Here is a 140,449-nt window from a genome sequence, read left to right on the forward strand (position 1 = left end):
GGATTGGACTAAAAATTATTCCATCGTTTGGTTAACTTTATTCTTAAATTTTAATTAGTGCAGTAATTAATTAAGCATGTACGTTCTAATTAACACTATACCACGCACCAAAAAAAGCGTCAAATGACGGCGGGTTGCACTGGATGTGTGCTGTGTAGTGGATAATCCTAGAGCCATCATGTTTTATTAATTAGTTTGGTTTAGCTAGCACACAGCAAGTGGCGAAGCAGACAAATAATAACCATCAAACGTAATAAGTACTCCACGTGTTAATTGATGATTACGTTGTTGCCTTGCGACCGCATAATTTTTTTTTTCCTTTTAGTTTGTTTTCCTTGTAGACTAGTACCGTAGATAGAACAGTAGTAGTAGTGCAAATGAAGGGTCAACCCTGCATGCATGCATATTGGTTGCTAGGAGATACATATATATGTATAATATAAATCGATGCAGCCGTGTAATCGTTGTCGTCGACCCACATAGTATACATATTTGCATGTGGCATCGTGCATGACTCAGCTTCGCTCAACAATGCATATCCATCAAATTCGATTAAAACGTGATTTTTTTTCCCTTGTTTTTGTGGGAGGGCGCTGCGGTTACTCTTTACATTAAGAAGATATATTATACATGACACTGGTAGTCATCGTTATTTAGTGAATACTACCCGGTTTGATCCATGAAGACATGATATAAAACACACGCGACCTGATGTCCTGATCCATGAGCTACATAGCACGAGAGTGCCACTACTATAAAACCAATTTGCTGAGATAGAGAAAACAATTTTTTTGAGGCATTTGCGTGCCTGATCTCTACCAAGGGTGTCTATACTAATCAAGAATTCCACAAGAGGTGTGAACTTCTGCCTTTGAAAACACTAGAGGTGGGGGGCTTGAGACACCTATCTCTAGAAATCAATGTCAAAACAAAAAAACATAGGAAGCCATGCTGCTGGCTCGTCCTACCCACACCGTCGACAATGACTTTTAACAGAAGATGGTAGGGAATGCCTAGAGATAGTAGCTGTGGATGAAAATGAGGTCCACACTGGGATTTAAGAGATCGAACACATGTACAATAGGTGTTACGCATGTTGCTAGAGGAAGGTAGACGATGCGGTAGAGCTCCACGATGAAATTATGTACACTTCGGCGCCACATTCTCACCATACTCAGATGCCACACACACACCCAACCCTCATCCACCGCCATCTCAGCAGTACCCTAAAGCCACTTCAACTCCACCATTGTCCTCTTCCAATATCACTAGCCTAGATTTGGCTCTTAGTGTTGTGTGATCCCCATCCACCAAAAAGATCATTTCATTGCTGGTACCCCACCTAGGAAGATGTTGAGGCGACAGCCAAGCCCTTCCCACTCTATGAGGGTGAGGGAGAGAGAAGAGGAAGAAGAGATCTAACACCTCACCAAGTCCAACATTAAGAGATCCTTTTGTGACCCACATGTCATGTAGATCATGAGGACAAGGTTCAAGAAGAGACATTGCCCTAGTCATAAGGGTCCCCAACCCCACATGATCATTGTTGCTGAGTGGGTCGGAGCTTAAGTAGAGGAGATATTGAGAGGGGGGAGAGATAGATTTAAGTGGGAAGGAAGAGGAGTCGGTAGCTAGGGGAGTAGTTAAGTGGGAGCGGCCCTGTTTGTTTCTAGGGTAATTTAATGGGCCTTCGCCATTTTTAACAGGTGTGAGTCTTCTAAGAGGATCAATTCTTGAAATAAATTTAGAACATCTCCAAAAGATTTTTAATTAAACTCTAAAAAATATTCACAAAAAAGGGGAAACCGACATCCAATGGACAGTTTCCCATTTGAATTCTTTGAACATCTAAAATTCCCATGCAAAACATCCAAATTCTCCTCTCTTTTTTCCTCCATGGCATGTGTTTTTTCTTCGTAGTCCAATTTTAGTTTTTAGGAACCAATTATTAGCAATGGTTGGACTATAAAGGCAAACAAAAAAAACTCTCTGCTCATTTTAGCCACCTGGAATATATAATGATTTGGCAAGTATTTTTTGTAGAAGCTATTGAAAATTCTCTCACACAAATGGAGTTTGCACATTGGGCCTCTAGATGATTTATAGGTGCAGTAGGTTAATATACCCACCTCTTCTGTAAATAAATCACATCACGCATCTTCAGAAATCATTTTCTTTAATAGTGTGCTGTTGATTTATTTAGAGGTTTTTTTTTTGAGAAAAACACTGCACTCTTTATTAATAGAGTTGGTCATACAAATTACAAACGCCCTCAGGCGGAGTAAGCAGCCAAACATGTCTGCCTGGTACAAAAGAGATTAAGCTCCTAGCTAGGTTGTGAGCATCAACGTTTGAGCTTCTATTCTCATGAACAAAATCAACAAAATTAAAGTTGCGAGCCCTAGCCTTCACCTCCTTCACAATTTGGCCCCTTGATTTATTTAGAGGTGGTGATTAATCCCCTAGAATAACCTGGGCCATGTTCATCACGATGTCGATCGCTATATCATGCATGGCCCAATAAGTACTCAGAATCGGCCCACTCCTCCCCGTACCGCAACGATGGTCCATTCTACTCCGGCGATGGCCGATGGCATGGCACAGTCGTACGTCGGCGATGCGATTCTGATTTCGTTCTCTCCAACATTTGAGCCTGTCCGAAAAATCAAATCATGGTTAAAAATACTATTTGTTAATTTATTGTGAAAAAAAATATTATTAACTAATTAAAAAAAAGTACGGACAATCGAACGAGTGGCTCTCGTGAGATTTATATAAACAGTTAACCGTAATTACCTTTACCTAGCACAGTAGGTAGCTACGGACGTCATATATATATCAACGTACGCTGCACAACCCAAACTCCAAGCAAAATAAGAAGGATCGGAGACATATCGATCGAGAAGCCAGCCAACCCGGCCACCGCCGTTCGTCAGTCGATCGTCGGCGACGAGACCCGATCGACCCGTGTCGCCGCCATGAACTGGGCGACGATGATGTCCGTGTTTTACTTGACCATCGTGCTCATCATCTACATCGCTGACGGCCTGCTTGCTTCTGGCGCTGGCGCGCCGAGCGGATCCTGGACAGCGTGCCCGACGTCCCGTACCTCCCGCTGCCTGATCAAGAAGCTTAGCTTCCACCGGCCGGCGGCGAAGGTGGGCCACCGCCGCCGCCGTCGTCGTGCGTGATCTGCATTAATTGCGGAGTATGCCCGCGGCGAGAGGGGCGCTTCGTCATTCCGGGCTGCGGCCACGGGTGCCACAGAGGATGCATAGCCCAGTTGCTCCAACAGGACAAGACCACTTGCCCTATCTGCAGGGCGATGACCGCCATTGTCGACGGGCCGCCGGCGGGAGAAGAGGACGCCGTTGCTGTTTGCACGGCAGAGGACATGGTGTAGGCACCAGCAGTTATAGCGTTGCTGGTTTCTTTGTCTTCCGGAGCTTCCACGTACAATTCAAAATGTAAAATGCCAACTACTTTGAAGTGATAAAATATAAAATACCAAAATTTTTAGGGTCACGTTCAGTTCCACCCAAAATGCAGAATTTATTATCCTCATAAAGCCTCGTGAGACTTATTTTAGGGTTTTTTTTCCTCTTGAGACCAAAATCCAAAATGGAGAATAACTATCTTTTTGTCAAAAATTTTGCATGGTGTTTAGTTCCATTTCACAAAATAATGGACCAAAGTCCAAAAATGGGAAGTAAACACCCCCAATATACATGCATGTTTTTGGAAATATATATATATCGAGGAGGAGTACTGTATGTGTTTTAATTCCCCTACCGAGAATAAATAAACATCACATGTATGTTTTTGAGCAGAAAAGAAGAACTTATGCCTGATAATCTTTAGTACTAAAAGTTATTAGTACTACATGTAGATGCTAATTAGAAGGATCACACGTGAATTAATTTCAAAACTACTTAGCATGAGTGGTGACTAATGAGTGAGACAAATCTATTAATCCTAATATGTCATGATCAGTAAACATAGGCTACGTAAGGACTAATTAGGATTAATACAGTTGTCTCGTTAGCTGGGACTAGGATCCAATATGCCCTAAGAGTATTTCCACCCGTTGGAGAAAACTTCAATTCCAAAAACTAGTTATTGAGGAAGATACAAAACACGTTTTGGGTTCTCTCCAGCAAAATGAGAAAATCCAATCCTTTTTTTCGAAAACGTGCGCTGCACGTGCCTCATTAAGTAGAAGAGAGTTTTTGAAAAGTTACACCCCCCAAGCCAAATGGCGAGATACCGATGGCACGACGGGCAACAGAAAAAAAACACAGTGCGCCGGCTACAACTGAGAGAATTCGAGGGAGGGGAGGTCTCTCCTTTATTTGAGTGATGGGAGGCTAGAATTTGAGAGATTGAGAAAAAAATTTCTCATGCTGGAGTTACAGGATCTTCAAAATAACAGTTTTTTATTAGAGGTTAGAAAAAGAGACGACTGGAGATGCTCTAACAAACACTGAGACAACAACTGGACAAACTAGGAATAAGCTCAAGCTTTATGTATTACAGGATTGAAGCACGAGACAACAACATGTGAGCGAGGCATTTCTAATCAACCTATCTACACCATGTCATGAGCAACAACATTCCATTGCAGCTGAGCCCTACACAACGGGCACGTGTTGTTGCACGCGGTGAGCCACTTGGCAATGCAGCTCCGGTGGAACTCGTGGCGGCAGCCGGGCATGACGCTGTACCAGTCGCCGTCCTCAAACTGGCCCAAGCAGATCGCGCACACATCCTCCTCCGCCGCCGCCGACAGACGGTGATCATCGCCGCCGCCGCCGCCGTCATCACCGACGACGTTCTGGCGTGGGAACGTGACGTGGTGCAGTAGGGCCACGGCCATGGCCGCCATCTGCACGGCCGCCGCTCCAGGCGCCGGCTGCGCGCGGGATGCTGCCGCTGCCGCTGCCTCTTGATGCCTCCGGTCGTCATCGTCCACCGCCCGTTCCCGGCGTCGTCGTTCACCGTTGTAGCAGCAGCAGACGGCGACCATGGCGATGATCAGAAAAGCGTCGCCGAGCCAGAGAAGCAAACCCGTCAGGTCAAAACTCGCCATATGTGCCGGTTATTTATTAGATCGATTAGCAGAGAGAGCCAAACACAAGATATGCATCTCGATCATGTAGTAGTATGTAACATGGACAATTGTTAATTTGTTATGAGAGTCCAAGAAGGATAATCCATGCATGTAGCAAGTTGGTTGCTACTCCATCCGTCCCAAAAATAGTGTCGTTTTAGAATTTCAGACATCTTATTTGATCATCCGTCTTATTCAAAAATTTTACATAAATATTATATATTTTGTTAAGACCTATTTTATCATTAGAGATACTTTACTAATGATTTATTTATTTTATAATTTACATAAAATTTTTGAATAAGACGAACGGTCAAACACGATTTTTAAAAGTAAAAAACATCACTCTTTTTGGACAGATAGAGTACATATTAGTCGTCGTCGTCGTCGTCGTTGTCACTTCACTTGTCACTTGTCAGACACTCGCACTCCGATGAAGTAAACACGATCGATCAGTAACTCCGATGAAGTCCGAACGATGAACAGAGTCCAATGCCTTGGGTTAACGGCTCCACCACCAATTCGGAGGTTCATTTGATCACAACCTGAATATCCAGATTGACAATTTTGAGCGTAAGAAAGAGGGGTATCTGTGTACTAGCTCTTTCTGTTCTGAAAAAAAAACATTGTAGTTTTGTTTGAAGTCAGTTCATCTCAAGTGAAATATTGATACGCATCTTAATATATATCGTTTAATTTGCTAGCTGTCATCTGTCGATAGTTTAATTTGATACAACACAAAACTAGAATTATTTTATACTATTTGAAATGGAGGAAGTGCCTTGCAGGAAAAGGCCGTACGCTTCATGCTGCCTAGCTCGTCCTCAAACCAGCTGTTCAAATACGTTTTTTTTTAAACTAGCTGTTCAAATACGTGGGTTTAGGCTAAACCAAGTGGTCTTGAAAAGAAGGAAAAAGACTTGGTCAGCGACACTGTGAACGCGTTGATCGATATAGGACAGCCCTTATAAAATGCTGTATTTTATTTCAGTTAAATTGATGTGGATCTGGCCCCGTCTCCGTGTAGCAGCGTCAACAAACGGCGGCGACGGAGACTCCATGGTCAACGACAGAGACGGACTGTCCAAACCTTAAAATACAGCATACAGGAAATTTATTTTTTTTTAAAAAAAACATGTATATAGATACTTCAGCAACACTAATATGTACAGAGTCACAGACTATATATGTTGCAAGTTTGTAAAATTAAACCTTAGCAGTGGCATGCTAAGCCTATGCTGTTGAAAATGTATACACATATTTTTGCTTGCATGGGTGAACCGAACCAGTTCTCATTCGCCATGCATTTTCCCCAGCTGCATGTATGCATGCATGTACATATATATATACTAACATACAGTACTCTCATCCAACGCAATCGGCTAAAAAGAAAAACACAAAAACTCGATCGGACTGACATATACTGCTGGAACTAAAGCATGAAGTACTGCTGCTTATCGTCCAGCTGCTGCTTGCCGTTGCCGTTGCCGTTGCCGCCGCCTCTCCTGCCGCGGTGGTCGAGGCCGCCACGCCCACGCGCCGCCGCGGACACCGACGACGACGAGGCGGAGGGCGAGGTGGTGGTGGGCGCGCGGAAGCCGATGTTCTCGACGGCGCCGACGGTGTTGAAGAAGAGGCGGCGGTTGAGCTCCTCCACCAGCGTCCGGTGCAGCAGCTGGCTCCGCATGTCCACCATCGACCGGTTCCGCGTCATCCTCCTCCGCCGGCTGGTCCCGGTCCCGTCGTCGTCGTCCTCCCGCCGCCGCGGCCGCCCCGCGTGCTGCGGCGACACCGACATGCTGCACTGCCGCTGCAGCTGCCGCGCGAGCTGCGCGGCGGCGGAGCTGCTGCCCCCGCCGCCGCCGCCGCCGAACCTTGTCTTGGACGAGCCGGTGCCGGTGCAGCAGGTGGGCATGGGCTCCTCCGCCTCGTCGGCACCTGAGGCGTAATGGAGAGGAGAGTACTTACCGGAGTGCACGGAGCTCATGTCATCGTCGTTGTCGCTTAAAGCGTACCAGTGATGATGATCTACACCAACAAAAAGTTTTTTTTGCACAAGAATGCACACGTATCAAGGCTCATTGTCACAGTACTCTCCCGTGCATGCGTGCACACTAGCTACATGTGTCATGCATGTATATATACAAAGCAGCGAGTAGGCTATAATTAGAATATTTTTTGTATATATTTAGACATATGTTTGTATGTTTAAAAATCAGAACGATCTATAATTTAAAATAGAAGTACTATTGACGTGTTTGGAACTGTCTGCGGTGGCGGTCAAAAGAAGCGAAGAATCACGCCAAACGTTCGATGGCGCACCTGATTCTTTTCACTGCCTATGACATGGGCACCATAAAATGAACTAGATCGGCATTTTTCGCGCCACAGTGGGATGACCGCATTACACATACTACATTGTGTTGTCTTTAGTCGTGATCCGAAACACACCCTATATAGCGGTAAAGTTAAATATGCCCCCATGTACTCTCAGCACATCAATCCTTGAATTTGCACTGAGAAGTGCATTGATATGTCTGTGTACACACATTTCTCAGTGCAAATCCAAAGATGAATGTATTGGAGCACATAAGGGGAAAAAAAAATCCTTCCTATAGCACCACAATGCGAAATATAAGTCGTGGTCACGCCTACATGGACAACGAACAAAACAGATGTCGGCAGGCATTTGGGAACCGTTGAGGCCTACGTGTACTGCAAGTGCCTTGGCCTTGCTAGTCTCAAAATTCTCCGGCCTGCCCGTACGGTGGTACGACTGCATCATGCATGCGGTCAAAAAAAAAAAAAAAGAGGACAATGAACCAGTGGCAACATAGTCAACATTTCGGCGCATGTCCAATTCATGCATGGGTTGCGTACGTCATGCACTACACGTAGGCGGCCACATAGCTACAAAAGCAGTTGAACAAAGATGCCCTATAGGATATGTCATACACATATATCAATATATGACATGAGCATTTTAATTTGATATGTTTTGACCAGACCTTACTAAACCTTGGGCCTAAGGAATTTAAGATCACGCACACAAAATCTCAAAATAAATACCTCTACTCGACTAGTCTCTCTAGTGGGTGGCGTCATATATGCATATTTTTATAGAAAACAAATCCACTTTTATTCGAAACAAATACCTAATAACCTCCAATCATTCAAATTCAATTTGTAACTATTTAAAAAAGAACCAATCAATTTGTAAAAGGAAATTTGTAGCCAAGGTTACCTTTGGACCAGCCACCGCCACGTTGGCCAGGGAAGCCGTAGGGCCCCACTCCGCAGTGAGAGCCATGGGAGGAGGCGGGAGACGAGGAGAGGTAGCAGCAGAAGGGGGGAGGCCGCTCCTCGTCGTTTTCGTCGTCGTCGTCACGTCCCGCGTACGTGTACTCGTGCTGCTGCTGCTGCTGCTGCGCTCGCCCCGGCAGCAGCCTGCCGATCTCCTGCTGGATCATGGCGGCGATCTCCGACGCGTCCCGGTCCGTGATGTCCAGCTCCTTCACCATCTCCTGCGCCACCTCCGCCGCCGTGTCGCTCGCCATGTCGAACGGGAAGTAGATGTTGCGCGCGTGCCCTGTCGCCTCGTCGGCGATCTGTACTTTCAGGAAGATGGTGTCCTCCTCCGCGTTCAGCTTCCCGGTGATGGTCATCTCACTCCTCGGCGGCGGTGGCGGATGTTGTGGCGGCTCGTGATGATGCTCGCCCTCGTCATCGTCCAACGACGACGACGACGCCGAGACGACATCGTCGGCGGAGCTGCTACACGTCGAGGGCGGCGGAGCGCCGGCGGCGGCAACAGCAGCTGGCAACGACGGTGGCGGCGGCACTGATGATGGCACCGTGCCAGCAGCAGCAGCAACAACATGGTGGCGGTCGAGGAGGAAAGGGTCGAGCAGCAGCTCGGCGGCGGAGGGGCGGTTGGCGGCGGGGACGAGGCAGCGTCCAATGAACCTGCGCGCGTCGTCGTCGTCGATCCGGTAGAACGCGTCGGGGAGCCTGCCGGCGGTGACCTTCTTGTAGATCTGCGCCGGGTTGGAGCACTCGCTGTAAGGGTACTCGACGGTGAGCATCTCCAGCATGCACATCCCGAAGGCGTACACGTCCACCCTCTCGTCGTACTCCTCGTCGTACATCTCGGGCGCCATGAACTCAGGCGTGCCGATGACGCTGTGGGCGGCGCCGCCGCGGCGGCCGAGCACGGCGGCGAGGCCGAGGTCGCCGATCTTGACCTGGCCCTGGTGGCCGTTGACGAAGATGTTGTCGCACTTGAGGTCGCGGTGGATCACCGGCGGGTCGCGCGCGTGGAGGTAGGCGAGGCCGGCGAGCAGCTGCCGCGCCCACGACCGGACGGCGCGGAGGCTGACGCGAGGGTAGCGGAGGCGGTAGGAGCGGAGCGTGCCGGAGGAGAAGAGCTCGGTGATGAAGTTGAAGCTGCGGCCGGCGACGTCCACCCACGACGCGTGGAAGCCGATGATGCCGTCGTGCCGGAGCGAGCTCAGCAGCTGCACCTCCGAGTACATCCGCTGCACGGCGTCCGGCGACCGGAGCACGTCGGCGAGGCTCGCCTGGTTCCACGCAACCTCCACGCCCCGCTCCTCGTCGAAGCCACGGTACACCGACTTCATGGCGCCTTTGCCCAGGAGCTCGTCGAACTGCATGTGTTGTTCCATATGTACACGTGTCACGTCCACGTACATATACGGGCAAAGCAGAGTATTTCAAATTGGCAACAAATTTACAAATTAATTTTAGATTAGTTAGTGATGAAGAAATGACAGCATTTTTTTAGATGAAAGAACTATAAATTTTTTGAACCCATTTAGTAAATATATCCTTCTTTGATGTTGTCTTTTATCTAAATGCAATTCTACTTCGATGCTAAAATACATAGATACACTGTTAGTAGAAAACTAACACACATGCAAGGAATTAAGTGCTGAAAAGATGAGGAAAAGTGAAGTAGACGATTTGATCTTGATCCCAATAGAAAAATGAAAAGATGAATCGAAGCACTAGCTGCTGCACCATATCTCTAGGACATGACATGACAACGGCACATCCTTTTTCTGAAGCTTTCAAAGCATCTTATAATTGGCATCTTGACACATGCATGCAATGAAAAAGAAAAAAAAGAAAAAGAAAAAACTAAGCTAACGGTTGAGCATATCCAATCCAAGTTGGGAAAGTTCAAATACCAATCAAACACATAGTCTGACTACCACTGTGGATAGAAAGTTGGCACTCTTTTCTGATTGGAAGTGGAATAATCACACAACCTGTTGCAGCCTTTCACCATCTCAAAATTAATGATGATCCACTAGTTGACCAAGTATAGAATATGTATCATTGGCGTTATTTTGTCATCATCTATTTTTATGTATGGACAGAAATAGTTTAGAATTGTTCATACATGCATGATGCCATCTTATGAATCCATCTGAGCAACTGATTTTTTTAAAAAAAAAATTAATAATAAAGTAGCTGTAGGTACAAGCTTTGATCTAGTTAAATATATGTTTAATGATGTATCTGGTGGTACAACTTTTCATGCTGCTAATTGTTTGTACTTTATTATGGCAATCAAGTACAACAGGCGAGATGATACTTCAAACAAGATCACTTAATACTAATATTTTTTTCTGCTGCAGGTTAGGACGATGTACTTTTGCACTGCAACACAGGGAAAGCCTTTTACATATAGTCTAGAAAAAAGGACATCTGCAGCAAAGAGAAAAACAAGTCTGACTACCTTTTTTTTACATGCCTTGACAACGAACCTAGCTAGGGCCTTGTTTAGTTCTAAATTTTTTTGCAAAATCGATACTGTAGCACTTTCGTTTGTATTTGACAAATATTATTCAATCATAGACTAATTAGACTCAAAAGATTCGTCTCGTCAATTTCGACCAAACTGTGTAATTAGTTATTATTTTCGTCTATATTTAATACTCCATGAATCTGAAAAATTTTGTAAATTTTTTTGGAACTAAACAAGGCCTAGCTTACGTAGGGAAATTAGAAAACCTGAAAAAAAAAAGATGTGCAGCTCCAAATGGGCATTGGAAGCAAAAGAAAAAGGCTCAATAATTGTGCCCTGTTTCAGAGGTAGCTCGGATGTGCACGTCACTATGTGGAATAATCCATTCCGTCCTTAATCAAGATGCTTACAAATATATATATGAACTCTACATACGAGCTTCTAATTAATGTTGATGGAGTCATGGCATAACTATAGCTACTATTAATTATAGAACGTAGTGCCAATAACAAAGTAGCTATATAGCTAGGTCAAGGATAGCGAATAGAGGAAATAAACAAGCATGATTAAACGCTGACGACACTCATAACTAATCTACCAAATTTTTTTAATTGCCTCAAATAAAAAGATGATCGAGGCATGTATATGCTACTACTATTGCAAATCCGACGAGCAAGAACATGCATATTTTGAACCAAAAGGCAAAGAAGAGAAGTTCACTACAACACGGGAGAGAAGAACATGCGTATTTTCAATCACCAATTGGAAGCTAATATGGAAGGAAGAAGGTCATGCTCATGCATGCTAGCTTACCCGTCCATAGCGGCCGGTGGGGTCAGTCTCGACGTATCCGTTGTCGCCCAGTACCCCCGCCGCCCTCTCCGGCCGCCGCCGTCCGCCGCACCGCCGTGTCACCGACATGCTCGGCTCCCTCCACACGGAGCTTTATTTCCTTCTGTCCTCTTAGTTGCAGCAAGCAGAGAACTCAACTGTATAACCACCTGCTAGTATATATCTGGCTTGTATATATGTATGGAGAGCCTGCTGCCTGCCTAGCCGCAAATCGATGGATGGAAGCTGCAGCTAGCAAAGCAAAAGTAGAAGTGGAGGAAGGAAGAGGTGTGTGTGGGCTGCGGCCGGCCTGTGCTAGAGGGCGCCGCCGGGGAGGAGGTCGTGGTCGTTGTCGTCGTAGGCAGAGAAGACGAAGACTCGGAAGAGGAGCCAGCTGATGAGGCAGGAGAAGTCGTCCGCGCCGGTGGTCCGCAGCGCCATGGACATGGACGTCGACGACGTCCCGGAGGAGGAGACGACGACCCCCGCGTGCGCGTGCGCGTGGTGCGCGGCGCCGAGGCAACGGCAGCGGCAGGGCCGTGCACTCATCTGACTCTGACGACACCGGCCAGGGGGTTATATGTGGCAGCAGCAGCAGCAGGCAGCAGAGACCCAGCACGGAACTGCGTGGTGGTAGTGGTAGGCAGAGGCACACACCAAACACCAGCAGAGAAGGCAGAATTGAAGCTAAGGCACTGCAGGCCACAGCAGATGAGAATGATGAGGTGATGTATGTATGGCCGATGGGGCGATGGATGGAACAGGATGCCCTCCAACTCCAAGCAACTTTGCAGATTCAATGAGCTACTAGTGCAGTGCAGCACCTCTATTCTGCAGTCACCTCAGTTTCTTCTTTTTTCCCGCGCGCGCATGCAGCTGCGCAACAGGTACCAATCGTGGGTGGTCACCACCGTCTGCGTCCCCTTCTGATCGCGATCGATCGAGCTGTCAGTGACAAGCAAGGCCACAAAAGACACAGTCATATCATACAGCGCTAGCTTTTGAGAGGTATAGATACATAAATACAGAGATTCAGAGAAATGAATTGAATTGATAGATGGATAGATAGATAGATAAACGATGGAAAAATTAATACCGGCCTGTGCAGGGAATATATGTATGTATGTATGTATGTATGTATGTATGTATGTATGTATGTATGTATGTATGTATGTATGTATGTATGTATGTATGTATGTATGTATGTATGTATGTATGTATGTATGTATGTATGTATGTATGTATGTATGTATGTATGTATGTATGTATGTATGTATGTATGTATGTATGTATGTATGTATGTATGTATGTATGTATGTACCTGAGAAGCGAACAAGCAAGCAGTCGACCTCGCTCGTCCCTGGCCTTGCTGCCACCTGGAATTAAAGACGACTATGTGTGGAAGAAATGGAGAAAGCGGAGAGATTTTTGCTTCTCTCTGATCAGATCAGATCACCTGCTGGTTCAGCTAGCTAGCTGATCAAGTGATGAGAATGAGATCCTGCGAGTCCCGTTTGCAGCTGCAACTACAAGGACCTGAACTTGAAGAATCTGTGCCTGGGAAGAAGCATCTTCGATTCTGCGTGTGTGCTGCTGGGTGCTGGAATTTGTGTGCAAGATCGAAACGGGCCGGCACAGCTGCAGGGAGGATAGATCTTGGATGTCCTTGCTTCTGTCTGCAGGGCTGCAGGCTGCCTGTCTGAAATGCTTTGCTTTCAGAGTTGAAATGGAATTTGTAGCTGGGGAAGGTGGAGGGGGAGCCTAAAACAAAGTTAACCGATCCAACTACAACTAGTAATAAGAATATACTATACAATGCGTATGTGTCGTGCTCTGATCAGGAAAATTATTAAAATCAGTGCAAGTTTGTTTTCTCAATAATACTGGTGATGATTCTTGGTTGACTTTGCTCTCATTACTACGAGTACCAATTTCTTCAGCAAGCTCTAGCGGCTCATTATATACATTATTCTCTTATCTACAATCTATTTGTTGGTCTAATTAAGGAGTATCATTAGCAGAAAAAACTTGCAAACTACTCGAGTTTTATGGAACAATTACCTAGTTAATTATATTACGATGCTACGCATAATACGATGTGGCTCCACCTTATTATTGCATTATTGTGGCACTAACAGGGACTAGCTATATTTCAGGCAAAGCTGAGATTCAGCTTGATGGAGGAAAAAAAAAATCAAGCAAGGGATGGATGCGGTATCACCTGAAGAGAAGCTAGAACTTAGGCATCTGACCATTACGAAAAGTGACTAATATATCATCAGGTTGGAAATAAAACTTGGCGTGCATATATTCAGGAAATTAGTGGCCATCTTTTTCATTCATTCAGGGTTCAAGATTCCTCATGAGTCGTTATCGTTTTCATGGCCAGCCAGCACACTGCACCCCTGTCAATATTGTGGGGTACGAGTAGCACCACCACCGGCTGAAACCTGAAGACGGGTTCCCCACTGATGGCGACACAACTGCTCCTTATTAGCAATGACCAATCATGCATGCATACGACAGTCTTCAAATGGAGTACGTGTCAGGCCACATGTGTCTCTTGTATCTATGAGAACAACCCAGGCCTGAGTAGCTAGGTACACAACAAATTGAGAACATGACCGTTTCCAAAGCCTAACTCAAATGGTTAGGTTCTTCTTTCTCTGTTTCATTTGCAATTGTACCTAAACTTAATTTGTTCCTTTTTTTCAATAAATACTGTAGGGGCCAAATCCCCTTCATATTCCTTAAAAAGGGGGTTATGTTTCTTGTGTTGTATCGTGTCCATCTATCTAGGTGAGTTACCCCATCTGCAAGGAGTCTCTAGTGTCATCACCAAAATATCTCGAAAACGTTCGTGGTGGTACACACACAGTATGTCAAGATCATATATATATAGTCCATCTGTATAAAGTTAAACTATCCTAGTTAGACTAAGTTCATGGAGAAAATTTGATATTTATGATACAAAATAAATTTATTAATGGAAATACATTTTGTGAGGATTTAGTGCTAATAATTAAGTATTAAAAATATTAATATCTTTTTTATAAATTTAATAAATTTAGCATTAGTTTGACTTGAGACAAAGCTAGAATGATAGTCTTTTTCAGGATAAGGAGTGGATACAAACTAGCTTCTCCTATATATGATGGTACTAGCATCTGTACTGTCTCTACCAAAGTACAATTATTTTGCTAAATAAACTATTGTGTGCAAAATGATCGCTGTCTGCTTATGTGGCAGACACGAGAGACAAAACTTTTGAGCTGGACGACGTGGCTCATTGACAAAAGTTCAGTTAGCTATCTGCAAACCACAACTTCAAGATTGGCTTAGTACCCAGGCAAAATGAATTTTGGGCCCCAGTATGACTTGACACCTGCTGCCACTAGCTATGCCCGGCAGTCAGCACTCAGCAGACATACCATGCTCCTCAATAATTCATAAAGATCCAATCTAAAGATCAAAATTGTTATCCACTAGGGGATCAGAATGCTGTGACAGATTGTAGCGCTAAGTCAACTCTGCAACGTATGCGTTTTTGGTGCAATTGGGAGGAGAGAAAAATGGCCCTTGAAGAAAGAATCGCCACAAAATTTGCCTAGATAACAAGCATAAGGGTCAATTGTTCATTTGACCCCTTTGACTTGAGAGCCAAGTGCTTCTGTAAAAAGAATCAACTTTCAAGAAATTGAAGAGTCAAAATTTGGTATTTGACACTTATTCTCTCTACATGGAGCATGTTTTTGACTATTCATACTATCTAAAAGGTGATATAGGAGGAAACATGTTATATCCCTTGAAGAAAGAATCGCCACAAAATTTGCCTAGATAACAAGCATAAGGGTCAGTTGATCATTTGACCCCTTTGACTTGGGATCCAAGTGATCCTGTAAAAAGAATTTACTTTCAACAAATTGAAGAGTCAAAACTTGGAATTTGACTCCTCTCTCTAAATGGAGCAGGTTTTTTATGACTGTTCATACTATCGAAAAGGCAATATTAAGGGGAAACATGTATTGTAGCCCTGGTTGATTAATTTTCCTTTTGTTTACAGGGGAGATTTTTTTTTTCTTGATGTAAACCAAACCCACCCTAAATGAACCATTGTCCATGACTCGGTCCACATCTTCTTATTCTGGCCGTGCACCTCCTGAAGGCCCACCTAAGAGCAGCTTGGCCTAATCTTCAATTTTTCTAAACATTGACTACTGCAATTATTGAGTACTGTAGCAGAATCTACTGTTAACATCATCCATACACCAAATCCAACATTATAAAAGTGAGCATAATTGAAGTGCATGCTTACAGCATGTTAGTTTGACCTCAGTCTATAGGTACAATATTTTGTAGAAATAATCGCTACTTGTTTACTGGAAAATGTGACATCACATATGGAAATAAACAAACACAATTATTGGTTATGAGTATTGGTGAAATGGGATAGACAATATCCTATATGGATCACATGACATATGCGTAGAAAATTGAGATGTGTTTTCTACAATCTAATAATTCACAATAAATATTTCCCACTTTTGTATGAAGAAAGAAAGAAAGAAAGAAAGAAAGAAAGAAGGGGGTCGGTATTGATAAAAGATGAGCAATATCCGCACCAAATTTGTATCCAACAAATATATCTCAAAATATTCAATAAACTAGCAAAATGAATGTTTTTGAAAGAAAAATGGATTTTTACCCACATTTTTCAGTTCACACTAATGCAATAAAATGTCCTCTAACATGCAATGGGTTTTCATGTTTATATATCTATATCTACTGAACCTTGCAGGCCGAAGTGATTTGAAAGTGAAAGGTCTCTGCTTCCCTACATGCTAGATTTTGAGGTTTGGATTGGGTGAGGTTGGTTGGCAGTTTATGCTTGGGCCAATTATTTCAGTTTGAAATTTTGACTAATCCATTACATGCATGTTTGGTGAATCTATCAACGAGCCCATCCTGAAAGAGACACGAAATGAGAATATAAGCAGAGCAGGTTGGCCCAAACAAATTGTTTTTGAAAGGGAATCAGACCTTCACTGCATACAGACTTGCTCCCTTTGGATGACAAGGGTTGCAGTAAGTACTCCTAGAAATAATTCAGAATTCATCTGCCTATTTATCCCAGTTCAAATTTAGAAGTACTTCTAGAAATAATTCACAATTCATCAGCCTATTTATCCCTTCAAATTTAAACTACTTCCAGAAATAATTCAGAATTCATCAGCCTATTTAGCACAGTTCAAATTTAATATTGCAGGTGCATCCATCGAATCAGAATCCTGATTCGCAAGAAGATACTTTCTTTTGGCAAATATGGTTAACAAACAAACAATATCACCAAGTTTCATATTTCATTTCAGTGACATGCTAGAGGATGTTTACGATGCTTTTTTTTTTACTGGACAGTGCAGGGTTTTTTTTTTCTTTTTACCTGAAAAATGAGACACTGAGCTTCAAGACAACGTAATGCTAAGTTACAAATTGCACAGATTATGACATACATAAACACACACAAAAGGCATTTTTCGTTTGGCAAAGGCTAAAAGCTTCTTTTAAGACTAGTAAATTTAACACATTCTGTATTACCTAATCCATTTTCAAGCAGCTAAAGTAACTTCAAACATTGGGGCCTTTCAACACAAGACCTCCCTCCTCTAAATGCAAACAGGGGCTACAACTCTATCCTCATTACACGAAGGCATGGACAAAATCCAGTTATCCAATGATCCTGAGGTCGAAACAACAAAACTAGCTAGCTAGCTCTATTACTTTCCCTAGCATATCTGTTCCCCTTCGAGGGACTCCATAATCTGTAAAACTGAAACAAGGGGGCTATACCCCTAAAAGTATCTACATGTCATCCAGTTTCAGAGCCCTTTTGCTTTCCTTCTTTCCCTTCCATTTCTTGTTCTTCTCTCTCTCTTTCTTTTCTTTTTTTTTCTTTTTGCCTTCTCTTTTGTCGCAAAAAAACTCAGTTACAGAAAACACAGGCCGCGTTGCAGTGACAATGCTTATGGCAACTGGAGAAAAAGGAAGAAAAAACAGGATGTACAACATGGTGTATGCCTTTGCCAAAGAACTCGGTGCCCTGACATGGTCTCCCATTCCTGCGTCGGGAGCACACCATTCATCATTATCCTGTTGCCTCTCAAACACACAGAATCGACATCAACTGGATAGTGGCGGGAAGTCACCACTGTCCTTGAGACGGTATGCTTGAACATTCCTGCAAATCGTATGGTATATGGGTTCAGCCATTGTAAACTCTGGAAATTGAGTGGACAATCTTCAAGGTGAAACTCAAAAGGAGCCCAGTTTCAAGCTGAACTATCATAGTTTCAACAGAGAAAACAGACATGGTTAGAGTTAGCCAAAAGCATGTCTTAATTCCAACTAGCACAACATCCATGGATTTGAGAACTTCACATATATACCCCAAACATGGTCTGAAGCAAGTACAAATCTGTCCAAACATATCTCAAAAAACCTCAAGCAAATCCAATGATATCTAATATTTATTGACCTTACAAGATAATCATGTAGCCCATGGCAATTTAAATTATCTCACAGTATTTGTAACTACCAATTAAAAAAACCTAAGCAACACATAATTGAAAGCTTAGGGGCTACATTATAATTTACTTCATATATCAATTGCTCAAAAGTGAACACTAAGAGCATCTAAATAAATTTACAAAAACACCAACCTAACAAGAGCCAAATTTATCTTGTTGTTTGTTGCATGGAAATGTCCACTAATTGCATGTTTCTCCTCGAACACGCAAGGAGAGTAGCTTATCATTATATTAAGAATAAAAAGGGGTTGGAACCCCAACAGCACTCACTCACACCAAACAATAGACTAGCATACTAATTGCATGTTCTTCCCATCAGATAGTAATTGTTGGTGTTGGCAACTAAAATATCGCAGCATACTTACCTCATTCCGTTGGAACCCATTCCAGTGTTTTTCACCACAGACATGGGGCTCACAGTCACAGGCCCAGAACCTTGATTGTTGGAGGCAGAACTTGGTCTGCTAGCATGGTCTTTGGAGGCAACTTCCCTTGGCAACGCCCCCAAGGTCCCAAACTCAAGTTTACTGTCTTGCGAGAGCATAAAACCATTGCCATGAAAATTATCCTTTCTAACCTGGGAAGATGGAGAATGCATTGGTACGTTCAAAGGATCCCTTGGAGACTGGGAAGATGGTGATGGTATTGGTATATTCATTGGAGATGGGATTCCATGATCATTTGCACTAGGAGCGTATATCTGCAGTGGTGACTCATGCCTCAATTCATCAAAAGGTATCATATCTACAGGCATATCCGGTCGGGCATGGTGGTGAAACTTTTGATAATTATTCTGATGGGAATGATTCCTTCCTCTCTCCCCACGTCCAGTAGGTGGTCTTTCCTTGCGCAAGTTCTGCAGTGTCCAATGAGGCAGACAAAATTAGCATGAATACAAGACAAAACTGTCCAAGCTATAAAAATTTGAGGACAAACCTAGGAAAAGTAACACTATTGTGAAGTAAAAACAGAATCATAATGGACAAATCATTGCATACAAAAGAATAGTAACTCATGAAAACTGAATTACAAGAAAATTAGCATGTCTGTTCACACATACAGCATGAGGAATGAAGAAAACGAACATATAGACAAGTGTCGGATGTTCAAGTTTTAAGAACATAAGATGAACGCTCAAGGAGGGAACATACTGGGTCAGGAAAGTAGGTGCCTGTTCCACGAGCCCTCATAGCCATATGATCATCTGCTTGATACAATGGCCTATACACAAAATAGCCAGGTGGATAAACAGGACCAGGGACAACTCCATTCCTACCAGCATATCCATACGGATTTTTTCTGCCATGGCCATTTGATGGGTGCATGTTCTGATATTGCAGGGGTGGTGGCATAGGCATCGGATAGTATAACTGAGTCGTAGGATTGTCCTGATGGAAACCCCGTGCATACAGAAGATTATGCAAATTTGTATCGAAATCTCCAGTGAGATTTGGCACTGTGTCATTGATGGTACCTCCAGGTTGTGTATCTGATGTTAAAACGGAATTAGATGTGCCTAGACCATCAATTAAGCCAGTAGAATAGGAGTAAGCATTATGCTTAGCACCGTCAATATAGTGGTGAGATCTGCCTGTAAACTGCTTTGCTGAAACCCCATGGTATGATGGGATTGTGTCATTTCTAACATCAACCTTCTTGCCGGCTTCTGATTGCAAGGTCCAGGTTTCACTAGGTGTTGGTGAAGCTTCAGAGAAGTCGTCACCACCCCTCACACTTACTGAATCAGTAGCTGTGTGACTCGTGGCATCACTATCTAGCAAACCCCAAGAAACAGATTTTATCTCCTTGTGGTCAGCCATAGAGTTACATTCTTTTTGCTTTACTGGGCCATGATTGTTGGAATCTGAAATGTTGATGTTACTGAGCTGATTAGACAGAACATCGCAGGAATTGCTGGGCGTAACCTTGTTGACTCTTTCCACATCTAAGACTGATGATACAGGATCATTTGTAACAAGATCAGAAGAGCTCACCCAAACATCTGGCCTTAAACCAGTACGGTTTCTCTTTAGAGTGTTCCTGAAAAACTGATTGACTTCACTGACAGTGAGACAAGAAGGCACTTGAAGAATCTTGCCAAGCTTACGAGCACCAAAATCAAATGCGCTGCGTATCCGGTAAAAGTTTCCTGCGCATGGAGCAGGGCAATAAAGATAAAACTCTTTTAGAAAAAGAAATATCAGAATGAAGCACTTCAGCTATGTACCACGAGAAAGCTATTCCTGTAAATCAAATGAAAAGCATAAATACTCGCGAACTCAAAACATAATGAGATCAGTCATCAGTACCCATGTTCTGGCGAGAAATGGCAGCAGCATGTGATATTAATGTAGTGCAAAATGGTGAAAAGGTGTTGCAGATTGTGCTTACTGTTACTGCTTAGGCGCAGCACAATGGGTGGCTGGTGAGTGAGTGTAGACATACTATACTATATTCTTAAATGGCAACAGTTTCTTCTATGCACAACTGAAATGATAACTTTTGGGTGTGCATCAGCAATGTAGAAGCAAGGCAGTCAATACAACATTAGGTAGCAAGAATGGTAGACTTGAAGTTTTGGACAGGGTAGATATGGAAGCAGCGTATTCGAATAAGCACTTACGAAGCAGTACAACAATGGATGAGGGCAGTCCACTTCAATCACGCATTAGGTGCAAAGATAGTGTGATGATGTAGGCAAAAGGATTCAATGAGACGAGGTCATAAAACCACAAATCATGAAATGAAGCATTTTGTAAATTTTGCAGAGACAGAGTTCAAAAGTTTAGCTGAGCAGTCTGGAATAAATATTCAAACTTGACAAAAACAAGTGAAGCAGGATTTTTTTTCTCTGACTGGCACTGTAAGTCCTTATGCAAATGGGCTCATACAAAGGTTTAAGGTTGGAACATCAAGTTGAGAATCTTATTGACAGATTTAATTGACAAGACAAAATTCAGGAATACGTTATTCATTTCTATTATCATAATTGATGATCCAGAGGCAGGAAACAAACCTTTACTGACACTGCGTCCAAGGTTATTACTCTGCTTTAGTGGATCAACTATATTAAGAAATCTTCGTGAGAATACTCTAGGATTTGTCTCGGAGTTTCTAGGGAGAACACTAAAAGACTCTGTGCATTCTTTTAGAAACTCCTCTCGTTGAAGAAAATCATCATCTTGGGTATCTGGTGGGTCAGCTGTTCAACAAAAGCATGTCAATGAGACAATGACCAATAATTGCAATCGCAAAAAGACAACATTCTGCACACTTAAGAGTGCATTCACTTACTAACTAGCTCAGGTAGTGAAGATAAGGAAACAGGTCCAAACAAGCTGATCCCCTTATTGTCCCAATCGAATTTACTATAATAGTCAAGAAATCTATAGAGGACCTGCAGAAATGGCATATAGTCATCAAACCCATACGAAGGTATGTATCATGAAGAATGTCAATATAACATGGCCAAAAAAAGGCAGCAGAAAAAATTAAGAACATAACTTACAGCCAATGGACCATCCAAAGACTTGTGGAAGATATGGAAAATGTATAAAACTAAAGTCTCCAAGGCATATGTTGATATTAGACCATGATGGGCACCAAGAATACGGCTTTCGTAATAGCACCAGTCTTTGACAAGCATTATGCTTCTCTTAAACAGGTGATTCTTACCAAAGTTTTGATCGACCTACAGAAAAATTATTTATTATCAATATGCTTATCACTATGTGGTATGACATAAGGAACCACAAAGTGGAATTAATCCTCTTAGATCCTTCGTATAGTACAAAGGCAAGGGGACATTTTTTTCATCTTATTAAGAGTATCAGATCTGAGTTTTATGGACAAAAAAAAAACTACACAACTCCAACTTTATGGCAACATTTGAAATATTACCTTCTCAAGAAAACATAGTGTGCACAGCCCACCAATCTGATTAACTGAGATGTCTACGACAATGTTTTGTACCAAACATTTAACCAGCTTGACCTGCCACCAGGGAGATTTATGATCAGACAACAATATGTGAAACAAGAAGCTCACATGTGCCCAAAATCTGTCCTAGCCAACACATAAAAAACAAGTTGGATTTCTCCACTAATCTATGCCACACTACTGTGCATAGCAAGAGTGCAAGAACCCTCAAAAACAGCAATTGGAAATGTTATGAGTATGAAATTTGGTAACTATACTTTTTCCTTTTTATAGTCAGCCAGTACCTGATGAAATATTGGCATATTCATAATTCCATATGCTCCAAAGATGTAATCCGCAAGATGGAGAAGAGTTCCATTTAAGTACAATAAAATGGTATTTCTCCAATTTTACATAATGTGCACAAATAAGCACTTATAAGTAGAATGCAGGAATTATAAAAGTAAGTTCATTAAACAAGTGGAATGCATACAAAACAACCACCTCCAATAGGTGAGAACTCTAAAAAGATGGTATAGCGATGATTGACCTCAAATTAAAATATATTCGAAACAAAGAGCAATATGGTACCTATAAAAAAAAGATTGATATGGCAGAGTGAAATACCTCAGCAGGGACATAATGGACATCCTTGACTTCAAATTCAGAATCTTTCCTTCGCTCTTCCGATTTTAGAATAGCACATACTTCATTTGCTAGATTCTCATCAGAAATCGCAGGGCCGAATAATGTCAAGTCAATATCTCCATCAGGAAGATATGTTTTCAATGGAACAGATCCAAATGGAAAGACCTATTTTTCACAAACACAGGAGGTTAGACTCTAGGTCTTACTGTCTGACATGGCATTACACTAGCAGCAAGAAAGCACCAGAGCAGCACAAAATTTGATCGAACAACGATATTTCACTCATGTGCATGTACAGAAGTGCCACTAGTAGTAGTCAGATGTTATACATGTGAACATCTGGTAGAAGCAAACACGTAATGCACCTAATTGATTTACTGGTTTCATAAATAGTTCAACTTACCCTCTGTGCCTTGTATCCAATCTCAAGTTTTAACACATGTTTGCTAGGTTTCATGTGTCCGCTTGTATAAACAACAATAAGAAAACAACCTCCATAACACAACCAGGCAGAAAACACCAAGTATTAAAGTATCGCATGATAAGATCCTAGATTTATTGACTGGTTCGCTCCTAATATAGGATCTTTTTGGTCCAGTATTCACATTCCATGATTCTAGCGCAAGTTTGGTAAAATCATAATAGCAGTTTAAATACGGTCCCACCAATCCTAGTACGCAACTTTTATGAATAAAGGTCCACCTTTTACTCATTCATAGATATTTAATTATTTGCATAGGCAAGGAGAGACAATTAATCTGGACTATTATTTTACATGCTTCTAATCTAACATACAATGAAAGAAATTTATCATTAAACGAATGACATAGTATATTTTAAATAGTGCAAATGTATCTCAGATTAAATCAAGCAAGATCTTAGATTCTATGATTCAAACCTACATTACATCCTAACAGACCATTTCCAGCTGAACGCAAGATGTTCAGAATGCCTTGACTGGGGCATAACAAACATGCAGCTGTTCCTTCTTGGGTAACATGAGTACCGTATGTAGTGCCATGCCACAGAAAAAGAACACAGTATGATACACGGTATGTCCAGCCCTCCAATCCACAACTCAGCATGGTAACTAGCAACTCAGCAGTAGGAACGAACCTAGAATGTTCATCTTTAGCTTCAATTTATGACCTAGAATACGGGAAAATGGCACTGAGACTCTTATGTATTCCTCCTAAAGCACTTAAACAACCATTTGCCTAACCTGAAGAATGTGATGGCTCATGGCACAACAGATGCTGATAACGAAAACCTAGGCGTTACGCTCGCCGATGCTACTGAAGATGTTTCAAGCTACAGAGCACTGAGACTGAAGGTGACCGGAATGATGAATAGTACCTGATACCGAGCTTGGAACCAGAAGAGGCGCTGGACGTACTCGATGACGGCGGCGCGGAGTTGCTCGGAGGCGGCGGTGGGCTGGATCTTGTTGACCACGGCGAGCGCGGCGGTCTCGAAGCGCCGCCACGCGTCCGGGGACACGGACGCCGGGTCCGGGTGCGCCGGTACGGACTCCGGCACCGGCGAGCACTCGCTGATGTCCACCATGGCCACCCCCGCCGGGAGAAAAGCAGCTGGCCGCTAGCCGCTTGCTTGCTTCTTTCCCGGAGCTGGAGGAGGAGAAGGAGGAGGCGCCGCCAAGCAGCCGATGGAGGAAGGAGGCGACCGCAGGAACCGCCGTAGCCCAAGCAGCCACTGGAGGAAGAGAAGGAGGAGGCGGCGATGCGACGCAGGAATCGCCGCCGTCGCCCGAGCAGGAACGGACGGGAAGGTGCGCGGAGGCGATCGGTACGGGCGAGGGGCCGCGATCTGCGCGCCGCCGGCGGCGAGGTAGGGCAGGGGACGGAAGAGGGGGAGAGCTCGGGATTTGGGAGAGGGAGCACGGGGAGGGGGGGGGGGGGATTTTAATGCGAGGAGAAAGAGGGAGAAAAAGGTCAGTTTTTTTTTCTTTCTTTCTTTCGGCGGGCGTCCGTTGCTTGCTTCGCTTTCCTCCCTCGCCTCCACTTCCTTCCTCCTCGAGGATAGAGACGACGCTGACGAGACGCCTCGCTGCGCCGCGGCGCGCGGCTCGCTGCTGCTGCTGCTTTTCGGGGCTCCTCTCCTCGGCTGAATCTGTCTCCGTCCGCGGGGCGCCGCCGCAGGAGGAGGAGGAAGAAGAAGAAGACGACGAAGAGGAGGAGGAGGAGGCTTGAAGGGACGATTTCCTTTCCTTTTCGCTATTTTTTTCTTTTCTTTTCTTGGATTCGATCGATCCAATTCACTGGCTTACACTAGGAGGAGGAGCGATGGATGATGTGATGGGTTTGTGCATTTCTTTGTTTGTTGTGGGATCGTGGTTTGTCACGGATCGAGCTTGCGTCTGTCGTGGTTTGAACGAACGAGGAAAGCAGCCTTTGTCTGATTGCAATTCCAATTCCTCGCGTCGTCGTCCCCCGTTTCTCGCGCACTGTTGCTGTTGCTGTTGCTGTTCCGTGGAGGAAGAAGTCAAAGCGATTTGAGATTGACGACACACGTGAAGGAGAAAGCGGCCCATCTGAATTGAAATGGTGTACTACTACTCTTCCCTTTCCCTACCATTATCTTGAACGTGTCAGAATAGTATTGAAATTAATATTCATATTATTTGATGCAGAGTTGGTATGTTCACTTGAGACGATTCATATAACTTTCTTTTTATAATGTAGCATTTCAACAAAAAAAAATGCACAATTTATCAAAACACAACACGAACAATTTTTTTGCTGGACTATTATTAAACCTATAATTTTGTTTAAGTGGTAGTAGTGGGTATATATATAGTAGTTTTCGAACCAGAGAGAAGGCATGAATGGTTTTTTAGTTTTGTGCACAAGGTTAGCTCATTGTGGGACAGTATATAGCTAGGCATATAAAAGTTCTTTTGTTGCATTTTTGTTCTTCATAGGAAAATGTCTACATCAAGAAAATGTGATCATTGATAATATTAATATTATAACAGATGTGATTGACAAAGACTTTCACCATATAATTATGGTGTCCTATCTATGAAAATGATGCACATACTCGAATCAGAATTTGTTGTGTGGTAAGATAGGTCAAGCAACACTGGCAACTCATTTTTCTTCACCTTTTTATGTAAGTGGAAAAATTTTATAGACTCCACACTCCATTAATAACAAGTAGTAGTGACAAATTAAATGTTCCAATTGCAATGAGAGCGAGCACTGCCAAGACTATACTCTATACTAGACTACTAGAGAGAACGCAAGTTGTCGAGAAGTGGACGAGAAAAAGAAGGCAACTTGCGAGGAGGGCTAGCTATATCTTGGCATGCTATAAACTTATTAGCTCACACATGTGATGTACTCCATCCATTTTTAAACTATTTTGGCTTTACATTATTTTTACTAGTATTTAAACATAGTGTACATCCAAAATACATAGCAAAAATTTTATATCTAAAAAAGCCAAAAACATCTTCTAATTTAGAATAGTGGTAATAGTATAATTCTAGAGCTACTAAAAGAGTAAAAAAGACATACTACGAATTAAATTAGGCATGAGAATACCCCTTTCCCTCTTTGGTGAAGGAAGGTTTAATTTCAAAGCAAGCAGCCAATAAGGAGGTTGGTATGGCATTTTTTAGAATAGGTTGGTATGACGCTATGAAAGGCAACAAGTGACAACACTCGAAGAAAAAGAATACGTGAGAGGTACTATGTCCCCACTTTACTATCACTTTACATGCTACATTATACTATATATAACATGAATTTTGCCACTATTTACTGCCTATAGCTTTATATGTTCACGGTATTACTTTGCCCAACATAATCAAAGAGTCGGTCTTTTGAGTTCCAAATATTCAATTTTCTCGTATATGAGAGATTTGGATTCTTGGACTTAAAACATTAGCCTTTTGCAGATTTGCCATTGGACTCATATTCATAGACACATAAACCCATTTGTCATCCACTCAAGTGGCAACATAATCAAGGAGAGCCTTTTTGTTGCACACATAATAAAGTCATTTGGTGTCCTTTTCTTGTTGTTGGCATGGGATCGATCGGCTGGTCTTTTTTTCTTGTTTTTTCTATTTCATTTGCAAAAGGGAAAGCAAGTGCTTGAACTTGTCATGTGTTGTACTCAGCCAGTAAGAAAATACCAGACACTCAACTAGAGTCAATAATGTGCTGATATGTTCACTTGGCTTAAAAATCGTGGCAGAAAGTACTGTTTGCTGTTTTTTTATGAGACAAAAAAAACACGGTTGAAAATGAGCTCAAACGAATGGCAATTGACATTTTACCAAGCGCATCTTAGTGTAGTGGGCCTTATCTGCGGGCTACGGTCCAGCAGCCCAGCCCACCAACCAGCAATTAATGAAAACTGAAAGCCCAGCACGATACACTCCGGCCTATGTGGCGCTGTCTCGGCCTGCCACGTCGCCGTCGGAGCTATGACCAACGTCGCCACTGGCCGGCCATCACCATCAACATGGTTTGTTGCCACAGATTGTCCAATCAGAAGCATACATACTTTTAGCTAGGTAGGACGATGCACACCTAATCACGTTGGAAGCATCGGACGGTCACAAAAATCAGTTGATACAAGCTCCTAAATCAACTATAGGTTTTCTGTTTCTTTATTAAGCCAACGAAAACATGATAGTCCATATATATCACATCTTTTTTTAATTTTTTTTTCGAAATCGATTTCTACAAGGGCCACATCTGTGCAATTGATCGGCGTGGTGTGTCGGTTTGTAAAACCGAAAAACCGTCATCGACCCTGGAAATTTCAATTCGTTTCCGCGTTTAATGTCTTTATTATACATGCATACTTACAGATGGCAACTGCACGCTGTACTCGATTGCCTGTTCACGGCGGATCGATGCAGGTGATATGGAGCTGTGCTGTCTTCTGGTGTTGACGAGCACGATACTGTCGCCTTGTTTAGTTTTCCTTTTTTTTTTTTTGCTTTGGACTATTTGTAGTATTTTCATTTTCATTTGGCAAATATTGTCAAATCATAAACTAACTAAGTTTAAAAGATCTATCTTACGATTTACATATAAATTGTATAATTAGTTTTTATTTTCGTCTATATTTAATATAGGTTCTACACATATACCGTAAGATTTGATGTGACAGAAAATTTTGAAAAATTTTAATTTTTGAGGTGAACTAAACAAGGCCTGTATCCGTCCATCGATCAGCTGCCTGGCCCAACACCCATCTACTGCCGCCGGCCTGTCCATCTCTGCTAGCTAGCTAGCTCGGACGATGCATGGCCGGACACATGGATCCACCGACGACGGCCACGCACCCATGCATGCTGCATGCTGCGGCTCCCGGCCGACCATCATCAGTCACCTAGCTCCATGGCCATGTCGTACGTCCTCGTCACTCGCTAGCTAGCTAGCTAGCTAGTAGCTCATCACTCGCACACGACAGAAGTCGTCAAAGGCCTGGTTTAGGTGTTGTTTAGTTCCTAAAGTTTTTTTTTTTTTTTTTTGCAAAAAAACCCCAAAACCTTGAGCGGCGCATTAAAATTCTAACATCATTTTTTTATTTTGGTATTTACTTCCCAAAAAAATTTATAAAAATTTTTAGATTTCTATTACATCGAATCTTGTGGCACATATATATATAGAGCATTAAATATAGATAAAAATAACTAATTACACAGTTTATATGTAATTTACAAGACGAATTTTTTGAGCCTAATTATTTCATTATTGGACAATATTTGTCAAATACAAACGAAAATACTACAGTGTCTATTTTGCAAAAAAGTTTGGAACTAAATAAGGCCTTGTTTAGTTCCCAAAAGAAAAAAATCTGCGACACTGTAGCACTTTCGTTTGTTTGTGATAATTATTGTCTAAGCATGGACTAACTAGGCTCAAAAGATTCATCTCATCAATTCCGACCAAACTGTGCAATTAGTTTTTATTTTTGTCTATATTTAATACTCCATGCATGCGTCTAAAGATTCGATGTGACGGAGAATCTTGAAAATTTTTGGGTTTTTGGTGGAAGTAAACAAGGCCTAAGTCTTGTTTAGTTCCAAAATATTTTGGGCAAAATGCAATTTTTTTGCTATTTTGCATTTTGGAAGTAAACATGCCCAAAATATTTTGGCCATTAAGGTCTTGGCGTTGTTTAGATAAAATTTTTTTTGGATTTTAATAATATAGCATTTTTCTTTTCATTTGACAAACATTGTTCTAACTAGGCTTAAAAGATTTGTCTCGCGATTTACAGGCAAACTGTGCAATTAGTTTTTGTTTTTATCTATATTTAATGATTCATGCATGTGCCGCAAGATTCGATGTGACGGAGAATCTTAAATTTTTTTTTTATGGTGAACTAAACAAGGCCAAGTTCTATTTTTTTTGCAAAATAAACATTATAGCCCTTTCGTTTGTATTTAATAAATATTATCCAATCATGGACCACCTAGGCTCGAAAGATTCGTCTCGCAAATTACAGGCAAAACTGTGTAATTAGTTATTTCTTTTATCTATATATATATATATATATATAACTACTAGTCTACAGCTGGCTACAGAATATCATATTCTGTAGCGAGACCAGAACTCGTGAGCAACCGGCTCAGTATGGACACCGCCGGGTCACACGCTAGCCTTTTGATGGTGGTCCCCTTTGGACTAACGCATGCATGCAAATTTAATCACCGTGATTTGTTCCATTCCTTCCACTGGCCACAAAAACACCTGCGAGTGGCGAGCATCTGCGTTTGACACTGCGGTGTCGTCCTTTGCTCGCCCCTGCATGATGGAGCCTAGATGGAGTGCCCATGGAATGCTCGATGCTTTGAGCAGATCAGCATCGGCGACGGTATGTGCTGGGTCTGGGATTTTTCGGCTCTTTTTTTGTCACTCGAGGATTTGGTATCTGGACGCCGTCTTGGTTTCATCTGCCCATGCAGCGGCGCAGGTCACCCAACCATCTGCATACAAAAGCTACTAGAATATTTCTTATTCTCATTTTTCTTGTGATCGATCTTTGCAGTTGCAGATGTGCGTAGTGGATCCTCGATGGCTCTCTCTTGGTGGATCTTATTGCACAGATGACACCCACCGCTGTGACGATGCCCGCACGAACAACACCCCAACAGCCAGTCTCGCTCGGATGGCAACTCCTGATGGCGGAACGGCTTCCCTCGCTCGCATGATGGCCCCAGCGGCGAGGCTCACCCCGCGCCAACGACGCCCCCGTGGCGGTGGCCTAGCAACGCGGTGTCGCCTTCCTCCCTCACGATGGCGTGGTGGCAGGCCTCTTCCATGACGCAGCGTGTTTTATTTTATTTTTGTTAGATTTATTTGTACAAATACATATGAACTTGTTTGTTTTCATCCTAAAGTTCATGTGTGATGTATTATCGATGAACAACATCATATTAGTATTTGATTTTGTTATATTTTTCTTCTGGTTACTGTTGGAAAGCACCAAAATTGTGTAAGTTGCCGTAACTCCCCCTTCTAATTATAGTAAGTCTACGGTAATTATAATCTCAAACTTCTCCTAACCAGTTTAAAATACACCTTATAACAATATAGTAACTCATTCAGGGTTTTACTCTACCGTAATTCCCCACCAAATTATAGTAACATCATAATACACAATTATAGTAACTCTACGTAATTATAATTTCAAGCCACTTAATTTCTTGTAACTATTATAAAAATCATCTTAACACTATAGTAACTTGTTCAGAGTTTACTCTACCGTAACTCCCCTTCTAATTATAGTAACATCATGTTACACAAATTTAGATTATAGTAATTCTACCATACTAATCTCAAACCAATTAAATTCTCGTAACTATTTTAAAATTCATCTTAGCACTATAGTAACTCGTTCAAGGTGTCTCTCAAAAGGAATCATGGTAAACATGTATCGCAGTATAGAATCATAGTAGATTAGTTCAAATATTCTCGTAACAACCACTTAAAGTAGTCTGCAAGATTGTCGAGACAGTATAGATTGTCCGCAAGATTTGTAATTCTCTTATTAAATTACGATAATTTGGAGGAAGAATTACCATATAAATTATGATAATGCAAAGGGTGCATCATGGAAACATGCATGCGTTGACCTCAGTGAAAAATGCCTCAGCTGCAGGATAATGATTACGGTAATTAGCACATAATAATGACGTGCATGCAGGCATGCAGCAGCAATTACGCACGCTTGTTGCCGGTCAGTTCGAACGCGTTGCTGGGTGCGTGCACCGGCGTGGCTACAGAATATGGTATTCTGTAGCTAGCTACAGAGTATACTCTCCATATATATATATATATATATATATATATATATATATATATATATATATATATATATATATATATATATATATATAGGTATAGGTATACTATTCAGAGCATAGGGCTTCCAATAATTAGTGGAAGCCCCGACCCGAACCTGTGTTCCCTGGTTCCACCAACCCACCAGCCCATTAGCCCATCCATCGGCCCACCTTCCCAAGCCCTACATATATTCTTCAAAACCCTAATCTCTCTCTTCCCCTCACCTGGCCGCCACCCCCAACAGCCGCCGCCCAGCAACTCGCGCTCCCGGAACCCACTCCGACGCGTCACCCGCCGGAGCTCGGCGTACTTGAACCGGTGCGGGCCGTAGTCGAGCTCCCACTGTTCGATGATGTCGCGGTTCTTGTACCGGTACGCGCCGTACGCGCCGGCGCCTGCGAGCACGACGAGCGCGACGAACGCCGAGAACGCGACAGCGAGGATGAGCGAGGTCCGGTTCCTGCCGCTCTTGATCCGCGGCAGCGACGAAAGCGACGCGAGGTCCAGCGCCGGCGCGGCGCCGCCGCCGAGGCTGAAGCTCCATCCCCTGACGTAGTGCGAGCTGGCGTGGACCCCGTGGACGCCGAGAAGCCGACGTACATCTGCTCGCGGAAGACCCCCGACAGGTCGACGCGGAAGGAGATGAGCGGCGCGGCGGGCTTCCCGGCCGTACCGTTCGCGATCGAGACATTCAGCACCCCGGCGGCGCCATCGTAGTCGATCCAGGCCGTGGTATCCCCGGCCTTGAGGTTGAGCGGGTCAGCCTTGGCACTCTTGTATTTTTTAGTGCTAATTGTCTACAGCTATCTTACGTGATCAATTTTGTTCTGATTTTCTGAACTTGGATTCAGTTGTGTGCTGACAAACCTTGTAGGAATTAGAGCAGCAAGAACAAGAGGAAGAAGAGAGACACACTAGATGTATAGAAATTGAAATCTTATTTTTTGGATGCATAGAAATTGAAATCTTATTTTTTTTATAAATAGAAATAAACTTCTTTTCATCCAAGCTGTGACTTTTCTATGTTTATCTTTAATATAGTGTGAATAAAATTAAAATTATTTTTGGGTACATAGAAATTGAAATCTTAATTCTTGGATGCATCGGAATTTTTGGGTCCATAGAAATTGAAATCTTTGGTATGTTTCTATGTCTTTCTTACTATTGCCCTGAAGCTTCTCTAGATCGAGTGCCTAGCAGGCTATTCCTGCTTCCACACTGCCTCACATGCTGCAAGCCACTCAAACCACTGCAAGATTTGTATTTCATGATTTTTTAATCTGTTCAAGGCACTTCAAGATCTTTATGCAATTTTAGAGATGGCTCGCAAATACAAATTGGTAATTAGATTATTTGTGGGGATGCCGGCCACTAGTTCTAGAAATTTATCTTTTTTTTTTTACTTTTCTTTGGTTACTATGCTTTGCATGCATAATTTTCTATGCATGGTGAAAGTGTGTTTTCAGACTTGATTAGAATAAAAAAGTATATGTCTATGCATGAATTTTTATATAGAAGTTGTTCGTTATACCTGAGTAAAATGTCAAATTTGTACTTATTATGTTTATATGCATCTGCTCGGCGACTTTTGGGGGGGGGGGGGGGGCATGTTAGGCTTGTTCCTGGGTTTATGCATGAATTGGTTCTATACTTGATGACTTAGGTTTTTACGCGTTCAGTTCACATGTGTGATATGTGATTACGGCTGTAACAAACCTTTAGGCTTGAACGATGTTAGTCCATACCCCAACCTAACCGTGGTTGTCATACGATCCTTTTATATTACCAAATGTATATCCTTAAATGTTTTATAAACTGATTTTTTTTCACCTGCCTTTTCGCATGACCACATATGTTGTCAATCCAAACATTTCTCATATTGACACATGACCACCTCGACATTTCATAGTGTATGTATATATCTTTTTATATTCGCCATGCCTATACTCTTTTCAATTTTTAGCAACACCTAACAACGGTGCTGAAGAAAATTTTTATGCATATACATACAAATTCCTATGCATCCTGAGTATTCTATCCTAAGAAGAATTTCTATGTAACGCATCATGATCAACACGGATAGCGCATTCCATCATGAGCAGAAGGTGGCTAGAGAAAATTTTTATGTATATATATACAAAATTTATGTTTCACAGCATGCATACAAAAGTTTCTATGCATATTTTAAGATGACTTGAATGCAGGTTCTATGCGTCATGATGAGAAACAAGCTAGGCCTGATCCAGTAGAGGCACGGGGTGTGGACCTGCCGAAGTACACATTGCATGCTTGTATGTATTGGTATGTATTCTATATATTGTTGGAACGGATTTCTATACAGTATTGGAGCACAGTTCTATAATTTGTTGGAACAGCTATTTGTGCAGCTATTTCCGGATGGATGATAGTTTATAGCCATGATTTTCTCTTAGCTACACTTTCAGCCATGATTTTTTTCATTAATCCAAAGACATTAATTTCACAAATAGGTTTTCTATCATGATATTTCATGACAGAAGCCAGTGCTCCTCTATTAATTATACCCCATGTTAATTTCTAGTATGCTCCACTATGTTAATTTCTATGCATTGTTAATTTTCTATACATTGTTAATTTTCTTAGTGAAATTGATTTCCTACGTATCATTAATTTCTTGTATGCTCCTCCATGTTAATTTCCATGCTTCATGTGTGATGGATGGTGTTTCTTGCAGCTATAAGGTTTTTGCGCATACTAAAACATGTTTCTATGCCTTTCTTTGCCACCGTAAGTTTTTTACGTCTGCTCAAATATGTTTCTATGTCTTTGTTGTGGTGTAGGATGGTTGGAAGGATTCCTCTATTTTTGGTGTGAGGTCAATGGTGGCTCGGACATCATAGGACATGACTTGCGACGTTTACAACTTCCTTGAGTTTGTGATGGTGGCGTAGTGTGATATTCGATATAGTTGATGGATTAATGTAAAAAGTTAGTTTTTCATATGTTGTGTTTATATGCTTGGATAATATGAGCGAAAGTATTGATTTCTATGTAACCTCTGTTGGGTTTCAATATTTTGGTTAACTGAGTGTCTATGCATGTTGTGAGTTGGGAACATTATGGATAGTCCACACTAGTATGTAGTGTTTTGTATGTTTCATTTCCTAAAAGGAAGTATGGTGTAAAGTTTCTATACATTGTTGCTCTATTAAATTAACATATCCTCGTGCAAAGAACGGTGTGGGTATGGGTAGTGATGGTCTTAGTTGTAATAGACCCCCATAGCAGGAAGCATGATGTTGTTATAGACAATCATGGTTGTGTCAGGTGGAATGTCCATCTCATGTAGAGGTTTTTACGCAGCAATGAATTTAATTTTTATTCATTGAACTACTAATTTGTATGCAACGTGGCACTAAAAACCTTTATGCGCATCTTGACTATTGATTCTATGTACCTACTAAGTCATCACGTGCCAGCATTCAAATTTCAAATTTTGAAGAAGACAAGATCGTCTCCATGTGGAGATGTTTCTATGCGGTAACAAAATTAATTTTTATTCGTCCAACCACTAATTTCTATTCAACGCCGGCGCCAAAAACTTTGCTATGCATTTTGACCAGTGATTCTATGCATTTAATCGGTTGTTATGTGTCATGATTCAAATTTCAAATTTTAAAAAACACGAGGTCGTCTTGATGTTTCTTGCTCACAAGATCTATTCGGATGTATAAAACTTTGTCTCATAGTGCGTAAAATTATGAATTTTTATTTTTTTCAAAAATATATTCACAATGGATCTTGAATTGTGCACAAAAATATTAGGAGTTCAATGGTGAAAACCGTTTTTGAATCGGATGTTTCGTTGAGAAATTGTCGTGAAAAAACAGAAGAGATTAGAGTGGACGTACGCATACAGACATGTGTCAGTCTATGTCACCTATTGTGAGGTGTAACGTCCATATTACAGAGAGATTTTTATGCAGTAACGAATTGATTTTAATTTATACAACAACTAGATTTTATGCATTGTCACGATAAAAAACCTTTCTAGATAGCCTGACATAGGATTTTATGCATCCAAACGTTTGGGCCTTCAGAGGTCCCCACCTGCATGCGCGTCAGCTTCATGGAGGTTGGGTGAAGTAGTTGACTGGCTGAGGCTTCCAATATCTAATTGTAGCCCTGGACTTCCAATATACCTACCCTATATATATATATATATATATGGTGGTGGCGACGGCCGTCGTGGCCGCGGCGGTGCTGCTGCTAGCGGCAGCAACCTCCTCCGAGGCGACCGTGACTTGCGGCCTGGTGAGCTCCGCCATCGGGCCGTGCATCCCCTACGCGCGTGGCAGCGCCAGCTCCCCCTCGCCGGCGTGCTGCAGCGGCGTCCGGAGCCTCAAATCGGCCGCCCAGTACCACCGCTGACCGCCGCGCCGCCTGCAACTGCCTCAAGGCCGCCGCCGCCAGGGTCAGCGGCCTCATCGCCGGCAACGCCGCCAGCATCCCGACCAAGTGCGGCGTCAGCATCCCCTACACCATCAGCCCGTCCGTCGACTGCTCCAGGTCTGCATCTGCGTCCCCGGCCCTACACCATCATGCATGCATATGTAGTACTGACTGGCCGGAATATTTGTGATTGGATCATCATCATATGCAGGGTGAGCTAGACGACGTCGCCGGCCGGATGCCCCACCGGATTCACTCCAATAACCTCTGCTAGCCGCTAATAGTGCTAGCTAGACATAGTATGTCTATAAGATGATGAGTCCATGAATAAAATCTCTCCGTTGTGTACAATACCGTGCGCTGTACTGTACGCCTGCTTGGTTGCATGCATGCATGTATATGTATGTATGTGTGAGAGATCAGAGCGAGGAGTGTGTGTTCTTCTAGTCCTGGTTTAAGGATCCACCTTGTCGAGTATACTGCCATAATATGTATATATACTACTACACTCCTCTTCTCGGTATGTATATGTTCTCCAAGAGTGTGCCTTTTTGCTCCATCATCATTTTAAATTGCGGGAATACACATTTAATTTGGTCCTTTATCTATCGCACAAGACTAATACTAATAAGTTTCATTCCTAAACTTCCAAAATGGTTATTTTAGTCCCTAGTGGTTAGTCTATATTGATGCTAAAATGTGTCGTTATACATGATCCAATTTAGCCCCATCTAAAAGAAATCCATACGCAGCCCATATATAAGAGCACATAAGTTGGGCCGGGGGTGCTTGAGTGCCCTTGGGCCTAAGCAGCCTGTTATACTAGGCCTAAATCCTATAAGGCCATGCAAATAAACATATACAGCCTGAGGTTGCTTCATATGGGAACCACACAATTTTTCGGTGGAGACGAGATATACAATATAATTAATTTAATTGCATGTATGACATATCACTTTTTAGTTGAAGATCGCCATCATGAGCTTTTTAAACTATATAAACATGACAACTTTTGCAGGATATAGCCATCATTACAGAACTGTTGCTTTTCATCAAATTCAATAAATTGCTATAGTTAACCAACTAACACAAATTCTTACTGCTTAGTAAATTTCAGAGCTAATTCTGTACCCCATTTAATTACACTAGAGAAGAACTACGGGTATCCTATGAAGCATCGTCCCCATCCTTATCTTTCAACACCGACGCTGCGTTCCAGGATGAAAAAAAGCTCCAGTTACAGTACATATATGTATAGGTGGTAGACTAGCTGCATCAACTCTGGTGTAGCCGTCCGTCTTTGCCAGTGATGAACTGAAACAGAAAAAGAATGCCATGGCAGTTCGAATGTTTTGCTCTTCTCATGAAAAAGCTTCATGGTATTATTCTGAATAAGGTGATCTGATTTCAGTATATAAGTCCAATAATAGTGTCCAAAGATCCAGATTAGCGGTGCTGGTTAAGTAATCCAATTTACATACAAAATCCCGAGAGATCCAATTCCACCAAATCCAATCTACAAAAAAAGGGGGGTTACCTATGGATAATCCAAATGTATTGACACGTCCACATTATACACATCATGTTATTACAGTATTATCTAACAAATGCCCATGCTACCAGGAACCTCCGGGATCCAGGGTGATTTCAGAAGGAATATAATACCCCGAATTGGCAAGAAAATAAGGGAAAACATCACGGAGCATGACCTCAGAATGCATTCCATGAACGGAAACCTTAACATCGATGAATACCATGACATCAGCGCAGACCTGCATGATATCAGGACCGGCGCCATGATAACCAATGAATACCATGATATCAACGCAGACCAACATGATCTCAGAATGTCCTGCATGGAATGTGATGAAAACCATAATATCAACGCCGACCAGCATGCCATGAAATCCATGAAGATAGAACTGTGCTTGCGGTCCTTAAAGTTTCTTAGACTGCAGTGGACGCGATTGAACTCAGCCGTTGTCAGAAGCCACACAGTGGTGATGAACTCTCCGCCATTGTTGAGTTGCCTGGCATGGGACTCCCTGCTGCAGTGATGCGCCGCGTAGCACAGCATCTCAACCCACACCCCAAAAACCACCCGCAGCAGCTCGTTGGGCCCTGGCATCTTCGAATCTTCTATGTGTAGTAGTTCGTCGGCAAGTTTTGCTCCAGGGTCAATGACTCGCACAATTTTGGTGGTACGGTCCCGTGTTATGAACCGCTCCCAGCTACGCTGTTCACGCAACACTTTCTTGGCCTGGACATGCAGTGTGGGTCGAACTGGGGATGGCAGCATGTAGGGGCATTCCACAAGGAGGAACATCATGTAGTTGGAGACGGCCTTGGTTGCCTCCACGAGGGAGAGGGACCCTGCATCTGTAGTAGATTCTGAGTACTTGAGGAACTTGTGGGTGGCAAGGTGCCAGGTAAGGATGCTTTGATCAAACTCCATGCTCGTGCTCCAGGTGAGATCCTTCAAGAATAATCCATCTTCATCATCATCAGGTTCATATCGTCGCTGCTCCAGGGCGCACTGACCACGGTAGCTCCCCATCACACCCTCCTTACCTTTACATGCGTCCACCAATCTCCGTATCTCTTGCAGCACCAGCTCCTTGGCGGCCGTCGAAATCCTGCTGCTGCAACTGCCGCCGCCATGTTTCCAAAAGGAGATCAATTTTCTGCCTAGACTACCCCTCTTATCTTTTTCTTGGACGAAGCCTCCTCCTTTATCCTTTTCTTGAGGGAGTCTACTGTTGCCTTCTTCTAGACTTGCTTTATTAAATATTTCTCCAATAAGGGATCCTCGACTAGTTGTTTTATTGAATATTTCTTCCTCATCACCACTTGTTTCAGCCGCTATACTTGTTTTGTCACCGGTGTAGGAGTAGGAGTCCAGCAGGTTAAGCTGGCCAATGGAGTCAGACCATCTTCTTGCTTGTGCTATCCTGACATACCGCCGAAGAGACACATGCAGGCTGTGCAGCCGTGCCCACTCCCTCTCTCTTAGCAAGGCACATGTCCAAGTTGACCCCATTGCCCTCAACACCGATGCTGCCTCCAGAATGAACGCTCCAGTTACCAGTATGTAGGTCACAGTGGCATCAACTCTGTTGTAGTGATCTTTGCCAGTACTGAATTGAAACAGAAAGAATGCCATAGCAGTTCCAAGCAAAGAAATGACACGGAAACAACGTCCATACCACGTGTGGATTACTGCTGCCTTGGTGTAAAAGATATCATACATCATGGAGAGTTGCATCTCAACCAGCTGGAATGTTTTGCCATTCAGATGGAAAAAGTCCATGGCTCTCCTCTGAAACTCGGACGGCCAAATCTTGTCATCCACAAACTGACCCATGCAGATGTAGAGCAGGTCATGAGCACCCTGCAGAACAGACTCATCATCCAACTGTTTGATTCTTTCAAACTTACTACTATTGTCGTTAGGCGTCTTCGAATTCGTTGGTTTCCGCCACACAAGGAGACCTGCTAGGCCCAGACAGAAATCCCAGGTGCCCCGTTTCGGCTGCCTCTCCAAACATTCAGCCCCAGGGTAAGCCTTGTAAACTTGATCTATAGAAACACTGTCCATGTACCTTCTTATGATTTCCAGCCTGGAGAAACTGAGTGCCCACACTCTCTCCGCATTCTTGAGTACACCCACGGTAAACAACAGGACAGCAGGCGTGGCCAGTGGCCCGCTTCTGCCGATGTACTTGTAGAGGACATAGCCTGCTCCGAGTGCCTGCACGGCGAAGGTGAGCAGGTGGCGCAGCCAGAGCTGGCTGTCCTCCATGGCGTAGGCGGTGATGGTGTCCTGGCCACCAAGATGCATGAGGAGGAACGGTGCCCAAAACGCCATTAGCTGCTGATGCTCGCCTGCCTTGCCAGCAATGGACATGTGGCCGAGGGTGTATGTCGCGGTGTACTCAGCCAGTAGGTACATGAGCCAAAGGAGGACCCTCAGAACGCGGGAGATGCTGCGCCGACGCATCCACGCGAAGCTGAGCAGCAACACCTGCAGAGCGAAGCTGACGAGGACCAGGATCTGGATCTCCCATTCGTTCCAGAGATGCAACACTCTGGCCATGGCCATCGCTTGCTTGGAAGCTCTGTAGTGATGAATTACCCGATCAATCAGTCACTGAAACACAGATAAGGACCATCATGAGCAACTGATCAATTATACTACACACACAACAACAGAAATAAAATACTTCAATCAATGGCAGTGCATTGCAGGTGCACTAAAATCGGACCAATTTTTCTTTTAAAAGATACTTGGAGTAATAAGACTTGGACAGTTGCCTCAACAGCAACGCACTTGCGTATTCCATGTTGCATGAAGTTTTCACATACTCATGGTGTAAGTGCATCATAGGCTCATAGCTTTTGCAATTCTGCCACGATAATCCATGACAGCAGCAGGAACAGGAGCAGAGCCATTGTCAAAACTCCCAAGGGATCATTTTTTTATAAATATCTATTGTAATCTGCCGTTATTCCTTGCATAAATGTCATGGTCTGTAACTTGATCTTTGTAACACCATGTGTTTTCTATCAATATCATATATTCTTGAAATTCAATAAAATTAAGATCTTTTGTAAATTTTGTGCATTTTCCATTGTGCAAAGCTCACTAAAACTTCTAAATTTACAACAGAAATGTAGTTTACTTGTAATACAAATAGGTAAGACCACCAATTTCACTCAAAAAGTGATCTCTGAAATTCTAGAACAAGATAATTTGCTCGTTTGAGTCTATGGTGTAAACTAGAATTGTTGGGATTTAATTTGGCCTCATGTGCCCTTCTGCAAATTTGAATTTCACTCAAATTTAAACCTCCTCTTCCAAAATCAAAACCCTCCAGGCCCTTTTGTTTTGGGCAGATTAGTTCTGTAGAGTTCAAAGAACATCATCTTCGGAAAGTACTAATAATCGCTGTTATGTGAAATACCACCAAAAAGCGGTTACCTTGGAAAACCATGCCGTGAACCCCTTCCTCCACTCCAGGCCAACAAGCTAAAGCTAGTGAGCACTTCTACTTGGTGACGTGTGTGACCACCATGATCGATCAGTTCCTTGCACCTCAGCCCCAGCGCACGCGCCCTGCCCTGGCACATTTCATCGAGCATATTGTGGGCGACACGCGACGAGGTCGATGGCGACCGTGTCCTGATGGAAGAGCCCCAGACCGTGGAGTACGTGAAGATGCGCCCCCAGCCACCAGCACGTGCGTGCTTCGCGTCGCGGCGCAACTGCAGGGCCGCAGCAGCTGAGGCAGTGAGGCGTGAGCGCTGCAACTGCAACAAGACGGCAGGGCACGGCTTCCGCCTTCCGGTGCAGCTGCCGCTTCGTGTAGTAGCGGAGGAAGAGAAGCTGCAGGATGTCCTCGCGATGGCATAGCGATGTTCGATGGCGGGCTGTGAGCGTCTCAATCGCCGGCGGCGAGCGAGGGGATCGGAGTAGGGGATTTGGAAGAGAAAGACAGAGGATTGGAGCCTCGGAGGCGAGTTGGGGTCAGACTTATGCTGAGGCCTAGTTCACTTCTCAGAAATTTGGCAAAATTTTTCAAGATTATTGTGACATCGAATCTTGTGGCATATGAACATTAAATATAGATAAAAAATTTAATTATACAATTTATCTATAATTTGCGAGACGAATCTTTTAAGCATAGTTAGTCCATAATTGGATGCTATTTATCAAATACAAACAAAATGTTACCATGTTCATTTTAAAAAAAATTTGCAACTAAACAAGTTCTGAATTTTAGAGTTGTCTGAGAAGTTATGGTTGAAAGTACTATTTATTGATTTGTTGTTAGAGAAAAATATTGCTGAATGGCTGACAGATTCGGCAGAACAGGCTGTTAAAATTGGCTCATTTATTATGAGGTAGTACTAAAAAGAAATATTACTTAGTCAAGTGTAAAAAAATCTATAAAAATAAAAAAGAAAGGAGGTTTGGGAATAAGAATCTAAGAAAAATGAATGTGAGCTTGTTATGTAAATGGTGGTGGAAATTAAACAAAGAGAATGAACGGTAAAAATAAAAAAGAAAGGAGGTTTGGGAATAAGAATCTAAGAAAAATGAATGTGAGCTTGTTATGTAAATGGTGGTGGAAATTAAACAAAGAGAATGAACGGTAGTGAAATTATTAGGTACAAGTATTTAAAAACCAGTTCACTTAATGATTCTCATATGTTGTATGACTTGCTTAAGATTAAGGACATCTATCTTCAAGGAAGATCTCAGTTACCATCAAGAATGGTAAGAATATCAGTTTTTGGCTAGACCCTTGGCTATATGACGAACTTTTGAACAAAATTGCTCATATTCTGTTTGAGCCAAGTGAGAACAAACGTGTTATTGCACAGGTTTGTGGAAGTCATTGTTCACTTTATAGGAGACGACTATATGTAGTGGTGGATCTAGAAATGGTGCAAGAGGGAGGCTAAATGGTGTAGAAGGCTAGAAATCCTTTGACAAATTAGTGTCGGGCGGGTCTGAATATTTAGACTTTGAACTGTTTTGGATTGAAGACTGCAGAGGCTTTCTTAATTGTTTCGGACCATGTCCTGGGCTGCAGCCCCATAGCCCGGGGTGCAAATCCACTCCTACTATATGATGATCTAGCTATTTGTTGGGATAAATTTTCGGTTGATGTTGAGGCAATGCGACAGCTCTTTCCAAAATCAATGTGGAAGGCAGAGGAGGCGTCGCGCACGCCAGCGCATCTGAGCCGGTGATGGTTAGGTAGCATGATTAGCGAGTGATAGCCATGATCTCCATTTGCTAGGGTGGGTATAGCCGATCGTATAACACTATCTCCCTAGTGTGTCATGTTCGTGACACATTGTTATAACTATCACTATTTCTCGATCTTAATATAAAAGATGTCCAAACCTTTTGATTCGAGAAAAAATATTGAGATAGATAAAAATGAGCTCTATGTGGCACAGAATTTAAGCAGACAAAGATCATAGAAAGCAGCGGAGCAAGCAAGAAAAAAGTTACCTTAAAACCAAGAGATGCAAAATGAACTGCTCCTGACAACCAGGGGAGACTTGGATGTTTGGGCTGATCTTTCAAGGACCAAGAATACACTTGCCTCCGCTGACAATGAAGAGCCTCTGTAAGGCCGGTGAATTAAGCACAGTAGAGAGCAGAACAGGGTAAGAAATGCATGGCAGAAGCAGATGCGAGCTAGCTACTATGTTCACTACTTCACTCCATTAACTTGCAGCATCCTTCATTCAAAAACAGCCGCCGACGCTGTACGAACGCTGATGTTTTGGTTGCATATATCATCCTTCTCGTCTTCCAAGTTAAGCGCCAATTGGCTATATGGTGATCCATGCATCATATCACTCCCTAGCTAATAATAATCAAGACATGCACCCGGCCGGCCCTTGGAAGGATCAGATTCCTTGCCCACACATTGAGGCTGAAGCTTTACTTAGTCCTAAGGACTGGGTAATGCTATATGTCCGCTTGAAGGAAGGAAATAAAAAGGCACTGGTTTTTTTTTCATATATTTAAAAAAAGATCCAGTACAGTCCCGGCATGAGAAGCGCACAACACCCATGCGCCAAAGAAAACTGGCTTTTTTGTACTTGCTAAGGATGGGGCCAACAAGGTCTTGATATGGTTTATTTGCGCCAAAGAAATCTAGCGTCATCCATAAACTGTCAATCATCTGCTGAGGCTCCTCTGGACTAATCCGGAAGATCCGTTGGTTCCTTTTATTCCAAATACACCACATTGTAAGGATATATAGCAAGTATATGCGAGCTCCTTTGTCCTAAGCCGAAGAAGTCGTAGCAAGGCTTGAGTGTCAATCCATGTATTGCATCCAAGCAAAGCACATTTTATGTCTCAATTAATAAAGCTCACACAACCTCATCTTACTTCAAAAAAATAACCTCATCTCACACATAGAGGAGACAAGACATTTGGGTCATGTTTGGTTCCCCTTGCTAAATTTTAGCTAGCTAAAATTATTTTAGCTACTCTTGGGTGACTAATGGAACTAAACTATTTTAGCTCCTTTTAGTCAATGTGTTTGGAACTTTAGCTACTAAAGTGATTAAAGTTTAGCTAGCTACTCCCTCCATCCCAAATTGTAAGTCGTTTGACTTTTTTCATCGCAAGTTTGACCACTCGTCTTATTCAAAAAATTTGTGCAAATATAGTCAAATTTTAAGTCATTGTTGAAGAACTTTTATTAATAAACTAATACACAATAAAAAAAGTGATATTTTGTACAAAACTTTGAATAAGACGAGTGGTCAAACTTGATATTAAAAAAGTCAAACGACTTCCAATTTAGGATGGATTGAGTATAATTTAGCAAGGAGAACCAAAAAGAACCACAGTGTCGCTCCGGCACAACATAAGTCGGAGCTAGAGCAGAAGACAGCTCCACCTCCCTATACACGAAAATAGCTCTAGATCCTCCTCCGCCCATCCATATCCATATATTAAACGCTCATTTTTCTCTGTCCGAAACGTTGCCGGAGCTAAAACCAGAGCAGCACCCAACAAGCATTCAATAGAAACACAAAAGGTACATAAGAGTGCAAGAACCTCGAGTCACATTGTTAGCAGTAGGCAAAGGAGGGAGAAATTGGGGAGGGAATTAGACGAAAAGCACAGCAGGAGATCGAGGAAGAGGTACGGTAGGAAGAGTGCTTAGCAAGTATGAGAGTTTGGTTTACAATTTTCTGATATCCTCTCCCATCTCTTTGTCTTGCCTCATATAGCCAGTACATGGGCTGCTGCCTCGCCATGCACACAGGCACGCTCACATCCACTCGCTACCCGCTACGCGCATATTGGGCCTCCGAGTACGAGAGCCTGCTCTGGGTCCATGAAGCACTTCACTAGTATCGGAACGGATGCTGACACACATAGACGATAAGTAATAAAAAAATATATATATATAAAAAAAAGTTTTAAACTGACGTGTGTTTAGATCAATGCATCTTCTCTATAATAATATGATTTGTATGCTCTTAAAGGAATAAACAAAGCCTCAACAGTCGGTATTAGTACTAATCCTCTATTGCAAAAGATATGCGACCCTTGTCATTGATATTTTCTAAGGACGACGCACCAGTTAACCAAATTTGATGTGAGAGCCATAAAGGACTGCAAATGATACTGACATTGTCAAAGTTTGTGTACCAAGCATTATATTATTTTTATATAAAATTATTCACCTCTTTGATTTATGGTGACAAGAAACATCTCTATCAATATATAATATTCTATTTAGTGAAACTTTCCCCTAACTGACTTCTCGTTTGGTTCTCATAAGTCACTAGACTTATGGGTGTGTTTGATTGTCTAAGTGAAACTACATTATCTATTCTATTTCACTCTTAATTTCCATAAGAGTGAACTGTCCCTTTGAATCTAAAGGATAGTGAGGCTCAGTGTAACATCCTGATTCAAGGCTTAATAGGATTACTAGTATACTTATACAAACAAGTTATAATTTTTTTCTCGAAGCTCATCTCCAAAGAACTCTAAAGTTAAGCGTGCTTGGTCTGGAGAAATTTAGGAATAGGTGACCGACAGGGAAGTACTTCCTGTTACACATGAGTGAGGACAAAGTGTGCAGAAAAGACTGGTATTGGTCTGTGAGGGCTGACTATGTCTTAAAAAAGCTGCCAGATGTAAGCGGGCCTGGCCTCGTAAAGGGGTACGGAGGATGGTCGGCTTAGTCAGGTTCTAGTCTACTTCCGGGCAACCAAACAAGCTAAAATTGACTCTAGGAAACCAAGATCGGGTACTTCCTGGTGCACATGAGTGAGGACAAAGTATGCAGAAAAGACTAGTGTTGGTCTGTGAAGGCTGACTATGTCATAAAAAAAAAGCTGTCAAATGTAAGCGAGTCTGGCCTCGTAAAGGGGTACGGAGAATGGTCGGCTTAGTCAGGTTCTAGTCTACTTCCAGGTAACCAAACAAGCTAAAATTGACTCTAGGAAACCAAGACCGGGTACTTCCTAGTGCACATGAGTGAGGACAAAGTGTGCAGAAAAGACTGGTGTTGGTCTGTAAGGGTTGACTATATCTAAAAAAGCTGTCAGATGTAAGTGGATCTGACCTTGTAAAGGGGTACAGAGGATGGTCGGCTTAGTCAGGTTCTAGTCTACTTCCAGGCAACCAAACAAGCTAAAATTAACTCTAGGAAATCAAGACCGGGGTTGGTCATCCAACCAAACACACCCTAAAGACCTAAGGTCAGTCTCAATAGAAGTTTTGAACGAGTTTTATTTGTATTAAATAAGTTGCTACATATGTATTTTTATGATATGACAGTGTGTTTAAGAAAGAGAAGAAATAAGACACAGTTACCAACTCGCTATGAGTCTTAAAATTAAATGCTTTTGAAACTATAGAATAAAATTCTTCATTAAGAGTATGTGTTTCATCGTAATTTCATTTCATTTTGTATGATATAACAGTCTTAAAAATAATTTTATAAAACTCGTCACTAAGACTGATTTAAGCTTGTTCGCTTAAGTTTATCAGTCAAATATGTTAACCATTCAACAGTAAAATCTGCAATCTTCCAAATTACATCACTCTGTACAATAAATTATATGGAAGAAACCATTATAAATATAGTAATAAACCAGTGTAAATATATCTATAAGACAGCGTAAATTTATGGGAAAAAATCATGCGTCAGGACTCAGGAGCTTCCAAAACACCGAGTTGTTGGCTAGACAACTCTTCGAAAGAGTCCACTCGGACCTCTACACATGGGCATCCATCCAGAATGGGAAAAAAGAATGTTCGACGCAAAATCCTTGAAATCCACGAAATTCATGAAATTCCAGATAGAACCATGCTTTCTCTCCTTAAAGTTTGTTTGGCTGTAGTAGACGCGATTATACTCTGCCGTGGTCAGAAGCCACGAGATGGTTATCAACTCTCCGCCACTGCTGAGCTGCTTAGCATGGGACTCCCTGCTGCAGTGATGTGCCGCGTAGCATAGCATCTCCACCCACACCCCAAAAACCACCCGCAGCAGCTTGTTGGGCCCTGGCTTCTCCAATTCCTCCATGCATAGTAGTTGGTCAGCGAGTTTAGCTCCAGCATTAAGGACTTGCGCTTCCTCATCAATAGTACCTTTGTTGTGGCTGTCTCGCTCCATGAACTGCGAATAATGCCATTGCCGCAACGCTTTCTTGGCTTGGAGATGCAATGTGGGTCGAACAGGGGATGGCAGCATGTAGGGACGTTCCACAAGGAGGAACATCATGTAGTTGGAGACTGCCTTGGTTGCCTCCACAAGGGAACGAGACGGCCCTTCATTTCTTGTAGATGACATTGAGTGCCGGAGGAACTTGTCGGTGGCAAGATGCCATGCAAGGATGCTTTGATCAAAATCCATGTTCGTGCTCCAGGTGAGATCCTTCAAGAATCCACCACTACCATCATCACATTCAGGCCATCGTTGCTCCAGCACGCACTGACCACGGTAGCTTCTCATCACGCCCTCATTGCCTTCACATGCTTCCACCACTCTCTGTATCTCTTCCAGCACCAGCTCCTTGACGGCCGTCAAATAAATCCTGCTGCTGCCATCTCTGTAAAAGGAAACCATTTTGCTGCCTAGATTTGCTGCCTTATCTTTTATTTGTATGGTGAATCCCCTTTTATCTTTTTTCGGAGCAAAACTGCTGTCTTCCATTCCAAGACTTGTTTTGTCTCTCTCCCCAACAGATCCTAGACTTGTTTCATCACCTTTGTAGCAGTAGGAATCCAGCAAGTTAAGCTGTCCGATGGAATAAGACCATCTTCTTGCTTGTACTATCCTGACACACCGCCGAAGAGATACGTGCAGGTTGTGCAGCCAGTCCCACTTGGTCGCTTTCAGCATGGCACATGTCCATGTTGACCCCATTGCCCTCAACACTGATGCTATCTCCAGAATGAGAGCCCCAGCTGCCAGTATGTAGGTGACAGCAGCATCCACTGTGCTGTAGCTGTAGCCGTAGTCTTTGCCATCAGTACTGAACTTGAACAAATAGAATGCCATGCCTGTCGCAAGCAACGACATGACACGGACACAACGACCATACCATGTGTGGATCACTGCTGCCTTGGTGTAAAAGATGTCATACATCAAGGAGAGCTGCATCTCGACTAGCTCGAATGTTTTGCTATTCCCATGAAAATGCTTCATCACATTGTTCTGAAACATGGACGGCCAGATCTTGTCATCCACAAACTGACCCAAGCAGATGTAGAGCAGGTCATGAGCACCCTGCAGAACCGATTCATCGTCATGCAATTTGTCCAACTGTGCTTCTGCTCCTGCTCCTGTAGCAGAGTAATCCCTGTCGTTTTCCTTGATCGAAACACCGTCCAGGTACCTTCTTATGATCTCCAGCCTGGAGAAACTGAGTGTCCATACTCTCTCTGCATTCTTGAGTACACCCACGAGAAATATCAGGACAGCAGGCACAACCAGTGGCCCATGGCTGCCCATGTTCTTATAGAGGACATAAGCTGCTCCAAGGGCCTGCACGGCAAAAGTGAGCAGGTAGCGCAGCCAGAGCTGGTTGTCCTCCATGGCGTAGGCCGTGATGGTGTCCTGGCCGCCGAGATGCACAAGAAGGAACGGTGCCCAGAATGCCATGAGCTGCTGCTGCAGCTTGCCTGCTGGCTTGCAACTAGTGATGGACAGATAACCTATGGTGTATGTCGCAGTGTATTCAGCCAGCAGGTACATGAGCCAAAGGAGGATCCTCAGAGCACGAGAGATGCTGTGCCGACGCATCCACGCGAAGCTGAGCAGGAAAACCTGCAACGCGAAGCTGACAAGGACCAGGATTTGGATCTCCCATTCATTCCAGAGATGTAACACTCCAGCCATGGCCATCGCTTGCTTGGAAGCTCTGTAGTGATGAATTACACAATCAATCAGTCAGTGAAACACAGATAAGGTCATAAGGACCATCACGAGCAATTGATCAATTATACTACGCACACAACAACAGAAATAAAATACTCCAACCAATGGCAGTGCATTGCAGATTAGGTGCACAAGTGGACCAAGTTTTTGTTTGAAAAGATTTTTTTAAGGTCAACGGGGGGGGGGGGGGGGGGGGGGGGGTTCCCCACCTGATTTCATTTATAATGGCCCAAAATGGGCCTTTCGATGGGTATCAAATACAAAAAGTTTACAACATCACTTAGATAGTGATGTTTGAACAAAACGTGTGAAAAGATATTTTGGGCCAAGTAATGGGACTTGGACAGTTGCCTTAACAGGGATAGGGGTCATCAGCAAGGCACTTGTGTATTCCATGTTGCATGAAGTTTTCACATCACACAGTCGTGGTGTAACTGCATGGCTCATAGCTTTTGCAATTCTGCAACTATATGACAACAGCAGCAACACAGGACCAGAGCCATTGTCGAAACTCACAAGGGATCAATTTTTTTTATAAATATCTCTTGTCATCTACCGTTATTCCTTGCATAAATGTCATGGTCTGCAACTAGATCTTAGTAATACCATGTGTTTTTTTTATTAATATCATATATTCTTGGCATTCAGTAAAATTAAGATCTTTTGCAAATTTTGTGCATTTTTCCATTGTACATGTAATGTAAATAGGTAAGATCACCAATTTCACTCAAAAAACTTTGAACTTTGAAAATTGGATTTGTTGGGGTTTAATTTGGCCTCATGCGCCCTTCTGTAAATTTGAATTTCACTCAAATTTAAACCTCTTCTCTAAGAACAGAAAGCAATTCCAAAATACAAAACCCTCCCGGGCCCTTTCGTCTGGGGTAAATTAGTTCTGTAGCATTCAAAGTTTGGGAAGTACCACTAAAAGATCTCTATCATGTGAAATACCACCGGGAAAAAAAATGGACGGTTACCTTGGAATAGCATTCTGTCCCGGTGGCACATGATGCCGTGAATCCCCTTCGTCCAGGCCAACAAGCTAGTGAGAACTCACTTCTCTAGTAGGCAGTTATCGGGTGTTTGCCCACGCACCTGGTGCCGTACCACCATGCTCAGGCTCTTGCACCTGAACGTCAGCCCCAGTGCGCACACTCCCTGGGCGGACGGATGCCACTGCTACACCAACAGCCCCACCATGGAGACATGCGCCACGCTGCTGCCGTAGGAGGCAGCGCCGCAGAGAATGAAGGAGCAGCAGAGCTTCAACCTCGAGGGAAAGGACCCTGACTGGCGCGCGCGCGCGCGCGCGCGACGCTCTCTGTCCTGGCGCATTTCATCGAGCATATCGTGGGCGAGGTTGAGGAAGCAGAACCTGCCCGGGCGGTGAGCGCTGGGCGACCTCTTGGCCGACCAGGCAACAGCCGATGCGACGACGGCATCTCCGAAGCGATACGCGACGAGGTGGACGGCGACCGTTTCTTGAGGGACGGCCGCCGCACCTTAGGCGTGAGCGGCTGGGCGCTGACATAGGGACGGCACGGCTTCCGGTCCGGCTGCTGCTCCGTGTAGTCGCGGAGGAAGAGAAGCTGCAGTGCAGCTCAAGGGACGGCTTCCAGCCCGTCCCGCCATGTCCTCGGCTCCTCGCGCTGGCATAGCCCAGCTGACCTTGTGCTGCTGCTCCGGGACGGGGACGGGGTGACGCGGCGGCGAGGTCATCTAGTGTTGACCTCTTGGGTCATTGGGTGTGGTGTGGGCTCGAGCTCGACGGGGAGGGAGGTCGCGCGGTGCTCGGAATATAGTATTTGTCTTTTTTTTTTTGGAAATGCTATACTGGCCGAGTATGCTAGATTGAGGATAAAAAAAAAGAGTGCTAGATTGGCTGTTCGCTTGAATTTACTGGGCAGAATTTTACGACCACCTCAGTAGTGTTTTTCCGCATCAACCGCTTCACTCCTTCCACCGTCACGACGAATTGAGTATTAAATATAGATATAAAAAATAACTAAAAATAACTAAGGCTCCGTTTGTTTCATCGCGGTAAACTTTAACTCCCGTCACATCGAATATTTGGACATGCATGGAGTACTAAATATAAATTATTTATGAAACTAAAAACACAACTAGAGAGACGACTGTTAAACTTTAACACCCTCTAATTACATAGTCCGTCTTTAATTTATGAGACGAATCTTTTGAATCTAGTTAGGTCATGGTTGGACAATAATTGTCAAATACAAATGAGAGTGCTACACTCACAAAAAAAAATTCACATAGAGAACTAAACAAGGTCTAAGATAGAAAGAGATAGGGATAGAGATATCTCACACTCCAAAGGGTAATATTATATCCTAGCCATCTATTCTTTACAGCTTATTTAATCTTAGTCGTTCATCCACTATTTCTCTTTCAAACGCCCTGCTAATGCAACTCATCTATATCTAAACATGTCCTGCCTACATCTCATAATTCAGTTAAATTCTATGTATCTGGTTATACATTCTTTATACTGCACTCGCATAACGCTTAGGCAGGAAACCAATTCCACGCATGGTGTAACCACTTACTACACTCCATATATCCCAAGACATGGTGTAACCACTTAGGCAGGAAACCAATTCCACGCATAACACTTTCTATCTAGGCAAATCAAACAATAGCAACTTGCATTATCAGTCTAACCACTTAGATAGAAAAACTAAATCCACGCTATAATAATATGAACTAGACCAAATCTATTATTCTTAATTAAAGGCAAAGCTCATACTATTATTACTTTAAAAAAATGCTATACTAATACGGGTAACTAATGTTACAGTAATGCAATGCGCGCTATACTAATGTGACTAACCAATTCTACACTAAAGCAATTCAACGTTATACAAATTCGAGCAAACTAAACACTCAGCGGTTATGGAGGTAGCTAGTCGACATGCTAATTCATGGTTGCATGATATGTTATGCGTTTACCATCTCCTGTCTGATCTTTCTTCAGTGGGTTAGGGTTCATCTATCATTATTTGCTAGAGGGCTTAGAAGGAAAGAAGATCTAGGCGCCCTTGTGGACCGATGGTGGCGCCGCCAAGTCGGGTAGCGAAGAAAGGCAGTTGAACAAGGTACGCGGGGATGTCATGGTGATGTGCTACCGAAGACGAGCTAGCGTGGAGGTGGGGATGGAGGTGGATCTGGTAGCAAGGAGTTGTTAGAGACAAGGTAGATGAGCGGGGTGAAAGCGTTTCACTGAGATGCCATAAATGACGAGAGGTAGAAAGAGACTGAGCAGGTAGAGGGTACTGAGCGTTTGATCTCACAGCAGGATTAGAAAGTTTTGTGGAACCGGTTAAAAACAGTTGGCGGTGTGAAGTAGATAGCTTTTTTGTTCCTAGGCCAGCGTAAGTGCACATGTCTGTGGTTGCAGATGCCACCGCCCGGCAATGGGGTGTTACTACAAGGCAATACAACACACTTTTTCAGTGTTGTTACACGCATTTTTTGAAAATAGTATTATTTTGGTGCTATTGAACTAATTTTGTAGCTTCTAATTGAGCACTGAACATTGAATTGAAGAAAGGCAAAGAAGACCCACTGATGGTGTGGAGCTTTTATGGAAAGACCTTATTACACTTTACATTCTTGAAATATTCTTGTCCTTGATTGTCATGTATAATTGTAAAATCTGAAGGAAGTTGTGCAAGACTTGCAATAACGTAGAATCACATATCCACATCTAATGGAAGTTATTGTAGTTTTTTCAGGAAATGTTAGGTTTTTGTATTTCCAAACATATTTTTTAAAAAATTATTAAGCACATGTTTTTTTAGGACCATCCACACAGAAAAGGCATTTGCAGCGGTTACAGGTCTTAGAAGCGTCGCGAAATATGTGAGGGGAAGAAAGTCATCACCGCATTGTCATAAGAGCATCTCCAAAAGCCTATCTAAAGAATAATTTGGAGAGTTATTTGCATAAAATTCGCTCTCTATATATCTTTTCACTCTCCAATAATTTTTCTATATCTTATACACACTCTAGAGAGTCATTCTAGTCATCTATTTCTGGCTAGAGAAAATTCTAGAATAGAAGATGACTTATTTAGATACCATTTAGAGAAGTTGTTGTAGGATAGTTTTTTTATCAAAATCTTTATTTCTAATATTTAGAAAGGATGTAGAGAGACTTTTAGAGATGCTCAAAACTTAGCTATGCAAACATAACCGAAAGCAGCAGTTAAAAGCTGTTTGCATCCTTCAAGCTCAGCCGACATGAAAGGCAATGTACAATACAGACTTATTTTAATTTACACATATTGCCTCGCATTCAAGCGACGTACTACTAAGGAATCACATCCCAATCAAAAGCTAACAAAACAACCTGCAGCTTCCGGTGGAGAGGAGCTGCTATAGTGTTTCAACGACTAGCTAATTTGTCATATTTGAATTACAACAGTCTCAACTATTAACTAATTTACCTAACTGAACCCTCTCATTTTATTATTCTCTTTCGATAAAAGTTGTTTTTGCCTTCTCTGTTAAGGTCATGTTTGATCCATTAGCATCAAAAATTAGCTAGCTAATCGGTAATAACTTTTAGTCGTTAGCAAGAGGCCATTTAGATCCACCTGCTAACATGTGGTTGATAGTAAGTTGAAGATAAATATTAGCACCTATTAGCAACTCCAAATTAGCAAATTAAACTATCACTTCCACCATTAGCTAATAAGGCCTGTTTGGATCCACTAGTACTAATTTTACCTTCTAATATTAGTGCTAATGGATCTAAACATACCTAATACACATACACACACACACACGTAGTTAACCCCTTGACTTCTCTTAAAATACATATCGATTGTTTTCTATATAATGGGAGAATATCGGGTTCGTTCCCACAAGTGTGGGAATCCCAACAAATTAAAATTATTACATGACACAAATACTTAAAATAATAAACAATCTTGTACTAGTGTTGTACTTATGTCAGCATTAATGTTGAGATGTAGTTAAAAAAACGAGCTCTAGACAAAGATCATAGAAGCAGCGGAGCAAGCAAGAAAAGAGCTTACATACCTGAAAACCAGGTGATGAGATCGAAGTGAGTGAGCTACCCTAGCTTGTGGCCTTGACAACAGCGGAACACAGCACGTAAAGACTCGGATGTTTGGGTTGATCTGTCAAGGACTGATCGAGATAGCCTCTGTCACTTGCCTCCGCTGACAATGAAGAGCCTGTGTAAGGCCGATGAAGCACAGCAGAGCAGGACATTTGTAAGAAAGGGCCGGCAGCTCACCACAATGCATGGCAGAAGAAGAGGCGAGCTATGTCCACTCAAGTTCCCATAACTAGCAGCTTCATTCTTTTGTTGGTTGCATGTTTTGGACTTTTGGTTGCTTGATTTATTCTTTGGCTATGATGATCGCTCCATAGTAATCAAGACACCCGTTTTTCTTTTAGGAATCAGATTCCTTGCCCAGATCTTACTTAGTCGTCCTAAGTAGTCGGTAATGCTGTATGCCCACACTTTGAAGGAAATAAAATAAGGCACTAGATTTAACTTAATCTACGTACGTATACAGTTGATGGATCACATCCCAATAAAGCTCACACAACCCAATCTCACAGAGGGAGGAGCTCTGAGCTACCATGCATACTACAAAATCCAGACAAGACATTTAGAGGTCGCTCTCCATACTACAAAAGCAAATAATAAACAAGACGTTTAGACATGCATTTCGAGGTCGTTTGGTGCTGTTCTAGCTCCGACTCCGGCTCCATCCATAATCGCTCCTCCTCCTCCATGTGACTCCGTCTGAAACGTTTCATCAAATTGGTGTCGGAACCGAAGCCGGAGCTACATCAAACAAACGCTTAATAATAATTAGTATAAGTGTGGAAACACTAAAAGCACAAAGTACAACGTAGTACTGCTGGGATGCAAGACCCTCGCTCCACGGTAGATGATTAGCATAGCAAATATATATGCATTACAACAGGAGAAAGACATTTTATAATAACTGGAATCGCTTCTCATCGCCTCCGCAAAAAAACTTTTTTCTTGATTTAATTGGAGGAAGGGTAATAACATTATTGTATCAGGTTCTCTCAAACCCCAATCCCTATCCTGCCACACCTCCTCCCCCCTGCCCGGACGCCCGACACCAACTGGCTCGCCGTCTCTCTTGTCAAATCAGCCATCTCCACCCGCATCTCTCTCCCTACCTCTAGCCATCGGCGCTGTCGTCATCGTCATCGCGCAGCCTGGGCACCGCCGCCCTGCCCTTGCCCATGCTCATCACGGGGATCCTGTTGCTCCTCCCTTTTTTCGACGTTGTGTCGTCGGCCCCAAGTCGACGGCGGCAACCAGGGTAGCAGCGCAGCACCCAGGCAGTGGTGCACACCCAGCCAACGTCGCTGGCAATAAACCCAGGTAGCGGCATGCCCCCAGGTAGCAACGTGGTTCCTAGGCATTGGCACGCCCCTAGGCAACGGCTACTCTCCTCGTCTCCACCTCATTCAATGCCAGAGACTCCAACGCGGCGAGCTCATTCATCTCCGGCACAACAGCCATGGTCGCGTCACCAAGCTTTAGATCAACAATCAAGGTGTGTACTCTTAAACCCTATGACAGCTGATTAAAAGTGTTTTCAAGAAAGAATCATGACATAGCTTGCTTGAAATTGTTTTAAAACATGACTTGCTTGACTCTTAAAATTTTGCTACTACCACCAAATTATTTGCAAGACATGCATTCTGTACTACTTGCAAATCTGAGACCATATAGATTCATCGGTGCTTTTCTACTATGTCTAGGTTTTAGAGTGCAATCTATCCAGGTGCTTTCTCCTAATTTCAGTCGGTGAATTAAAATGTTTTGCGTGATTATGATTCTACGACACACGTGTGGGAGGGTGCCTAAGCTAGTGTTGACTGGGCGGCAACACAGGGGTTCACCTAAGCGATGCCCTCGCTGGATTTGGAGAAGATATGGCGGTGGATGGGCGGGGCGGCATGTGTAGTGGGGAGGGAGGGGCTACGACCATGGCGTCACCAGGGTTGTCACCAGAGTTCGGCGCGAGTGCTAGCATTGTTGACGACCAGAGAAGTGCCTTCTCACTGGCGGCGCGACAGACATGTGTGTGTGTGTGGAGGGAGCCCGGGCTTAGAGATCGTGGGGGTGAACAGCGGTAGGACGTGAGAGCTTTTTTTCCTTCCTGTCAAGCTGGCATACGTGGTCGATATTTTTTTCGTTGATTCAAACTGGTAGCGTTCAGTAGGGGAAGATGCATGGGTGGGGAGGGGGGTGAGAAGCCTTGCATCAAACTCTGACTCTTGGTCCTTAGATCCAATGTAGTTCTTTCGTGAGCCATTGATTTTAATGAAGATAAATTCTTGTATGTAGTTTTCTAGGCATATAGTAGTTAGATTATTTAGTGGGGGATGTTTTTCTTGGTAGACTAATTCAAACTAATCGATCAATTATAGTAGAAGAAGAGATGTGACATGGTATTGTGTTAGAATTGTAACCTTTTCGGATGGATCAACTATTACTATTTTTATCTTATTTTTTGAAATACTCTACTAGTATGTACTAATAATAAAATGAACTGGGCCGGCGAGACCTTGTTTTTTTTTTTAAAGAGTTGGGCCGAGTGGGCCTGTCTTGGGACGTGGGACTCCTCTCCGACGAGCACAATTCGACCACCAACGTTTCCACCCGACCTCAATGGCCGGAAGCCCCCGCCGCCGCCGCCGCCGCGGAGCGCGGTCGTCGCAGCAGAGCGCCGAATCCTCGGCGCTGGAGGAGGGCACTCTCAGCACCAGGTCTGCAGCCTGAGCCCAACCCTAACCATTCATCTCTCTTCCTTTTTCCCCCGTCTGCTTAACTTAATTAGGGCGTATTATTTTCATTTCCTGAGCGGATGGGGGGCGGGGCGGATCCATCAATCAGTCAGTAGTCTTTCTTTAGTCAATCAGTAGTTAATAAACGAGGTCATCGATCAGTATATTACTGAAACGTCGAGTCTTGGTGTCCTAAAAAAGAAGTGTCGAATCTTTTGGACTGGGTGGGAAATTTAGTGTATTTTCTTGATGAATTATTGTGTCATTTTGACGAACTGTCTGTGATATTTTAAGGGTATTTTGGTCGAAATTTAGTGTATTTTCTTGATGAATTTAGTGTATTTTCTTGATGAATTATTAGTTAGTAGTGGGGCAGTTGGTGCACTGGCCTCCTTTAATTTGGGTCTCCACCCCCTGTTTGGACTTTGGATGCACTTCATTCCAGCCCAATCCACATGGGTCTCCAATTCCTCCGAACCCATGTGGACTAGGGTGGATTGGGGTGCATCGAAACAAGGCTTATATAAGCTGTGCCTGTTTTAGATTATTCTGATTTATGGCTCCAAATCAGTTGTACATCCCGCCAGGCTCCTCTTTTTTTCCCTCAATTCTCTTAGAAAGACAAATAGTTTGAGAATTCCTTTAGATGTCTATATCTATGTTGAGTAGTCTTGGTCATGCCACTGCCTTGAACTTTGGTCTCTTGGTTTAGCGATGAGGTGAAATTCAATGTCGAATTTGATTTTGGTGGATAATTTTGTGGTGATCCTGAGTACTGTCATGGAATAGCTATCAAAAAGAATCAAAACTATCTGCATAATCCGTGGAAAGGATGACCACCCATTTAATATTATGGAAATGCACATTGATCACATGGTGGTATTTACTGGATGTGTTGTATACAGTAGAATCAGAAAAAGAGTGCCTCTCATTTCACCACGTCGTCACATGTGTAGTTGGTCATCCCCATAGTTATGGAGCTGCAGGGTTTGGTGCTCACTTCACCACGTAGGGTTTAGTGCTCACTTCTGTTTACTGACCTAGTAAATTATTATAGAAAGCCACATGAAAGTTGTTTGGATATGAGAGGAGCATATCACTGCGCTTTTATGTCAATCGACATTTATTTTGAGGCTATTATACAAAGTCACCCCATCTGCTACGATTTGAAAATATACAGTTATATGATTTGAAAATATACAATTATATGTATCGCTGGCGCACCAAAAGAATTCTAGTTATGCTATTGTGGAACAAAAACAAGCTGTTGGTGGCTCTGACATAGCTTGTCCTGATTGAAGCTTGGTATGTCAAGATAGACCACCATGCTTGTTGTCCAACAGTGTATTAGCTGATTAGTTCCAGTTTTTTATTCTGATCCATTGTTATTGAATTTCTATGTTTCAGAGAAGTTACCATTGTGGAGAATTCAGGCTCTACTTCTTCTGGATCTTATGTTTGTGCAGATCTCCTAGACAGCCTGCTTCATGAAATCATTGTTCTCATCAACTCATTCCAGGATTTCCTTGCTTTTACTGGCACCTGCCACTCTTGGCGTGCAGCAGTCTCTTCCTTCCCCTCTGTGTATGCTTTCAGCTTCCCACCTCTCCACCTCAAACCAGATGGTCCTTATGTCCCTCCACATAGCAGAGGTATGAAGCACCTCAGTTTGTCTAGTTGCAAATGGAATCTCTGTGACATTACCAAGAAAAATTTGTCCCTTCAATGTTCAGTGCCTCAAAACACTCCAAATGAAATGGACTACCTGGGCTGCTCACATGGGTATTTTATCTTTACATATGAGGAACACTGCCTCCTTGTCGATGCATACACTGGTGCCAAGGTGATGCCCCCCAAACTCCCATGCAACAACAATATCGACTACTATCCTTATATTGGCGTCCTTACGGCTCCATTCAGTTCACCCAACTCGTGCCTCCTCCTCTTCTCAATGGCCTCCATGTTCGAGTGGCAGGTTGGAACAAACTCCTGGTCAGAGCATCCTCTTCATCTTGACCATGAACGCATCTATCAGGTTGTCTTCTTCAAATGTCATATCCTTGTCACAGATACTCTTATGAGGCTTCACACTATCCAATTGACACCCCAGTTCAGCATGAAAAGAATAGCAGTTACGTGGAGCTCCCTGCGGGCCCTGCCTCTTAACCCATGGTTGGTGGTCTGTGGTGACATGCTTCTCATGGTTGACCTCGCAATTAGCTTTGGTGAGTCCAATGGCTCCATTAGATTTTTCGAGGTCTTTCGCCTTGACTTCTCAGTGAAGCCAGCCAGGTGGGTACAGCTGGAGAAGTTGGAAAACCTTGCGCTATTTATTAGTCTGGATAGGCGGAACCCTGCAGTTTCTTGCATGAACCCCGAGAGATGGGGAGGAAAGAGTAACTGTGTTTACGTTGCCAGGCTATTTGATGATGCTGATCCTGAAGAGACTTGGACTGTGCTGGAGGTTGGTCAGTCAGTTCCCCACCACCGTGTATTTGACACCATGATGTATGGTCATGCATTCCCACCAGAATACAGACAAATCGGTAGCCTCTGGCTGTTCCCCAGTATGGTTTATGGCGCCAGCCAGTGACTCGCATTGGCCTTCAGGGTTTTTTTTTTCGAGAACATGCGTGGCATGTATTTCATTAAGCAGAGAATAAGAGTTTTAGAACAACTTTGGAGTCGGTAATCCAAGGATTACCCCCAACCTCCAACAGACCACACCAAAGCAACAGCAAGAACAGAAATTACAAACAGCAAACTTGCACTAGGGGGGACACCGGGGTCACAGGGCGAGGACCTCCCCCAACGGCTTGTAACCGGCTGCCACCCAAAGGGACGCCTCCTCGAGAATGGCCTGAAGAAGAGCCGCCGGCTGCCTAGAAGAACGGTCGAAAGTCCTCGCATTCCTCTCTTTCCAGAGGCTCCAGCCGACGAGGAAGAACAAGGAGTCAAAACCTCGACGAATTTGCTTGGGAAGACGCTTTCTTGAATCAATCCACCAAGACATGACATCCTGATCCTGGACGACAGAGACCTGCTGCAGGCGGAATCTACCAAGGCAGGCAGCCCATACCTCTCGGCTAAAGACGCAGCCTAAGATGATATGGTCCATCGTCTCCGCCAATTGGTCACACATGATGCACAGATTATCTTCCTGGAGGCCATGGCGCCACCTTCTGTCTGCCGTCCAGCACTTCTTGTGCAAGACAAGCCAAAAGAACAGCTTAACACGCGGAGGCGCTGAGGTTTTCCAAATCTGAGTTGCTCCCAAGGGTCTAGTTTTACAGAGGCAATGGCAATTGTTCTTGTCCTAAAGTTTAGTTCGCAAGGTCGCTGTGACTCGAACAGTTCCTGAGCTGGACCAGCGTTGTGTGTTGGAAATACTTTGATGTTGTATTGGGCAAGCCTGCTTGTAACCTGTTTAAGAACTGAACATCAAGATTGCATTTTGCATTTGCCATTTGAACCCTGGTACCTGTGCACATCAAAATCTGAGGTTTTGTTACCATTTGCTGTTGCTATTCCGGTTATTGTTACTGGTGCAGGAAAAATTGGAAAAACGAATTACAAAAGTTTTGTACCGAGTTGTTATTGACGGTGGCTTTGTCATCTCTGCGCTTCCATGCATTTTCCCATTGTTTCAGTTTTCTGCTTTATTTAAGCATCTGTGCCTTATGTATCCCTCCACTGTTTGACCGTGTATTTTTCTAAAATATTCAGTACAAATTGAACCGTTATACTATATGTTTGTCATCACAGCGATCAGCTCGAGTTTTTGTCTACAGCATGAACGGCTGAGGAAAAAATGGCAGCTGGAGTAGTACTGTGTCTCTATCTTCGCGTCCTAGTTTGTGCAACTTGTTTTTTTGGGTACGTGTTCAAGACATACAATCGCCAATTCATGATGACGCACAGAACTTAGGATAGTTTTGTGATGGCTGAGGATATACTGCCAAAGTTTGCTCTGGATTTTATTTTATTTCATTTCATTTTGAGATTACAGCAGGGGTTAACGTTCATCAAACCTAGTAGCAGGTTAGCACTTGTTTCCCAAGTCCCTGTGCACTGTTAGAGGTTTACTACTGTTAGAAGTTTACTCTTTCTAGTGATATATTTTTGTAGGAACATTCGGTAGAGTGACATTTAAATGTGCGTCATTCAATAGGATGAGAATAAGTTAAATATGCCTCTCACGACTCATATAGAATTTATCTTTTTACATCTTTGGTGGGGGTACAATTACATAAATGAAACGAGTTAATTGTCACTTCTGTTCGCTGGTCTGAAAAAACACGGCTGAAACTGTTTGTTGATTATTGTGAGAGAAAAAAACTGTTGTCTTATAAACCCTTTTCTGTCAACCAACAATGTTTTTCTCTCAGGCAAAGGACTTTTTACAGTCCTGAAACCAAATTGGAGGATGATAAGAAGTGTTGTTTTTATAACAACAATAAAACCATCAAATGTTTGTTTTTTGAGTGTCATTAGCATGATTTGTTTGGATGCTCGCAAAAAAAAAGCATGATTTGTTTGGAGGATTTTTCATCAGCTTTTGGCTTGCAGCCGCCAACAAATATAGCCCTTTTTTCCAAACATTATTAGAGCAACTCCTACAGCTGGCCAAATGCATCTGTGAAGCTATTATAGCTATTGTGGCCCAAAAAATGCTTTCCAACAGCCTTTCCATCCGGTCTTCTATTTTTCCCCACTGGCTATTCCGCAATCGTCGCTGGCCAATTTTCGCGAGCCAGAGCTGCTTGCTATCCGCGGCGCCAATCGATTCCCGCGCGCGGGCTTCGCCTCTCCCGCGCTTGCCGCGCGCCGGCCTGTCCCTTTCCCGCGTGTGCCCCTTCTCGTGCTCATCTTCTGCTTCAGATCAGGGTGTTCTGTTTTCATCTCATCTCTCCACGACGCGGATCCTCGAGGTCCTCGAAATCGTGCAGAGGCACCATGTCGCAAGCACAATCAGAAGCGGATCTGATGTGTGCGAGCCATGGCCATGGGGAGCCCAATTCGTCTGAGCTCCAGTCGTTCCCCATATTCTCGGCGGCCACCTGTTGGGAGCAACAGCAGTTTCCTTCGCTGCCTTGGTTGCAAAATTCAGGGATACCTAGGCTGCGGCATGGAGTTCTTCCTCCCAATGCTTCATCTGCTGCATCAGCCCCCTTGTCTGACATGTATTCCGGTAAGATCCAAATAGCTAGATCTATTTTTTTTTCAATGATCAGGCCAACCGAAATATATGCCTGTGAGATTAGATGCAGTTTGTTAACTATTTATTGCAAGTGACTTGTGAATGAAAGCATTCTTGGCAATATGTTCTGTATATAACTCAGATTTGGTGTGCTCTTAATCATGAAAGCATTCGTGTTACTTTCAGATAGTACAGTTTGACTAGTTGCAGTAAAGTGAAGGTTCGTGCATATTACAAATTTATTTATTGAACTACGGTTTGTGTATTCCAGTAAGTAATTTTTTTGTGTGTCAGTCTGATTTGCTATCATAGTAGATTTTAATTCCATTGTACCTACTTCTTGAAATCATATTTCAGACTTTCAGTATATGATCTTGATTGTCCATGTGTTTTTTTTTCTTCACAGGCGCCATGGATTCAGAAAGATCTTTTACTGACATAATTACAAGGGGATGTAATCCTGCTGCCTTGTCTGAAAATGTCCCAGCTCCTAATGAAATGCCAGCATGTGTTGAGGTCCCAGCAAGTGTGAAAGCAAATCCGAAAAGATCCAAAAATTTCAGTAAAGAGGAGGACAAATTGTTGGTCTCAGCATGGCTAAATGTGAGTTTGGATCCAGTGCATGGAGTTGATCAATCACGTTCGACTTATTGGAAAAGAATATATGAATTTTTTCATACCAACAAGACATTTGAGTCTGATCGAACTCAAAGCTCCCTAATGAGCCGATGGTCAGGTATTCAACATGATTGCAACTCATATGCTGGTTGTGTTTCAAAGATAGAGACTAGAAATCAGAGTGGCGTATCTATTGCTGATAAGGTTAGATAATATACCTTGCTCTTCCAATTGTATATGATGTTTCTCTATGTCATGCAGCCTCTGTGTGTTTGAATTGTAGGAAAAAAATGCATTAAGAATATTCAAGTCCGAGGACAAGCATCATCGAGATTTCCCGTACATCCATTGCTGGGAAAAATTGAAAGACCAGGCCAAATGGAAGAATAGGAACAATCAGAGTGGAACGGCTGCAAGAAAAAAGCAAAAGACGACGGCGAATTCAAGTCCTGCAGTGGCTGCACAATTAGCTCTCACTACTAATGGTGAAGATAGTCAGGCTGCAATGCCTACAGTGCATAGACCTGCAGGGAAGAAGAAGGAGATCGACAAATTACGACAGCGTTCCAGCATCGAAGCATTGGATTATCTATTGGCAAAGAAGAAAGAGGCTGATATAGAGAAGGATTTGAAGAAAGAGGAGAGGTGCAAAAAAGCCTTCGCATTGCAGGAAGAAAGGATCAGAATCGATTCAGAAAGGATCAGAATCGAGGAAGAAAGGATCAGACTTGAGAAAGCCAAATTTGAGTTTGAGAGGAACCTCGAAGAAAAGAGAATTATCAATGTCGATACAAGTACCATGTCCAATAAACAACAGCTATTATATGAAGACCTCAAGAATGACATACTTGCACGGCGTACTATCAAAAATTAGATAGAACATCAGTTTATGCAGTGATACACATTTTATGTTTTGTTAAATATTTGAATTTCTTGCATAGATACAGTATCATGGTGTGTTGGTTCTATACATCTGGATTATCAGATTTTATTGGATATAGTATCACATTTACATACGAGTGGTTGTATTCACAAGTGGCCTTCACACAAATATGCCAATCTGAAATGTAAAAAAGCCAACAACCAAGCACATTATCTTTTTTATTAAACACAGTCACCATCATGTAGGAAACAATAAGAGTATAGCATCATTACAGTCCAACGACAAATGAAATCAATCATTTATAGTATTAGTGTATAAATCTGGATAATTTTGCCATAAGTGCTCAATAAGATCAGCTTGAAGTTGTGTGTGTGTTTCCTTGTCCTTGATATTCTTGTAATTTTGAATGAAAGCATCTAGCTCAGGTGTACTCTCATGGGATACTTTTTCTCCCATGTCGTCGTAATTGAAATCGTCTTCGTCAACCCCCTCATCCTCAACAATCATGTTATGCATAATGACACAAGCGTTCATGATGTCTCGAAGCGTGTCCTCATCCCACAAACGAGCTGGTCTTCGAACGATAGCAAAGCGAGCTTGTAGAACCCCAAACGCTCGTTCAACATCCTTCCTACACGCTTCTTGTGCCTTAGCAAAATATTTATTCTTGTTACCTTGTGGCTCTGGTATGGTCTTCACAAAAGTGGCCCAAGATGGATATATGCCATCGGCAAGATAATAACCCATTGTATAATTGTTTCCGTTAATGCTATAATTAACCTGTGGGCCTTGACCTTCAGCAAGCCTTGCAAAAACAGGAGATCTCTGAAGAACATTGATATCATTGTGCGAGCCTGGCATCCCAAAAAAGCGTGCCAAATCCAAAGATCTTTTGAAGCAACTGCTTCAAGTATAATTGTAGGATCCTTTTTGTGCCCCATGTACATGCCCTGCCATGCAACCGGGCAATTTTTCCAGGTCCAATGCATGCAGTCTATGGAACCCAACATACCTGGAAAACCTCTTCTCTCACCAATTGCAAGCAATCTAGCTGTATCTTTCTCATTAGGCATTCTCATGTACTCATCCCCAAATATTCCAACAACAGCTCCAACAAACCTTCTCAGACTCTCAAGAGCAGTACTTTCACCAATACGAACATAGTCATCTGTAGCATCAGCCGCTACACCATAAGCTAACATCCGAAATGCCGCCACAACCTTCTGCAAACAAGATAGTCCTAGGGTTCCAGCTGCATTCCTCTTTTGCACAAAATAATTGTCATGCTTCTCAGCAGCATTCATTATACGGACAAACACATGTCGCCTCATTCGAAATCTATGTAAAAACAAATTGATTAGGCAAAATCAAACGCATACAAGGTATATAATTGAACAAAATGGTTACATACGAACCTGCGCATGAAATAGTTTGGCCCGTATGTAGGATTATCTGAAAAATAGTCTTGATAAAGTCTCTCATGCCCAGCCTGTCTATCACGATTTAATACACGGTGTCCCTCAACTGAACCACGATGATGTGGTTCATTGCCAATATCTGTTGATACTATATGGGCAGCAACAATATATAACTCATCATCATCATCCGAAGATGATGAATCCACCAATTCATTTAGTAGATTAAACTCAGCTTCAGAATCCATTACACACCTACGGCTCTAGGGCAAAGCTGTGATCAGAAACAATGACCTGATAAATTCTAAAGATGAAGCGTTCGCCAGTCGCCACCGTCGGCTGCTGCTCGGCTCTGCCACGAGCGCCCAGGCAACGAACAGCCGTAGTGCGCCGCCAAGGGTTGCTAGTCGTGCATTGGGAGCAGACCTGGCGGCGGACGTATATTGCGACTTGCGAGCCAACGTCCGGACTTGTTGCGGCCAAAGACCCCAACCGTCTTGATGAGGTGGCCCGTTTAAATATAGAAAAGGATCATATTTAGCTAGACTGCTGTGGCACGCTTCTTTTTAAGAGACTTTTCTATTTTACAAGATGGCTAAATCAAGGAATTTAGCATTTACTTTTAGCTAATCTGTAGGAGTTGCTCCAACAAGTGGATCCAAAATTGCAATGTCAAATTTGAGTAGGTGCAAGTACAATATTTTCATCTGTGTAGTTGACAAGAAATAACGTAGTTTTTTTTTAAAAAAAACCCTACAGTTTGCAGGTTATTTTCGGTGTGACCTATTGGACGCGGATTCGGCCCATAATTTAGAAGGATGTTGATCGACCCAATTTGAAATAGACATGTCCAATGATGGAGACCACGACAGTAGAGATTTTCTCTAAAAATAGGTGGCTGCCTTTTAATGGGCTTTGTGCTTAGTTCATCTTTAGTCTTGTTTGGAGCAGGAATGATGAGCCCTGTTTGGATGCAAAGTATTTTTTGAAGTTTTGGAGAAATATTATGGTTTACAAAATACTTTTGGTTTTTAAAAACTATTGGATGTTTGGATGCAACAAATCTTGTAGTATCTAAAATCATGGTTTTGTCAAAATTGTAGTCTGAGTTTTAGAAACTCCACTCATGATTTTTTTTTCTAAACCACGTTTTTCTCTCTTTTTTACGAGACCCAATAACAAATGTAGATGCTCACATACATGAGTGCACACCCACTCATATAAACGCACGTCGCCAACTTTATCCGTATGAGCACCTTTCAAGAACTGAGTTGGACCAGTAAATTTTGACTTAAAAAATCATTGGTTTGTGATACTACAGTTTTTGAAAACCATATCATCTAAACAGACCATAAATGTTATTTCTGTAATGATAAGGAAGCCATTAAATAAGATTTTTCTATTGTCATGTAGTGATATTTGTTTAAAAAATGTAAAATATTATAGCGAATATCCTTGTAACTAGCTCTGCAGGAATGACGTGTATTGTGATATCAAAATCAATAGAGAAGAATATCGATATTTGATGACATCAAATAGACATATCATGAACATTATTCTACGATAAGTCTGAAGATTCTTAATTGGTATTATAAATATTAGATTAATAGCTTTTTATATAAACATAATCAAAGATGAAATAATTGATATAATATTATGTTATTAGAATTTCAGTCTTGTCCGGATGGAGTAACTATTATTTTTCGATTTTTGAAGCATTTCTTTTTTATATCTCCAAAATATACTCTACTGTGTAACAAAATGAAAGAGCCGACCAGACCTTGTTTTCTTTTTAAGATCTGGGCCCCAGTGGGCCTGTGTCTAGATCGGTTTGGTTTTTCTTGCTAAATTTTAGTTAACTAGTTAGTCTTGGCTGATTAGTGAGACTAAACTATTTTAGCTTCTAAAGTGACTAAGGGGGGTGTTTAGTTCTTCTTTCATCCAAAAAATTCTGATTTTTGTCTGTCATTTTGCATAATGAAACCGAACACCATACAAAATTTTTGATAAAAAGATGGCTATTCTCCATTTTAGATTTTAGCCTCGAGACACAAAAAAAAAGGTCATAAGAGCCTAAGAGGCTATAACAAAGACAATAAATTATGTATTTTAAATGGAACTAAACATAGAATTTTTGGCATTTTGTATTTCAGGGGTGTTTAATTCCTCTTTCATCCAAAAAAATTCTGTGTTTTGGTTCATTATTTTGTATAATAGAACTAAACACCATACATTTTTTTTGGCAAAAAGGCGACTATTCTCTATTATGGATTTTGGTCTTTAAGAGAACAAAAAAAGCCCAAAAGAACCTCAAGAGTCCATAATGAGGGTAATAAATTCTATATTTTGGATGAAACTAAACACAACACTGAAAAAATTGATATTTTGTATTTTATCATTCCAAAGTAGTTGACGTTTTGCATTTCATGAAGAACTAAACATGCTCTTCAACATTTCAATGTAGTTGGCATTTTGTATTCAGTATTTCGTGGGAAACTAAACATGTCTTAAAGTTTAGCTGCCTAAAAATTAACTCCCGTCACATCAAGTGTTTGAATATACGCATGAAATATTTTTCATTAAACTTAAAATATAGCTAAAGAATAATTTATAAAATAAATTTTTTAAATTTAATTAGTTTATAATTATACAGTAGATATTATTAAATAAAACGAAAATACTGCCGCACCTGTTGAAACACCTCCAAAAACAGGCCGGACGTCTCCTAGTCCTCTGCTACCTCCATGGCCGGAAGCCGCCGCCGCCGCCGCCGCCGCAGAGCGCGATCGTCGCAGCAGAGCGTCGGATCCTCGTCGCTGGAGCCGGAGGGCGCCACTCTCAGCACCAGTCTGCAGCCTGACCGCAACCCTAACCGCTCATCTCTGTTCCTTCCCCCTCGCTTCTTACTTTAGGGCGTATTTATTTCCTGAGCGCATGGAGGCGGATCCAAGACAGAAATAGGAGAGAATCCGCGAGTTGTTGCAACCAAAAATCAATCAGTAGTCTTGCTTTAGTCAATCAGTAGTTAATAAACGGATTCATCAATCAGTATACTACTGAAAATCAGAAGTGGGTCGAGTTTTTGTGAAAAAAAAGTATCGACTCTTTTGGTGGGCTGGTAGGGAAATTTATTTTGTTGTATGTACTACTAAAAATGTGAAATGTCGATTTTTTGTTTCAAAAAAAGAAGTATCGAATCTTTTGGTGGACTGGTAGGGAAATTCAGTATATTTTGTTGATGAATTAGTGTGACATTTTGACGAACTGGCAGTGATATATTTAGGGTATTTTTGGTCAGTTAGTGCACTGGCCTCCTTTAATTTTGGGGCCATCTCCCCTGTTAATAAGCCAATGTCTGTTTGAGATTATTCTGATTTAGTGTATTTTCATCAACATCAAACATATTCGCTACAGATCAACCCATTTCCCCTCCTCTCTCTCTCTCTCTCTCTCTCTCTCTCTCTCTCTGCATTTTTCCGAGAAGACAAATAGTTTGAGAATTCCTCGATTACTTGGTAGGTGCCTATATCTATTTTGAGTAGTTTGTCACGCCGCTGCCGAACTTTTCAGTTTAGCGATGAGGTGAAATACAATGTTGAATTTGATTTTGATGGATACTTTTGTGCTGCCCTGATTAATGGCATGGAATAAGCTATTAAAAAGAATCAAATCTATCCACGTAATTTGGTGAAGGGATGGTCGCCCATTTATTATTATATTGATATGCATATTCGTCACATGATGTGACTCAGTTGATTGACTGGATGTGTTTTGCCCACAGTAGAATCAGAAAAGTCTGCCTGTTATTTCACCACGTAGTCTCATGTGTGTTTGGTCATCCTCATGGTTATGGGGCTGCCATGAGCAATGCTCACTTCTCTTTAGTGACCTAGTAAATTATTATAGAAAGCCACATGAAAGTTGTCTGGATATGAAGTGGAGTATACCACTGCGCTTTTATGCCGATTGATATTTAATTTGAGGATATTATACAAATCACCCCCTCTGCCATGAATTGAAAAAAAAAATACAATTATATGTACCATTGGCACGCCAAAATAATTCTAGTTATGCTATCGTGGAAAAAAAAAACTGTTGTTGGTCTGACGTAGCATGTCCCGATTGAAGTTTATTATATGTCAAGATAGACCACCATGCTTGTTGTTCAGTTAAATCCTACTGCATTTCCTACTGTGTATCAACTCCAACAGTATAACTCCATTATGTTTCAGTTCTTTATTCTGATCCATTATTATTGGATTTCTATGTGGCAGAGAAGTTACCATTGTGGAGAAGTCAGGCTCTACTTCATCGAGTTCATCTGGACCTTATGTTTGTGCAGATCTCCTGGACAGCCTGCTTCATGAAATCATTGTTCTTATCAACTCATTCCAGGACTTCCTTGCTTTTACTGGCACCTGCCACTCTTGGCGTGCATCAGTCTCTTCCTTCCCGTCTGTGTATGCTTTCAACTTCCCACCTCTCCACCTTGAACCAGATGGTCCTTGTGTCCCTCCACATAGCAGAGGTATCAAGCCCCTCCGTTTGTCTAACTGCAAATGGAAGCTCAGTGACCTTACCAAGAAAAACTTATCCCTTAAACGTTCAGTGCCTGAAAACACCACTCCAAATGAAATGAACTATCTGGGCTGCTCACATGGGTATCTTATCTTTACGTATAAGGTGCACTGCCTCCTTGTCGATGCATACACTGGTGCCAAGGTGATGCCCCCCAAACTCCCATGCAACAACAATCTTGGTTACTGGTCTGGCATTGGCATCCTTATGGCTCCATTAAGTTCACCCAACTCCCGCCTCCTCCTTTTCTCAAGGGTCTCCATGTTTGAGTGGCAGGTTGGAACAAACTTCTGGTCAGAGCATCCTCTTTTTCTTGAGCGTGAACGCATCTATCAGGTTGTGTCCTTCAAAGGTCATATCCTTGTCATAGATGTTCTTATGAGGCTTTACACTATCCAACTAACACCTCAGTTCAGCATGAAAGAAGTAGAAGTTACGTGGAGGTTCCTGCGGAAGCTGCCTCTTAACCCATGGTTGGTGGTCTGTGGTGACATGCTTCTCATGCTTGATCTCGCAATTGCTTCTCTTCGCTCACCTGGCAGCTCCTTTAGCTTTGGCAGGCCCAATGGCACCATTAGGTTTTTTGAGGTCTTTCGCCTTGACTTCTCAGTGAAGCCAGCCAAGTGGGTACAGATGGAGAAGTTGGAAAACCATGCGCTGTTTCTTAGCCTGGACAGGAGGAACCCTGCATTTTCTTGCATGAACCCCGAGAGATGGGGAGGAAAGAGTAACTGTGTTTATGTTGCCAGGCTCTTTGATGATGCTAATCAAGAAGACACATGGACTGCGCTGGAGGTTGGTCATTCAGTGCCCCACCACCGCATAGTTGAGACCATGATGTATGGTATGGCATTCCCACCAGACTATAGTGAAATCGGTAGCCTCTGGCTGTTCCCCAGTCTGGTTTATGGCACTACCCAGTGATCGCGTTGGCCTTGCAGAGTATTGCAAGGTCGTTGTTACTCAAACAGTTTCCTGTGTTGGAGCAGTGTTATTGTTGAAATACTTTTGATGTGTATTGGACATGCCTGTGGTGAAGAACTGAACATCAGGATTGCATTTTGCATTCGGCATTTGGACCCTTGGTACCTGTGCGCTTCTAAATGTAGCTGATGGTTTTCAGGCTTTGTTACCATCTCCAGTTGCTATTCTGCTTGTTATTACTGGAGCAGGAGAAGACTGAAAACAGACTAGAAAAAGTCTGTCATCTCTGCGCTTCCGTGCATTATCCCTTTATTTCAGTTTTCTGCTTTTATATAAGCATGTGTGCATTATGTATTCATTCACTGTTTGGCCGTGTGTTTCCTATGACACTCAGTACAAGTTGGAGCATTATATACTATTGGGTTTGTCATCATGGTAATCATCTCAAGATTTTGTCAGCAGCATGACGGCTGGGTGGAAAAAATGGCAGCTCGAGTAGTGCTGTAATCTTTGCTTGCGAGTTTGTAAGATTTTGCAAACTTGTTTTTGGCCGGTACAGATTGAAGGCATACAGTCGTGAATTCATGATCACGTACAAAACTTTGTACAGTTTTGTGAGGAGATACAGCCAATGTTTGCTCTGTATTTTACCCTATGCTTGTCTTTCTCGTTCTCCCTCTTGTTTTTCTTGAATTGTATCTAATCTAAAACAAAAAAAGTTCAAATTTAAACTGGATCCTGTCCTACCAAAACAAGTTGAATTGAAACAGAATAAGCGCTTGACTGAGGAGCGGGCCCAGAGTTTCAGAGAGAACAAGGCTGCGGCGGCTTCCGACAGAATCAGCTCCCAACCGAATCGCCGCGCTTCCCATTCCCAACGATTTTTTCGCTGGCTTCTCCAGGCAGCAGAAGCCGTCCGAACCCGATGATGAGGAGAGGTGCAGTGTGAGCCTGTCCTCCACATGTACGGAGAGAGAGAGAGAGGCGACTAGGGTTCGGACACCGGCAGCGGCTCACCGGCCGACGATCCCCTCCCGTCCGCCGACGCCGCCGCCCCGGGCACGCTCGCTCCCTTTTTCCGCGAGGTGGGGTGGGTTGCAGCGGCGAGCACACCCCCTCCCCTCCCCTCCCGTACGTGCTCCCGCCGCAGCGGTAGCGTCAAGGGCGGCCCGACTGTGCGAGGATTCGCAGCGCGAGGTACCTGCCCTGTTGCCCACCCCTTCTCCGCTCCGCTCCGTCTGGTGATGCCGTGATGGAAATCGATGGATGGATCCGTTAATCCGTGCAAGGCGCGCGGCCCCGTTGCCTGCGGCGCGGCGCGGGGCGGGGCTGCTTCTCTCGGGCCTCGGCAGTGGCAGCCGCCATTTCCGCGGCTCTGACTGAGCGCTCGGCGTCCGTGGGACCTTTGTTGGGAATTGTTTGCTTGCTCGTGTGGAATGCATATCAGTCAGATGGAGGACGTAGCTGTTTGTCCTTTTTTTCTTCTGAAAGTGAATAGGACACACGGACTGTGACTTCTCTTTCACTGTGGTTGGATAATTGGGTTCCAAGGATAAACACTCGTTCCAAGCTTCTTCTTCTTCTTCTTCTTCTTCTTCTTTTCCCTGCAATTCTCTCTAGTGGTTTGGTTGGTTTGGTTGTTGAATAGAGGGGCCTTCACTTCTGCTATAATATGTTTATGTGATAGGGAACCAGCATTGACACGCGCATTTAGGAACTTAATTGACCCTGGTAATGAGGTAGATGTAAGTGCCATGTGTCGCGAAATTGATTCTTTCTTTAGGTTTTCTTCTGGCTGCGTTAGCTTTTGCAGCGCCCTAATGCGAGTTAAGTGGAAACAGACAAGTCATGATTCTCAAGCTTGACGCCAGCTAATACCAGATCGTAATCTTGGGTATTGGGTGATATGTTCCCGTATTGGAAAATGAAGTATCTTCATATATTTATGCAGCATGTCTTTCCGACACCCCCCAAAAAATGGTTGCATAACTGTCCTTAATTATGAAAAGTGTATACATTTCCATTTTTTTAAGTATTGGTGTTTTGCAGTCACATCTTTGATTTCAAGGATACAGGGGTTATTTCTACCTATAGGGATGCAATAAATAAAAACTAGAGATAAACATGTACATCATCTTCAGTTTCAGCTTTCAATCAGTTGCACAACTGAAACAAGTGGCCAACTCAATCGCCTTTCAGAGCATGGATAATATGTTGGTAACATCGTGAAAACTCTAGGAAACACATCAAGTCCACATCGATGTTTTTCACAGTTTAAAATTTGGTTCCTGTGGCTGTTAAAGTTTTTGAATAGTTGGCTGGCAGCATCATTGATTCCACAAATTAGTTTAGTGCTTTGCAACCATTTTTTATTAGTCAACTTAATTTCCCTGATGTTGTTTTATCTACCTCGTAGTTTAGTCTGGTGGATTTCTGATTGTAGGCTTATGGTGTGCAGTGAGTGAGCCAACACTTATCGGCGCAAGAATGGATGGGAATGCTGAGCCAATCCAATTCTCATGGGGCAAGCGTCGAGGAGCTGGTGGTTCTAAGATGGATACAGTTTTCTATGGGTCCTTCACATTGGACAATGTGAAGTATTCATTGTATGACTGTGTCTATCTATTTAAGCATGGTGATCCTGTACCATACATTGGGAAAATAGTGAAGATTTGGGAGCAAAATAGTGCTAAAAGAGTAAAAGTTCTTTGGTTTTTCCTCCCTGATGAGATTCGGAACTATTTAAGAGGCCCTGTAATGGAAAAGGAGATTTTTCTTGCTTGTGGTGAAGGTATTGGGCTTGCAGATATCAACCCACTGGTATGTTTCTTATAACTTCACTCCTTATATTCTGTCTTGTTTTTCTTTACCATCATCCTTAAACCTGTGTATTCTGACATAATACTCCTAGGCGTGTTGTACTTGTATACATGGGTTCTTCTTAATGCAATGATGTGAAACTCTCTTGCATATTTGATTAATAAAAATGTGCGAACAATTTGCAAAGATCAATCAATTGCAATATTACACATTTCAGAAGTATATTTTTGAAAATAAGTAGGTAATAGCCAAGCCTGATTGAGGCACCGATGTTTGTCACACTTCACCTGCTCATTTTTAAAGTCCGAACAGAGCTAGCTTGATTTGCATAGCAATTATATAATTATAATCATTCTAGTTGGAGATGAACAGCTAAAGCTAACATTTGCTGAGCTATTTATGAGAAATTGTGAATGTTAAATCTGTCGTCTTTCCATTTTCAGATTTCTGTTACTATTAAAAGATTATAATGGTTATATGTTTATTTCTCAATTAGGAAGCTGTTGCTGGAAAATGTACTGTTATATGTATTTCAAAGGACGAGAGGAATCGTCAACCTTCCCCTCAGGAACTGGAAATTGCTGATTATATCTTCTATAGGTTCTTTGATGTTGGAAGTTTAACACATTCTGATCAGTTACCTGATAAAATTGCTACATTGACAGGTCAGCAGAGGATCTATACTTGATTTGTGCCCTCCAATTTTATCTGGTAATGTTTTCAATTGAATTGTATATCTAACTGTTGTCCTTTTGGTGCAGTTGATGTTCTGCTGAATCCAAAAGATGAGCTAGTCGTATCCAATCCTGGTACAAATGTTCCGCCAAATCCAAATGTGGATGAGGGTCTGGTTGCCACAGTCCCTGCACTCCCTTCAGCAGTTAAAACGGAGGATGGGAGTCAGGCTGCTGCACTTCCCCTTCCGCAGCCAGCATTTGAGGTGGATGAAAATCCGCCTGCCACAGTTCCCCTTTCCCAATCAGAGGTCAAGGAGGAACAGAAACAGCCTGTGGTCAGGAAAGAGGATAAGAAATCAGTTGCTGCCATTCCCCTTTCCCATTCAGCAGTCAAGGAGGATGAGAAACCAGCTGCTTCGATTGCCCCTCCGCAGCCTGCAGTTATGGATAACATTCCCAAGCATACACAGTTACAGGATGCTCACACTGGGGAGAGGCCACCAAAAAAGTTGAAATTATCCCAAGTAACTTCAGATCAGGACATGGACCCAGAGACTACTGAACAAAGACCTTTGGAGCTACCACCAAAGAATATTGTAAATTCTCTGGACTTACTTTTCCTATATCCAACATGCTACTTCTGCTCTTACATTTCTTTACAGGAATGCAAGTGTGCTCCTTTTGTATTTAATGTTACAGCCTTTGGAGAGGAGACACAGCTTCATCTTTCTAAACTGCCCCATACCAAGTTTTGTACATGCTTGCACTTTTCCAATACCCATGTCTATTTATTTATTGGTCTGAGAGGTGGAATGAGACATAACAATGCAATTATGAGCACAGCAGAAGTTCAGTAGGGCATATGGTCATCTTGTGCTGCTTTCTGTTGATTCATTATTTGCCAATGGTCGTAATCTTTATGAACTTTGAACTGCCAACCCGAGTGATGTTTTATCCCTTACCTACTACACACGCAATATTCTTCCTGTTTGTGGATCATGTATCTGAACATTCTTTCTGCCTTTGCTATATATTGTTGAATTGCTATTTACAGAGTCTACTACTGATTTTCCATGTTTCCTTTTTGCTAACACATTATTTATTCTATTTAACAGGACAGAAGCAAATGGTTTAATATTGTGAGTGACCTTTCCTTGCTATGGTCTCTTATACATTTGTTATTGTATTGAAGCATGCCATACCCATGCTTGATTTTTCATTAATCGTTATTACTCAAAATTACCACAAACTGATTAATGTTTTGTTTGACCTTGGATTTTTATGATGATCTTTCTTTATGGAATTTCAGGAATGGGATGACAGACTAAAGATGGCTGATGATAAGGGGACACTTGTCTATATTCAAAATCTTGATATTCGGTTTGGACCTGCTGACATAGAGGTAGCAAGTAGCATCTTGTCTTTTTGGTTGTCAAATAAAGCCCAATGTACTTCTCCTTTAGTCCTTTGTCTGGCCTATTATTTTTCAACTATATGTGGACATCTTCTGCTGTCTCTTCGGTTGCAATTCTACTTCTGTGCACGTAACTTATGATTGTCTCATACAGCTTCTCTTTCAACAGTACATTCGTTCCTTTTAATCTCAATGTTCTTACTCCTCTGTTTGTTTTGGGCTTTATTATTACAATTTGGTTGGTTTTTTTTACTCCTACATTAAGTACCCCTTCAACATTTTTCATGATAACCATGTTTGCAGGAGCTGGTTCGTAAAGCATTACAATTAAGTTGTAATGCGAAGCCCATTAACCACCCCACGTATGATGATCCAAACAATGGTGAGTTGTTCACTAATTAAACTTTGAAGAAAAAAAATGGTACATATCTGTTGAATGAGAGAGTGAGGGTGAGGACTTTTGTGTTTGTGTGTGTGTGTGTGTGGGGGGGGGGGGAGGTGTAGGTGGGAAAGGTGACTAGCCCAGCAGTGTTGGTGACCACTGATTGGATGGGGCTGTATACTGTGGTGATGTACCATCGAAGTGGTTAGCAAGGGAGTGGATGGTGAGTGTGGATCTGGTCTGGTGAGGATGGGGCAGGGCCATCTCACTGGAGATAGAGAGGAGGCCGATGCAGGCAGGAGATGCGTGACAATACTAAAGGAGGGAGGGACGATGGCCAGTCATGGAGGTGTTCACTGACAATGGCAAACCATGCTGGTACCAGGGATGGTGATGACAAGGTTGGGGTGGCAATTCTGTGTAAAATGACCTGGTATTAGCTAGTTGATGTAGTGAAGGGGGAAGAGAGTGGACATCTGGATCTCCAGCCCAGCATCCAAAGTCTTGTCTGATAGTTGACCCAGTAACCTGTTGACAGATGCACAAATTCTTCCTTATCTAAAGATTTTTCATGAATAGTTAGCTTTGTCCAGTTAATGGGAGAATGGTATTTGTCTTCTTGCAATTTTACAAGTGGTTTTCCTATCTGTAGGTAAAGCATATGCCATATTCAAAACTAAAGATGCTGCTGATGCTGCCATTTCAAAAATCAATTCTGGTTTGGTTGTTGGTGGAAGGTATGTGTTTGTAGCTGATGCAATGTACCTTGTATCTTATTCTGTAACGATTTTTTCTGCAAGTGGTGTTCTGTTTGTTTTGTCAGTTGTTGAACTCTCCTGGCAAATCAACTGTTGGAATCAATTCTAGTTAATAAAGTTTGTCTGGCATGATTTTATTAGTTAGCTAATGATAATTCTTGCCTATTGTACTTGCAGACCTCTTTACTGCAGCAAAGGCTTACTCGAGGTTCCAAAGCCTCCAAAGAATCTTGTTGGGCACCTCTCCTCACATGTCAAAATTGGTCACAAGCAGCGTGACGAGCAGGTGGGCGCTTTATGTTTATAAGCTCTGCGATGTTTTGCATGTCTTGGCTTGATATTTTACACAACTATCCTTTTTGCAGAGCAAGGCTGTAGCAACCTCGCATTGTTCCCAGCCCAACACGATCGAGTACGACTTGGCCTTGGACTGGATGCTTCTTCGGGAAAAGCAAGACCAAAGCTTCAGAATACTTCACAAGGTAGCCTAACACAATTCTGTTGAAAGTTTTGAATCCATGCCATTGTCTTGTGTCTCTCATTCAGACATTAATTTGCGTGTTCAATCGATTTGTAGAAGCACAGAGAAGCCAGGAAAGTGTTTGCAAGCCTGGGCAACAAAAGTTTGAAGGCAGAGAAATAGCAGGCCGGTTCTTGTGCCATATCAGATGGATGTCTTAATCACCATGTGTCGGAGCTTGGTGTTGTATGACTGGCAAGTTTCTTCTCTGCGGAAGAGTGTTGTGCACAGCACAGAGGTTTTCTTTTTTGCTTAGTCATTGGCTTCATTGGGTTAATTCGTGTTACCAGTGGCTGGTGATGTTAGTTCGTGTTAGGAAAGGAAAGAAAGTGCATGACAGATTTTAGAAGTCAGAGCAGGCCTAGGCATCATCAATAGCCGATGCAGCAAGTTCGGTGGCCATAAGTTGTTTTAGGCTAACATATGGTTACCTCGGTTAGCAATTCACAGATTGTAAACATTTTTGAGTCTTTTCTTTTATGAACCCTCTGCTCTACCATTGGATATATTCGTCAATGAAAAGGATAGAAGGCGTTTATGATGGTGGAAATGGAGTCTGGGCATGCCAGCATATACATTCTTTCTTTTGTGTACCTTCTAAGCTCCATACGTACACATGGAGCGATTTCATTCAATCGACAGCCATCATGGATCAAACAATTGACACCAGTCACAATTTTCTGTTATGTTTGGCGCTCAAATTTCTTTACCACTGATCAGTGACCACAAACGTAACAATTTTCTTGTTTTAGTCATGCCCGTTTGCCATCTCCTTTATTGCCACTGAAAGAAAAGATGACAATTATTACTAAACAAGACCATGTCATGGTACAACCTAACACAGAAACCACACAGATACAAATTGTTCAAGGACACTGAATGCTACAGAAGAAAGTTACGGTTATGCACATCTAATTCAAGTGTATATAAGCTAGATCAAGTGTCGGTCTCCTCTCATCAAGTCTGCATCCACCTCACATCTCAATATGGTGAGAATGGCTCTGGACATCTCCTTGGTTGTCCAGGGGCATGTACTGAGCCATGATGGCACGGATCTCTGAGTCCATGTATCTCTGTAGGCACATGCAATGCAAGAACAAAATTAGATGCTGCCCGAGTTTCCAGAAGGATGGTGCTCCAAATGGATATCCGCGGTTCTTATGTAGCGTAACTAAATAAACTAAATAGAACCGTGGGTATCCATTTGGAGGGCCATCCCCATCCTTAGTAATGAACAAAGAAATATCAGCAGGTACAAGCTGCTTATTTCTTACCCGGATCCTGTACTTGTACACTGCATATCCTGCAATTCCTGCTGCAACAAGGCCGAAGAAGACGACCCACAAGAAGCCCCAGCCTGCTTCTGATCCTCCATTTTTGCCTGAGTACAACAATCGCCCAATTAGCATCACTCGAGTGTCAAGTTCATGTCTATATGACTATATTCAGCATAGTTGCTACTTTTGAGCTTTGAACTGTCAAGCTGTCAGAGCAAAAAACCAAAAGTACTCATGTGGCACAAATAGATGAGGTAGCCAGCAACTTCTGCTAACTTATGACCTCTAACGTTAACTAATTCAACATGAAAACTGCAACTCAATAATAAGCTGATAGTGTACATGTATGAGGGCTACATACTTATGCATGTATCATGCTCCCTCATGTAAAGCAAGCCTCCACTGCAGCCACACTCATAGCTTCCCCATGTGTTTTTGCATTTGCATTCTTTGCACTGACATGCAGTCTTTTCCTTACATTCATCAATATCTGTCACAACATGTTTCACATCAGCATCACAAGGGAAGTGCGAGAAGTTCAATGATATATGATATGGCAAAACAGTGGAAGGCAATTCTGAAGTGCATTACAGCAGAAGCTGTGGAGGCAAGGCAAGCACTTCTAGAAAGATTAATGGGCCTCAGGAAATGTCTCTTACCTTCACATTTGTGCTTACCATCACCCTTGAATCCATCTGGGCATTTGCAGCCATCATCCTGCATGTTACAGACACCAGAACCAAAATATCAGATTTTATAAGCACTTTTTACTTGAAAAATATCTGGACAGGATCCTACTGATAATATGGCAGTTTTAAGGACAGCAAAACCTCAACTGACACTTACAGTACAGGCTGAGTATGTCCGACCATTCTTGGTATCTTTCCAGCATCCTCCATTATTAATTTCACATCGCCCAGATCCGGAAGCTAAAAAAACACATGCTATAATTCAGAAGGCTCTGGTAACATATAATAAAAGAAATTGCCAAAAGATGAATCTTGTAGTGTACCTTCACAATGAGTATAGCCATCACCAACAAATTTTACTCCTTTCACAACTGGACACTCACAAACTCTTCCACGGAAAGTATCCTATATATAAACCAAACAAGTATTATATGTATTATATGTATAAGCTAAACAGAATAAATATTTGATAAAACAAATTTTCAAAAAAAAAAGAAAAAAGAAGAAGAGATAACAACGCAGGAAGTACCTTGCATGCAGTGATGTTAGCAGCCTTATCTTGCCAACAGCCACCATTGTTCTCTAGGCACTCATTTGTTTGTATATCTAAGGTTGAAATAAAATGAACATTAAGAGCATGCTACATGCAAATTACACTTGGAAGTATAAGCTAGATCATATAAGCAGTGAACATGGAAAAATTAGGGGAATCAGTGCAAAACCTTCACTCAAGCAAACGGCTGGCTCAGTGGTTTCCTTAAAACCAGCACAAAGTGCTTTAAGAACTGCTCCTTTGTCAAGCTTCCCTGAGAAACATATGCTCGGATAAGTTCATCTGGTGATCTCAGAAAACTCCTTATAGTAATTTATGGGATAGATAGAAAAAGGCACATACCTCTGTATTGTCTATTGTTGATTACCAGAGTTGGTAAGATGGTAACATCACCACGAGAGCCCTTGCCAATCTATAGAGAGTGGATGATGATGATGTGTTTGCGTTCAGATCAACAATAGGATGAACAGAAAAGATCACGAATTCACATTGAAGTACTAACCTGTGCATCTTGTTCAGCTTTCAGAACAGGGTTTTCTTCATCAGCATCTGGATCACCAATACACTTATCTATTGCTTTATGATCAAGGCCTGTAAATTATAAACTAGTTCAGTATAAATATTGCAGATCTGCACCTCACCACAAAAAACAATGCAAATACAACATACCAAGCGACTTAATAACCCCTTCAGCACACTCCTTTGTGTACTTCTTTTCCTTCATTGGGCACCGAATCGCAAAATCAGTAACATAGTCCCACCATAACCAAGGCTTCTTGTGCTCCTTAGCAACCTTAAAGACACAAACTTGGCGCAAGTTCTGGACCACCACATCTTTTCCATCATATCCTTTGCTAAAATCCTGTTCCGGGTCAGGTGCACAGTATCTCCCATGGTTGATGCACTGGGACTTGCACTGCTTGCTCAGAATGAAGGCCTCTGGGCAATACCAGGTGATGTAGTGAGGAGTGAACTCTGTGTAGCCCTTCTTCTCAAGCACCTGTGCTGCTCCTTTGAAGCTCTTGACAAAATCAATCTGGCTATCGCACTTTGGGCCACATTCATCATTGCTGTTGGTCCAAAACTCATACTCAACACGCTCATCAGGATGGGGCAGGGCCTCCCTCCAATCCAAATTCACATTAACCATGTCACCTTTGTCAATTGCTTTCTTGAGCCTGTCCCCAAAGCTCTTGGTTATTAACGCCGAAGGAATAGTGATGTTCTCTAAGTAATCCGTGTTGCCACTCTCCTCAGGGTTGTCCATCGTAATTAGAGGCTCGTCTTTGTCATCAGCAACAAGGATCGCCGCTGCTCCTGCTTTCTGTGCATTCCATGCCTTCTTTGCAAAGTAGCAATCTGTAAACATCACCAAACATTGTATTATTGTGCAATCCACTGTCTATTAAAATAGCTGAGAACAGACAGTGAGGGGTGTTAATTAAAATAGCAGGTTGGATGAAAACAAAAAAAAACAGTGGAGCACAATAGGACGGTCTAAAACCAAGACAGTGACAGTAAGCTAAGCTCTCAAGTTAAATTCCCTTTCAGCACACATCAAGGTCTTTGTACTAAAACAAGTCAACGGGTATTCAACAAAGTAATCACATAATCACATGGAAAGATCTAATCTTCACCGCATCTACCTGAAGACCACACGACTAATAATAAACAGAAATTTGGGCACCTGTGGTCAAACCTTCAACTACACTGTATGTCTCTATCCAATCCAACCGCCAGTCCACGCATGGGTGATCTAACAGAGACCAACCGCCAGTCCGGCGGCCGGGAGGAGGAGGAGGAGCAATCTCGTCGCGTCGTGCTATGGTGCTGAGATTCCGGTAACTCACCTCCCCTGTCGACGAGCAAGAAGGTGGGGAACGCCCCCGGCTTGGCCTTGTAGGAGATGTCGAAGTCGTCGAAGCTCTTGCAGGCCTTCCTGTTGGCCTTGGGGTAGGCGACGAAGCCGACCATGGTGCCGCCGTACTGGGGCACCCCGAAGTTGCCAATGGCGCACTCGTAGGTGCCCTTGAGGTCGTCGGGCGCCGTCACCTTGAGGCTGTTCTTCTCCACCACGAACCTTCCCTGGCAGCAGCCCAGCAGCAGCGCCACGGACACCAGCAGCCATATCCGCAGCGCCGCGCTGGCGGCGGATCGGGACCCCATGCTCCGTCCGGGCTCTGCTCTGCGGTCCGCAAGCACCCAGCTGGGGATTGGATTGGAACTGGTGGTGTCTGCGGCTCGATCCGCGCAGGATTGATCAATCTTGCAGCCGTGCGGCCTCCGAGAACGTCGGAGGGGAGCGGAAAGATTGGATTTTTTTGACGGTCGGAGTAGGGCGAGAGAGTTCTACACTGCTCAGATTGAGGAGTTGGAGTGCGAGGGGTTTGGTTTCGGGAGAGGGGAGACGCGAGAGGTGGCGAAGGAAGCGGAAGGACGCGGTGTAGAAGCCTCGTGGTGAACCAAGACCAGAAGCAGAAGGAACACGTGACCAAAGCCAGGCCAGGCCAGCAAGTTAGGCCTCGTTTAGTTCCAAATTTTTTAGCAAAATGAGCACTGTAGTAATTTCGTTTGTATTTGACAAATATTGTTCAATCATGGACTAACTAGGCTCAAAAGATTCGTCTCGTCAATTCCGACTAAACTGTGCAATTAGTTTTTATTTTTATCTATATTTAATACTCCATGCATACGTCTAAAGATTCGATGTGACGGGGAATCTGAAAAATTTTGCAAAATTTTTGGGGAACTAAACAAGGCCTTACTAGCAGCATGTGGTTTCTTTTTCTTCGCAATGAAGTATTAACGTAGTTTTTTTTGCAATTTGGCCCTTTTTTAAAACAATTTTTACAATTAGACCCCTCGTGAAACAATTTCTAAAAATAGACCGTTTTTCGGCGTTCTCATACAGTACGCCGTGGTATGTGGCTCGGCATCGTATGAGGCAACGCCGAGGTGGTGCCACGTCATCAACGACCATGGTCGTCGAAAACACGTGGCGGAGCACGGCGTGAAATGACATAGCGCCGAGCCACATACCTCGGCGTTAAATGACCTAGCGCCGAGGTCAGCGGTTGGACACAGCGAGGCCCAATTCGCACGGCGGCCCACATACCTCGGCGTTTTGCCCTTTATCGCCTAGCCTCATAGCTCGGCGTCACACGACTCGACGCCGAGCTCTGGCTAACCAGCCCGGGCCAAGGCCCCTTCTTCTTCCTCTCTTCATTCTGCCTTTGTGCCCATCCCCTTTTTTCTCTTCCTCTCTCTTCCCACGAACCCTAAATCCTAAAACCAAGCATAGAGGTGTCGGATCGAGGCTTATAACGGTTTCCTAAGGTACTACTCCTTCCCCTCTTCCATTTTATCCATTGGGATCTTGTTTTTAGTGGTGGTTTTTTATGGAATATGTCATTAATAGTTTGCTTCATGTCATTTGTGAAATGTCTTTTATCCAATGAGTATTTGACTCAAATGCGTGTTTACTATGGTATAGTATGTACGATTCATGTCCTCATTTAGTGTTGTATGTTGTGGATTATGGTTTAGGGTTTGCTACTCTTTAGGGTTTTGCTACTCTTTAGTGCATTGGGCCACTTTGTTAACTTTTTAGTAAGTACGGTTCATGTCCTCTCTTAGTGTTGTATGTCTTGGTGCTATTAGATGTGGCATTAGTTATAGTAACACTTGTTGATGTAGATGATGAACCTATATCGAGTAGAGTATTGGAAAAAAACGCGGTCGACCGAGGGAGCTATATGCGGACGCCTCTTGTGTGGATGCCCCGGTACCTCCGGACCTCCCGGTTCCAAATTGTGATTGTCAAAAGCCGGCAGAAGTGATGCAATCTAGGCATCCTAACACCGCTGCACGGTGTTTCTACACATGTGGCCAATTCAATGTAAGTTTATGAAATTGTGTTTGAATTTTCAAAATGTAGGTTATGGTTGCACCAACGCTTTGCATGATTTATTTGTTTGTTTTTCTAGGACCATGAGAAGTGCTTCTTCTTCCAGTGGATCGACGGCCCCGACAAGTTTGACCCACGGTTCTTGCTTTTTGCGGGTATTTGCCACGGGAAGTTTCCACGTGATCGCTTCAAACGTTGGGTGCCGCCACCACCAAACCCCCCACCAATGATTTCTGAGGAGAAGGAAGTAGCTACGGCAAGACGCCTTGATGACCCTCCTAAGTGCTTTTGTGGTGACCAAGCTATGGTAGAGCAGACGCGAGGTCTTGAGTTTGTGTGTCCCAACAAGCATCCAGTAAGTCACTTTTCCTAGTATACCACTTTTGGTTTCTTACAAGTAATTTATATAGTTTGCTCGAAGTCCATTGATTTTCAATTGTGGCAGGATTATTCTATGGAAAAGTGTCATTTTAGAGAGTGGCTATATGGTCCGAAGTCTCATTGGCCGGAGGAAAAGAAGAAAAAGAATGACAGGATTATTACCGCAGCGCCTCCGGTTAAATGCAAGTGTGGTGTTGAGGCTAGCTACGGCTTAGTTCCTTCCGAACTAGGAGTCGGATATTTTTGTGGTCATATGGTAGACTACGATGTGGTGAGCTCCTGTTTTTTTTCAATAGTGCTAGAACAACAATATGTGTTCTTACTAATTATCATCTCTTATTCAACATTAGAGCACTAGGAAATGTGACTGGGAGTATTGGCATGGGAAAAGAGACTTCTACCAAACCTGCGAGCAAAAGAAAGCACTAGGCATTAAGCTTCGATGCGGGAACCAACTGTTGGACAACTATGTGAAGTACTACAAAGAAGACGCACGTCGTGAAGCAAGAGAGGGCCGTCACAACAGCCCCGCAAAAGTAATGTGGGAGAAATGGAGGCTTGAAGGTATCAAGCAAAAAGAAGAGGAGAACTCTTGGAGAGCTGTACTTCAAGAGTATGACGAAATGAAGGGTTTAGAGAAAAGATTGTGTGCTAGTAAGTAATAATAATTTTAATGTCTGTTTCATGTCTTTTGTTTTTCTTCATTGTTAAAGAGATTGGATGCACCGGAGATTGGGCCGCTGATGTGGCTCGTTCAAGTTATTTGGAGAAGATAGCTATGGACAAGATGAAGAAGGATGAAGTCAAAGAGGCGGACGACAACATGGATGAGGAGGACAACTCAAGATTGGACGCTCTCGCCGAACTTGTGCTTGAGCACGATGCTTCTAAGATGGCTCAACAAGAGCATAATGTACATGTGCACAATGCAGACGAAACCAGCCGCACTACGGACTTTGTGTTGCAGGTGGAGGAGGATGAGGAGGAGGAATGGTATACACAAGCTGTGGATGAGGCGGAGGCTGCTTACTATAGCCAAAAGAATTTGGTGGTAGAGCAGGAGGAGGACGATGAATGGTTAACACAAGCCGTGGATGAAATTGAGGCTGCTTACTACAGGCAAAAGGCGGAAAAGGCAAAAGGAGTGGTGGTGGAGGCTTGTGAGTCCGACGACGACGATTTGCTACCTGGCTACGTTTCTGGTTAGAGGTCCATAATATTTGAGGATGTAATGGATTCTTTATGTGCTAGTCCGAACTAGTGGTACATGTCTATATATGTTGAGGACTTTTGTGCGACGCCATGGATTGCTTCTCCCATTAGTGGTACATGTCCTTGTGACTTCGCCAACTCCTTCCCCATTAGGTAGGATTTTTATAGCCGAAGCCTTTATTTGTTGAGGGGAAACGAGTCCAATTTGAAGTTATTAAATAAGTTAATTTATAAAGAAAAATTTAATAGTTTGGTCTCCAAACAAATGAAAAAAATAAAACCTAATTAAACAATCTGTATATATTCTAATTTGTAAATACTTAAGTAAAATTAAAATTTACTAAATAGTAGTAACTAAAAACGAGTCCAATTTCCATATGTTAGAAAAGGAAACTAAAAAATTAATGTAAAGCGAAGTTTAAAAAAGTCATCAGGCTCGGCGTGATCTGGCTGCACGCCGAGGTTGGCAACCTCGGCGTGGCCACCACCGCGCACGCAGGGAGGTCCAGGTCTGCCCCCTACGTCGGCGTCAAATGAATAAACGCCGAGGTCCCATGCTCGGCGTGGCCTAGATGCACGCCGAGGTTGGCTACCTCGGTGTGTCGAGCACATCCAACTCAGAGAGGGCCAGGTTTGGCCCCCTACCTCGGCGTCAAATGAATAAACGCCGAGGTCTTGGCTCAGCATTTTATTTATTTTCGCCAAATATTTTAGCCATTGACAAAGTAATACAAATTGTTAATAGAAAACCATAGTCACATAGTAATACAAATTATATACGCACATACGTAAATAAATAATCGACACATATTCCATACATGAGCGCACAAGTTCAATCATAGTCCATACTTGATTGGATATTAGAGTAGCTCATACATAACATAGTCGTTCACACATAGTCCATACATGAGTTAATTACACATTGTTAATTGGCGTTCACACATAGAGTTTGCACATAGTTCATTTGACATTGTCGAGCCATCCACAAAGTCGTTGAAGACAAAAGAAGCCGCTCATCCATATTGTGACCTGTGAACAAGATGTAGGGGGCACCTTAGGAACACACATATATGGGACAACGAAGGAACATGTAGGATGAAAGGTTTAAGTTTTTACCCTAACGTGGATGCCGACCACCACGCCTTTCCCTTGGCAGCGCATGGGAACCGGGAGTGTACCTCTCGACAGATCGGGTCGCCCTTTGTGGACGTCCAGAGGTAGAGGCACCCTGCGTACCTTGTGGAGCATCACCCAGCTGTGACATGCCAATCTCTTCTTGGTCATCAACCCCATAACCCTCGCCTTCTCCTTGTCCTTGTTCCTCTTCAACTTCTATAGAAGCCCCAGCTCCATGCGTGGTAGACGGGCCAGCTCCTTCATAGCCGCCTGCTCCACGAAACTGTTGGGGCTCCACTACGCCGGTGGGTTGTCGACAACCAAGGCGGGCGGCTACCTTGCGCAGGCGATGCATTGCACGCTGCATGGAATACATATTATAATTGGGTAACAAATATATACGGGCGAACAAATATATACGAGCTCGATGTTGGATTACCTGTAGGGCTGCTCGTAATTCGTTAGCTTCATCTGGAGCACCTGGAGGGATCATCAATGCCCTTCCTTGTTCAGCGACTGTCCTCATGATTTCGGTACCCTGCTCACAAATACTATGAGTATAAATCATTTGACAATAGACAACTGTCAACAAAATACAAATACATTAGGACTAACCGCTCTAGACAGCACAGGAGAAATCTCAACTTGTCGGCCTGTCCTGGTGGCTTCATCGTAGGGGTTGTCGCCCTCATCTTCACTAGCAATGTCAGCGATGTCTTGCTCCGTCCATGCAGGCCTCAAGCACAACCTTGTCCTTGGCCCTAGCCAAGCGAGGTACTCATTGAACGCATTGTCGCGGTGCACGGCATGAATTCTCATGTTATTCCGCTCATAACGTAGCCACTCATCAATGTATCTCTGGTGTTCGGCCTGCCAGTTCGTAATCTTCTTCTATCGCTGACGATTCAACCTGTCAAATCGGGAAATGGTTAGTACAAGGACCATTAGAATTAACGAAATGGAAGAGTCAACTTTGAGAATTTAAGCGAGGTACCTATGTAGCTGCCAACTCGTGGAGAAGTCCTCCGGTGGACAAGGTTGGAGCCTACCAAATTGCCGGACGACACGGTGCGGGAGGTGGTACTCGACCGCGTAGAAACATATGAGGGGGCACCTCATAGTCCACAAATCCTCATCCGCCCTGCACACTGTCCTAAGTGCCAAGCCAAGGATCCTTTCCCTCCTGTACGGTCTCCACTCAACCTGAAAACAACGACTGCGTTGAGTACTATGTCCATATAGATTGCTACAAGTCAAATAAATTGCTGGTAGACTTACGTGTTGTGGTTGAAGGGTGTCCATCTCATTGGTGTAGCTAATGTAAGCGTGACGGGAGACGTGGTACACCCCGCTCGTACGCTCGTAGAGGTGAGCCACCGTAGGAGCAACGATTGTGTCCCCTTCCGGGAACCAAGCAGGTGGCTGTTGCATCCTATGTGGTCTTCCAACAGGAAGCCTCTCCCACATCCAAATCTGCATTCAAAAGGAAGAAGAACTGAGTATCATAGGTCTATCATGAAATTAATGCCTTGCAAGTGAAAGGAAAGACTCAAATTATGTACCTGTAGAAGTGTCATGCACCCAGACATAGTAGAATGTGTACCTCCAGCCCTCTGACAAGCCTCGCACAGCTGGCGGTACAAGAAATCCAAGATGGCTGAGCCCCAGCTTCTATTCCTAACGTCATCCCAATTTTGCAAGCACGGGATGTACATCCAGGAAGCCGTGTCTCCAGTGCCATCCGGGAAGAGAACCGTACCGAACATGTGAAGAACATATGCTCTGCAGTAGTAGTTCACTGTGGCTTCATCAGCGTCTGGTGGACACTGATGCCACTGCTCTCGAAGCCACCTAAGTGGTACCCCTCTGCTCCTTCTCTTCTTCCCTGCCTCAAGCTCTGGTAGTGCACGTCCCAAGAAGTTATGCACTCGGTTCTCCCACCCTTCGGACTTAGTGTCTCCGGTCACTGGAAAACCTCTGATTCTCACTCCAAGGATCATGGCTGTGTCCTCTAGAGTGACGGTCATCTCTCCACAAGGGAGGTGGAAGGTGTGTGTCTCAGGACGCCACCTATCTGTCAACGCCGCTGAAAGGTCCTAATATGGCTAGAGGGGGGTGAATAGCCTATTAAAAATCTACAAACTCACTAGAGCAAGAGGTTAGTAAAAAACAAAGCGAAGCTTTTTGCTCTAGCTCTAATGGGGTGTTTGCAAGCCACCTATCCAACAATTCTAGTTGATATAATCACTAGGCACACAAGAGCTATGTCACTACTTACACTAGAAAGCTACCTAAAGTTTCTATACAAGTAAGTAAGCTACTCTAGTTTGCGGGAATGTAAGAGAGATGGTTCGAACTTTATACCGCCGCGTAGAGGGGATGAACCAATCAATAATGTGAAGTCCAATCACCGAGAGAAATCCAATGAATCAATCACAATGGAGGCACACAATTTTTCTCCCGAGGTTCACGTGCTTGCCGGCACGCTACGTCCCCGTTGTGTCGACCAACACTTGGTGGTTCGGTGGCTAAGAGGTGTAGCACGAACCTCGTCCTCACTAGGACACCACAAGAACCGACCCACAAGTGAGGTAACTCAATGACACGAGCAATCCACTAGAGTTACCTTTCGGCTCTCCGCCGGGGAAGGTACAAGACCCCTCACAATCACCGGGAGATGGCCACGAACAATCACCAACTCGTGCCAATCCTCCTCCGCTGCTCCAAGCCGTCTAGGTGGCGGCAACCACCAAGAGTAACAAGAAAATCGCAGCTAGAACGATCCCCAAGTGCCACTAGATGCAATCACTCAAGCAAATGCACTTGGAATCACTCCCAATCTCACAAAGATGTTCAATCTATGAAGGAGATGAGTGGGAGGTGTTTGCTTAGGCTCACAAGGATGTCAAGTATGTTAGAGTGCCGAGAGAGACATCCCCAAGCCGGCCAAACACGTATATATAGCCCCTCAAACAAATAGAGCCGTTGGCTCTTTCACTGGGCAAAACTCGGAGTCACCGGACGCTCTTAAAGGGGCACCGGACGCTCAACACCAGCGTCCGGTGCTCCAACTCAGCCCCGTGTCAGAGTCTAACGGTAACCTGCAGAGCACCGGACGCTTGAGCAAGTTAGTCCAGTGCACACCGGACCCGTGCGTAGAGAGCTCCGCAAACTTGCAGGGTCACCGGACGCTAAGCACCGATAGCGTCCGGTGCCCACCGGACCCATGCGCAGAGAGGGTCGCAAAACGCCCGCACACCGGACGCTCAGGCCAGCGTCCGGTGCCTATCGTCCGGTGCCTTACCCTAGCTGGGCCAGGCACTGTCTGCACCGGACGCTCAACACCAGCGTCCGGTGCTCCAGAAGCCAGCGTCCGGTGAGTGTTCCTCAGCGAGAAACACTCCCGCGACTACACCAAAAATTCCCATCGGCGCAATAGAAAATATGCACTTCATTTTCTCGAAAAGCGCCGAATCCCGCCTCGCAAGCTCGGCGGGAGGGAGAGAGGAACCCAACCTCTCTCTACCTTCCAAACTCCACCTCCTTCTCAAAGTGTGCCAACACCACAATGTGTAAACCAACATGTGCACGTGTGTTAGCATTTTCACAATCATTTTCTTTGAAGGAGTTGAGTTAGCTCACTAGGTTCTAAATGCATGCACATGAACAATGACACCTAGTGGCACTTGATAACCGCTTAGCCAAAGAATTCCCCTCTTTATAGTATGGCTATCTATCCTAAATGTGATCACACCCTCTATGGTGTCTTGATCACCAAAACCAAAACCCTAAGCAATACCTTTGCCTTGATCTCCATAGGGTTTTGTTTTTCTCTTTCTTCTTTTCCAAGTTGAGCACTTTGATCATCTTGTGGTCATCACCATCATCACCATGATCATCACTTGCTCCATCACTTGGCATGTACCAACCTCATTAAGTCTACACACACTTAGTATAGAGGTTAGTATTAGGGTTTCATCAATTATCCAAAACCAAACTAGGGCTTTCAGCCGCTGGGTTGAAAGGTGGAGTACCGCGACGGCACACACGAGCGACTGCAGCAAGGTTGGCCCTCTTCAATAGGGGCGTGTACCTCTCGTCGTACACCATGCTTGTAGCAGCCTCGTGGGTCATGGGTCTCAAACAGTGGAGCACCTGCAATGAAAACAACAAAGAGAAACAAACGAAAGTTATTCAAATGAAAAATGGATGAAAACAAGTAATAAGTAATACAAGTAATACAAGTGGTAAAAGAAGGGTACCTCTCCATCCTCGATCCTCCGAGCTTGATGTTTCTCATTGAACCTCGGGTCAAGCAGGGTTCGATCCATACTGTAACATAAGTGAGAACAAAAAGTTAGTATGAAAGTAACATTACATAAATAAGACATATTATGTAAATTACAAAAAGGGAAACCTAAACAATTGTATAACACATGTAAAAGTAGTGAAATTTTAACAATTGTGGAAATTATAACACATGTAAAAACTACGTAAAAGTACCTCCTCTCTTATCAATTGTGGACATTTCCTTCTATTATGACCCGGCTTGTGGCACTTAGAGCAACGAGATTTTTGGGTGTCTTCTACAAAATGAGTGCCAACCTTGCTACTAGTGGACCGACCTTTGGTAGCTCGGTCCATGTCCATCTTAAACCGCTTCCGTCTCCTCGGGCCTCTACTCTTCCATAGTAACCCTAAATCAGCCACGTACTTGGGTCCATCATAAGTGGGCCATTGGCTCTCGTCTAGAAATGGCTCAAATTGAGGGTGCCATGTACTTCTTAGATTTGTCAATGAGAACTCCACGGCCATACGGGGAGGAATCTCAGTGTCGACACGCCTAAGATGACAAGCTGTGATCATATGAGAGCAAGGCCTGTGGTATATTCTTGGTTTCCCACAGGTGCATCTATTTTCATTGATTATGACCTTATGTTTTCGAGCGCCTCGATCCTCTCCACCAATGTTGGTTCCTCCTCCCTCAAGAATCTCATAGCCATGTCTTATTGGATCAAAACATGAACCCTTTTGTCGCTTTGATTTTCTCTTAGAGAAAGCTAGTTGCTCGGTGGCTAGAAGTGGCCAAGTTTTCTCTTGCAACCATAGGGATCTAGCATGTTTCTTCCGCGCAACGAACCAAGAGTTGAGCTTGTAGAAAGTGAATGAGGCAATAGCGGTAACAGGCAGCCCACGACAACCTCTGAGAAGACTATTAAACATCTCTGCCATGTTACTTGTCATGAAACCCCATCTCGAACCACATGTGTCGTATGCTAAGGTCCATTTCTCCTTTGAAGGCATCAAGTCACTCAAAAACTGTCTACCATCATCATTTGTAGCTAACTTAAGAGCTTCTAGCTTCTCATTGAATAGCTTAACCTCTTGCTGCCTACAAACCTCCTCGAATAACTTGAAGTTGTCTTTTGTGTGGTCACGTCGTATAAGATTCTGAGCAAGGTGTCTTGTGCACCAACGATGATGTATTTGCCCATAACCAGGGATCACCTCCTCTACAGCATTCAGAATCCCAGCATGTCTGTCGGATATCACACAAACATCACGTCCAGGGCCGATTACAACTTGTCTAACGAGTCTAAGGAACCAGCACCAACTATCGGTGTCCTCCTTCCGAACAATAGCAAAGGCTAACGACACAAGCTGATCTTCGGCATCTGTCCCAATACATATAAGCATTGTGCCCTCGAACTTCCCTGTAAGAAATGTGCCATCAATTGATACAACGGGCCTACAATGCTTGAATGCTTCAATGCTCTGACCGAAAACCCAGAAAGCCCTACCAAACACCTCCCGACCGTTCCTTGATTCACCTTCCTTAGGCACGTACTCAAAGTGCGTCCCAAGATTTGCCGCTTTCATTGCGTTCAACATTACCGGTAGGCGCTCATACGTTTCTTCCCAATTACCAAATATTATTTCCAATGCACGCTGCTTTGCTCTCCATGCTTTTCCATACTTCACGTAATAGTTGTATAGTTGGAAGATTGTCTCAACCAACGCGGACACCGTTATGGTTGGCATATGCTTCACAATAGGGCACAATTGCCTTGCAATGAACCTAGAGTTGAGCTGCAAATGAGTGTCTTCTGCGTCAGCACTAGCACAAGTATGTGGTTGATTAACTGAGGTAATCTTCCATTTGCCTGCCCTTGTTTTCCTAGCACATACTCTCCATTGACACAATTGTTCCTCACAAGCCACGGTGTACCTCTTCTCCTTATATGAATTGATCACCCGAAATGGACGGTGGTGGAGAATTGAGTACTCTTGCAACCATGATTTCAACTCATCCATTGTGGGAAACAATAAACCCTTGCGTATGATGGGACAAACACTAACATCAGGGATGTTGCTCTCGTTTAGCCCACCATCAGCAAAAGCCCTATGACCATGGCTAAGGTCCTCGAAATCACCAATTGAAGGCTCTCTATCAGGCAACACCCTCCTCAAAATCTCTATTTCCCTTTCAGTGAGACGACGAACGGGGCGATCGTCATCGGAGTCAACATCCGCCACATCCTCAAATATCTCATCATCTCCATCTACTTTGATATCTAATCGATTGGTGGCCCGAGCATCGTCAAATTCTTCTTCACCACTAAGATCATCCTCATCACTAAGGTCATCATCAATGGAATCATCACCACTAGCGTCATCTAAACCCTTTTCTGAGTCACCTATTACATATGAGTCATCATTGTCCTCATTGTCAGTGTTGCCCTGGACATCTCTATGCTCCATTGTATTGTCTTCAGCATATCTATCGTCCTCAGCCCATCCAACACCATGCTCGGGAAAACCTAGCCCTTCAGCACCACCATATTCATCATGCTCCTGTGATACTACCACTTGGCTATCACCATACCATGGTTGTGTGACAATTATTTCTTCTTCCAAAGAAGGACCGACATCTACGCGAGCGGGGGACGGTCGGCATTCTACTCTTACAGATGACTCCTTGCTAACAACTAAATCCAAAGAACGGACTTCAGAGGCCAAAACAACCGCCTTGTAATGAGTCCATTCTAAGTCACTTGATATTGGCAACAAACGCTTGATACGTGGACCATTTGCCGACCCAACATCTATCACGCCTTGAATCTGAACAAAGTCCACATCATTCCAACCTAACTTTAATTTCACTTCCTCTAACAATTGGGCCAATGTGGGCGATTCACCAAAAATCAACAATTGCTCACTCATTTTCTCAAATTTGACACTATCATCTCTTGTCCTAACAACACGGCCTCCATGATGCAACCTCACTAATTTATCCATCTACAACCATCACACATCGAAATATTATCATATATATATATATCATCATATAAATATCTACTTCATTAAAAGCAAATAACAATAACTAAGAAACCCTAACACAATGATAAAAGCAATACCTATTAAGGTTTGAACATAACAACATACTAATTAACGTTCTCCATAACACCAAAGCATGTACATTTCAATCAAACTCATACAAACCCTAACACAATGACCAAATGAACAACCACCACCTTCATCCTAGGATTTCCAACGAAAACAAGCAATGCAGTAAAATCTACACGGATAGAATGGAAGAGGGGAAGGAGTATTACCTCGGGACCAACTTGAAGGGGCTGATTTGGGCCCCTAGCCACTCCCTAATGGCTAGGGTTTGAGGGGGCGGCGGGGTAAGGAGAGAGAGAGAGGTGGGAAGAGGAAAGACTGAATGGAGGGAGGAGGAAGAAGGCCGCGCGCGGCTCTGTATAGCCCAGACCTCGGCGTCAGACGACTCAACGCCGAGGTCAGTGGCTCGGCGCTAAATGGCAGCACGCCAAGCTGTTTGGGCCGCAAAGCCAAAATGGGCCGTCCACCCCGCGCCCCCGACCTCGGCGTGCTAACAGCTAACGCCGACATCCGCGGCTCGGCATCAATTGAGATGACGCCGAGGTCCCATCCACGAGTTTTGGACGACCAAGGTCGTCGATGACGTGGCATAACCTAGGCGTTAACTGACACAACGCCGAGACGCGAATCCTCGGCGTGCGGTCACATAACGCCGAAAAACGGTCTATTTTTGAAAATTGTTTCGCCAGGGGTCTTTTTGCAAAAAAAGTTTCAAAAAAGGGCCAAATTGCAAAAATTTCACAGTATTAACCAGGGTGGCGGTGGCATGTGAGTGGGAAATTGTAGGCCTTGTTTAGTTCACGAAAATTTTTGGGTTTGGCTACTATAACACTTTTGTTTATATTTGATAAATATTATCCAATCATGGACTAACTAGGTTCAAAAAATTTGTCTCACAAATTACAGCCAAACTGTGTAATTAGTTTTTATTTTTGTCTATATTTCGTACTTCATACATGTGCCGCAAGATTCGATGTGACGAGGAACTTTTGAAAAAAATTTAGTTTTTGGGTGGAACTAAACAAGGCCTTAATCTAGGACTAAACTATAATCCTGGATGAAACTCCAATGTTTTAAAACATCATATATTATAGAAGCTAGATTTTGAAAGTTAGGATTAGAGGAGTAGGTTAGAACTTAGAGCAAGACGAATAGTTGAGACAAGCACTTGTCTATAAGACAAGCATCAAACAACTAACTCATACATTACTTGTAGGTTCCTTGTCTCCAATTAAATTTTTAAATAGGTGTTTATTTTTTAACTTGGTATGTTCTCCACCTGTTAGTATTTAATTGGAGCAGAGAGTAAGATAATGTACAATGGATATTGAATGCTTTGTTATTGTATTGGAGGGTGTGTACGACTGTTAAATTTTCAAACAGTTGTTTATTCTTTAACCTGGTTATGTCCTTCACCTGGGCCTATTAGTTTGGCTAAAAAGTTATGGTTGAATGTACTGTTTGTTGTATCGTGAAAGAAAAACACTGCTAAATATCTGATAGATTCATAAGCTGAAGCAAGTAGGCTAAGCAGAGAGCAAAATACTTTACGATGGATATTGAATGTTTACTTGTTGTATTGAAGGGTTGTGTACCGTTGATCAAAGAATGTAGCGACAAGCTAGCTTGTCTTGTGTGCCCTCTCTCCTCTAGGCCATTACTATTATGGACCTGCTCGGCGATTCAATAAGTTATTGTGCCTGCTCTTAGAAGGTTGTTTGGATTCTAGATTGTAAAAGCTAAGATAAATTATTTTTAATAAAGCTATGAAATATTCTCATATTTGGAACTTTTATGCTTTTATTATTGTAAAGTTTAAAGAGAAGGATTGACTTTGAAGTCTAAGAGCCAGAATAAGTTGGCTTACCGGACTGCATAAGGTAAACTTCTTTAGATTTTAGTTATAAGTTGGCTAAAACCTTCCTTTGTCCCAAAATAGAAGTCACTTTTGCTTATCGAGAAGTCAACTTTTTAAAACTTTGACCAATTATATGCAAAATAATAGTAATATTTACATTATATAATTAGTATCATTAGGTAGATCGGTTGAATATACTATCATAATAAATTTATTTGAAGATATAAATATTGCACATATTTTCTATAAATCTAGTCAAAGTTGAGAATGTTTGACCAGCATGTATCCCATAACATCATCTATTATTGGGACGGAGGGAGTATGTATATTTGGAGTGCCATTTAGATTCTCAAACTAGCTTTCATGGTTCCCTAAAACCCAAGAAACCTGTAATGTTTGAGCATGCAGTTATTTTCACGAATATTCTTGAGCACCTTTGCAATCAATAATTTTATCCACTTTTAATATTATCATGTTTAGGTATAGATCAATACAAGCTTATAGGGAGTTTAGAAGGAAGAACTTATCAAGTCTCTTTAGTTAGTTTGGTGGGATAAGAGTTTTGGTGGGATGAGAATTCCAAGGCCAACTTCAGTGCTAACTAACTAAGAAGAGGGATGATAAGTGAATGATTGATTCATCCCAAAACGTCTACTATTACATGGTATGGTGATTTTTTTTTTGCGAAGATATAATCTTGCACTCCTATACATACCCCTCGAACCAAACAAAAGTATGGATTATCCAGCTCTTAAGTTCCATCAAAGAGTCGCGACAAAAAATCTAACTCTCATGTAAATTCTCTCAAAGTGCCCTCGCTATTTTTCATTGCATTTCCTGTTGCTAGCCAAAGGCACCTTTTTTTTTAGGATCAGGGATTTTTTTTTAGTGGAGATTGGGGAATAAATAAAACCGATTAAACACCGAGGTCTGGTGGGCACATTTTTGGGCCTTTTCTCCAATTGATATTGGGCGGGCGACTCTACAAGGCCACGTTGTAGGCCCAAATTTAGATACAAATCATGCATGCATGCGTGTTGGGTCGATTGTACCTATCCTTATGTTTGTGTATTCGTAATAAAGGCCCAGTTTCGAATTATGGATGGATGGGACATTGGGCTAGACTTAATAATCTTCAAAATATTGAACCGAATAGATTTTAAGATTGGTGAAAATGTCATTGTGATCTTTTCGCTATTGAAAGACATGCCAGCTAGATATTTTATAAATATAATAATAAAGAAGAAAAAGAGAGAAAAAAACTAGGCAGTGGCTGCAGTATCTGGGCCCTTTGAATCGATCGTGGAGCAGCGTGCTTTCACATGCATGAGAAAAAGTGATCTAGACATGATCGTCAAGCCATTATCGAGAATCGAGCAGTACAAAGACTCCGTCCATTCTCTTCATCTGGAGCCTGCTGGAGCTATTTATTTGTATATGTATGCCCAAGCGAAATTATCAGAAATTCAGTACTGCAAATGGATATTTATTTAATACTCTCTCGGTCCTAATTTATTTTTCTAAAAAAACAATCTAGCTTTTGTAAAGTTAATCTCTCTTCGGTTTGACTATTTTTTTTATAAAAACGTAATTAATATTTATAATATCAAATAAGTACCGTGTTATTAGATTTATTACTATCAAATAAACCATATAGTATAATAACTATTTGGAATCATAACGGTTGATACATTTTTTTTTTGTGCAATGCTGTCAGACTACGGAGGGCCGTCAAATATATCATGCAAGTTTATTTTCTTAATTTTGACATCATGGAGTGACGCTTTGTTTTGACATCAGTTGTTGTTCGTCATGCTTAATTATGATATGGAGTAGTACTACGTGCTTAACTGCGGTCAAAGCTGCAACTCCAATCATGCGAAGGCAACAAAACAACGCGTATCCTCCATAGATTTCCTCTTCATCGTTTGTCTCTTTCTATATATAATTTGTTATTACACGATATATACTATACTAGCCTAGCTTGTGTAATCAGTCAGCACGCACTGTTTTCTACACGCGATGCACGTATGACATGACTACTACTCCACTAATTTTCTATTACCCGCGCAGTCACTTTCCACACAGGAACTTCAAACATTGTTAACATTTTGCAATAGATATACTATGGATGATGTTTCTTTGTCACCACGGCACTAGCTAGGCGATGTGAAATAGCTAATCTTTTTTGTGTTTGCAAATGGGCAGCTGCCTATATCACGTCTACTCGCTGACGTGCGGTCTGTCTATATGGTAGTGGTGGTGTTCATGCTTGTATGTTTTTTTCCCCATTTTGTTTTTTCATTTCACTTTGAACTTTCATTTTTGTATTCTTCAAAATATTGCATTCACTCTCATCTCCTTTAATTTCTTCCTCGGACTTGTATATATATATATATATATATATATATATATATATATATATATATATAGAGAGAGAGAGAGAGAGAGAGAGAGAGAGAGAGAGACACACACTACAAAATAACTTATTTTGTAACTACTTTGAGTTACGATAATTACTATGTTAATTTACGATATTATAGTAACTCCATACTAAGTGGTTTACTATAATGTTATAGTAAATATTTTAATATGTTATAGTAATCCAACTATCGTAAATATGTATTAATATTATCGTAAATTAGTATATAAAATTATCATAAATAGAGGTGGCTACAGAATAACTTATTTTGTAGCTGGCTACTAAATATACTCTGTAGCCTCTCCAAAACCCAAAACCCCCACCCTAGCCTCTCCAAAATCCTCAAATCTCTAATTGAAGAGAAATAATGAAGGTAAGGGTGTGAATGTCCAAAATTCCAGGTGGAAGGTCATGAATATCACAAAAAATTGGAGAGGAATTCGAAGGTCATGAGTCTCTCTACTAAAGTTTTAGGGACTCCGCCCCCAATATGTCACTGCCTTTGCTAAGGACCACAAAATTTTACATCTCATGCACTCTTATTTTACTGGATTTCTGTTCCTCCCTACAGAACACTGTATTATTGGCACTACTGCCCTAAAAAAGGGAAGATCAAACTATATACTTTCTACTCTCATAGATCTTGTTAATTAGGTTTCAGATCCAGCTAGTAGCCTAGCTAGTACTAGTAGTCCATGAAGAGGAAACGCTCGAGATCGAGGAGAGGGTCATCTTCAGCCGCCGCCATGTGTCCAGAATACCCATCCCAGCTGGTCTCGCCGGAGATGCACGAACCAGTAGCCGACGGGATTTCACTATCGTCGTCTCTAAAAGGACCACAAACGAACTGCTGCTCCATACTTACAGGAAACAGCGGTTCTTGGCACCGTGGAATTTGCTCATGATGAAAACAGGCAGAAGGCTGGAGGTCCACCAGAGCAGGCAGCAGGAGCGGCGGTTCTTGGACTTCTTGCTTCATGTCCATGGTCGCCGCCGCCGCAGCAGCAGCATGTCCAGTTGGTTCTTGCTTCATGTTGCAGCAGCCTGCTAGCAATGCAGCGAGGTTGCTGCTGCTGCCGGTGTTGGCTCTGGCACTGGTGTTGCAGGTGTGGTCGTTGTTGTAGGTGACGTGGAACATGGGCGGATCGCTGTTGTTGTCCATCTGCTGGACGTGCTTGGTGGCGAGGCAGCCGGCGTCGTCCTTGTAGGTGCACCGGAAGTAGCTCCTGGTGAAGAGCGTCCCGTTGATCTTCTTCTCGCCGTACTTCCTCCACTCGTAGCCGTCGTCGTAGGGCACGGCGGTTACCGTCGCCCAGGACGACGAGGTATTCTTCTTCTTCCCTTCCGTTGATCTTCTTCTTTTGGCGCCTCTTGTTGCCGTGCTGAGTACTATGGCGGCTTGGGACTCAGCAGACGCCAGGCTGCAGGGCGGCGAGAGCTGATGAGGCTCAGCTTTGATGACGCTTATTGGTGTCACTGGAGCAGGCTGCTGCTTCATGACGGAGAGAGCGACGTTGAGGGCTCGCAGCGCCTTGGCGAGGAGGCTCTGCGCCAGCTGGCAGGTCGTCGACGGCGGCGGCGGCGGGTGCTGCGGCGAGTGGAGGAGGAGGAGAGGCTGCTGGAGCTTGATGAGCTCGTACACCTGCGTCACCTCCCTCACGGCGTCCTCACGGTCCGCCACGCAAGCCATCGACGACCTCTTCTTCTCGCTGGATACAGATCGAGCGAGTGCCAGAATAGATGTATGTTTGTGTTGCGGCAACTGATGAACTCATCCATATCATGGTAGCTCTCGAGACGAGCTTATATATGCAGACCAGACCAGACTACCAGAGCGCGTGGAAATGGAATTCTCGATAGCAATCCGTGGATAGATTATTGGTCGTTGAGCAGGGAGCAGGTGAGCTCACTAAAGTATGGTTCAGATGGTGGATTGTGGGAGCCTCTCCAGCAGGGCAGGCACTAATTAATAGTCCAAGAAGATGCCCGGAAGTAAACATCTCTGAAAGAAATACTACTCCTAAACCTTAACACTTCTCTTCCGTCAGTGGTACTCTGAAAAAGAATACAATTTTCACATATCAAAAAAAAAATGTTAGCACACAACAACAAAAACACATGTATCCCTACTCTTTTTATATATTCTCTTTTTGTGTTGATTAGACACAAATAATTGCCCCGAACTTTATACTTAAGCTAGAGTTGCATTCCTTTTATTCGAGAAAGATTTTTACATTCTTTTTTAGACAACATATAACTGTTACTAGAAGTATTTTCGCTATGCAAGGGCTTGAATTATATTCTTTCTCGAATGGAGTATTTGCTACGTGCACGCACAAGAAGTTTGTCATAGCCAGGGGTACGGTGTCCCTGTTACCCAGCCAACATATAACCGTCAGGGAACATCATCCCTACGGTAGCAACCGTCAGGAGAGCTTTTTCCCGTCGGTTTTTCCTGTCCCGTCAGGGTATAGTTCCCTGAGAGTTAATTACTGTCAGGGAAGGTTCAAACTTCCCTGTCAGGCACCAATACCATCAGGAAAGGCCAAAAGTTTTCATGTCAATCAACCACCGTCAGGGAAACCTTATTTATAATATCCATAAAACCTCATTGAACTATTCATATAATTGATTAGCAGATGCTTTTTAACCACACACCAGCCAACATTAAATGTGACACTCAATTGTTTGATACATATAACTCAATTGCCTGATATACATAATCATCATTCATGTTGTGCATACAGTTGTGCATACATTTGATAGTTCAATGGTCAACAGATCTTAAACTACATTCTAAAGGCCTTGCAAAATAAAGTAAGCAAACCCAAGTTACAATACTATTGTTCATGTAACTAACATATAGCAAATAGAAATTGAGTAATTGCTACTTCCTACAAGCTGCTACACATCCACTCATCTCGATCCATAACCTACAGTCAAAACAAGATAAGCATAACAATTCATGAGAAATCTCGTTAAATATGCAGCAAAACAATAAGCTAATTGCTTGTCTAACGTCTTTGAATTAAAAGAGTGACCATAGAGACGACTACAATATATTGGCAAAGCACTATGATGTTTAAATGTTGAAAATATCACATTAGATGGAGCAAGGCAAGGATGCATACTCAGGTAAGGAAAAAAATAGCAACAAAGCCATTAATCCCAAACATGTCAGATTAATCCTAATAATTGAACACAATCTAAATTCATGCACTATGCAGGGTGTGTTTGGTTGGCAGCCCAGCCAGGCCATGGCTCACATGGGCCAGTTTTTGGTGTTTGGTTGACTGTACTGGGCCGGGGCCTGACTAATCGGAGCCAGCCGTACGCCTGGAGCCTGGCCAGGATTGAATGGCCAAATCGGTCGTTCGATCCTAGCCAAGCTAGGGCCAACTCTTGGTTGAGTTTTCGTCACTGCCTGCTACTTCTCCTTCTCCAGTATGTGCTTCGCCGAAATCTCTTCTTCCCGGCCGCTCGTCGCAGCCGCCGCCACCGCCGGTGGCGTGGTGGAGTGCGGCCGCCGCATCCCCAGGAGAGGCTCCACCCCAGAGCACTCCTCCGCCTCCGTGGTGGAAGCCGCGGATGCCACGAACCGCCGGCGCGCTGGCCATGACGGCACCCCCGCGGCGACCACCGCCGCCCGTGGTGCCGAAGCGAGGGAGTAGGAGCACGAGGCGGTGCGGAGGTGTAGGCGGAGGAGGGACGCAGCTTCCCTGAGCGCTCGCCAGCCGTGCCCATCCACTCACCGCCATTGGAGCCCCTGCTTCTCGTCCTTCGCGTCACCACCATTGGAGCCCCTCCTTCTCGTCCTCGCGAGCCACCAAGCCCCTCCTTCTCGGACGAACTTAGAGGCCGCGCAGGAGAAGAAGGGCACCCCGGCCTCCCCAGTGACGACACGCGCAAGGAGGGTCTTCCCAGTCCTACAGCTCCAGCTTGGCCTCCCCAACAACCTCCTGTAGCTCGAGCTTGGCCCCAAGCCCCCAAATCACGATGGAGCCCACGGGCACGATCGTCTTCGCGTCCGTCGGCGTCACCAACTTCGGCTTCGACGTCTTCTCCATCGTCGTCCTTACGCCTGCGTCCGCGGAGGCCAAGGCCGAGGCCGGCGTCTCTGCTCAGGAGCTCGACGAGCAGCACCACACGAACGGCGTCTCCGTCAACTTCAACGCCCAGTTCGCGGACGACGCTGGCGATGCGGTCGTGTTCGTGTCCGAGCGGACGGGAGCAGCGAGCCTGTTCCTCTCTCGGCCGGGGTCTGAGCGCCCCAAGCCGCTCTCGGCCGTTCGTGTCTAAGATGCTGCCGTCAAGATGCTCGAGAGAATGCTTTAAAGGGGGTAAACTCACCCTCTCTGGGAAGAGATGACTATATACAAACTAAGTCACTCAACTAAACACAAATTTATTCTAGCCAGGCTCCGCAGCTCATGCAACCAAATAAATAATCTTGCCTTACTAGAGACTGTTAGATGTTTTGGGCCTTGGGCCAAACAATTCCAAATAAATCCCAAAGGCCCACTCATACATGCATGTATATATGGAAAGGTGGGGGACTTTAGTCCCACCTTGCTACTTCAAGTGGAGTGAGGCCAACTTAAAAGGTTGAGCTATCTCCATCTTGTAGAAGCAATTGGGGAGAGGAAAGGAAGAACCACACGCGCGCGCGCGCTCGCTCGCCTCGCCTCGCCTCGCCTCGCCGGGCGGGGCCAATGGGCGCGCATGCACGACATGCGCGTGAATGGTCCGGCGATTTCCCGCTTCAACCCTTGCGGGTGCGCGGCTTCCTTTTGCTACTTGGAAGTTTTGCATGCATGGAGGAGATTGCGCTGGCCTATTTGGTAAGCAATTATTTTTTGTATTATGGCAAGTGCGTAAACGGCAGGTAAAGTTTCCATAATACGGTGATTGATTGCTTGCCTATTTGCTACGTGCGACGCGTGTATAAATATGGGGCGAGACGTCGTCCTTTGCACCTGAGATTCATCTCTCTCTCGCCACACTATTGCGCTGCCGCCGTCTTCTTCATCCCGTCGCCGACGTGCCATCGGTGTCGGGAGAGCAGGCTCCGAAGCCTACGTCTCCTCGCGTCCCTGCACGGGATAGGGGGCGTATCAGGTTTTTGGGAAGCGCCGTCGCGACTGCTCGCTGGACGTCTTCTTCCCACTACGCCCGGTGTTCGCCGATCTCCGTCGACGGTCTTCTTCCTCTTCTTCTTCTTCTTCCTTCGCGCCGACAACCCCACTGTAAGGATGTCTATCCTCCCTCTGTTATTCGGTTTCATATCCTTTCTGTTGCTAGCACTAGATCCCGTGAACTTGATTCAAATCGTAGTGCTAGTTTCGTTTCATATATCTGTGATACATGTTGTTAGCCTTTTTCTTGTTGTCGGAATTAATTTATGCATCGCTAAATTGCTTTTATTTCCAACAATCCAAAAACCTGATAGGCATTTAGCGATGACTAAGGGATATACTGATGCGATGAAACCGGAGAAGTTCACTGGTGTGAATTTCAAGAGATGGCAGACGAGGGCCCAGTTGTGGCTCACGGCTATGGGCGTGTTTTGGGTCGTGGGTAATTCTCCCGCACTACCTCTCGGATCTAAGAAAGAGGTGGAGGAGTTTACTGCGGCTACGACGATTTTCGTCGGATGCGTTCTTAGCGTTCTCTCTGACCAGTTGTGTGATGTTTATATGAACATCAAAAGTGCTGCTGAACTGTGGGAGGCACTTGAACATAAGTTCGGTGCTGCAGACGCTGGGCACGAGTTGTATGTGATGGAGAAGTACCACGACTTCAAAATGGTTGAAAACCGTTCAGTCGTGGAACAGGCTCATGAGTTCCAACTTATTGTGAGGGAACTTGAACAACTCGGACACGTCTTGCCAGACAAGTTTGTGGCTGGTGGTATAATTGCCAAGTTGCCTCCGTCATGGAGAAACTTCGCCACAGCTCTGAAACACAAAAGACAGAAGATCTCAGTTGAGGATCTGTTGGCTGGTCTTGACGTTGAAGAGAAGGCTCGGGCAAAGGATGCTCCACCAAAAGCCCAGAACAGTCCAGTGCCAATGTGATGCAGCATGCTGGCAAGAACAAGCAGAAGGCTACTCAGACTACTCAGTTCAAGAAGAAGAAGATGAACATGGATGAAGTTGTGTGCTTCGTTTGCGGTGAGAATGGACACTTCGCCAAGAAGTGCAAGAACCGCAAAGGCAGGAAGAATCAGCAGGGGCAGAAATCTGCCAACGTGACTATTGGCGATCCTAGCGGATCTGGGTACGGTAATTATTTACCTAGTGCATTTTCTGTATTTCAATCTAATGATTGGTGGATTGATACAGGAGCCAATATTCATGTTTGTACTGATATTTCTATGTTTTCATCTTACCAGATCGCACGAGGTTCAACCGTCATGATGGGGAACGGCTCGCATGCTTCTGTTCTTGGTGTTGGTTCGGTCGATCTGAAGTTTACTTCGGGAAAGATCGTGCGGCTCAAGAACGTGCAGCATGCGCCCTCAATAAAGAAGAACCTCGTTAGTGGATCCCTCTTGTGTCGAGATGGGTTCAAGCTGGTGTTTGAGTCAAATAAAGTAGTCGTCTCGAGGTATGGCCAATTCATTGGCAAAGGCTACGAGAGCGGAGGCTTGTTCCGCTTTTCACTCTCCGATTTCTATAATAAAGTTGTGAACCATGTGTGTGATTCAAACAATTCAGTGGCTGATATATGGCATTCACGTTTGTGTCACATTAATTTTGGTTGTATGACGCGTTTATCCAGTATGAGTTTAATTCCGAACTTTTCTATTGTCAAAGGCTCTAAATGTCAAGCATGTGTGCAAGCGAAGCAACCTCGTAAGCCTCACAAGGCTGTAGACGAGAGGTGCACGACATTACTAGAGCTCATACATTCTGATATTTGTGAAATGAATGGTGTGTTGACAAAAGGAGGAAAAAGATACTTCATGACTTTAATTGATGATGCAACTAAATATTGCTATGTGTTTCTTCTAAAAACTAAAGATGAGGCATTTGAATGTTTTAAGACTTATAAGGCTGAGGTAGAGAACCAATTAGAAAAGAAAATCAAGCGTGTTAGGTCTGATCGTGGTGGGGAGTATTTTTCCAATGAGTTTGATCTTTTCTGTACGGAGAATGGAATAATTCATGAACGGACACCACCATATTCGCCCCAATCTAATGGGGTTGCCGAAAGAAAGAACCGGACGTTAATGGACTTGGTGAATGCCATGTTAGGAACATCCGGTATGGCTAAAGCATGGTGGGGGGAGGCTGTTTTAACAGCATGTCATGTTCTAAATAGAGTTCCAACTAAGAATAGTGAAGTTACTCCGTATGAAGAATGGAAAGGAAGAAAACCATCACTCCATTACTTGCGTACGTGGGGCTGTTTGGCCATGGTAAGCGTACCAATTAATAAGAAACACAAGCTTGGACCAAAGACCGTTGATTGTATCTTTTTGGGTTATGCGCACCATAGCACGGCTTATAAGTTCTTAGTGATAAAATCTGAAGCGCCTGATGTTTTAGTTGATACACTGTTGGAGTCACGGGATGTTACTTTCTTTGAGAATATTTTCCCGATGAATGTTGCTTATTCTTTACCGAGTTCGTCTAATGAATTTATTCCTGAGCCCACACCTGCGATAGAGCCATTTATAGACCCACTTGGTATTGAAGAGGATAGCAATGTTGTACCTCCTAGAAGGAGTAAAAGACAAAGGGTTGAAAAATCCTTTGGTGATGACTTCATTGTCTATCTCATAGATGATACTCCCACGACCATTGCAGAGGCATATGCATCACCAGATGCAGATTATTGGAAGGATGCAGTCCGTAGTGAGATGGACTCCATCACTGCAAATGGAACATGGGAAGTAGTAGATAAACCAGCGGGTTGCAGACCAATTGGCTGTAAATGGGTATTTAAGAAGAAACTCAGGCCTGATGGTACTATTGAAAAGTACAAGGCAAGGCTTGTTGCTAAAGGATTTACACAGAAAGAAGATGAGGATTTCTTTGATACCTACTCACTTGTTGCCAGATTAACTACAATCCGAGTGCTATTATCCTTGGCTACTTCCCATAAGCTTCTTGTCCATCAGATGGACGTGAAGACGGCTTTCCTTAATGGAGAGTTAGAGGAAGAAATTTATATGAATCAGCCTGATGGATTTATAGCACAAGGACAAGAGGGCAAGGTGTGCAGGTTACTCAAATCCTTGTACGGCTTAAAGCAAGCACCAAAGCAGTGGCATGAGAAGTTTGAAAAGACGTTGACCTCTGCTGGGTTTGCAATAAATGAAGCCGACACTTGTGTGTATTACCGTTATGGTGGGGGCAAAGGAGTAATCTTGTGTTTGTATGTTGACGACATACTAATTTTTGGGACGAGCCTCGATGAGATCAATGATGTTAAATCATTTTTATCCCAAAATTTTGACATGAAAGATTTGGGAGAAGCCGATGTGATCCTCAATATTAAACTTAATAAGGGTGAGAATGGGATTACTCTTTTGCAGTCTCATTATGTGGAAAAGGTTTTGAACCATTTCGGTTATATGGATTGCAAACCTTCTCCAACACCCTATGATCCTAGTCTAATACTTCGAAAGAATAAAAGGCTAGGAAAGGATCATCTAAGATACTCTCAAATTATTGGCTCATTGATGTATCTAGCTAGCGCAACCCGCCCTGATATCTCATTTGCTGTAAGCAAGTTGAGTAGATTTTCCTCTAATCCAGGAAGTGATCATTGGCGTGGTATTGATCGGGTAATGCGTTACCTAAAAGGTACAATGAGTTATGCAATTCACTATTCAGGGTACCCAGGGGTACTTGAAGGATATAGTGATTCAAACTGGATTTCAGAAGCTGATGAGCTTAAGGCCACTAGTGGATACATATTCACTCTGGGTGGTGGTGTTGTCTCTTGGAGGTCTTGTAAGCAGACAATACTTACAAAGTCCACAATGGAGGCAGAGCTTACAGCTCTGGATACAGCCTCTACTGAGGCTGAGTGGCTAAGAGATATGTTGATGGACTTGCCGTTGGTTGAGAAACCAATTCCTGCTATTCTCATAAACTGTGATAATCAAGCAGTGATCACAAAGGTGAAGAATAGTCAGGATAATGGGAAGAAGTCCAGCAAACATATAAAGCGTAGACTGAAGTCTGTCAGGAAATTAAGGAGCTCCGGAGTAATAGCTATGGACTACATCCAGACAGCTAAAAACCTGGCAGATCCCTTTACAAAGGGACTATCACGCACCGTGATTGACAATGCATCGAAGGAGATGGGATTGAGACCCATGTGAGTTAACCTCAGCAGTAACCCAACCTATGTGATCGGAGATCCCGTGAATTAGGACCTGGGAAGAACAAGTTGTTGGTTAATGGGAGAGTACAATCGTTTCATTTGACCCACTCCGTTGGAGATGCAGTACTCTCATTTCTGTAAGGCAGGTTGACTTTGTCTTAATGTGTTCTGAGGCTTTATAGCAAGATACTGTCCTACAGAGTATTCTTGTAAGAACACACCTATGTGAGCCCAACTGTTAGTCGCAGTTTATAAGAATTGGGTACACTTTAATAGGCTCATGAAGTGAGTTAGGAGTATGACTTAACGCTCCACTCGCGGGATTGGCTATGGCAGCCTAGTACCAATCAAGACTTCGAGTGAAGCCCATTCGCACCAAACTGCCAATTCAAGGCCTAGTCCATTGTGCAGTTGCGGATGGGTCTATCTTGTTGTTCTAGGTGGATGTTCAACCTTAACCGGTCTCCACTGAATAGCTGGTATATTAACAGTACTGTGGTACAAGGAGTATGACTCGCGTGCCCTTGGGATGTGGTGGGGGATTGTTAGATGTTTTGTGCCTTGGGCCAAACAATTCCAAATAAATCCCAAAGGCCCACTCATACATGCATGTATATATGGAAAGGTGGGGGACTTTAGTTCCACCTTGCTACTTCAAGTGGAGTGAGGCCAACTTAAAAGGTTGAGCTATCTCCATCTTGTAGAAGCAATTGGGGAGAGGAAAGGAAGAACCACACGCGCGCGCGCGCTCGCTCGCCTCGCCTCGCCTCGCCGGGCGGGGCCAATGGGCGCGCATGCACGACATGCGCGTGAATGGTCCGGCGATTTCCCGCTTCAACCCTTGCGGGTGCGCGGCTTCCTTTTGCTACTTGGAAGTTTTGCATGCATGGAGGAGATTGCGCTGGCCTATTTGGTAAGCAATTATTTTTTGTATTATGGCAAGTGCGTAAACGGCAGGTAAAGTTTCCATAATACGGTGATTGATTGCTTGCCTATTTGCTACGTGCGACGCGTGTATAAATATGGGGCGAGACGTCGTCCTTTGCACCTGAGATTCATCTCTCTCTCGCCACACTACTGCGCTGCCGCCGTCTTCTTCATCCCGTCGCCGACGTGCCATCGGTGTCGGGAGAGCAGGCTCCGAAGCCTACGTCTCCTCGCGTCCCTGCACGGGGTAGGGGGCGTATCAGGTTTTTGGGAAGCGCCGTCGCGACTGCTCGCTGGACGTCTTCTTCCCACTACGCCCGGTGTTCGCCGATCTCCGTCGACGGTCTTCTTCCTCTTCTTCTTCTTCTTCCTTCGCGCCGACAACCCCACTGTAAGGATGTCTATCCTCCCTCTGTTATTCGGTTTCATATCCTTTCTGTTGCTAGCACTAGATCCCGTGAACTTGATTCAAATCGTAGTGCTAGTTTCGTTTCATATATCTGTGATACATGTTGTTAGCCTTTTTCTTGTTGTCGGAATTAATTTATGCATCGCTAAATTGCTTTTATTTCCAACAGAGACTGGCTTGGGCTAGCGTGCCTTAGTTTGGCTAGCCAGGCTTAGATAAAAAATGAACCAAACACACCCATAGTGACCTTGTCTATTGTAATTTCTGTGTTTGACAATTGGAGGATCTTGACGTAAGGATGCACTAGTCATGTGCGTACGTACGTAAGTACGTAATTTAAGAGAAACGGAGCTATAGAACGTTGATGACGACGACCAGACTCATAATCCATGGCGACTAGCTAGCTACCTAGCTGCTGCAGGATCGAGTGACGAATCCTGCTAGATTTGCCCCTCACGTTTTCTTACTCCTTTACAATTTGTTGCCGCGCTCCCTGCTCCTTTGTCTCTGCTTTCCAGGTTCCAGCTTTTTTGTCTCTGTTTTCCGCACGCAGTCTTCTTAGCATAGGATAATCGAGCGGTATATAAAACCTTTGTTACCCTATCTTTCGTCTCAATATATATGTTATATTTGTTTGAATTTATCTACCGAATTTATCAGACATTCAATAATATTTTTTTTATAATAAACCAACGAACAATATTTTTAATTATAATTTTTTCAGTAAACAGAATAAACACGATGATAGCTACACGAGCGGTAGTGTATATATACACATCAGCAACTCCTGTCCTGTCCTAGTACCTTCCGTGCATGTCATGTGCATATGTGGATTGACGACAAATAAATGCACGACTGAATATACAATGAGTGTCCCTTTACAAGTTGTCAGTATATAATTCGAACAAAACTTAAAATTCGTGTGCACGCATGTCAATGCATGCATATATAATTTAAAGTTTCGCTTTCTTCTTCTCTTTTGTTGAAAGCAAATTAATTAAACTGATGCAAAAGAGAAAGTCTAGCTTTCAGGTGAAGTACAGTGGCGAGCTAGACCGATGATGTGACCTAGGTATAGTAGATGTATTCTGGCAGATGTATGTATCACTACTACGTGTAAGTGGAGAGATAAATTAATTAGGGTTTGCTAGTTTATGTTGTCCACTAGCTTGCAGTGGGTCCCTTCGCTTATGAATCGTGGTGCAGCATGCATTCACATGTGGAAGTGAGACTGGTCATGCATGCATGCCAATGTCCCAGGCCACAAAGACTGGTCATGCATGCATGCGTTCACAAGCGTCTTTGAAAGACGCTTGTGTGCGGAGTTACGATATGAAACTATAGGGATCTAGGGTGCACCATATTAATTTGTTTGGCGTGGGCGTGCTGTTACGAAGCGACACGCGAAGCCGCCGAGTTTTCAAGGGATTGAAAAAGGTCTACTTCACTAAGGTTTCTATTCAATTTCTTATATGGTAGTTTCTTTTTTTTAAAAAAAAAGAGATATTTTTTCTCAATCTGGTGGAAGACGCTCTCCGTTCACTTGTCTTATAAGCCATACTTTTTCGATCAGCTAGTATTGTTTTTCTTTCGCAATAAATTAGCTAATAGTACTTTCAGTTATGATTTCTCAGACCATCCTCCCTGGCTAACTGATGGCTCCTAGACCACCGCTCCACTCCATACATCCACAAACACACAGATTTTCTTTCACCAATCATCTCATAAACCCAAAACCCCCACGTACTCCAATCTCTCCAAAAATCCTCAAATCTCAGATTGAAGAGAAAATACAGAAGATAAGTGTGTGAATATTGAAAATTCTAGCAGGAAGGTCATGAATTTCACCAAAATTAGAAAGGAATTTGGAGGTCATGAATCTCTCTATACTACAATTCTAGGGAATCGACGACCCTAGTGTCATTGCCTACGCTAAGGACCATAACCTTCTGCTTATCCTTACTTTCCTACCATCCAATCTGGTGCTTACGACAACTAGGCTCATTTTACCATCCAGAGGTACAATCAGTTATAACTTGGGGCTAGATACCAAAACTTAATATAAGTTGTAGTTACGGTACCTCCAACATTTTGAGAGGTATACTATTATGATATGTGGCAATTGTTGTGTCACTGCAGCTACAAATGCTTTAGTTCTGTTAAACAATGTTATTTTGTCTTAGCTGTAAACGTCTTTTAGCTCCGCTAATCTTTACTAAGATAAATATTCATTCTTTGCTTTTTTTTGTTTCCGTGCCTAATCGATACGTATTTTATTAAGAAGAAGTAGAAGTTTGAGTACAAGTGAGCCAATGGTAATCCAGAAATTACCACTAAACTCACATAACAACAAGACCGGCCAACAAGAAAGAGCAGGGGTTGGGAGCCTCAACCATGACCCCAAACAAGCAGAACAAGCTTGAGAAAAAACAAAGCCATCGGCCATACAACAATTGTCCACACATAAAACTACATCCGACACCACTAACATCATCCTTGGCAAAACATCCATCGGTGGGGAGCCCAAAATGACCATGGCGGCAAAGTATCCGCCATATGGACCATGGTCTCTACGGCAAAGCATCCAGAGACCGAAAGCAAAGCATCCGCCGCGCCAGGGAAAGCAACGACGGCCAAGCATCCGTTGGGAGAGATACGGCAACAGCAAAGCAAGATAAATATTCATTCTTTGCTCAAGTGAGACTAGAATTTATGTCTCTCCATTATGTTCTTTACTTAATGAAATGATGTAACGAACCATTGAAAAATTCTTAAGTTGTTTACTGTTGAATGTAGAGTGAATATGCAGAGTAATTAAACCGTTGTGAAATAATGGACTCATGTTATCCTAAAGCCCTAGATAGACATGTATTTGAGTAGTTGCGTGCTTGAAATTTGTTAGTTCTATATTTATGTGATAATGAATTGAGATTATTTTTATGTTTTTAGAAACTAAATGAATACCAACCATTATATCCTACTATAGTTTTTTGTAGATTTTGATTGAAGCAGGCCACCACTAATTAACAAATAGCTTAGCCTGCTACTTGAAACCACTAACAAATTCTTAAATTGTTTACTGTTTAAACAGTTAAGCACCAGGAAACCAAAACATATATAAGGCGCCGGCCATTATACATATCAAATCGTCGTTGTTTTACATCTCATGCATGATCCTATTTTACATCATCTCATTTTACATAAACCGCTATCTTTTCCCTACAAAACACTGCATTATTATTGGCACTACTAACTACTGCCCTAGCTAGCTATAAGAAAACAAAAAAGGAAGATCAAACTATACTTCTACTTTCATAAACCCTGTTCATTAGCTTAGGTTGCAGAGCTATAGTTACTACTAGTAGTCCATGAAGCTATCGCACTGGAGGAACCGGTCGAGGTCGTGGAGAGGGTCGTCTTCAGCTGCCATCTGCGCTGCCATGTCCCCAGAATACCCATCCCACCAGCTGGTCTCGCCGGAGTTGCACGAACCAGTGGCCGACGGGATGTCGCCATCGACAGGAGAGTCATGGTCTCTTAAAGCACCACAGACGAACTGCTGCTCCATACTTGTAGGAAACAGCGGCTCTTTCTGGCACTGTGGAATTTGTTCATTAGGAAAACAGGCAGAAGGCTGCTGGAGGTCGATCAGAGCAGGCAACAGCAGCGGTGGTTCTTGCTTCATCATGTTCATGGCAGCAGCAGCAGCAGCATGCTCGGTTGGCCGAGCATTGGTCGTCGTCATCGTCGTCAGTCCCTTGCCGCTGCCGCTGCCACTGCCATTGCTGCAGCAGCCTGCTAGCAATGCAGCGAGGTTGTTGCTGCTGCTGCCGTTGTTGGCTATGCCTGCAGCTTTGGCTCTGTTGCAGGTGTGGTCGTTGTTGTAGGTGACATGGAACATGGGCAGGTCGCTGTTGTCGTCCCTCTGCTGGACGTGCTTGGTGGCGAGGCAGCCGGCGTCGTCCTTGTAGGTGCACCGGAAGTAGCTCCTGGTGAAGAGCGTCCCGTTGATCTTCTTCTCGCCGTACTTCCTCCACTCGTAGCCGTCGTCGTAGGGCACGGCGGTTACCGTCGCCCAGGACGACGACGAGGTCTTCTTCTTCCCTTCCATTATTGCTACGGATGATCTACAGCACGCAGTTTCAATTGGAAGCAACAGTCAGCGATCGAACGAAGAGGCTGAAAACTGCACACAGAAATTCAGAAAATATAACGGAAGAAGAAGGATCCAGCAGTGCACACACACCTTCTTCTTTTGGCGCCTCTTGTTGCCGTGCTGGGTACTATGGCGACTTGGGAGTTGGCAGACGCCGGGCTGGGCGGCGAGAGCTGATGAGGCTCAGCTTTGACGACGACAACAGGCTGCTGCTGCTTCATGACGGAGAGGGCGACGTTGAGGGCTCGCAGCGCCTTGGCGAGGAGGCTCTGCGCCAGCTTGGCCGTCGACGGCGGCGGCGGGTGCTGCGGCGAGTGGAGGAGGAGGAGAGGCTGCTGGAGCTTGATGAGCTCGTACACCTGCGCCACCTCCCTCACCGCGGCCTCACGCTCCCCCACGCAAGCCATCGATCGATTCGACCTCCTCTTCAGTTCTTGCTGGATGTATATGGACTATATATATATGGAGTAGTACGTGCTAGCTGCGAGAACTGATGCTTGTTTGTGTTTGGGCAACTCATCCATGGTAGCTCTCGACGAGCTTATATATATGCAGCCAGCGCCTCCCTGCTGCCGCCATGTGTGGTGTGGCCGTGTGGGTGTGGTGGACCAGACCTGCAGACTACCAGAGAGCGCGTGGAATTCTCGATAGCAATCCATGGATACATTGGTCGTTGAGCAGGTAGCAGGTGGAGCTCACACTAAAGTATGGTTACAGCAGGGACAGGCACTATAGTCCTAGAAGATGCCCGGAACTAGCTAAACACCGTCTCTGAAACTGAAATAAACCTTTTTAACTTCGTCGGTCTCTTCCATCAGCATTCAACAGCTTTAATAGTTGCTACGCATTCACAGCAAATTCAGTCATAATTATGTTAACCAAAGATTTCTGCTGGACCTTCCTCATCAGTGTTGACGACACGTGTGTATGCGCAGTCAGTCAACAAGTGCAGTGGATCCATTGGCTGACCGACTCCGAGCAGGGGTGCACACTAGTACACTATACCCCAACCCAAGTTTGAGCAGCTGAAACGAATTAAACGGTCGTTATTGCAACTATACTGCCAACGCCTGCGCACGCATGCTGACAATTAAGAGAGGAATCAGACTGTCGTCAGAGTCAGAATTAGACCTAGGGTTCATCGGTCAGTACTATTTTAGTATCTGATATATATACCTGAGTAAAGATTGCAAAACTGACCAAAACGTGTTACACGTAAACAGCTTTAACAAATCTTGTCTGACCAGCAGGTTTTTGGGATGTAATGAAATGGAGACTTGTAGTAAAAGAAGCAGCTAGCGAGTGATGATGGGTACGTGCCGTCCATGAAATGATATACCACCAACTTGCTCCGTATCTTATTTTCATAATTGACTGCATTAAGTATGGAAGGAGCTGAGTATAGATTACTGCAACAAACCAGTTCTGTCACGTGTCACTATTGTTCTACTTGAGCTCTTGGAACTTTTTTTGCGAAGCATAGTACAACGCAGACACTCATACATGCATGTACATAATATATTTACCCTATGAATTAAAGTTTGAACGCATATACATTCTATCTCTATGAGCACTGGAACACCGAGAGTGAGCTGTTAGATTTCAATATATATGAAGAAGCCATCACATGGACCTCGTTGTCAATACACACACATCGTCTGCCATTGAAAGTGCAACACCATTAAATCTTGCAATAAATCCAGGGAAATATGAGCTCTTGTAGCAAGTCAAGGACCATCTGATGTTCTTCATTCATATGTTGTTTTTATTTTTGCAGGATTGATACGGTTGCTGGTGATGGTTGTGCTTTTCATTTGCATCTTTGTGCTACCGGCTTGCTGGATTCATATCTCACGATGGCTAGGAAGTTATCCGGACTTCTAATTTTAGCATGGTTGGTATTGGTGATGCTAGATTCATGGTCCCTTTGATAATCTTCGATGACGATATGGTTGATGCTCTTTCAATTTGATGTGTCCCAAGAAGTTCCTATATGGTGTTGGATAATGTAGAGTTACAAGATTTGTGGCCCGTTGCTGTGATGATGGGAGGGTGGTGCTCCAAATGGGGCTCATTATTAGCGTCCTTGAGTTTCAAGATATTGGAACTAGGTAATCTTCAATGACATGGATTGAAAGTGAAGAATGACACTAGAGCGCTCTGGTTTACTCATAATACATCCTTTTTATTCACTAGAGACTTAACAGAGATGTAATTGTGATATCGATTTAATAGAACCCCCTTCACAAAAAAGTTCAAAGTAAACTTTGTTCTGACATGAGCCAGACTTGGAATATACTTTGAAATATAGTTTAACAGTTGGAAGATCATATATTGGTCAATTATGTTGTTTAGATCCATCAGATTTAACAGTTAGCTTCTGAAATTTGCTGATATGTATTGAAACACCCACCGGCTAATAGTTTTTTTAGATTATGGAATAAAAGTATCCCAACCTTCGCATTCACCTGAATGTTTAGAGCTAAATCAAACAAGCAGGGACTAAGCCCAGAGTTCCGCTAAGCGGATCAGAGGCTAAACAACAACAAAGTCTAACAACACAATAAGGTTACTAATAGCACCACTAGTGCACCGAATAGACACCACATAAAACTGATCACCATCTTCAAAATGCATCTTCTGAAGACTCTAAGCTCTCAATCTCTTCTGGTGGTTCCAAAATCTAGAGCCAAAGAGCTGAAGCATCATTCCTTCAAGACGCTTACAACCTTCTTTCATCAATCTTCCCTCTTCCTCTTTAGACAGCAGAAACCATTGCCTAATCCAATAAGTTCCTCTAAAAATTACCTGCAAATAGGGGTTAGTAACTTTTCTTTGGAACACTGCATCATTTCTATTCAACCATATGGCCCAACACATGGCCGCCATTCCCACAATTATTTGACATCTTATCCCTAGAGCAAAACTCCTTAACCAAGATCCAAACATATGAGATGTGCTTTTTGGTTGTTGAAAGTTAAAAGTGATATACAACATGTTCCAAACAAATCTTGCCACCTGGCAATTAAAAAAAGGTGTTGAATGTTTTCTTCCAATTTACAGAAGTCAAATTTAAAATCTCCTTTCCACTTTCTTTTCACTAAATTATTTTTTGTTAGTATTACCCCTCTTTTTAAGTACCATAGAAAAACCGGCTAATAGCATAGCACTATTAGCCGGACACTCTACGAGCATTATCTGCTGATCGCTGCCACCCTCCAGGAGATGCCACGTCGCTGCCCTTTTGCTCCTCGCCGGCTTGCTGCTACTGCTATTGCAGTCTAGGTCCCTTTTCTTGAGGATGGAAACGGTGCTCCAAACGGATACCCGTGGTTTTTCTCTTAAATGAAAAAATAAGGAGAGAAATTGTCTATTTAGTTTATTAAATTGCACTAGAGAAAAACCATAGGTATTCATTTGGAGGACGATCTCCATCCTTACCTCTTCTTCTTCGTCTCCCGGCAAATATGCTGGTGGCAAGAAGGAAAGGGGATCCTATTTCTCCTTTGTTAGCGCATGTTTTGATAAAGGCTTATAAAGTGCTTTCTCTTTCATAATGAAATACACTTGAAATTATGTTCTTGAAAGAAAAGACATGTCGATCTCGCCTCTTCTTTGCTATACTAGAATAAAGGATAGATACAAGACACGCGGAGTGTTGGAAAGGGATTATTGGAGGGTAATTAATACAAACGTAAGGACGCACTCGTCATGTGCCAACGTAATTACTGATGTAAGTAGCTAGTTTAAGATAAATGAGCGATATATATGATGGTGGAACGTTGACGACGACGACGACCACACGACTGAGGTATAGCTACCCCCTGCAGGTTCGTCGATTGTCGAATCCTGCTAGATTTGCTCCCTCACCTTTGTCTCCTCTTTACAATTTGTTGCCTTGCCTTGTCGTCTCTCCTTTCTAATTCTTTTGAATTTTTCGCATGTGTACTTGTTTTCCACACGCGGTGTTAGTACATCAGCACCGTTGTCCTGTCCTTTCAATTCCTATCCTAGCTAGGTACCTTCCATGCATACATATATGCATGTGCCTATATATGTGGATTGACGACAAGCGACTGAATACATAATGCATGAGTGTCATGATTTCATCCAAGTTGCCTATATACAATTCGAATTCAAAAACTAAAATCCGTGTGCACGCATGGCCATATAGTACATATGGAGTATACTTTGATGAAAGCAGCAAGTTAATTAAACAGCAAACAAAATATATGCATGCTTTCAGGTGGAGTAGTGGCGAGCTGATCAGTGCTAGACCGACGACGACCCGGTCCCCTAGCTATACATGTATATATAGACTACTATCTGTTGCCATCTGCAAGTGGATGGATAAACTAATTAGGGTTTGCTATAGTAGTAATATAGTTTATGTTGCCCACTAACAGCGAGCAGTGCAGTATGGCCCCTTCGCTCAATCGTACGTGGTGCAGCAACGTGCGTTCACATGTCTGAAAGTGAGTGGTCATATACTCATATGCATGGCAACTGCCAATGCCGGCCATAAAGACACCTATATATCTGGACGTACGATGATGAACTATAGGATCCGGACCTAGGGCGTGCATGTATTTGTACATGCATATGCATTTTATATATGTACTTCCTACATATCTGTAAAAAAAAATTTATTTAAGACAATGAGAGTCTCTAAGTCTAACTTTGACTCATTGTTTTTATAAAAATATTTATCAAAAAGTAGTAAATTTATATTTTTATAAAAATGTTTTTCAAACTAATTCTATTTATATATGGTTTTCATATTTCCAAACTCAATAATTTAAAAGTTATTCATGATTTATATTTCCAATCTTTGACATAAATCTTGTCCAAAACGACCTTTTTTTTATAGGTACGAAGTGAGTATATGAAATATAATTAACATCTGTAATAATCTGCCACAAATATATACAGCGTGGAAAACTGAGCAAGCAACATGAAACCAGACGGCCGGTATGAAAATTGACCTGCTGCTCCCATCCGTTGTAAAATACATAATAGGTGCGAATAGTTAATTAAGCTAACCAAGAGTGTATTAATTAGCAGGCTTTTCTATGTAAAATTTAAATATCTACTAGAAAATATAGAATTTACTAGTGACCTTTATAATTTCACAAAAATACAAAGGGTATATATGTTGGTCATTTTGACTACTGTCTCTTTTTCAAAAAATAAAATGCCAAATAACTAGTCAAACAGTTTCTTAGAGTGATTTTAATTTGTCAAATGATGTTTCCAATGAGCTAGAAACCTCATCCGAAATGTTTCTATGTCAATTTGTGTCCCACATGCCCTTATAGTTTTGTTCCAAGTTGAATTTATCTTACTTTATTTGATCAAATGACATAAAAAATATATCAATATGTATATCTATAATACCAAATAAATAGATTGCCAAGATATATTTGTGATGGGCTTAATTAAACTAATTTAATGTGTATATGTGAACGCATTTTCATATAATTATGATCAAAGTTAAAAAAAATAACATATGATAAACTTGAAATTGATGGAACAAATTAGTAGGCCCGGCCCAATGGCGTGAAACATAATAAGACCCGGTGAAGAACGTAGCAACAATACACGGGTTTTGTTCTTTGTTTTTCAGTTTAGTCCACCGCCTGACATTTGCAGTATTCCAAATGGACATTCCCGTTGTTAGCAACAGTCAGAATTCGAAATCAAAGGTTCTTCCATGCATATTGTTTCTTCTGTCCATGACTCCATGTCAATGTAAGTTGTAACTTGCCAGCATGATATTACAGCAGGTTTACAATTGGAGTTGAACTATTATATAATAGTAAGAGTGAAGTCCTTATTTGCTCCCATAATATAAAAAACATTCTTAAACTTAAATACCAGACAACATAGTCCCTTAAACTTTTGAAACCGAACAAACTACCAGTCTAAAATAGCCCACAACGATTTTGATGATAGTTTTGGCTAATGTGGCACATACGTGGCATGTTGGCTCCATATGTCCTTGGTTTTTCTAGCCATGTCTTGGGCTCCTAAAAGACCTCAAATGACAAACAAGTATTAGAAAGTTTTAGATCTCTCATCAGTCACCATATATTTTAGTATAAAGCATCCTAGTTTGTTTGGAAATTTCAAAAATTTGAATTTCATAATAAAGAAACTTAGAATAAATATTTGTGTATCTAAATGATCTCAAATAAATGAGTTGTCAATCACGAAGTTGAGCTATACAACTTTAGTATGGATCATGTGAATGTCCTAGGTTGTTTAAACATTCTTTTTAAAAAAGTTGAATTTCAAAAATCAATGAATATTTGGGCCTTTAAATGATCTCAGATCAAAATTTTTTTTGTCAATTGCAAAGCTGTAGATGACATTGAGAGCTATAAATTTGGTATAGTCCATGACAACATCTGAGGTCATTTGAAAAAAAAAACTAAAAAAAGAGAAATTAAAAAAGATGTTTATTAGGCCTCTAAACGATCTCAGGTAAAAAGATTGTTAGGTTTATTGAGGAATACGATGACAACGTCAATGTCGTTCAAATAAATAAATAAATATTACAAATATGACAACTTATTAAAATATATATTTGGGCCTCTAAAAATCTGAATTATAAAAGTGCGAGCTATGAAGTCATAGATCATGTCGAGCTATACAATGTTGATATAAAATCTGTGTTCATCCGACTTTCCGCACAACAAATCACATTGAAAAAGTCAAGTGGGGGCTTGTTCGGTTCTTAAAGCTATATATTTTGTTTGATGGAAGGTTTTGAAGCTATATTGTCTGGTATTGGAATTTCAGGGGTTTTAAATTTCAAATCAACCGACTAGTTCATGGGTTAATCAGACTTGACTCTAATGATGATGATGTTGGAGACATACTGAAATTCAGGTACATATAATTCCCAAATTCTCCTAAAAAGGACAGGTCACTGTTACAATATCTTGTACCAGGCTACCCAGCGAGCACTGTATCTGTTCCATTTTCACTTTTTTTTTTCTAAACGAGTTCCATTTTCAGTTTTTGTATGTACTGCCACAGTGCCACTGTTCCTTGAATTCTTCTGTCAGACACAATATAACGGTAAGAAGCAACAAAATTGGGGAAAACAAAATATCACCCACAGATTGATTTATGGCTGCAGAACTTTGTGTAATTCTTTTAATCTTCTTTGTTACTTTCTTTGTTCTGTGACTTTTAGTCTTTATAATCTCTTTGTAAACTGTAAATATTATGTCAATAAAATTCCAGTAGGGGGTCAAACCCGGAAATCTTCCCGTCCGAATATTCGGACGGGAGACACCTTCCGACGATTCCCGCGCACGACTCCCGCGCGAGCTTCCGACGGATCCAGGTATGTTTTCTTTTCTATTTTCTTTTGTTTTTATTTTTCTTTTATTTTCTTTCCTTCTTAATTTTTCTTTTTAGTTTTCTTTTCTTTTCCTCTTCCGCTTGTTGGCATTTACTTTTCTTTTCTTGTTTCTTTTTATTTTTTGGTATATTTTCTTTTTAGTTCATTTGTTTTCTTTTCCGTTTCTTTTTTTCCTTATCTCCTATACATTAGTTTCTCTTTTTTGTTTCATATTCTTTTTTTTTTCTTTTTCTATCTTTCATTTCTTTTCATACTTTATTTTTCATTTATGTTTTCTTTATTTTTTATTTTTATTTTTATTTTTTTATTTTCTTGATGTTCGTGTTGTACTTGTGATGTTCTATTTTTTCTTTTGATTTCCTTTTATTTATTTCTTTTTGTTTTCTTTTTGTCATTATGTTTTTTTTTATTTATGTTTTTATTTCTTAATTTATTTTGTATTACTATAGTTAAATATTTTGTTTATTTTATTTTGTTTTGTCTTTATGTTTCTTTTTATTGTTTTTCCTTAATGTTTGTTTATATCTTTTATTTCCCCTTGTTCTATTTACTCTAGTTAATTGTTTTGTTTTTTGTGTTTAGTTTTTTATTTTATTTTATTTTCATGACATGCTATGTTTACTTTTTAGTTTCACCTTTTTATTTTTTTTATGTTCGCACATTTGATGTTCTATTTTTTTATTTCTTTTCTTTTGTTTCTTTTCTAATTATATTTTTATTCAATTTATGTTTTTTCTTAATTTCTTTTCCTTTCTTTTTCCTTTTTGTGCTTTACTTATTTTTATTTTATTTTTTATGTGTTTATTATTATTTTCATTTTTTATAATTTTTATAATTTTTACCTTTCTTTCATTTCTTTTTTCTTTTATTTTTTATATTATCTTTTATGATGTTCTACATTGTTTTTCATGATTATGTAGTGATGTTTTTTTCTGTTCACATATTATACATGCGATGTTCTGTGATGTTTTCTTTGTGTTCACGTGATATACATATAATGTTTCAAATATATGATGTCCTCATAGTATACATATGATGTTTTAGGATATTTTTTGTGATGTTCATACAATATATTGTAATGTTTTTATGATATATTTTAGTGATGTTTACGTAATACATATGTCATGTTCTATAATGTATTTAATGGTGTTCTATGGTGTATTTAGTGATGTTCACATAATATATACGATGTTTTATAATGTATTTAGTGATGTTCTATGGCGTTTTTTTATGTTCACTTAGTACGCATATGGTGTTCTATTATTATTTAGCGATGTTCACGTAATATATATGTGATGTTCTATAATGTATTCAGTGACGAGTGATGTTCACATAATATATACGATGTTCTGTAATGTATTTAGTGATGTTCTATGACGTTTTTTGTGATGTTCACTTAGTACACATATGGTGTTCTATTATTATTTAGCGATGTTCACGTAATATATATGTGATGTTCTATAATACATTTAATAATGTTCTATGATGTATTTAGTAATGTTCACTTACACCATAAGTGATGTTGTGTAGTATATTTTAGGATATTTAAAAAATATCTATGTGATGTTCTTTTAATTTTTCTCCATTACATGTTTTTATTCTTTTTTCCTTATGTGTTTTCTCTAGATGTTATTATTTGTACTTACGTTATTTTATTTATTAGTTTTTATGTATATCATATTATAAATTTTACGAATCTAAAACTAGAATACCTACTCAATAAAAGAAAATGGTCTATCTTTATAAGATAAATGGTCGTTAATTAAATTTTATTTAAATATATTCATGTGAGATCTTGTTTTGAAGCATTTGGTGCGAGGAATTTGATGGTGTAATCAGAATTTAATTTTGATATTTGGTTCAGAAGTTATAACTTTTTTTAATCTGTTAAGATTTATTAATATCTATAGGTGAGTAGGTCACATGCGATGGGACAGCCTGTCATATGTCTCCATGTTCATCTATTTTACCAATGCGCCTTGTTTAGTCCCAAAAAATTACAAAATTTTTCATATTCCCTATCATATCGAATCTTTAGATGCATGCATGAAGTATTAAATATAGATAAAAATAAAAAATTAATTACACAGTTCACATGTAATTTGCGAGATGAATCTTTTAAGCCTAGCTAGTCCATAATTATGTAATATTTTGTCAAATACAAATAAAAGTGCTACAAAGCCTAGTAAACGAAGAGATTATGTGTTGCCACAATTTCTAGCCAGTTACGAACAGTCAACGTTGCCGCATGCATCGAAACAGTCTAAACAGTCCACACTAAAAGCCTAATAAGGCCTTGTTTAGTTCCCAAAAAATTTTGCAAATTTTTTCAGATTCTCTGTCACATCAAATCTTTAGACGCATGCATGAAGTATTAAATATAAACGAAAATAAAAATTAATTAAACAGTTTGGTCGGAATTGACGAGACAAATCTTTTAAGCCTAGTTAGCTCATGATTGGATAATATTTGTCAAATACAAACAAAAGTGATACTATTTTTATTTTACAAAATTTTTTAGAACTAAACAAGATCTAATTTAGACGCGCCTGGTCTCAGTGGGAAACAATACAGGCGAGAAAGCGGGAAACAGCCGGCGGGGGACAGATTCGGTCCGAACGGCCGGACCCGAACAGCCCCCGGTCAAACTCCCTCAAAAAAAAAAATGAGGGAAAAAATCATCTTAAGCCCAGTCCACCAGAGCTCCGCACGTCCACTGGATACTAGCCCACAGCGCTACAGCCCAAATGCGCAGACTGAGCCCACGTTCTTGCATGGGCAGGCCCAACATTACAGCCAGTGACGGTCTATGAACTCTGAAGTCAACAGCATACACGAAATGGGTCTTCAGGCCCACTAAACTTGAATGAACTTCTCCAGGTCCATGGACCCTGGGTCAACTGTAAAAAAGATCAGTTAAAAGTTGCCAATATTCTCCAATACTGACCTATTTTTGCAGAGAAGAAATGGAGAAAACAAACTTGTTTCTTTTTTTTGCTAATTACATAAGTAAACGGTCATCATACACACAAAACACTCACCTATATGATTATATGAACACACGTACACAAACTTACCCCTATAAACATCTCCAAAAAACTATGTTGATACATCTCTAGATCGACGAAGTCACTAAATACGTCTTGTCATCGATGAGAACATCGTCAACCACTAAAAACACAACACTGAAATAAAATCAGAAAAATATAAGCATGCATGTCAAGTTGAGAATTTGAACTTAGAGTGTGCAAGCGTTCACCAAATCTTCTTTAGTTCTATCTAAGAACAGTTTTGTTTGAATCTTTGTGGAAGAAGAAGCGGTTCGCCAGCCACTACATCCACGGTCAAGCAACTCGCGGACTAGGCGGCGGCGGCGGTGCGTCCTGGCGGCGAGTCGTGGCGCGAGAGCTGTGCGAGCTCGGCTGCCAACCAGGGCAGCAGCAGCACACGTAGATGGTTTTGCCATGGTTTCAGCTCCACTCGTAATTCGTGTACGCTAAGCTCACGTGTTGCAATAAGCTCACTGAAAGTCTGAAACCATATACTCCTGTCTCAACTCTCCACTTCAACTTTGGACGAATTTGTAAGACATCATGTTCAGAATATGAACTGAACAACATCCAGGCATAAACTAAACTGTATGTTCTTTTGATAGAGAAACAGAAAACTGTAGAAGACATCTTAATAAAACTGTGACTGTATAGAATCTGTAACCTTCAGCATTTCAGTAGTAGCAGACTGAAAATCTGCTGTCAGGAATCCGAAACATACTAGTATCAGTCTCTAAACAAACAAATGGAGCTATCTCAACAGTCAAGCACCCATTCTGTACGTATCATATCATGTACGTTACTAGATAAAGAAACCCCAATAGTCCAATACCATTCTTCACATCATTCAAGCACAAAAACGTGGCTTGAATCCAAATGTAAAGAAGTAAGCAGCAGGCAATCTCTCTATGCAATGCAGATCAGTATATTGGCCCCGGTCCGGCCTGTGTAGTTCAGGCTTCAGGCCCGGAATGGCAATGTCGCCTCCAACTCCAGATACAAACTCCATTTGCCACTCCAAGTAGGCACCGAGAGGCAGTGGCCCAGCATATAACACTGCTTCTTCAATCCCTGAAGTTCATCACAAGAAATGGAAGTACTCGATGCATCTGGACTGACCGATCGGTAGCAGAGTCCTCGACAGAGCACTGGTGCTGCTGGATGAAGGGCTTGGCTGCGCAGAGTCATCAACTTCCATCTTAGCAGGACCGTTACTTGCGTGAGATGGCACACTGCCTGTCCACTGGAGTTGCTGGTATGCGTAGGCGCTCCTGTCAGACTGTTGGTTGGCGCTGTAAGGGTGCATGATCGTTGACTGTGGCATGGCCGGGGATGTCAGGAATGAGGGCTGTTCGGAGGCGGTGTGTGGGCTGAAGCAGATTGATACCGCCTTCTTAGAAGATGACTGCGACGTGATGTCTCTAGCGCTTCCTATGGCACTTGAGCTGGTGCTGCAGGTGTGATGGTTGAAGTAAGTGACAGAGAACAATGGGGGGTCACTTGTGTCCTTCTGCTGGACTTGCTTCGTCGCGGGGCACTTCATGTCGTTCTTGTAGGTGCATCTGTAATAGAACCTGAAAATAGGATGACAGTGCCAAAAGTTCACTCCAAAAGGGAAGAGAAGAATTATCTGCAAATATGCTAAATGCAGTGTACATACTTTAACCAAGAAGTTAACATTCATAATAGTCACATGTAAGAGAATACTCTGTTCCATCTTTTTTTTTTACGTTTTGAGATGAGTATTTGCATGTCTTTCACTAATAATAATATAACAAGAGGACACCACAAAGTGACAGTAAGGGACTTTGAGTTGATCTATTTAGTGTCAAAATGAAGTTTCTCAGTTTTTCGCTAATTCTCTATTAGAGTGTTTGGAACTTAGATAGACCACCGACAGTTAGTGAGTAAAACACAAGGTCCTATTAAATTTCCTCTCAGAAGGTTGAACAACACCTTTTTAAAGATTTCTTTAGACTTTAGTGTACCACTTATTCTTCTTAACAATTCTGGAAGGACTCTGCAATAGCATCCATATGTCAAAGGTCCACTTCCCTTTAACTCAGTAAGTGGGTGAGTATTTTGGAAAATAAAGATGCATCATGTCCTTCCCCCCTCTGTCAACATTCAGTCTACCTAAATTAGGTGTAACACCATCTACAAACACTTTTGAGGCCTCTTCATCTACTGCGTCCACTGCCTTTTAGAAAATAAACATTAGCTCCCCATCAATTAACATGCTCTTGATGGGCTAACAACATATATGGGGGTCTGCACTGCATTCCAATCGCTCTCTACAAAAGCAGAAAAAGGACTGCCGGAGACTGTCGGCATGGATACTACTAATAGTTGAAGACTTGAGTTGGACAACATGCACGCTAAACAAATGAGGCAACTTTTAGTATGCTAGTGAAGTATTAGATTTCAAACGAGTTGCAAATGACAGGTACTAAAGGTGGCCAACTTGTGAACTGTATATTCACATATAAGAAGTGTTAAGAGGAAGTCTGAAGTAACACTTTACGAGTTGTTTATGTGCCTAGTTGAGTTGTCAGTTAGGAAAGGGATTTCCACTTTGAATGTTCTTTTCCAGTAGTCACGACATAAAAGACTTTTCTATTACACAAGCATTTGTTTTTATTTCAATCATTCAAGGGTACGGCGACACCTGTCCACCGACAATTCCACCAGAGAGTGATTAGTAGACAATCACACAATTTGATATGTCTGTCTCCCCTGATATTCAAACATTAGTCGCACTAAGCGGCAATGTGATTTGGGGTGGAAAATAAAAAGTATTTGGCCCACAAACTGAACATACAAAGACTATATATTGACCAGAAGCAAGAGATTTGTTTCTTTTTGCGGACAACGAATAGTAGCAACATTAGATTGATTTTAGATATGTGAAAATTGGAGCTTAGATGAACATGTCTGCAACTGCTACCCACTGTCAGTTTCAGATTTGTTCTCCACTCGCTCAGACCGCTGAACCGCCTATGGTATTCCAAACTCCAAAGCGAGCAGGGCCTTGGTGAACAATTTTCTCAAGCTAGCAGTCTAGCACAAGACAAGATCAATGACCTTCTTCCATGTGCCATCACGAGGTGAACACGCCCACAAAACTACTGCACCGGCAAACACGCTTCATTTAAGATGAAAATTATACTAGCACTAGACTAGAGATAGGAAAAGTATGCACAGTTCTTTCAGTTCATCTTTATTTATACAGTTATATACTTATACTAATAGAAGCCAGGAGTACCTACATAAAGATACTAAAAATGAGGAATTATTGCAGTCAAAATAAGGCAATAACTTGTTCTTAAATAAATTCTGAAGAGTTGGGATAACCACCCCCAGTTGAACCAGCAATAGGACCCACAAACACACTCCAGATCTGGTAATAAGAACTAAATTGACCGTCTAAGACACATAACTGAAACAAAAGACGCTAATTTGAGGTAACGAACTGTAGGCAAGAGGGGCTATGGATGAACGGAACGAACATACCTCGGGAAGTGAGAGTTGGAGAGCTTCTTCTCGCCGTACTTCCTCCACTGGTGCCCGTCGTCGTACGGCGCGTACGTGTCCGAGGTCCAGGTGCGCTCATCTTTCCTGCCGATTATATATATAGAACAGGCAGAAATTGAGGAACAGAAGGCACCGTGAAGCTGACTGAAACTCGCGGCGGGGGGGGGGGGGGGGGGGGGGGGGGGGCAAGGAGGAATCGACAGAGGACGCTGCGTACCTGATCCTCTGCTGGGTTCTGGCGGCGGCGGCGGCCCTGCTGGAGCCCAGGTCGCAGGGGTAAGGAGGAACCGAGTCCAGAGCCATGGCGACGTGGACGGCGGACGGCGGAGGCGAGAGGGAGGGCGTTTCTTGCGGGAGCTCGGCTCGGCGGCCTGGATGTTGCGTTGTTGTTGTTGGTGTTGGAGACGACGGTTCTGACCACCTTTATTTATAGGCATTAAACAACGACGGTGCAGCATTCTTCAACGTTAATAACACGCGTCGCTTAACGCCGCTCCCACTCTTCTTCGTCTTCATCAATTTATTTGTTTTCTTTTTTTTTTCTTCACAAATACTCTCTCCTTCACCAAAGAATACAATTATAATATCTATGCCGGTCAATCTAACTTAATAAATGTGATCAAGTTTGTAACAATAGTTATTTATGTCATCTCTAAATAAATTTATTTTAAATATTCTATAACTAATCTAATAGTACTTATTTTATTTTATATCATAAGTGTTTGTATTCTATATTGTTGAAATTTAGATTGTTTGACTTCTCGGAAAATGAGAATTACATTTTTTTTATGGAGGGAGTACTAATATCTTTTCTATCCCTAAAATAAAAAATAATAGCCAGCAGCCATATTATATAGTATCTTTTCAACAGTAGGCACCTAGCAAAACTTTTTAAAAATAATAGACAGCAAAGTTTTTTTAATACAAAAAGATATGCTTTTAAATACAAAAGAAGAAGCAAACCTGGTTACATAACAACGACTTTCCCGAATAACAAAACGTGTGTGATGTGTTTCTAACTTGTTATTATTTATTTAAATTCGTGTCCAAATCATGTCATTATAGTAGTTTCAGGACTAATTCTAGTAGCTGTAATGAGTAACGGATAGAGGTGACGGAGTGAGGCTGCTAGCATCAAAGAGCCAGCCACATCTGAATGACTGTTATTAAAAAAGAAAAAAACAAATCTGAAGGACTGAAGGCCATTAACAATACAAATCCATGTGCAGGAGAGGACAGCTAGCTCTGCATTTATTTACATTTCTGAAGACTCTCAGCTTAGTCTTACATTATTTGTTATACTTACAAATATTTAAAAGCAGGCACAGCCTCACTATAAAATCTTGGGTTTGGTGGCTGAATCCCCACCGCCACAGGCTAGCATAATAAATAAATTAACCTTATTATTATATATAATATAGTGCATCGCTTTGAACAAACTTTCACCAAGTAGTCTTTTTCAAAGCAAGTCCCAAGAGAGAAGACCGAAAAGAAAAGAAAATATATCTATAAAATCCTGTCGACGGCTCCTCATTGAGCTGTATTACTAGCTACCATGTGCTAATATAATGACCTTATGCAGAAGACAAATGCTCTAGCTAGGAACAGTTGAAAATGACATGGTTTAAATATGTCTTTCCTGCTTTTCCATAATGATGATAAAATTGAAAGCACTTAACTAGTTGCAAGTTGCTTTCTACACTCTTCTGAAATCAGATACATAATTCCTAAAGGTTAAAGCAAAACAGCACTAGTAATGGAGCAGTGTGTGTGTGTGTGTGTGTGTGTTTCACTTCTCCAAATAGGGAAGAAATCTACAAAATTCATCTTATTGTAGCTTGTAATCCTTTTTTTATTAATTAACTATCACTTGTTCATGAGCAAATAATCTCCATCTAAATCTAAACATGGCATGCATTGGCAACAAAATTAGTGATATTCTAACCTAAACAAGAGACTGCTGCTTGGTTCTATGGTTTTTATTTTGGGATTAAAAAGTTAAACATCTTTCTTCTAGATTAAAACATGGATAATATCCCTTCTAACATTCTGAGCTAAAAACTAAATACTACGCTAAAGCTACCAATGAGCACAGATCAGTGTAAACACACTTTGTCGTTTTAACAACATTGGATGATACCAATATTTTAGCCATTGAGATCGTGGCTATCGAAGTAGCCGCATCATCTCGTGCATTATTTTGTTTCAGAATTAGGAGAGCTAGTGGACTTTCTGGTGACAGATTCAAGCAGTCAAGCTTAGTTTATTTGCTTCAAACACATCCACGTACAAACAAACAGCTCATCACCCAACCATTCTTTAATTTCTTTTTTTTTGTGTGGAATGAAGAAGGCGGCCGCGTTAATATTATTCAATTACCAAACTGCTGAAAAATATAATTATATTTGTAGTGCAGTAGTACCTAGGTCCCAATCAATTAAGATTGAGGGGAGGTCCAAATGGGTGAATTCGTTCTGAACCTCCTTGAACCCATCCGCGCATTTCAAATACTCCATTATCTTCAGAATTCACCCACACCCTCCCTAAAAAAAAATCTCCAAGTATATATATGAATGGTTTCATCTCAAATGACAAATACTTAGAAGAGAGGACAGAGGACAAAAGAGATATAATTCTCTACTCTACAAAATACCCTTTGCATCTAAATTTACAAAAAAAAAACACTTCAAGTAATAACAGACGATTTACACAAGTAACACTTTAAGCCATCTTTCAGGAGTGGGTACAGACATAATGGCAAAACTAACTTAATCTAAGAATGACTTCTAATTTTTATTGTTTCTTGAGCACACCCAGGTGATGGGTCATAAACAATGGGGCAGATGCAGTGGAACTTGTGAGCAGCAGCTCTCAATTGAATAATCAGCAGAGAGCCTGTTGGAGGAAAACAAAGACGACCTAGTTGATCCGCTATCTAAAAAGTGGTGTTGATACAAGGTGCTTCCATGTGCTGTTGCGCTGTTTCCGTGCAAATCGCTCCATCTTAATCGATCCGCGTGAGAATCTCTCTAATTATATTGGCAACAGTTTTCTGTAATACTCATATGATGAGAGCGCGGTGGGATGTTTCCTGGAAGCTATGCTATGATCTCTTCAGGGGGGCTTGAGATAGAAATTGAACAATGCTGTCGTCTTCTGCTGACAGCTGATCTGCGTTGCATGCATGCCGAGCTTAGCTTTCTCTCATGTTGTAAAAGTTATAATAATATGCATATATAGTCGAGGAAGATATTAACTAAATTGGTTCATTCCCCAGTAAAATACTATATCGTCAGAGATCAATTCTCGCACATTGATTTTAATCTTACTCTCTGTTCCATGCATGTAAATTTCATTTTTCGAGAAATCAATCAATCTTAAATTTACTGATTCCATATGGTAGAGTACTAATACTCATGATACATATTTTTTTAGGAAACTGGGGGGGGGGGGGGGGGGGGTCGGGGCCCCTACAGAAAATTTTTTATTAGATTAACCAAAATTTAGGATATATGTTAGTAATCATTAGATCTCAAAAGATATATGTTTGTAATAAATTTATTTGAAGATATAAGCATAGATACTATTTTATATGAATATGCTTCCTTCTTATATGACATAGCAATGCTCCTGCTAATTTTTCAAAAAAAAAAGTTAAACTTGAGAACATAACACCTCGAAAAGAATTTCTCTACAGTCGGTCTCTGGAATCTAACTCGGCTCAAGAAAAGAATTGTTCTCAAAGACGATAAACGGGGCACTCAAGTAATATTTATTTGATAATAATGCCACCACCCCATGTGTAAGAATCAAGTGTATAGTTGCTCTGAGGAAAAAAGAAATCGAAATGAGATGTTGAGTTGGTTTAGGATTCCTATAGTTAATTAGCAGTTCATGCATCAGCTAGCTACTAGCTGTGTCATCTTCTTGTAATAAAGCAAGAGGAAGCTGCTTAGGGACACGGCAATCTTCACAAAAGTCTCTGCTGCTGCTGCTGCTACTAGTATTCTAATTTATCCAGCAGGCTGCTGCTGCCCAACAATATTTTTATATCTGCAGGCTTGTGGCTGCAACGGGATAGTAGAAAATTACATGCCTATTGACTTCGGTGTCGTCGGTGAAAGGGAGATAATAGGTACGTGTGTCAGGAGTCAGGACATGTCTCGTTTGGCAGAGAGCTTAAAAGTCTCATAAAAATCGTTTCATATCCGAATTCTCCTTGAAACGTTTTCTTAGGCCGTGTTTAGTTGGCGAAGTAAAAAATTTTACGACACTGTAATACTTTTGTTTATTTGTAGTAATTATTGTTTAACTATAGATTAACTAGGCTCAAAAGATTCATCTCGTAAATTCTAACCAAACTGTGTAATTAGTTTTATTTTCGTTTATATTTAATATTTTATGCATGCTTCTAAAGATTCGATGTGACGGAAATTTTGAAAAATTTTAGGTTTGTGGGTGGAAGTAAACAAGGCCTTAGGTGATGCATGGTTATTCTCCATCAGTTTCTCAACAAAAGGTTTGGTAGGGATTTTGGATTTGGATTGTGAAGAAAAATAGTGTGCTTTTGGCAAAGATTATGCAGAATCACATGAGAATCATCCTAAACTTCTATTTCAAGTCTAAACTACAGGTGAGTGAGTGAGTGAGTGACAAATCAAATGGATCAAAGATTAACACAAACAAGCACATGGAAAACCACGCCAACCTACCGGTCCGAAATTAGAGTATGCAGTAAAAAGGAGTAATCCAAATGAACCAATTAATTTTTACCCCCTGAAAGTACAGTGAACCAATGTAATAATGAGTAGTAAAAACAGGCGCATTGGAATTACCGTCTGGCAGCCGCCGGCAGCGAGCCAAAAGCCATCCGTCGGATCGATCGGTTGGACGTATGGGAGAAACCAAGAAGACACACCCACCCACGCCCAGGCCGCCACCGGTTCCCGCTCGCGCCGGCAGTCGGAGTTGGTCGATCGTCACACGACCGACCGCTGGCCGGGTCGCCGGCCGGAGACGGGGAAGGAGGACTGGACTGTGGACACTGGAGAAGATGGGTATGCCGTGCTTGGTGGGCCTTCGGTGACTCCACTTGGGCTGGATTAAGTCACGCTAGTCTAGTGGGCCTCATTTGTGTCCTCTTCGGCTCCGGCGACGGCGGCCGCGGCTTCCTCGGTGATCACCCTGCTGGCTGGCCTTGGATTGTGACTGTGACGTGGAGAAGCTGCAGGTCACCTCTCCCTCTCCCTCTCTGTCTCTGTCTATCTATGGGGAGCAAAAATCCCAATAGGTCTGGCCGTCTGGGCGGATTTCGCTTTGGGGTCCCTGCCAAACCGTGGGCAGTTAAGAGTCGAGTCTTCGGAAACCGATCGAATCGATTGGTCGTACGCGATCACAGAACACGGCACTACGATCTATCGGCACGTGTATAATGTGAATCTTTCATCCCCTAATTTATTTCTGTGGTTGACAAATGAAGGTTGAAGGCAGCGCAGATGATTTATTTGTTCTGTTCTGTGTTTGCAGGGTTCAGTTTCGGCACAGTTCAATTCAACAGCACCTACAAACTGAACAAGGTTCAGCAGTCAGGTGAGAATACAACCGTCCCTACTTGCTAGCTAGGCTGCATTAGGTATTGTATAACATGCAGTTTTCCAGGTTGATTACTAGTATGTCACATATGTCCTATGTCTCTAGTTTTCGTCATCAGTGTTAGCAGAGTAAGAGATGTCAGGAGGACTTTTACCGATGGTAAGACTTTTTGGCAGGGTGTCCTTTTACAGACTTGGAATGACAAGTAATACAATCATGATGCATGCTTTACAGTAATATATGTCACAGCAAAGTCTAGATAGTACATCAGCATTCTAGACCATATATACAACCTTTGTACGATGTATAGTGTAGACTAATGGGTAACACACCAATGTCCTTTTCAGAACTCATGATTTACACCCATATATTGAATAAAAGGACTTTGCTTTGATTCCTCTCGCTTCTTCACGCCCATATGTCTTCAGGGATCATTGGCGAGTTCATAGGGGTAATCTCAAATGCTCTTGCCATTTCAACATCTACGAACTCTGTCAAATATTCTGGCATGTCGGGCACCATGAATAAGCTTTCAAAGATTTCATCCTGAACGCCATGGACATCGGTATTGACAAACACTGAGCTACTGTTTTGGTTTTGACTGACGATTGGCATGCTGTCCTGTGTTGCCCCAACAACATGTGGATGAACTATGCCATCACTGTTGCAAATGTGCTGGCCATAATAGTTAACATTGAACAACCTCACCGTTCCATTGCCATCATTTTCCTTCTGCTGTACTGTTTTAGTTGCAGGACACCCTTGCTCTTTACTATAGGCACATCTATAGTAGCTCCTAGTTAGCAATATGGACATTAGACCTTTCTTTTGGATATATCGAAAATATAAATTTTGTTGTTTACAGTTATACTATTAGATATGTAATATGCATGCCTTTTTGAGCTGCACTACGCAAAAATCTATCCACATATAGATGAGAATCCCGATACCCAAATTCAATATAGATCATAACAAATGCATACATTAGTGCAAATGCTTTTTTCCCATGTACCTAGAATGCTTTGCTCTGGAGATCCACTTCTGCCCATACTTCCTCCAATGACATCCATCAAAGTATGGTGTTTGTGTCACAACTGAACTTATGTGATTTGCATTCTTCCTACCACCACCAAGCAAGAGAAGCAATCAAAATTTTGTGTCCCAGCATATATATGATAAATAAGGATGCTTCTATTACAACTTACCTTCTCTTGTTTCCACGGTCCTTGTTGTTCTCCTCCAATATGTGATTCTCCACGTTATCCTTACCTCCTTTTCCTTTATGCTTGATAAGAATGGCCTGTTTCTCGCTGTTATCACCAAGTTCTAGGGAAGAAATAATCTTACCTGAGCTACTGAATACTTCTTCAAAGAGTTGTTGTATGAGCTTTGCTTGCCCACTGCAGGGATCAAGTATTGGTAGTACAAGGTCATGTAGGTTCATCATGAGAGCCCTTTGGTGTTCAACTTCATTGATGACCTCTTTGTAGCCGCCAAGATTGGAAGATTCAAGGATGTTCATCATGTGTTTGTTTCTCAATATATGTATACGTATAAGTAGCTAATAGCTGGATTGTCGGAATTGAGGGTGCTAGATAATTGCAGCACTGGGCATCTATTTATACAAGCAAATGGCAGCACACAGTCTGAGAGCATGGTGGAGGGAATCAGTTATTGTTCAAATTTTCTCACTAAAAAAAGGACTAGGGAGTGTACTGTCTCTATCCAACTGTCAGTCTGTCAGAACAAAAAATGGCACTATTCAATATCTTGTTTCTTACTTAAACCGACACATAAATGGGTTATGGGTAAGAGGTTATGATGACTTAGGCTTTGTTTAGTTCCGAAAAGTGAAAACTTTTCGGTACTGTAGCACTTTCGTTTGTTTGTGATAAATATTATCTAATCATGGACTAACTAGGATCAAAAGATTCGTCTCGTGATTTACAGCTAAACTGTGTAATTAGTTTTTGTTTTCATCTATATTTAATGTTTCATGCATGAGCCACAAGATTCGATGTGACGGGGAATCTTGAAAACTTTTTGGTTTTCAGGGTGAACTAAACAAGGCCTTATGACTTGTGACACATATCTGTTATCATGCAATGCATCACTTCATTGCGTGATGATTCTTAGGGCGGGGACACATTTGATGTAGCAGTGTTTTATTTAGTGGTATTAGTGTTTTAAATTGTTGGAGAAAGACAAATCTGTATGAATTACTTAGATGTAGTTGATTATATTGCATAAAAGAGATTAATGTTGTCTTTGTATGCATACAAATATAATACAATGGAGTATGTGCATGAAAATACAAAAGTATAAAAATTGCTGATTATATAAATTGTTTGATTGTTTGATGTGTGAACAAACGTTTCTGTCAGGTCGCTTTTTCAGGTTGAAAATGGATCGCCAGTTTGCAGGTATGTTTTATTGATATGGTCGAGAATTGTGGCTGGTGAAGAGGACTTGACAAAATTATGCATGATGCATGTCATGTACCTACATCACTCACATGACATAGATATTCAGAAATGAGGTATATACATTGGCCAATAATTCTGGTTGTTATAAAGAGCAATATTGTCATTAAGCTGGCCCCAAAGATAGTAACATATATGGTTTGACTCGAATGGCATGTCTCAGAAATTGTATCTTATAATCTGTGACAATGTGCTAAAAATACATATAGTTTGGTGGCTTTTGATATTTGAACAGGCCTGCATGACAATGAATTTGTTTTTTCGGAGTTTATATAGCAGGCATGATTCATGCATGTATAATATTCTGAAGTGTAATTAGTGATAAATAGGTTATGGCATCATTTATCATCAGTTTGATTAAACTTTTGTGTAAAAGCTCATTTTATGTCACATGACTCATGTGACTCGCCCTGCATCGCTTGCTTTGGGCAGCTCCCCATGACCCCAGCTAGCACCCCTCCGTAGCCTTGCTCGGCCTTCGCCGCTACCGGAGGCCCAGCAGGTGGTGAGGAGGGCGGTAGCGAGGCCTCTCTCTGCCTTCCTCGCACTTTCCCCCCTCCTTCCTTCTCCTTCCTCCCCCATCCTTGCTCTTCGTTGTGCATGCCGTTGCGGCCAAATCCACTCAAGGGATGACGGATCCTGCAGCTAGAAGGGTGGATTTGGCATTCTTCGATGCGGTTCGGGCTGCGGCGGCACGCTCTAGGCAAGGGGTGGGTGGATTCGTGATCTGCTGCCTGGATGGTTGGCTGGTGGCTCCTCCGGTGGTGGCCGTTCTGCTACGCTGCATCGGGGGAGGAGGGGGGGGGTCATCGCGGGTTCGTTGGAATCTAGGCGTTGTGGACGGTTCTGGTGGTCGATGGCTCATGCTCACTGGATCTGTGGCAGCATGGCTTTGGCGGCACCGTAGGCCTGGATGCAGCACTGTTTCGGGCGCAGCAGCCTCCTGGATCTGGTTGCTAGGATTTCTACGGCAGCCGGGTTTGGCGACACGGTTGCTCATGTCGGGGCTAGCCCAAGCCTGGTACAGCGTGGGTTGATGCGGGGGCTGCTCAGTAGGGGTTGGGACGTTGGTCGGCTGGACGACTAGAGATTCTTCTAATCCTAGCCCTCTTCCCTGGCCATCTACCTTCCCTTTGGTTAGGCTGACTTTCATGGCGGAGCTGGTCGGATCTAGTTGTTGCTGACCGGCTTTGACGAATCCAGCAGGTGGACTCTTCGAGAGGCTTCTCCCAACGCTTCTCTTGGCTGGTTGTCCTAGGGGCGACGGTCGGGCAGGGCTGCTGTTGAGTCCTCGCCGCACCCTAGTTGGGTCTCTGATAGCGGCGGTGTGGAGGATGCATGAGGTCAGAGTGAAAGCTTGGACGACAATGTCTGCGGACGTCATTCCCTTCTTAGAGGCTTAATTTTCTACCTCTCATCCTACTGTTCTAGATTTTGCAGGTGAAAACATTCCCTAATTGGGCTAGCTTGTCAGCGCTCCTAGCGTCATTTCCTTCTTGAAGGCTTTAGGCTATCCAATTTTCGTTGTTCATTTCTTGTCGTCTGCCATGGCGTTGTGCTCAAAAAAGTAGTGGCGCAAATTGTGATCGTTGGCTGAGTTGTACCGAAGTTGTGTGGGATGAGTGGAACATTCTCCTTAGTTGTATGGTTTTTTTCGCCCACTTCCCATTTAAAAAACTGGACGAGCACTTGCCATTTTTTTCTTTCTTCATCTAATAGAAATCGCAACAAAGCTTTTATCGTCCTTTCTAAAGAAATTAAACTTTTGTGTACATCAATTATATGAAAGTCTTTTTATATCAATCCTCATATCGGCATGACAAGAGTACTAACTAGGTTGATATGGATGGAGTCTATTCGATTAAGCTAAGTAATTGTCAAACAATGAATGTGGTTAAGAATCCTAGATATTTTTTTTAGTGAAATAGGAGGGTAGCCCCTCTACTGGACTTTTATTAACTTGAGCAAGAGTTTTATTGTGTCAAATTATGAAACAAAGAAAGTTACAAAAAAGACCATACTAATTACCTAAATGCTTCTAGCCATTGATCAATGAAAGGATGGTAACTTGCTTTTGCTCGAATAATAATCCAAGCAAACTCTGTTTTTTTATAGATTTGCAGCTTGCAATTGAGTAATGTTTATGAGGATTGCAACATTCATGACTTCCCAAATGGACCAGATCATTGTAATTATTATCCAATGTTTTAAATAGCCGGATAAAGCATTTTGCTTTCCAAGTCCCAAAACAGGCTATAACGAACTATAGCAACTGAGACATGTAGCTTTCTAACTCCCAAAACAGGCTATAATGGGCTACAGCAGCAGCTAGCTAAGAGTTAACTTGTACATGAAAAATCTTAGCTAAATTCTTCTCAAACAGCTATAGTCGGAAATAGCGGAAGCTATAGCCGGAGATTAAAACCTTGTCATTATCTCCATAAAGAAGGGCACATGCAGAATTCCTTTGGCATGATCCAGAGAAGCAAGACAATCCCCAGGGTGTGAAACAATGAGTCATAGAGTGAGCCAACATGCTTCTGCAAATGGACAGAGAAGGAAAAGATGCTCCACAGTTTCCTCAATCTGGTGACCACACAATTCACAATCATAAACCTCTAGAACCATATTCTTTCTCTTCAGCAAAGCCCTGGTGCTAAGTCTATTTTTCAGCCATTTTCTTTTCTCCGACTTGCAGGAGAGCTGATCTATCACTAGATCTTTCAGTGAAGACAATGGAGCATATTTTCACACTAGCTGCCACAGAATGGGTCATTGTGATTCTCAAACAGTGATGAGCAGCAAAAATCCACAAACAAAACAACAGACAGACCAAAGAGAACTTATTTTTTGATATGAATTGTGTATGGATAGCACCACTTAGATTATCTGTAGCCTTGAATTGGGTTTCGCTGACTACCATCATTTTCAACCAAACACAGAGAAGCAAACAAAGTGATATGTGGTGAATATGTAGGATTCCTGAGCACCAAATGAATGTCATACATTTGAGCCATACATAACTATACAACATAAATTGTGACAGAACATAAGAGATGTCTAGTCACCAAATCTTTCCCTATATATATGTGAAATAGAACCAAACCCTCTTGCTCGACTTCATGCATTTGCCCTAGTGGGCACACAGAAAAAAGATCTGCCCATTGGCATACAACCTGGCCCAAGACATGTATGTGTTTCCAAAGGCACTAGCAGCCAAGAGGCCCAAGATTACAGAAGGCGTTAGGCGCTCTCTAGGCTGGAACCCTTTGCCTAGAGCCTAGGTGCAACTAGGCGTTAGCATATATACACATATATGTTTAAAAAAAAGAGGAAATGAGAGATAAGTGGACTGTATTGAAGAGAAAGTCCCATCAAATAGCCCAAAGCAAAAGTCTGAAGTACTCCCACCCCACCGACGCCCTATCCCTAGGTCTTTCTTCCCCATATATATGAGCAATTCATTTACGAGTATAATTCAACAAGCATTAACTAGGACCATGCAATACTCATATCCATTCACATACAACACGTGGAGCTTTACATCGCCTCTAGCTTAGTCACTAACTACGAATGCAATGGATAAACACACTGCTAATCATTGATTTCGTAAGGCTGGCATGGCTGGATAAGGATGAAAGGCCTTATGTTAATTTACAGGAGTGGAGTCCTTTGTTTTCATATCCTAATTCCTAATGACAATCTAACATATATAATATTCATGTCCTTGTCACTTGTCAGTTTGATTACACCCAACTCAATACCAATAGAGTAACCGAGTAAGTACAGCCCAAATCAAAGCATCACGATGTGACTTACTTACCTTGGGCCTTGTTTCGTTCCGAAAAAATTTCGGATTTTGTTACTGTAGCACTTTTGTTTTTATTTTATCATGAACTAACTAGGATTAAAAGATTCGTCTTGCGATTTACAGACAAACTATGTAATTAGTTTTTATTTTCGTCTATATTTAATGCTTCATGCATGTGCCGCAAGATTCGATGTGACGGGGAATCTTGAAAACTTTTTGGATTTCGGGGTGAAGTAAACAAGACTATACTCTAATGGTATCTCGTCGCGGAATCCACCCAGTACAGATACGGCGGAGTGAGCAAAAGCAGTTTAATTTCGAGACTGTCAACTCAACGCACCCGATTGATCGACCCAATTAGAGCAAAAGCAATGGAGGCTGCTGATTCGATGACCATGGCCATCGTTGTTGCCGCGTTTCTTGTATCGCTCCCGGTGCTGTATCGTCTCCTCTTCCCCGGCGCCGGCGACAAGACGAGCAGAAAGGCCCTGATCCCTCCCGGCTCCTTCGGCCTGCCCGTCGTCGGACATACGCTTAGCCTGCTGAGCGCCCTTCGCGCCAACACCGCCGAGGACTGGCTCCGCCGCCGCGCCGCGGCTTACGGCCCGGTGTCACGGCTGTCCCTCTTCCGGTACCGGACGGCCTTCCTCGTCGGGCCCTCCGCCAACAAGTTCGTCTTCACCAGCCCCGCGCTGACCACCATGAACAGCGAGGCCTTCAGCCGCATGGTGGGCCGGCGGACGGTCCGCGACGTGGTCGGCGACGAGCACGCCCGCGTCAGGGCCATGATGATGCAGTTCCTCAAGCTGGACGCCGTCAAGAGGCACGTCGCCAGCATGGACGCCGAGGTCCGGCGCCACCTCGACGCGCACTGGCCGCGCGGCCGGGGCAGCGTGGCGGTGATGCCGTCGATGAAGACGCTCACCTTCGACGTCATGAGCACCGTCCTTTTCGGGCTGGTGGGGAAGGAGAAGGAGAAGGACGCCGCCGCCGTCCGGCGGGAGCTGTCGGCGGAGTTCCAGCAGCTGGTGCAGGGCATCTGGGCGGTCCCGCTCAACCTGCCCTTCACCAGGTTCAGCCGGTGCCTGGCCGCGAGCCGGCGCGGGCGGCGCGCCGTCGCGGGGGTCATCGAGGAGAGGAGGGCCAAGCTGCAGCGCGGGGAGAGCTCGCCGGCCGACGACATAATCACCCACATGCTCTCCAAGGGGCTCCCCGACGAGGAGATCACGGACAACGTCATGTTCCTCATGGTGGCCGCGCACGACACGACGGCGGCGCTCATCACCTTCCTCCTCCGGCATCTCGACGCCAACAGAGACGCCTACGCCAAAGTTGTCCAAGAGCAAGAGGAGATCGCGCGGTGCAAGGCGGCAGGGGAGGCTCTGTCGTGGGACGACCTCTGCAGGATGAGGTACACCTGGGCGGCGGCGATGGAGACGCTGCGGCTGGTCCCGCCGGCGTTCAGCATGCTGAGGAAGGCGCTCGTGGACGTCGAGTACGGCGGCTACGTGATCCCCAAAGGGTGGCAGGTGATGTACGCGACCAACATGACGCACTGGAGCCCGGCCATCTTCCCGGACCCCGGCCGGTTCGACCCGGCGCGGTTCCAGGACCCGTCGGCCATACCGCCCTACGGCTTCGTGCCGTTCGGCGGCGGCGCACGCATCTGCCCCGGGAACGAGTTCGCCAAGGTGGAGACGCTGGTCGCCGTGCACCACATCGTGACGCGCTTCAGGTGGAAGCTCGCCGCCGGCTGCGACGGCAGCTTCTCCAGGTCGCCCATGCCGTACCCGTCTCAGGGCCTCCTCATCGACGTCGAGCCTATCGATCAAGGAAACACCTCCCGCTGAAATTCAGTTCAAAATTATGTAGAAAACGGCTTCTGATTTAGCGCATGAATCATGAGAAATATGCTGTATCGCAGTCAAGACAATGCAGCACATTTTCGGGCGCACTAGCTACCAGAATGGGTCATTAATTGTGATTCTCAAACAATGATAAGCAGAAAAAGTCCACAAACAAAACAACAGACAGACCAAAGAGAAATTATTTTCTAGAGAACTGCTCCGGTACTCCTCTTTCTATAAATTGCACAGATCTCAAAGCTACTCATTCTAATTAATTAATCAATTATTTTCTTAAAATTTCCAACTTGGGCCCCCATGTGGGTCTGGCATGTCTAAACCCAGTCCGTGTCCAGCCCAAATGTAATTCTAATTCATCTTTCTCGATCGCTTCGTGACTTATTCCCTTATACGCAGGCAGCCGGCCGGCGGCCATGTATAGCGCCGCAACCAGTACCAGGCAATGGTTCAATAAAAAAAAGTAGGTAATGGAATGGAAAGG

At 42.7% G+C, this 140,449-nt stretch overlaps 16 protein-coding genes, 1 long non-coding RNA gene and 2 pseudogenes across 23 annotated transcripts; 7 read left to right on the forward strand and 12 right to left on the reverse strand.

Moving 5' to 3' along the window:
- On the reverse strand, positions 4,458–5,715 carry LOC8080004 (E3 ubiquitin-protein ligase Os03g0188200). The gene has a single exon (XM_002450092.2). It carries the CDS (start codon positions 5,087–5,089, stop codon positions 4,589–4,591), a length of 501 nt encoding a protein of 166 aa, XP_002450137.1. The 5' UTR covers positions 5,090–5,715; the 3' UTR covers positions 4,458–4,588.
- LOC8080005 (probable serine/threonine-protein kinase WNK8) lies at positions 6,276–13,409 on the reverse strand. 2 transcript variants are annotated; one of them, XM_021461296.1, is made up of 4 exons: positions 13,036–13,409; positions 11,697–12,659; positions 8,355–9,777; positions 6,276–7,048 (listed from the first exon to the last, which is right to left on the reverse strand). In XM_021461296.1, the coding sequence occupies exons 2-4, from the start codon at positions 11,802–11,804 to the stop codon at positions 6,543–6,545; spliced, it is 2,037 nt and encodes a 678-aa protein (XP_021316971.1). In that variant the 5' UTR covers positions 11,805–12,659; positions 13,036–13,409; the 3' UTR covers positions 6,276–6,542. The 2 variants fall into 2 exon arrangements, with proteins under 2 accessions (XP_021316971.1, XP_002450138.1); XM_002450093.2 differs by having other exon boundaries at positions 6,276–7,138; positions 13,036–13,407.
- On the reverse strand, positions 17,286–25,008 carry LOC8067612. 2 transcript variants are annotated; one of them, XM_002450094.2, is made up of 9 exons: positions 24,221–25,008; positions 22,844–23,029; positions 22,199–22,291; positions 21,807–21,989; positions 21,593–21,695; positions 21,315–21,500; positions 19,450–20,447; positions 18,664–19,154; positions 17,286–17,949 (listed from the first exon to the last, which is right to left on the reverse strand). In XM_002450094.2, the coding sequence occupies exons 1-9, from the start codon at positions 24,428–24,430 to the stop codon at positions 17,892–17,894; spliced, it is 2,508 nt and encodes an 835-aa protein (XP_002450139.1). In that variant the 5' UTR covers positions 24,431–25,008; the 3' UTR covers positions 17,286–17,891. The 2 variants fall into 2 exon arrangements, with proteins under 2 accessions (XP_002450139.1, XP_021316987.1); XM_021461312.1 differs by lacking the exons at positions 22,844–23,029; positions 24,221–25,008 and adding an exon at positions 22,522–22,809 and having other exon boundaries at positions 17,339–17,949.
- LOC8080007 (L-type lectin-domain containing receptor kinase S.4) lies at positions 30,966–35,310 on the reverse strand. Its single transcript, XM_002450095.2, has 4 exons — positions 35,290–35,310; positions 31,801–31,973; positions 31,425–31,732; positions 30,966–31,009 (listed from the first exon to the last, which is right to left on the reverse strand). The coding sequence occupies exons 1-4, from the start codon at positions 35,308–35,310 to the stop codon at positions 30,966–30,968; spliced, it is 546 nt and encodes a 181-aa protein (XP_002450140.2).
- Positions 35,407–36,154, forward strand: LOC8080008 (annotated as a pseudogene).
- LOC8067613 lies at positions 36,974–42,998 on the reverse strand. Of its 3 annotated transcripts, none has more exons than XM_021460906.1 (2): positions 42,659–42,998; positions 36,974–39,781 (listed from the first exon to the last, which is right to left on the reverse strand). In XM_021460906.1, exon 2 carries the CDS (start codon positions 39,731–39,733, stop codon positions 37,232–37,234), a length of 2,502 nt encoding a protein of 833 aa, XP_021316581.1. In that variant the 5' UTR covers positions 39,734–39,781; positions 42,659–42,998; the 3' UTR covers positions 36,974–37,231. The 3 variants fall into 3 exon arrangements, with proteins under 3 accessions (XP_021316581.1, XP_002450141.2, XP_021316580.1); XM_002450096.2 differs by lacking the exon at positions 42,659–42,998 and adding an exon at positions 40,613–41,172 and having other exon boundaries at positions 36,974–39,749; XM_021460905.1 differs by lacking the exon at positions 42,659–42,998 and adding an exon at positions 40,613–40,750.
- On the reverse strand, positions 46,256–50,374 carry LOC8080009. The gene is made up of 2 exons (XM_002450097.2): positions 49,556–50,374; positions 46,256–48,561 (listed from the first exon to the last, which is right to left on the reverse strand). Exon 2 carries the CDS (start codon positions 48,543–48,545, stop codon positions 46,377–46,379), a length of 2,169 nt encoding a protein of 722 aa, XP_002450142.1. The 5' UTR covers positions 48,546–48,561; positions 49,556–50,374; the 3' UTR covers positions 46,256–46,376.
- LOC8080011 (glutathione S-transferase T3) lies at positions 56,248–63,203 on the forward strand. Its single transcript, XM_021461383.1, has 3 exons — positions 56,248–56,395; positions 62,020–62,435; positions 62,515–63,203. Exons 2-3 carry the CDS (start codon positions 62,025–62,027, stop codon positions 63,103–63,105), a joined length of 1,002 nt encoding a protein of 333 aa, XP_021317058.1. The 5' UTR covers positions 56,248–56,395; positions 62,020–62,024; the 3' UTR covers positions 63,106–63,203.
- Positions 63,306–64,792, reverse strand: LOC110435629 (annotated as a pseudogene).
- LOC8067615 lies at positions 67,253–70,177 on the forward strand. Of its 2 annotated transcripts, none has more exons than XM_021461382.1 (2): positions 67,253–67,377; positions 68,804–70,177. In XM_021461382.1, exons 1-2 carry the CDS (start codon positions 67,274–67,276, stop codon positions 70,029–70,031), a joined length of 1,332 nt encoding a protein of 443 aa, XP_021317057.1. In that variant the 5' UTR covers positions 67,253–67,273; the 3' UTR covers positions 70,032–70,177. The 2 variants fall into 2 exon arrangements, with proteins under 2 accessions (XP_021317057.1, XP_021317056.1); XM_021461381.1 differs by having other exon boundaries at positions 67,253–67,374; positions 68,801–70,177.
- On the forward strand, positions 70,936–77,177 carry LOC8067616 (protein ANTI-SILENCING 1). Of its 2 annotated transcripts, none has more exons than XM_021461380.1 (11): positions 70,936–71,228; positions 72,475–72,851; positions 73,348–73,516; positions 73,613–74,124; positions 74,644–74,667; positions 74,838–74,930; positions 75,246–75,324; positions 75,977–76,061; positions 76,260–76,368; positions 76,448–76,564; positions 76,660–77,177. In XM_021461380.1, exons 2-11 carry the CDS (start codon positions 72,519–72,521, stop codon positions 76,723–76,725), a joined length of 1,587 nt encoding a protein of 528 aa, XP_021317055.1. In that variant the 5' UTR covers positions 70,936–71,228; positions 72,475–72,518; the 3' UTR covers positions 76,726–77,177. The 2 variants fall into 2 exon arrangements, with proteins under 2 accessions (XP_021317055.1, XP_002448902.1); XM_002448857.2 differs by having other exon boundaries at positions 72,490–72,851.
- On the reverse strand, positions 77,346–81,552 carry LOC8067617 (vacuolar-sorting receptor 1). The gene is made up of 12 exons (XM_002450099.2): positions 80,972–81,552; positions 79,791–80,480; positions 79,624–79,712; positions 79,464–79,533; positions 79,291–79,374; positions 79,098–79,174; positions 78,892–78,973; positions 78,726–78,808; positions 78,539–78,596; positions 78,241–78,369; positions 77,877–77,983; positions 77,346–77,675 (listed from the first exon to the last, which is right to left on the reverse strand). Exons 1-12 carry the CDS (start codon positions 81,285–81,287, stop codon positions 77,577–77,579), a joined length of 1,884 nt encoding a protein of 627 aa, XP_002450144.1. The 5' UTR covers positions 81,288–81,552; the 3' UTR covers positions 77,346–77,576.
- On the forward strand, positions 83,333–84,616 carry LOC110435623. Its single transcript, XM_021461365.1, has 4 exons — positions 83,333–83,383; positions 83,474–83,680; positions 83,760–84,063; positions 84,123–84,616. Exons 1-4 carry the CDS (start codon positions 83,333–83,335, stop codon positions 84,614–84,616), a joined length of 1,056 nt encoding a protein of 351 aa, XP_021317040.1.
- Positions 97,967–99,188, reverse strand: LOC110435243 (probable WRKY transcription factor 53). The gene has a single exon (XM_021460645.1). It carries the CDS (start codon positions 99,112–99,114, stop codon positions 98,110–98,112), a length of 1,005 nt encoding a protein of 334 aa, XP_021316320.1. The 5' UTR covers positions 99,115–99,188; the 3' UTR covers positions 97,967–98,109.
- Positions 111,231–112,745, reverse strand: LOC8067618 (probable WRKY transcription factor 47). The gene is made up of 2 exons (XM_002450102.2): positions 112,349–112,745; positions 111,231–112,229 (listed from the first exon to the last, which is right to left on the reverse strand). Exons 1-2 carry the CDS (start codon positions 112,663–112,665, stop codon positions 111,461–111,463), a joined length of 1,086 nt encoding a protein of 361 aa, XP_002450147.1. The 5' UTR covers positions 112,666–112,745; the 3' UTR covers positions 111,231–111,460.
- On the reverse strand, positions 123,262–126,637 carry LOC8080015 (probable WRKY transcription factor 48). The gene is made up of 3 exons (XM_021461848.1): positions 126,435–126,637; positions 126,197–126,301; positions 123,262–124,257 (listed from the first exon to the last, which is right to left on the reverse strand). Exons 1-3 carry the CDS (start codon positions 126,518–126,520, stop codon positions 123,765–123,767), a joined length of 684 nt encoding a protein of 227 aa, XP_021317523.1. The 5' UTR covers positions 126,521–126,637; the 3' UTR covers positions 123,262–123,764.
- Positions 131,057–132,486, forward strand: LOC110435800. Its single transcript, XR_002453649.1, has 3 exons — positions 131,057–131,650; positions 131,744–131,806; positions 132,238–132,486. It is a non-coding gene; the product is annotated as an uncharacterized LOC110435800 (long non-coding RNA).
- Positions 131,750–133,352, reverse strand: LOC8081486 (probable WRKY transcription factor 67). The gene is made up of 3 exons (XM_021461847.1): positions 133,015–133,352; positions 132,822–132,929; positions 131,750–132,605 (listed from the first exon to the last, which is right to left on the reverse strand). The coding sequence occupies exons 1-3, from the start codon at positions 133,332–133,334 to the stop codon at positions 132,218–132,220; spliced, it is 816 nt and encodes a 271-aa protein (XP_021317522.1). The 5' UTR covers positions 133,335–133,352; the 3' UTR covers positions 131,750–132,217.
- Positions 138,290–140,036, forward strand: LOC8083007 (cytochrome P450 716B1). The gene has a single exon (XM_002448859.2). It carries the CDS (start codon positions 138,475–138,477, stop codon positions 139,951–139,953), a length of 1,479 nt encoding a protein of 492 aa, XP_002448904.1. The 5' UTR covers positions 138,290–138,474; the 3' UTR covers positions 139,954–140,036.

The sequence above is a fragment of the Sorghum bicolor genome, chromosome 5 (genome assembly GCF_000003195.3).
Source record: "Sorghum bicolor cultivar BTx623 chromosome 5, Sorghum_bicolor_NCBIv3, whole genome shotgun sequence".
Lineage (NCBI taxonomy): Eukaryota > Viridiplantae > Streptophyta > Magnoliopsida > Poales > Poaceae > Sorghum > Sorghum bicolor.

Coding starts and splice junctions, on each gene's coding strand:
- LOC8080004 (XM_002450092.2), bottom strand. CDS start 5,089: ATGGCGAGTTTTGACCTGACGGGTTTGCTTCTCTGGCTCGGCGACGCT.
- LOC8080009 (XM_002450097.2), bottom strand. CDS start 48,545: ATGGCCATGGCTGGAGTGTTACATCTCTGGAATGAATGGGAGATCCAA.
- LOC8080007 (XM_002450095.2), bottom strand. CDS start 35,310: ATGAAGCTGACGCGCATGCAG. Junction 31,974..35,289: donor TGAAGCTGACGCGCATGCAG/GTGGGGACCTCT, acceptor AAAAAATACAAG/AGTGCCAAGGCTGACCCGCT. Junction 31,010..31,424: donor CTGTTGGGGGTGGCGGCCAG/GTGAGGGGAAGA, acceptor ATTATCCTGCAG/CTGAGGCATTTTTCACTGAG.
- LOC110435243 (XM_021460645.1), bottom strand. CDS start 99,114: ATGGCTTGCGTGGCGGACCGTGAGGACGCCGTGAGGGAGGTGACGCAG.
- LOC8067612 (XM_002450094.2), bottom strand. CDS start 24,430: ATGGTGGACATCAGCGAGTGCTCGCCGGTGCCGGAGTCCGTACCGGCG. Junction 22,292..22,843: donor TCCATTATGTCCCTGCTGAG/GTATTTCACTCT, acceptor CCCTGGTGGCAG/GTCAAGCTGGTTAAATGTTT. Junction 21,696..21,806: donor CTTTGGATGGTCCATTGGCT/GTAAGTTATGTT, acceptor CCATTTCTGCAG/GTCCTCTATAGATTTCTTGA.
- LOC8080015 (XM_021461848.1), bottom strand. CDS start 126,520: ATGGCTCTGGACTCGGTTCCTCCTTACCCCTGCGACCTGGGCTCCAGC. Junction 126,302..126,434: donor AGAACCCAGCAGAGGATCAG/GTACGCAGCGTC, acceptor TATAATCGGCAG/GAAAGATGAGCGCACCTGGA. Junction 124,258..126,196: donor TCCAACTCTCACTTCCCGAG/GTATGTTCGTTC, acceptor TCCTATTTTCAG/GTTCTATTACAGATGCACCT.
- LOC8080011 (XM_021461383.1), top strand. CDS start 62,025: ATGGATTCAGAAAGATCTTTTACTGACATAATTACAAGGGGATGTAAT. Junction 62,436..62,514: donor GCGTATCTATTGCTGATAAG/GTTAGATAATAT, acceptor TTTGAATTGTAG/GAAAAAAATGCATTAAGAAT.
- LOC8083007 (XM_002448859.2), top strand. CDS start 138,475: ATGGAGGCTGCTGATTCGATGACCATGGCCATCGTTGTTGCCGCGTTT.
- LOC8067618 (XM_002450102.2), bottom strand. CDS start 112,665: ATGGCTTGCGTGGGGGAGCGTGAGGCCGCGGTGAGGGAGGTGGCGCAG. Junction 112,230..112,348: donor AGAGGCGCCAAAAGAAGAAG/GTGTGTGTGCAC, acceptor TGCGTGCTGTAG/ATCATCCGTAGCAATAATGG.
- LOC8067616 (XM_021461380.1), top strand. CDS start 72,519: ATGGATGGGAATGCTGAGCCAATCCAATTCTCATGGGGCAAGCGTCGA. Junction 72,852..73,347: donor TTGCAGATATCAACCCACTG/GTATGTTTCTTA, acceptor TTTCTCAATTAG/GAAGCTGTTGCTGGAAAATG. Junction 76,062..76,259: donor GGTTTGGTTGTTGGTGGAAG/GTATGTGTTTGT, acceptor TTGTACTTGCAG/ACCTCTTTACTGCAGCAAAG.
- LOC8067615 (XM_021461382.1), top strand. CDS start 67,274: ATGGCCGGAAGCCGCCGCCGCCGCCGCCGCCGCAGAGCGCGATCGTCG. Junction 67,378..68,803: donor GGCGCCACTCTCAGCACCAG/TCTGCAGCCTGA, acceptor TCTATGTGGCAG/AGAAGTTACCATTGTGGAGA.
- LOC8067617 (XM_002450099.2), bottom strand. CDS start 81,287: ATGGGGTCCCGATCCGCCGCCAGCGCGGCGCTGCGGATATGGCTGCTG. Junction 79,375..79,463: donor CAACAATAGACAATACAGAG/GTATGTGCCTTT, acceptor TATGTTTCTCAG/GGAAGCTTGACAAAGGAGCA. Junction 77,984..78,240: donor GGAGCATGATACATGCATAA/GTATGTAGCCCT, acceptor TGTTGTACTCAG/GCAAAAATGGAGGATCAGAA.
- LOC110435623 (XM_021461365.1), top strand. CDS start 83,333: ATGGTAGAGCAGACGCGAGGTCTTGAGTTTGTGTGTCCCAACAAGCAT. Junction 83,384..83,473: donor TGTGTCCCAACAAGCATCCA/GTAAGTCACTTT, acceptor CAATTGTGGCAG/GATTATTCTATGGAAAAGTG. Junction 83,681..83,759: donor ATATGGTAGACTACGATGTG/GTGAGCTCCTGT, acceptor ATTCAACATTAG/AGCACTAGGAAATGTGACTG.
- LOC8067613 (XM_002450096.2), bottom strand. CDS start 40,773: ATGCTCGATGAAATGTGCCAGGGCAGGGCGCGTGCGCTGGGGCTGAGG. Junction 39,750..40,612: donor TCACGGCATGGTTTTCCAAG/GTAACCGCTTTT, acceptor TCATCACTACAG/AGCTTCCAAGCAAGCGATGG.
- LOC8081486 (XM_021461847.1), bottom strand. CDS start 133,334: ATGATGAACATCCTTGAATCTTCCAATCTTGGCGGCTACAAAGAGGTC. Junction 132,930..133,014: donor GACCGTGGAAACAAGAGAAG/GTAAGTTGTAAT, acceptor TGGTGGTGGTAG/GAAGAATGCAAATCACATAA. Junction 132,606..132,821: donor TCCAGAGCAAAGCATTCTAG/GTACATGGGAAA, acceptor ATTGCTAACTAG/GAGCTACTATAGATGTGCCT.
- LOC8080005 (XM_002450093.2), bottom strand. CDS start 11,804: ATGTCGGTGACACGGCGGTGCGGCGGACGGCGGCGGCCGGAGAGGGCG. Junction 9,778..11,696: donor CCACCGGCCGCTATGGACGG/GTAAGCTAGCAT, acceptor CAACACATGCAG/TTCGACGAGCTCCTGGGCAA. Junction 7,139..8,354: donor TGGCGGTGGCTGGTCCAAAG/GTAACCTTGGCT, acceptor TTGTTGGTGTAG/ATCATCATCACTGGTACGCT.